This window comes from Amphiura filiformis, chromosome 2, assembly GCF_039555335.1.
Source record: "Amphiura filiformis chromosome 2, Afil_fr2py, whole genome shotgun sequence".
Classification (NCBI taxonomy): Eukaryota; Metazoa; Echinodermata; class Ophiuroidea; order Amphilepidida; family Amphiuridae; genus Amphiura; species Amphiura filiformis.
This window is the reverse complement of record NC_092629.1, coordinates 60,613,856-60,758,034: the sequence shown is the minus strand read 5'-3', so window position 1 is coordinate 60,758,034 and position 144,179 is coordinate 60,613,856. Positions and strand designations below refer to the sequence as shown.

The window sequence follows — 144,179 nt, the reverse complement described above, 5'->3', positions numbered from 1 at the left end:
AGCTTACAAGAAGGACACAAACATATACGAGTTGTAGTAAGTCAGTAGTTTGGAGTGTGGCCTGACATGGAGCTGAGACATGAAGGACACTGCAGAAAGAGGATACATGTGATGAAACTGGAAGCTTGAGAAATATGGGTGTGGAGAAAACAGTACTTTGGAAAGACAGAAGATTTATATACAATCAGAAAGAAGAATTGGACTGGAATAGATGGAATAGCGGAAGGAGGGAAGGAATTAAGAAACAAAGAACACGCAAAAATGGAAATGCCTGATGAAGGACAGACAGTCGCTTGTGGAGGGTCTATGGTTAAAGTGAACAGCTGAAGACAGAGGAGAATGGATTACATTGTTGATGGGAACAGCGAATTAACCTGCCAACAAATAAGGCATAACATTACGCAAGCAAGCTGGGCTACATATGGGCATGGTCATGATTCTATATATTCGCAATGTGCACTGCTTTGCCCGTTTCACAAACATTTCAATGGGATTTTTACTTGATCAATTTAGGAGGAATGATGAATAATCTCTTCAGTTTCAATATCATAGAGTACAAACAAGAAGTGATGAAAACATGATTGTGTTGTTGAGAAAGGAATGAGGAAACATATAAACTCGTTTTGTTTCAACATCAGATTTTCTTTACAAAGATTAAATTGCAGCATTATAATAGACATGCATACTTCAAGTGGATAGTGTTTACTTAGAAAAAAAAAAAGGCCAATATCAAAAACTAAAAAACAGTTTTTGGAATACTGTGCCCCAAGATTAAAAAAAAAAAAACAAAAATGTTTGGGAAGAGTGTTTTTTTGTTATGATGTACCTTTTTTACACCAAATCTGTATTTATTTTGAGATTCATTGATGTCCTGCCTTTATAAAAAAAATGTATACTTTTATATGTCTTGCGTGAATAATTACAAAGTTTTAGCACTTTTACTCCATGCATGTCTGAGAGTACACAGCCACCTTAATACAGAAGCTCAATGCTTTAAATAAATTTTCAGAAGCTATCCACATGCCCCAATATCTGAGTGCTCTTATTAGTTATTTTCAGTTTTTTTAGATCCACTGCAATGCATGGAGGGATAGCACTTATTACTGAGAGGATCCTTGTGCCCATCTGATCACTTTATATCCTACCTATCTCAATATGCAAGAGGTGTCAGGCTAATATAAAATTACTATAGCAAATAGATCTTTTCTGCCCCATAAAACTTCTTATCTTTGACATTCTTATTTTTATTTGACATTCTTATTTTTATTTGACATTCTTATTTTTATGCTACAAATTTTTTATTTACAAATGTAAATTCCAAAATGTCCCTCCCTCGTTTAGTGGTCTTAAATCCTTTATCATTATCAAACGTAAGATTGAGTATCAAATTGCTTTGAAAAAAGGGAAACTATCTCAACACTTCCGTAAATGGAGTGTTGATTTTTGATTTCACTTTTTGGTTGTAAGTGTACTGTTTATAAATCACCTTTTACATGCTCTTCCTGTACATGTACATGTAATTTATGCAGCCGTCAAAGGGAGTCTTGAACCTACCCTCCTCAAGGGGTTCACCTTGATTCACCCTTCAAAAATTATTTTTAGGCAAAGATTCACCTTCTGTCCAAAAATATTAGTTCAAGATTCACCACAAGAAAAAGATTATTAGGTCAAGATTCACCTGATCTGTGAATGCTGGTTCTATGTAAAAGCATACATAACATTCCACACGAGGGTAAAGATTAGTCAAAGATTCACTTTTGCAATCATATGTTTGGTTGAAGATTCACAGCATCTGAAAACTCATTGGGTCAAGATTCACCCTATGGTTTTGTCCAGTAAGTTAAAGATTAGACGCATTTTCACCAATGACATGGTGAAGTCTTGAGGAGGGTAGGGTCAAGATTCCCTTTGACGGCTGCATAAGTATGAACACTTTTGTGGTGGCAGGTAAATCTTATATGTTCGCATGGTTCAATCTGATATGTTTGGTCACAGAACTTTTGTGTATGTTTGATGTCAATTTGTGATTTGATTGATGTTTAATGATTTATGTATACTTGTTCTAATTTTTTCCAATCATGTGTTTGTTGTGGTTTGCTTTTTTCAATAAAAACACAATGACAAAAAAACAACAACACTTCTTATCTATATGTTGTGCACGCACAAAACGAACAGTGGAAAAAATCCATGGGGCCAGCATACGCATTATTTGACATAATCTGACACGAGCAAGGGGAATGATTCACTTGTATATGTATTGAATATAGAATTAATTTCTCCTGATTGAGCGCCATTGTCTCATGTTAAGTTATGGTTATTGAATATAAAACTCAGTTAATTTGTCCTCATTGAGCATCATCATTGTCTCAAATTGGTTGTTGTCTTGCATTTTTATTTAGGTTTCAAATTTCATTGTTTGGTAACTTATAATATCAACGGAAGAGCTGCCATACACCTTCCAGCATTTTCCTCCATAATGTGTCTGTTTATTGAATTGTGTTCAATATTGTTTTTAATGTATTGTAATGTGAAATTTTAGTATATTGCTACACAGCTACATCTCCATTACAACTAGGCCTACATACACAGTATAGACTACTCTAAGGTCAAGTGGTTGTAATGATTTTTTAAAGGAAGGTCCAGTGAACTGCAAGTTTTGGTAGCAAAAATCCCCATTTTTTTTCACACATTTGTCCGCCAAATGTAAGTCAAAGTTTGAACGCTGTCTTATTGGTATTTCCTTCAAATATAGCTGTAGTGAATCCAAAATTGCATCAATTTTAATTGAAATGTCCTTTTTAAATTTCAGCTCGGTGTTTAGTATTTTTGTAATATAGCTTTTGTAAATATCATATTTATCAATTTGAAAAGTAGGAGCATGTTGTCTATATAGTCAATGTTTACAGTGATTTACATTTCTTAACTTCATAGCTATACTACAATTACTTTCCAGTCAATGAGTCAGTCAATGAGTTCAGTTTAGTCAGTTGTGGAATATAAAAATCAAGCCAGTGTCTTGACCTAGAGTAAATGTCCCATTGGGAAATATTGATAGTATTTATATAGCCCAGTCGTGTGCTGGTCGTGTGTCACATTCACTGCCCTCAAAATACCATACAGGTTTTTATGCACTCATCAAATGTTCACAGATGAATTGGCGAGGAAAATGGGGGGGGGTATTCAAACGCGTCATTTTGATGGAAATATTTAGGTCTTCCACAATAAAGTTTAGGGCTATTTTTGTCATGTTTGCTATGATGTGTTTACATCAAAGTATTGATTTGACCAAATATCTCCTGATTGACCTGACAATTAAAGGAAGGTGACCTGATATATTTAAATATATAAAAAATTCTAATAAAAAACTTATGTATAACATAAAATGTCATCCCTTCCAAGCACTCATGCAAAAGGAACATGTAAATGTTTTTTGTAAATGTGACTAATTCCTAATGGAATTACTGACATTTATACAGCGTGATATTGGTAGTCTACAGTGTTTTTATTTTAAATGATAATCATCATGATCATGTAATATATTGATTTCAAGTGAAAGGCCCTATTTTCCACATAAACATATTAAAGTTAGAAGTTCCAACTCAGTGTATTTCCGAAGATATCATCAAAAACTGCCTAATTAGTCTCAAATGTGGTATACCATATTTGAGACTAATTCTGCAGTTTTTGACGATTTCTTCGAAATATACCAATTTGGAACGCCAAATTCCAATATGTTTATGAGAAAATATGAGCTTTCATCTAGATCTGATACCAAAATCAGCATTTTGATGAGGTAAAGTGGGGGATGAGATTGTCAATCAGGTTACCCACCTTTAATTTACAGGATCCCAGCAAACACAAAACGTTTTCGACATCATTCGCAAAGGTTATAAAATTAAAGGTTGTCAGAAAACGTTTAAATGTCGGGTTATATAAAGGGTATATTGATAGTATAAAACGTTTTCATAACCTTAAAAAAACATTTTTGATAATCTACTGCTCAGCAAACAAAAATGTTTTACAGAAAACGTTTAAATGTCGGGTTATATAATGGGTATAAAAACGTTTTAATAACATTCCAAAAACATTCTTGAAAACTTAATACAAAACATTCTAAACAAAATGTTATTTTGGTGTTGAAAAAATATTTTGCGAAAAATGTTTGCCAAAAATATTTTAAAAACGTTTTCATGACCTTTATATAACCCGACATTTAAATGTTATTAAAAGGTTTTGAAAAAAAAAAACCATTTTAAGAACATTTCTGTGTTTGCTGGGTTAAAATATTTTAACATAATGTTATTTAAGTATTGACACAATATTTGGCAAAAATGTTTGCAAAAATAGTTTACAATAACATTTTTTGAAAACATTTAAAAATATTGTTGTAGTGTGTTTTCATACAAAATGTTTTAAAACGTTATTATGACCATTATATAACCCGACATTTTAATGTTATTAAAATGTTTTTACCTAAACCAAAAGCCAAACTATAACTTATTTAAAACGTTTTTAAAACGTTTTTGTGTTTGCTGGGATGGTACGATTTCTTCACAGACGTGCGGTTTTCACCTTTTATGCCCAAAATAATGTGCACAGTGCACTTGCATTTAGGGGTGGTTCAATAATTATGTATACCCATAGAATGGTGAAAAGTGGCAGGCTAATAGGGGAGGCGAGCGATTTTTGGCACAGATATTTGGCACCATTTCGATATTAAACCCTAAAAAGCCGTGTAAAACATATCATGAAATGCTCAAATATGCAAAATGTTCTTTTGATGCACTCACATCACATGATAATTTCAGGTTTTAAATTGGGGTTCCCCAAAATCTAACATGTAAACAAAGGGCAACGATTTTTTGGCAGGGGCGTGGCAAAGATTTTTCAGCATGTTAAAAAGGGCAGTAAGGATTTTTGGCATAATGAAAGGGAGGAGCGAGCAATTTTTAACAGAACATTAAGAATCACTCATCATGCACAGTCCCTAAATTAACTTGCAGAGGATTGGCTTGAAAATTCAAACAACACATCTTTAATTCATGTCTACACTTGAAGACATGAGCGTCCATATTGGCATCTTGAGATATTGGGGCTGAAGACGTCCAAGAGAATACTGGAAGAAAGCTTCCTCTCGGTAAGCAATTTCAAGTTTGTTAGAAATAAGAAAAGTTAAACTTGAGATATGATCGTTTAAACTTTTTAAATAAGCTAATTTGGAAACCGCAAAAAAGCCATAACATTGATACTTCTCAGGTACATGGGTATAGGCAAGAAGAATCATTTTGTATATCAACCAAGTAAATGTCTATAATATTGATCGATATATCATTTTGTACTTACAGTCTACTTGCGCTCAGGTCTTCACTTTCACATAGCATTCATAGGGTCAATGATAATAATTTTTCTACTGATGCAAACAAAAATCTACATTTTGATGTGGGGAATAGGCTGTGGATTTGATCATCCTCACCTATATATGAACAGGCACTTGCACAGACATACAAACATAAATCACCCCCAGTACCCCACTACAGTAAAAATGATAATGTGCCCATGCTGTGGAAGATGACTCCGCCCAAGAATACTTTGGGGATAAGCCCATACATATGCATTGACATGGGTGCATAGGGTGGTGGTTGGAGGGCTGTATGAGGGGTAGGAGGAGAAGTTTAACAAGAATGTAATCATAGAGCTAGAAATAAGCCTTTTAAAATAACACATTAGGATACATGGTGAACAAATGGAAGGATTTGACAGGTTTAGGAGGGGGTGTGAGAGTCACGGGAAACATTTTATCAAAATGAGCTAGGTCTTTCCGTCGGAGTGGGGACAATAAGGTCAAAATATAAAAGTTGACGAAATTTGGATTTTTTTTTCAAAAAGCCATGGAAAGTTTTAGGAGGAAATATTTGAAGAAAAATACTATTTTGGATTATCAGAAATTGGGGGCGGGGGGGGGGCTGTGGTTGGTGAGGCCACATAATTTGACAATTTGTTTCATGTCCCAACATTTATTTATTTTTTTTTGCTAAATGAAAAAAAAATACTGCAGTTTCCATGTGATATTGACAGTGCTAGCAGTTTTCAGTATCTAACAGGAAAATGATGAGGCCCTTATTTTTATATTTAAGATTATGAAGGCCAAGGGTTAGACTCTTTTAAAGTTCTACAAAAATACTTGCAAGTGATTCATGGTGAAAATTTAACTTGTTTATCAACATTAGGCCTAACCTTAAAATTAAATATGATAATAGAGGGAAAAAATATGGACTGATCCCAGAAATTGAGGAGTGGACGCGAAATTAATTGATTGAAGGATCAATTCCGGGGATCATTTGATGAGAGGCAGTTGAAAAATGGTGGTCAACAACAAGTTGAAAACTTGGCCCAGAAGAGCAACAACATATATTATTTACTCTTGACCTACACATAACTAAGACCTATATGAAATTCATGAATACAAAACAGTACTAATTCAAGTCTAGTCTAATATTATTTTCTTCAGATTGTCTGTGCCATTTGATTTATCATCAATAGTAAAACTCCCAATATTAGAAAAACACAGTGCAATATACTTATACAGATGTTCTTTTGCCCAATATTTTTTGTAGGGATTATAGGCATACATGTTATATTTTCAAACGTTATTTCTTTCATCACATGAAAAGGGAAATTTACATTTCATTTATAATATACCCCAGTATTTAGTACACATGTTACCATGGTTATGGTTACACTAGCTCTGAAAATGCTATTAGCCTTTGACCCCTAGCCAGGTTCACCACAGGGCCGCGTAATTCAAACGCTATTTATATCTACTACATGTAGTATGTAGATCAAGATGCATGAAGTTATGACATTCCATATTGTATACAGTGCGTATTGGGCAATAATATTTCTTGTCTCACACTGTTGTCTGCTGACCGACATATTCAATTGAATAAGTATTTTAAAAAAGCCTTTCATCCTCAATACCGGTAGCTTCATATTTTTTTAATGTTTTAATTACAGTATTTATATTGAGCAGTTTTTGAATTAGTATTACCACCGGCACCAAAAGTAACAAAAGAGCTTTTAAGAAATGTATACATATAATACATGGTATATGGAAAACAAAGATTCAACATAACAAAAAATTATTTACACACACTCTCAGAAAAAAAGGTGCTACTTAGAACCTTTTTTTTTTGTCCTGTATGTAGAACCCTAAGCAGTAATAAGGTTCTAAAAAGAACCTTAAAAGGTTCTATAAAGAACCTTAAAGATTTAAATAGGTTCTATAAAGAAACTTAAAGATTTAAATAGGCCTGGGGATATTCTAAATAATTCATTCATTCAGGGACTCATCACAAAGTTAAGAAAAGTAAAACGTAGTGTTAACCTTTTTGGTACTAAAAAATAATTTTCTTGGATAAAAAAACTTTTTTTCTGTTCTACTAAGAACCCTTTGAGGGTTCTTTCTTTAAGATTCCTTAAGGGTTCTTCAAGCTTAAGGTTCTACAAAGAACCCTTTTCTTGGCTACAAAACCTTTTTTGGTTCTACAAAGAAGTTGAAAGAACCCAATTGACACCCAATGGATTTTAGAACCTTTTAAGGTTCCTTTTAGAACCTTATTACTGCTTAGGGTTCTACATACAGGACAAAAAAAGGTTCTAAGTAGCACCTTTTTTCTGAGAGTGCATGCTATAGGAATAGCTTGTAACAATGTGTAAATTTGGATAAAAAGTCTCAAAAATGGGCTAAAGATTATTAAAAGTACGGACATTTTGACTTAATAAAAGAAGGAATTCAGACATGAGAAGGAAAGGCAGCATCTCTGATACTGGGAAATACTTGAAAACATTGAAATTAGTAGTAATACCTGGACAAATACTTGGTTTTGCAATAATTTATGTATACATTTTAGAAATAGTTTTTTTTATATATTAACACATTTTCATATTCTTATCAAATAATTTCAATACATTTTAGAAAATGCCATTCAACCAAAACAGGCAAAATTATATTTATCATGTGAGTGATATTTGTCTGTGACAAAGAAGTTACAGAGTAAAAGGCAAAACATTATTTCATTGTAAAATACCGGATAAAAACATTACCCTTCCCATCTATATAACTTTTCTCTATAGGAGTAATGGTGAGTGATAATTAGTGTAAGATTTTTAAATGTCCAAAGTGAATACGATACGATATATAATTTTTGTAACATGAATATGTTAAATATCTATAGGCCTATAAGATGCATAGGGTGGGGTGGGGAGGGGGGGTAAAGTCCACTTTTTACATCAAAGCCAACTTTCACACAAAACCAGGTCTACATTTCCAACAATCCAAACACCTGGATGCCATTAATTATTGCTGCCCACCCAGTAAATTATTTTCCCTAATTTGAGGGCAAAAATAGATTAAATTGCCAACCCAGTAAATTATCCTTATACCTCCCTGCAATCCCCATGCATATAAAAGGCCTATAATTTCAATTTCGCTTTTTAACCAAAAAAATAAAAGAGATCAAGACAACAATGTTATATAGGCCTACAGTGGAATCAGTAACATCTTGGATAACAGAAAAATTTTCCTTGATTTCTTTACTAGTTCAGACTCAAACACTATTCTCAATTAACTTTAAATCCAGAAAACAAGTTAATTGGGCCACTTTTGGCAGTTTCTTTTTTTAATGTCTTTGGGTGTCTTTCTTCCATGGTACAATCCATCTGCGAACAAATTAACTTCTATATATGCGTAAATGTCACCATTGTCATAGCTGTATACTATATATAGCATGTCCAAAAACAATGACAGGAAAATCAGGAACAACAACAACACTTACGAATTTCATCACTATACTACTTTTGCGTGTCAAACAGTATAAACTTGTTTTTTTGGCTCTAAACATATATGTTTAAGCAAAGCCAGAAGCAGGGTATTTCAAAATCAAATAATTATAACCACCATACCATGTTCTTTATATAGATTTTGTACCAGGATTTTGTATTTACTTCATCAGATAATTTATTATAAATTTTAGTATGCACTGTAAAATAATTTTACAGTGCATGTGTAAATAATGTTTATACTGTGTAGTATGGCTAACTTGTAAATACCAGCAAGTACACAGCCAGTTCAAATTTCCCACTTTTAACTACAAAAGATCAAATAGGGCGAGCTAGGGGCCAGAGGTTAACATGGTAACATGATAATGGAATGTGTGTGTACACTGCCATTAAAGGTGCACTAGTTATTATATTAACAGTCTTTAATAGTGTTTTTAAAAGTCCATAAGCTATCTAATCATTGAATATTGTGTAAACAATGAGTTATAAAGGGGAAAGAAGAATAATTTTATTTAAAATGGATAATGGAGAAGCAATAAGCATGGAGCTGCATGGTAAGAAGCTGTTACACTGCAGCGTTTGTGATACAGTGGGGCCTAGTCAGTTGCAAATCTGAGTATGAGACCACATGAACCCTAGGCTTTTATTATTTGAGGCCTATCTACACTGAAGTCTGAAGTGAAGATCCTGTTATGCCAAAGCTTAGCCTCAACCAGCACAAACTAAACCCCAAAGCTCAAAAAAGGGTCGGTGCTCTGTGTGGTTTAAAATGTAGATCATGAAGCTGAAGTCTCTACTACTGTTCTGAGGCACACGTCTACCCCCATTGGGAGTTTCATCATTAGGTCAGCCATATATGCCACAGCACAGACCCTGGAATCCTAGTCACTACATAATAGCAACTAGCTTGTAATAGGCCTATAGATAAACATAATAATGAGATCGAATTGCCTTTTTAAGGAAAGATTTTATGTTGGAAATTTTCATGCCATATAAAAAATGGGATAGAGAAAGGTTTCCTTCTAATTTTTATTGTTCTAAATCCAAAAATCTGGATTTGTTTTGGCTAATTCAACTATATAGGCCTACATATTGTTTTGGCTAATTTCTACAATTCAATCCAAATTGTTCCAAACTATTCCGATAACTCTATCTTGTTCCGACTAATTCTGATAACTCCGGATTGTTCCAACTAATTCCTCTAACTCCGCATTGTTCCGATTAACTCCATTAAGTCCGGATTGTTCCGATAACTCCAAATTAATCCGACTAATTCCGGATTATTCCGACTAATTCCGATAACTACGGATTGTTCCGACATATTCTGATAAATCCGGATTGTTCCGACTAATTCTGGTAACTCCGGATTGTTCCGACTAATTCCGGTAACTCCGGATTGTTCCGACTAATTCCGGTAACTCCGGATTGTTCCGACTAATTTCGATAACTCCGGATTGTTCCGATTAATTTCGATAACTCCAAATTGTTCCGACTAATTTCAACTAACTGCGGATTGTTCCAAATAATATCGATAACTCGGAATAAGTACAAATAAATATTGCAATTCCGATAACTCCAATATCGGACTCCGAAATCGGAATTAATACCCTGTCGTGGGGCCTCACAGTGATTTTGCTGTTCACTCATGGAGATCAAGATGGCAGCATTCAACACCACACTGATTATCTCTATTTTATATGCAAAATCTCAACATGAACTGTGAAAAGGTCTAGTGTAGGTCCATATGGCAAAGCCCCAAGAAGTTAGAGAATTAACTGAAATTGCAGGGCAAAAATGCAACCTGGAATTATAGAAATGGATACAAATAAACCTGATTGGTGGGGTCCAGGGAGGCATTTACATTTAATACAAAGACCTTCAGCAAAAAATATTCCAAATATGAAAATATAGGGATTATATGGGCTTTTTGAAACTTTCTAGGGATTATAGGAAAATCTTAAAAATATAGGAAATATAGGACCGCTTGCAGCCCTGCTCATAGAGCTAGATGAACACCTTACCTGAGCCAAACACCTGTAAAATGTACAACATTGTCTGACTGCAGCTCTTGTGGGGTTCGGCAGAGAGAACAGAAAAGTATTTTTGCAACTGTTACAGCACTCTTGTTGTAATCATTGTCTGACTGCAGCTCTTGTGGGGTTCGGCAGAGAGAACAGAAAAGTATTTTTGCAACTGTTACAGCACTCTTGTTGTAATCTCCTTTCACATATTCAGCAAGCAAAATCTGGAAAAGAAAAAAAAATAGGTTGAAGATAATTGAAGAAGAACTTCTCATATATTTATGTTACCATCCACAGTTTGTAGTCTTCCATTCATTTTTTTTTTTGCCTTTAACTATATTCATACATGTTTGATTTTATCTCTGAGCAGCAGCGGACTGTTTGATTTGCCTAGCTATAAGATAGGAGTTTCTCTCTGTAAACCTGTTGACTCCATATTAGAATTTTTGGCCTCCACACATATGTGGAGCTTGTGTTATCATCCAAATGGTTGTTTGTTTGTTTTGGCTTGTCCGGGCGGAAGCAAAACCATTAATCTACTCTGCAGCTTAAACTTCAAACTTGGTATGGTGATAGGACATGGTGGTCTAATGTGCTGTATTATAGTTCTATGTCATGTTTTACTTGCATATTTATGAATATTAATGAGCTAATTTGCATATTTTGCCTACATTTTCATAAATCTACTCTGCAGCTTAATTGCATATTTTACCCACATTTTCATTAATAATCCACTCTGCAGATTTAACACAACATCGCAACAACCAATCAACTTCATTCTTGGTATATTGCGATAGTATGCATGGTGGCCCGATTTGAATATATATATGAATATAAACCCTAATGCTAAACATGGTTTTTGGCTATCAGAAATTAAAGGAGAAGAGGAATGAAAAAAAGAGAAGATGAACAATTTTTTCACTTGGCAACCTGGGATTCGAACCTTAGACACCCACTTGTAGCTACGGTGGTGTCACTGGCCCAGCCATCGATTCCCTGGGTATGACAATGCATGCATGTGCAGTGGTTTTCTTTGTAAGATTTTATAGAGTTAGGGTTAAGCATGCCCCAATGAAGGAAAATGTAGGCCTACTAACCCTAACGCTAATCATGGGTTTTGGCTATCGGAAAGGAATATGCCAATTTTGTATTAAAAGTATGTACTTTTGCACACTTATGCAAAACCACATACTTTTGGAAAAGTAATTGTACATGTATACCGTATAAAAATATGAAATAAATACAGTAGTGAGTACATCAAACTGTACATGGTTTTGTATGCAGATATAAGGCAGTTTTGAATACTTTGCACAGTATGCATTTTTGAATAGATTGCATGTGGTGTGGCTATATGGAAGAACGACTACAGGTGCACTTAGCATTACTGATATGCTTCGCCTTCGTGACCTGAACCAGAGCTGTCAACTCTCACGCATTGGCCGTGAGTCTCACGCATAGGGGCACTTTCTCACGGTCTCACGCCAAGGTAGTATAATCTCACGCCTAGGTAGTAAATCTCACGCAAAAAGCTGGAAAATTAGTAAAATCTCACGCATCGGCATGAATAATCTGTTGGTTAAAAATAACTGTCCACCCAAAATGACTTTGTTAAGTGCCCTGGGCGCTTATTAGAATGAATATGGTACATGTATGTAGAAATTGCATTATATGGCATATAGGCCTATATATATTGCGTATTTTGCAAAAGTACTGTATACTTTTGCATACATATGCAAAACCACATACTTTTGCCAAAGTTCCAGGTATGTATTGAATACTATGTACATTGTAGTTTTGCACGTGCAGCACATGAGGTAGTTTTCAGTCAATAATGACATAATGTATACGGTACTTGAATTATGCAAAGTATGCATTTTTGCATATACCGTAACCACTCAGGTATAAGCCCACCCCCCTAGATGGCAGATTTCACTTCAAAAATGGGGGTGGGCTTATACCTGGGTGGTTACGGTATGTAAAAATTGCATGCAGGAGAACGACTACGTATACACATGGAAGTATTTTGCAAAAGTATGTACTTTTGTATATGTACATAAATTTTGTAAATTGTATACAAAAACACATACTTTTGGAAAAGTAAAAGTATGTACTTCTTCCCACGTCTGTCAAAGCGGACACCCTCACGAAATCCCTATATGGTTTGTACAGGGCCTTTCAGTTCATGAACATTTTTTCAGCACAGTGCATTTCCAATGCGGTGAACTGTGCCGTTTGCATAAAAACATCTTGTACTGGAATTATGCCGATTATTTTGTCTTTATTTCTTCATGATACATTGTATAATTTGATTAAATATATTGATATCATGAAGAAATCAAGACAAAATAATTGGCAAAATCCCAGTACAAGATGTTTTTATGCAAACGGCACAGTTCACCGCATTGGAAATGTACAGTAGCCTCATCGTGTTTATCTCCAATTTTATCGGCAAATATTACCCATGATGCACCATGATCTGAAATTGCGAAAAGGCTTATTGTGCATCATATCATTGGTCATCGCAGATCGGCGCACAGTGTCGACGTCCTATACGATAAATATAAATTTAATACTCCGTTGGTGAGCGACGGGCGAGTGGTAGTGAGCGACAGGCGAGTGGTATTTCACTGAACGCAAGAAAAGGAGTTCTATCTGATTGGCTAGCAATCGATCGCTTAGGTCGCTCAGTAGTAAACTACAAACTCATGTATTCAATTCGATTGAAATCGATTATTCTATTATTGACGAAGATAAAGAGAGTGATAGTGTGTCAATAATGTACATTGTATTGCACCTGGTTTTACCAGCATTCCTTTATAAAATAATTTTCTCAACAAGTTGAATATTATCAAATTTTTTACAGCGGATTTCAAATGTTTTACATCAAAATTGCAGTTAAACACATCCACAGCAAAATACCGGTCCTCACTAATTAGTTAATTTAATTTCCAGGTAGTTAATTTAAACGAAACCTGTGATTTACGTGACAACAAATAAAATTTTCTTACAATAGAAATATCATATGGGATACTGATATGGTAGGCCGCAACCGCCACAACGTGGAGCTGCTACGCGTAGCTGACTTTTTGCTCCGTGGAGCCAAATTGACCAATCATGTTAGAGTTTTTCATTACTCGGAGGTAAAACTGACCAATCAAGTACGACGTACTCATTACGTGAAGCGAATTTAGTCATTAAGAATTTGCCAGACGAGCTTCACGTAGTTGCAAGATATCCTCGGTCACGATAGTTATGATTCAAAAAGTAATTTATGAAAAGTACGAACCGACTTATTATTAAGATGGACATACAGTATTGTACACAACTATATAGCTAGGCAGAGTGGTGGTAAACCATGCACACAATTCTGCGATCTGCAGTGTATCGCCGGGAGGTGATTTGTACATCTTGCGCGGCGTGGCCTGCGGAATTCGACCTTCAGCAAACCAGTTCGGATTTACTTTATATACTAGTAGTAGGCCATACATACTGTAGTTACGGTACTGCCCGTTTTCCTATACACAATACTCAGTGCGCTCACCATTGACGCGTGACCTAGTGTATGTTAGAAGTATTATGCCATTGCCTATATGACGTCACTGTGTAAAAAATAACCAGCCAATATTTAAAGTATTCTCTGAAATTCTAGAAAATATAGTTTTGTAACATTTCCTAAATTTTTAGCTAATTTACATTGTAGGTGTTTGGAAATATGGGTACTTTTGTGTTTTAGGAAGGATATGTAAACGACAGATAACACCAAAAAATATGAACAAATTATTTCTAAACCGTGTTAAGTCTGCAAACCATTATGCTTCTCATTTTCAAGAACGCTGGTTAACAATACGCAGACTATTGTCTCATTTCGTAAACAAAAGCCCAGACAGTATTGTTACCTTGCGTTCGCTTTATAATCATTCACCCAACTGAAACTATAATACCAGCTCATTGTTCATTGCACAGGTAAAACAGACACAAGTGCAGTGTGTATTTAACCAGAGAAGATCTGATGTAACATAGTTGAGCTGTTTTCATTGAGTGTTATCTTGGTTTAATAGCTTTTAATGGGGTTTAAGTCCTTCAAAGGTCGTGGCGAATTCTACTGTAGACATGACTGCATCATGATTATTTTAAAGTCAACAACATTCAACAATATGATCACCGTGATAGTATGACAGTATCAGTACCGTGGGTGTCAGTGATCCTGGCCTGACACAGTAGACAAACAAACAAACACGCCACACACATGACACATGCATGCAAGGTAACATTGACTATACACTAATCAAACAATGGTATTGATCCTGTACAACTGTTTGTGGTTTATTTACATTCGATTCATTTAAAATCCACATAGTAAACATTAATTTTGGCAAGAGTTTTCTCTCTCTGGAACGATGATGCATCAACTGGCTCCGTGTAATGAAAAGATCTAACATGATTGGTCAATTTAGCTCCGCGAAGCGAAAAGTAAGCTACGCGTAGCACCTGCACGTTGTGGCGGTTACGGCCAGCCATATACTGATCACGCGAAAATCGTAAAACATAGAATAGAAACAGTGTGGCCGGCTCTCAAAATCTCAAATTGTATGCATAGCCTGAGTCGCACGGCCTATCTCGAACAAAATCACCATGCGTAGTTGTTGAAAAACGTGAGGATTCATCGTAATACCACGGCAATTTTTAACACAAAGATATAGGGATGATGACGGTGTGCGGCGCCCTTGAAGTGAACACAAAGTTCCGCGTACGTCGCTCATTAACAGGGCGCTCGCATCAATCTGAGCAAGGGATTGCCGTTCTTCTCTGAAATCCAGTGACTGCCAGTGTAGCCTCGAATGTGAAGCTCATCGGTCACTGCGGTGCACAAATGTGTGGCTTGACTTCTCGAGCAAGGATACATTTTCAATTGAATGAACACTGACACAGCCTGACATAGTGTGACAATTTTTCGTGTAGGGCCTACAGTACGTGCGCAATCATGTACAACAGCGTGTTTGTATCCCGGGTTTGTATACTGTGTAATGTCGAGCCATACGATGGGTGTACATGATAATATACAATGTATAGCTAGCTGTACACAATGTACCATGATACTGACACTGAGCTTAAAATAGCTAATTTGCGAAGTCCAAAGAAACTCAAACGCTTACCTGGCTAGGAATGCATCAACCACACCAACTTCTCTTGCTTGACTTTAAAAGGGACGCACCATTAGATTCTCAGGGGTGGGCATGGGAGTTTGGGTCAGGCAGAATTTTTTTTTTTTTTCGCCGCCGAAGGCGGCTGAATTTTTTTTTTTGCGCCTCCAAGAGCACCAAATTTTTTTTTTTCAGCCGCCTTCGGCGGTGAAGTTATTTTTTTCAATTTTAATGTACATTTTATACAAAGTTGGGTGGGGAAATTTTTTTTTACTCATCAGTGAGGCAAAATTTTTTTTTTCTCACTAGTGGGCAAAGTTTTTTTTTTTCGCTAGTGGGCAAAGTTTTTTTTCTTCAAAAACTCCCATGCCCCCCCCTGGAAATCTAATGGTGCGCCCCTTATAGATTCTCAAACATTTTGAGAAAATGAAATGTTTTCGAATGCACTGCAACGCACTACCGTAGCGACACCGTCGTGTGGAAATTTTTCATCATTGCGAAGGGAGACAAGCTGTGTGATGATAAAGAGAACACACCACAAAAACCTTCTTCGCATTGATTTTATACACGCAAAGTTATGAAAGTAGAGTTCACGTTTATGTGCAAAAGTAGATATATTCCCCGTTTTGAATTATGAATTCTGTATATCATCTTAGAGAAGAACATTTTGCATACCATGGTATGCAATGGCTTTAACATTGTTCGTCTACTTGTTGAGAAAATCAGCGATACATAAAAAGACCGATTTGACGACTGCTAACTACATTTTTCCCTTGTGTATTCATGCGCAGATAGTCTTAAATATTGCCCGAATATTCCCGTTTCTTTTTAACCTGTGTGACATTCACATTAAGAAATTGTATTTAAACACGATTTTGAACACTAAAATTGCTAATATTATATCAATTTGTCACCTTTTGAATGTAAAGATGGCACTATATGACTGATAAACTTGGGCAGAAGCTGGCAGAAGTCTGATTTAGTGGTATAAGCCCTTGAATTAAAATGACCACGTGGTGATACATAACTGGGTGGAATATTTCCTAAAATTGCAAAAATTCTTCAAATTACTTGCGAACCACGCAAAAGGTTAATCAAAATTGTTAGGATATAATGCAATATATTTCTTAATTCACATTTGATTCACAAGTTGACAAATATTTTTATAGTACGAACACGTATATTATCACCAAACTCTATACAAAACGTCTATGCAAAACATCATACTTTAAAAGTATGTACATAATTATGCTATACCGGTCTCCAGCTTCCAGTTACAATACAGTGATGTTTATGCCGCCGGTTGTTAATATAGATGGCGCTGTTATTCATTGCCTACTAACTATACCACTATATGAGCGCTTTGCATCATGTTTAGCCTCAAATAGCCAAAGAATCTTGATTATTTGTACAGTTTTAGTCCTAACTTTGGCGTAGTGTAGACCTTGTTTACACGGTTTAGAAACATCACAAGATGAGTTCTGCTCATTAAGATAAATGCTAATCATGAAACTAGTCTTTAGAGCAATATTTTGACCACTTTAATGTAAATTACTCCCATAAAGATTGCAGGTTTTAATTACTAAACAATTCAGGGGACCGACTACATGTTTATATAAATTAATAGTGTCTTTTCACCCGGGTTTTTTCAAAATATGATTTTATTACCATGATTACACTCATGAACGCTACTGCACTCCATTATGGATAGTCGTTTCTGAGATACACCTATTTGCTTCGAACTTAATCTTCTCGGTCAAATAAACATTATTGTAATTTGGTTCAGTAATGTCAGATAAAACTATATTATATTGCTTGGAGATACCTTAAAAAATCCTGGTGTTAAAATTAGGCATGAAATTGTGTCTTTTAGTAGGGATGTCCACTGTCACACTTTTGCTGCTAGAACAGTTTCCCACTCACTGTGTGTACACTCACCCATGTATTGTCTATGCAAACACGACTCCATGCACTAAGTCCCAGACCTGATAAATGGTGTACAGTAGGCCTATGCTGTAGTCCAATTTAGGCCTAAAACAAGAAATTCCTTATTCCAGTGTAAGATATATGATTTTTACAGACCTGTACTTCGCCGGTGAGCTATTTGTGGAGTGTTTAGCGTTTCAAACTAATATAGTTCGCTAAACATACTGCAGTTACTGTCCGTGTTCCTATACACAATACACAGTACTCTTTCCCATTGACGCGTGACCTCTACAAATAGCCCTACGTTATAAGTATGGGGATATGACTAGTTAACGTCGCTGTGTGAAAAATAACCGGCCAATATTAAAAGTACTCTTCTAAAGTTCTAGAAAATATAGTTTTTAACATGTCCTAAATTTTTAGCTAATTTAGATGTTTGGAAATATTCGTACTTTGGTGTTTTAGTTAATGTTATAGGTAATAGTACATTGCCTAGTTAACGTCGCTGTGTGAAAAATAACCGGCCAATATTAAAAGTACTCTTCTAAAATTCTAGACAATATAGTTTTGTAACATGTCCTAAATTTTTAGCTAATTTAGGTGTTTGGAGAGGGTCGTACTTTTGTGTTTTAGGAAGGATATGTAAACGACAGATAACACCAAAAATATGAAGAAATTATTTCCAAACCGTGTTAAGTCAACAATCATTATGTTGCTCATTTTCAAGAATGCTGGTTTACAAAAAGCACGCCATTGTCTCATTTCGTGAACAAAAGTACACATACCATTGTTTCCTTTCGTTTCCTTTATAATCGGTTACCCAACTGAAGCTATAATACAAACTTTATTGCGATATCGCACATGAAAACAGTCACATGTGCACAGCCAGAGAAGATCCGATTTAATCAGTTGAGCTGTTTCAATGAGTGTTATCTTGGTTTAATAGCTTTTAATGGGGTTAAGTGTAGACATGACTGCATCATGACATCTAAAGAAAGATTATTCCCAAGTCTATAAGGCACATCGTATGGGTCTATATAGTTTTGTCAGTATTGAGGTCTTTATTTCACCATTTTTCACTTGCAACTGCCAAAATATGCAGTATCTTATTTCGAATACAACTAGCAGAAATAATCGATATTTCTATAGTGAAATGCAGAATCATCCATCCCATGGGTATATTCAAGTATCACGAGTTGATTTTGAAAAATTAGCAGTCCGAAGTAAAAAAAAAAAGGTTCAATCAAAACGGAAAATTTGACAAAACTATGATATATAGCCACATAATTATGATGTGCTTTAGAAAGTTGGGGGAAATCTTTCATTAGCGAACTATATTACTTTAAAAAGGTACACCAGAACGTAATTCAAATAAGACGATATTTACATGTATTTGAATAGGACTTCAACTTTGTCAATACTGTTGTTTTGCTCGGTTTTTCCAAATTTTTCATTTCAAAAAATACTTAAGGGATCTGGAATGAGCGTTTCGACAGTGTTTTTTTGTGGGACATGAGAGCACATCAGACATATCGAATTGCATTCTGAATACGAAGAATGTCTTTCTGATATCAAATAATTCAGTTTCATTTTTTGAAATTCACGATATAATACAAATTTTATGAATGATTAAAATTAGATATTTTTCACATTTTTGATATATAACAGTCCTCGAAGTAAATTTTATAAATCTAATGATATGTTTAAAGTGTATGTAGTTGGGAGGAAAAGCCGACGATCAATTGAAAATTTTGACCTTTCATATTGAAGATATGGATTTTTTTCCCCAAAAGACCTAATTTTTTTGGTGTTTTGGGAAAAAATCTATATCTTCAATACGAAAGGTCAAAATTTTCAATTGATCGTCGGCTTTTCATCCCACCTACATACACTTGAAGTACATATTGTTGCGAGTCGTACTTGACTCAAGGCCAAAATCACCTTTTACCCGAACTCACATGAATGCACAACACAAATACACTGTTTGTTTAAGCTAACAAAATCTAAGTCTTTAATTGAAAGTAAGTTTTGTTTGGTACAATATATGACAACAAATGCACATATACAATAATAAAATATAATCACTCTTTAACTATTTAGTACTTAGCCAGCATTCTTCTTCTTGGTGATCATAAAGAGTTCTTATAATGTTCTGGACGGCTGATGTATATCCTTATTCTCTTGCCCCGCGAAAATCAGCGAAGTCCTTTGTACACTTGCATTGATAAATATCCTTGCGCTTAAAATCCTCACACAAATATGGCGTTGCTTTCTCCAAACTGTTATCTCCTTGCGCTGTTCTCCAAACGCTTAACTCCTTGCGCTGCTTTCTCCAAACTTAACTCCTTGCGCTGCTTTCTCCAAAAATGGTGTTATTTCCACCTTTCACACAATATCTCCAGGAAGCAGGACTGCGATACAGTTGTCCCCACTTATTTTGACAGCTGTGTTGTATCAAAAACCATAGATCATCATATTTGGATAATCTATGCATGAACCAGACTTCAGTGAGTCGACAGAAGAATTTATATTCCTTTCTTGGATGAAGTACGTTCTTTGACGTATTCTAGATCTTCTCCGACAACACTGGCAAGCAGTAGAACTTTGACTACATAAAATAATTCTGGTTTGCAATTTCCTTTCTTTGAAGGAATTGGACTGTAAGCATATTAGCTAGCTAGCCCAGATCAACACTATAAACTGTGACAATAATTGTGTTTACATTTTCTTATATATCAAGCAGTGGAAAATCCCAAATATTAATAGCCAAATGTGATCTTGGAAATTCCCAAGGCTTAATTATAACATTAACCTTTCACATGACATCATTTCCTGAGGGGAATCCCGTGATGTCATCTTCACTTTACAACCTCAGGGGGGTTTCCAAATATTCCAAATTAGATATGATTCAACTTGTTTTGCTCAATTTGAGAGGGGAATTCCCCCAAAATGTCATCACTCATGCAATTTTGTAAACAAAGATAAGTAATCAAATCACATTACTCAGGGCACATCACAATATTATCAGATTTATAAAGTTTACTTCGAGTAGCCTACTGTTAAATATGATATTACATTGCGAATTCAAAAAGTCAAAATTATGTGATATCAGAAGGACATTCTTCGTATTCAGAATGCAATTCGATATGTCTGATGTGCTCTAATGTCCCACAATAAATACTGTCCAAAGGTTCATACCCCTCCCCTTAATGACAATTTAAATGACTTATCCTTCACTTTTAGGAAATTTATAATACACTATTGTATTTTTTTACACTTTCGCTGGGATCACTGATAAACATTTAATGCCTTTAATAATTATGGCCACCGTGACATCACACCGCATAACATTATAGGTCACCGTGACATCACACACGAATTACTTGACTCATCTTTGAATGTGACACTCCCCTGTCAATAATAATGGTTATCACCTGGGGTCATTACTTAAGTTTAACACATGCATTAGAGAAGTATCAGTGACCGATTTTATCAACATTTTTATTAGAATATTTAAAATCAATAAATAAAAAACCCAAAGCAACATCCGATTGCATTTATTCCGGCATTTGTTCCACTTCCAATAATATCTTCAATAACATTCAATCATAGCGCAGACGCTTTGCTGGTAAAATGGCGGGAAATTATTCAATGCGTTTATTCACAAAATAGCAATGGGGAATTCGACAATGTACCACGGGTCGGGTGCTCCAACTCGATTGTTCATTATTTGTATCAACCCCCGGCTATTATTTAGCCAGCATGTATGTATGTAAGTCGTGTATTCAATATAGAATTCCAATCTTTTCACATGTATAATCATGATATGTAATTATATATAGCCTATTATCCGACAACAACAAAAATAACGTATAGGAATTCCACTACACCACATTTCGCCATAATATATTCTAGCAACGCTTGCTGTTAGAATAAGAAAAATTTTAATGCTAATTTATTGCACATTCTAGGGAAGCGTGGTTGACTTTTTAAAATAACCGAGTGAGAGGGTTTTCAAGAAAATATTTTTTCCTGTCAAAACTGATGCATCCTCTGTATAAAAGAAAATATGAATATTAACTGCACATTATATATAACGATTCGTGATACCCAATTGTGGCACATTTGATGTCGTTTAAGGGCTGGGGTATGAACGTTTGGACAGTATTTATTTTGGGACATTAGAGCACATCAGACATATCGAATTGCATTCTGAATACGAAGAATGTCATTCTGATATCAAATAATTTTGATTTTTGAAATTCGCAATTTAATACACATTTTATGGCAAATCATTAAAATTGATATTTTTGATATTTAACAGTACTTGAAGTAAACTTTATAAATCTGATGATTTATACTTAAAGTGTATGTAGGTGGGATGAAAAGCCGACGATCAATTGAAAATTTTGACCTTTCGTATAGAAGATATGGGGTTTTTTTTCCAAAACACCAAAAAAAAAAGGTCTTTTGGGAAAAAATCTATATCTTCAATATGAAAGGTAAAATTTTTCAATTGACCGTCGGCTTTTCCTTCCTGCTACATACACTTTAAGAATATATCATTAGATTTATATAATTTACTTCGAGGACTGTTATATATCAAAATTTGAAAAATATCAAATTTTTATAATTTGTCATAAAATTTGTATTATATTATGATTTTTTAAAAATGAAAATTATTTGATATCAGCAAGACATGCTTCGTATTCAGAATGCAATTCGATAGGTCCGAGGTGCTCTCATGTCCCACAAAAAATACTGTCGAAAAGCAATAAACGCTCATTTTAGATCCCTTAAGGAGCAGAGAATTTTATTTCAATTTTATATACGCCAAAATATTTTTTTAATTGGGCAAGAATAAGGATAGAAAAAACGTTGAAAATCCTATGTGAATATTACATTAGACCCAACCAAAGATTACTGTTTCGTTTTTATGGTAATCTAATCTTTTATTTCCTGAAAAAAACATTTTGGGTCTAATGTCGAATATTCACATACTTGATCAAAACATCGAACGTGTATACAAGAACATGGTAGGTTTTCCTCTATAGTATTTTACTGACCATGGAAATGTACTGAGACACAAGCACGTGTCAAAATCGATATAATGTATTGTTCATATAGACGCCCAGTTATCATGCTATTGTTGGATTTTTTTTGTATAAAACACGCAGTTGACAATAATTGAGCGCTAATAATACACATAAATGTTTTTAGGCAAATAAAATTCCAAAATATGGTACGTTTTCTGCCTTTGCTTGTCACGTGGTAGGCCTATGTTGAAGTTGCGATTATATCTTCAAATAAGTTTCAAATGAATTCCAACAAGACAAGCGGCCGAGTGGTCTAAGGCGCTGGGTTCATAGTGTGTCCAAAGCAGTCCGCGCCGTGAGTTCGAACCCCGCCTCCGCCCCGGGCCTCCGCCAAACTTTAATGAAGTAAAATTTAGAATTAAAATTTTACTTTAAAAAAATTTCATATTGGGGAAATGTGACTGGCAGAATTTATGTATGGCGTGGAGTGGTGTGGAATTCCACAATGTTCCACGCGCTACTGAGTGACAGTGCATGCAAGATGCGTTTTTATTAAATTGACTACAACTGTACAACAGTATATAGAAACACGTACCTACTTGGATATTTAGCAGACGACGTCAAGGATTATTTTTACGCAGATCATTTTTACACATCTGCACATCTGTATGAACTGAGAGAGTGATATTAATATTGTTGTGTTTCCTCTATTCGACTCCCATAATGCTGATTCCAGATGTTAGAGATTTTGAAAATCGTGCTTGTTATAAAAGCGCATGAAATAAAAAAGTGCGCGAAAATCTCAAGCAGACAATCTAATAAGCATTCAATACTACTATTTACTGCGACAGCTCTGCACGCGCTGCTTTTTCGATTCGAGACAAAACATAAACACTGGTACGAAACATATGACAGCAAAAGGGGAGTGAAAATCGGCTGATTTTTGCATGTTTCCTGTAATCCTAGCGGAACTTAACTCATCGTATCACTAATGGGGGACGGCATAGTGAGTCACATCAAATTCTGACGGATATATTTATACGTGCAGTATGGATCACAATTTACAAGCAGAAATTGACAATTTTATAAGCTGACCCACGAGGATATCAACTGAGAGAAAACATATTCTCTGCTGCGTACAGACACACGGTTACTGCTTCGCGCCAGAATAAGGCGGTTTAAAATATCAACTGGCACGGTGCGGTGTAAGGTAAGACCTATTTCTCTGTTTATACTGGGTAAAATAGGATTCTGCTTTGCTGAACCACTGAACCCCATCACAATTTCACGCATAGCCAGAGTAAAAATTCGTTGCTACGCGTGTATGCACGATATGATTCACTTGTTTTGTTGTTAATATTATATAGGCAATCCAGTGGTAATATAATTACTTGTTTGTAGACTAGTAGTAGTAAGAGTATGAGCGGCGTGAGCCGCGAATATTCTTACAAACTAGTAGTAGGCATGTCCACTAAAAATTGAAGTACATTTAAATTGATTCAGACCTAACTTATTGGCTTGGAATTGATGAAAGAAACATTTTGGCGTTTAAATAATCTTAATCGGACGTTTCATTCCAGAGATATGGCCTTTCGAGTGTCACGGTTTTATAATGGGCTGCTAGAACATGTTAAAAAGTTAAAGTCCAAAAAGGAATACTAACAGAAAGTGCAACTTTAAGGTACTTTTTCTTAATGTATTTATTAACTAGCGTTATCTGGAACATTATATTTGCTTATAACAACATGAAAATAAGATCATCCTGAAAATTTAATCGATTTTGTTGACATACAACAAAAAATATAAGACCTCAAAACCCATGGTTTGTTTGGTGAAACCTCAAGCATGATCATAGATGGCCGCCATGGAAAATATCTCCATAGAGGAGATGAACAATAAGTGCATTATTTCAAATGAATAGCGGTAGTCTTAAACATTGTTCAATCTTTTAAGGTCAGCACATTTTATCTTCAAAAATTATTATATTTCATCATGGCATAAGTTTGGTAACATTAATCACTACCAATTTTGAGAAATTTGCTCCAACTCAAAGGTTATCTTTACTACATTGAGCAATACACTGTGTGTGCATGTGCCCACTATGGTTTCCGAGAGTGTGTGGTTCCCAGTAGTTTCTCTCCCTATGGATATAGGTACACGGTCTGTAACACAGACTAGGTAGTGAGTAGTGCACGGGGAAGTAAAAGATTTGAGATGGGCCGCAGTAGGCTTAAACATTCTTAAATTTCTTAACATCCTGCACATTTTGTCTTCAAAAATAGTTAAATTTTATGAGTATGTAAGTTTGCTTGTCTGATTCACTCCAAATTCGGAGATAATTGCGTTTGAACACCTGATGCACGGAATGGTGTCACTTCAACCTGTTGTAGTTCTCATCTCATTAAATTTTTCATTAAAAAAGTTGATCTCTTCATGAAGGAAGGTCCTCTCTATTTACTGACCAAACAGGAAAAAGTTTGGTTAATGTTTTCTGGTGGAAGCAGGAATTTCTTGAAACACCCTGATATAGGCCCACATTTGGATCAAAACAAGTATGTGCGCCATTTAACAGGCCTGGGATTTCTTGTATCGATCACTTTCTCCATAGACAATACGTGTGTGAGTGCACGCACACAGTAAATGAAAAATCGTTCTAGTGGAAACTGTATTAACAGTGGTCATCCCTACTAGTAGCACCCACTGAAATGCTCTTATAAGCAGGAGGTGTGCTTTTATGACCATGTGTCTTGGTTTTAAACTTGTCATCAACTCCAATGTGTTTATCAATAAACCTGTCACCAACTGCAATTCACAAGAGTTGACCTACATGTGGGGACACAGCAGATAATTGGGCCATTAATTGATTGGGTCTGAGGCTATGGTCTGAGGGAGCAAGGTACATGGTCATTGTATGTGCTTAGATTTATAGGCTGCGTTTGACCGATTGGGGTTGTGTGACAACCTTGACTGCTTATACTAGTAATATTCTTGCCTATCCTTTTTTAAGTTCCATTCTTTCTTTCCTGTTTCCTCTGCATTTCTTTCAGTCGTTCCTTCTATTCTTGCGTTCTGGTTTTTCTGTTTTCTGTGCTTCCTTACTTTTTTACCTTACTTTCTTTCTTTCTTTATTTCCTTTTTTGTCTTTCCTTCCTTTCTTTTTTCTTGCTTTCTATCTTTTTTCTTTCTTTTCTTCTTTCCTTCCTGTCTTTCCTTCCTTCTTCCTTTCATTCTGATGTCGTTCTTTCTTCCTTCTCTTTCCTATATTTCTTTTAGTCTTTCTCTCTTTCTTTCTTTCTCCCCCTCTTGCCTTGTTTCTTTCTTTCTTTTTTCTTCCTTTTTCCAAGTTCTTTCTATCCTTCTTCCTTCATTTCTTTCCCTCTTGCATTATTTCTTTCCCTTTATTTCTTTCCTTCCTTCTCTCTTTTTTCTTTCTTTATTTCTTACCCTCTGTCCTTCTTTCTTTCTTTTTTCTTTCTTTATTTCTTCCCCTTCTTCTGTTTTTCTTTCTTTTCTTTCTCTCTTTCATTCCTCAGAGTATGAGCGGCGTGAGCCGCGAATTTTCTTCTACTTTCATTAAAAGGTGCAAGTGGTCGCTTAACAAAATAACCTGCTTCAGTTCTGTAAGAAGGTGAAGGTCTTCATATGCAAATCCTAAATAAATTATTTGGTTTTGAACCCACCTCTGTTTACAATGTCAATCTGTCTCAACAATCTCTTATCCGTAAAGTATGTCATATGTCTGTTATCACTTATTACTATTATTGAAATGTTCTCTTTAGCAGAATAACCTGGTCCACTTCTGTATGTCAGGTGAAGGTCTGAGTAGCTAGTTGTTTGCATGCAAATCCAAAATAAAGGTACTGGTTTTGAACCCACCCACGTTTACAATGTTAATCTGTCTCACTATTCTGTCATCGGTCAAGTATGCTACATATCTGTTGTCACTTACTACTGTAATTAAAATGATCTCTTATTGAAAGTTCTCTTAGAAAGACCCGATGCACAGGTCATATTGCATTGTAAAATTTTAATATGGGAAATTATAGCACTGCTGGAAGAGGGTACGGTGTGCTACTATTTCTAATACGAAACGAAAGTACCCAGTTTTATGAAAAAGAGCTAGGGAAACTGATCTTCAGATTTGCTATACAAAACGTGCGATGTATTGGTGAGATACATGCAGCGACCTTTTTAATGATATGAACAAAAGTGATGCAATAGTATCGTGCTTCGCTTCAAGACTAGTCATGCTTAGTGTTGCTATAATTTTATATCCAGAGTACCATTACGCGTTTTATGGTAAACGCTGCGAGTGTTGCAGCCGCTGTTAATATTTATATTTGCAGTGCAGCAGCGTTTGTTTATATATAGCCTAGTAGCTCATAGTCTACTTCTGAAAATACGAGTATTAACACGTAAGGTGCATTAATTGTTATCAGGCGAACGTGGTAAGGTTATTAATTATTTTAAACTGTTGTGATTTGGTAGTTCACAGCATCTTACGAATGGTAGTGCGCTTTGGCAAAAACTGCATTGCTCAATTCATAGAGAGCGTGTAGAAGAATTAAAATATCACATCTATATACTTTTATATAGGTGCTGCGGTTCTTGAGTTACGTTGTAAAGAGGGCTGAAACAACAACACTTTTGTAAAACGTACATAACTCATTAACAACAATAAATTAAGCAAGTTTGCAAAACATACGATTTGTAGAATGAACTTTTGCAAAACATCAAGGTGTTAATTTTCAATAATAATTAATATATTGATCTAGATAATGAAAATCGATTTTTTGGTTGCTTCGACCAACAATACCTCGTCTACCCTTAATGTGTTCAAAACCTCCTTAAACACGTAGTGTTTATCTGTTAATAATTAATATTAATTTTAACCTGTTATTATCTTCCTATTTTTAAGCGTATTTGTGTTAAGAAATAAACACTTTTGCAATACTCACTATTGTGATGAACACCTATATCATGTAATAACACTATGAATAAGGGGGAAACCCCATAATCATGCAAGACAGATTCTCCCGAAATAATTATATTAAACATCTTGTTTACAAGAACAGTCAGTCAAGATCTTGGTTTTGATAGGATTTTCCAGATAATAAAAGATGATTTTGCTTTGCTTAAATTGAACCCCATCATGTCGGTGATTTAACGAGCGTTGAAGTACCAGCACATTTCAACAATTATATCAGACAAGTTCATGCATATTGTATATTGTATGCATGTACGCACGATATAATTCCGTTGCTTTGCTGTTTATATTAGGCCCTATTATATGGTAATAAATATTTGATTGCAGACTATGTACTCCGGGTATGTACTATTACAAGCTAAGTAAAACTAAAATAATTAAAACGCGTGTTAGACATGACATTGAAACAAAGAAAGGCAAACTAATTGTTATTGTGTTAGGGATCAAATCAAAACTCGACCGCCGGTTGCCCGCCGGTTCCGGGCGGTTCCGTCCGGTTGGTAGAGGTCATTGGTATATGAATATTCAAGAATGCATGAGTAGCAACCGCCGGTTGGTTTAAGCACATAACCGGGGAGATTAACAAAATGTCGATATGTCTATTTCGCGATCACAATCGCGCATACTTGAAAATTCACGGTTACAATAGCGCAGACTTGAAAGTACTACACGGCGATCGATTTTTCTTAGTCGTGTGTCTATTGGCTTGTTACCAAAGCAAATTATTTTGGAAATGATTTCTTGTTTATGGTTAAAATTGCTTGAATATATCACCATTGTTTAGATCAGTTAATTTCAGTTCAGAACAGTGTTTCAATGATTTCTATAGGTTAAGTAATTTAGAAGTTGTGAATTTATTATTTTGTGAATCACATAGGCCTGTATTGGTGATGAACAATTATTATTTATATACTACTAGTACTACAGGGCGATTTCATGAAAGGTCATAAGTTCAAATCTGCCTCCAGAAGACATGATGCGTGCATAAATCGCAAAAAAAATCTTTAGTTGAAGTGATATTGATTGACTCATCTACTTTTTTTATTTTCTTACTTTCGATTATAAGCACAGTTTATGAAAAATGTATTACCCTTGCGTTTTAAAACATGCAGAATTCCGAGATCGCGATTATCCCCTCGAAATGAAACTTTTAAATATGTCTTGTCGAACCTGTCACGATGTAAAATAATTAGAAATAAACAGAACAAGTCTCTGCTTATATTTTATCAAAATACTAAAAGTAGCCACATTGATTGAGAAGAACTCCGAGAAGGAAAATCAATTATTCCTATTGTACTAAATTTGAAAAGAAACCACTTGAAATCACTCCACTCACTCACTCGATGATACCAACCGGCCATATGAACCAGGATGTGACGACTGACCTCATTACTGTGTATAATTTAGAACCGGACGGAACCGGCCGGAACCGGCGGGCAACCGGCGGTCGAGTTTTGATTTGATCCCTTATACAAAAGGTACGATGTATTGGTAAGATACATACAGTGACCTTTTTAATGATATGAACAAAATGATGCAATAGCATGATAGTACGGTACTATGTAATTGTTAGTCATGCTGGGGATCCGGGAATGCTAATAGTGAACATTTGGTGCAGGTGTTGTTACACATGCGAAACAATAAAATTATACATTGCTATTAATCAAGCCTTACATGCAGAGTATAAACATTAACGAGTTAGGAAAAAACGAGTGTTGCCACTGAGTGTTTAGAATGCAGTAGTCCGGGGCAGTAGTGTTGGTACTTTACTCAATTCTGAAAATATTATTCGCATTGTTATCACACGAACGTGTTAATATTGTGTTCAAAGTCGTCTTTAACACGTATCTTTTAATAACGTGTTAATCTTCTTATTTTTAAGCGTATTGTGTTAAGAAATAAACACTGCTGCAACACTCTCTATTGTACGACTGTGATATGAGCACATAAGGGGAAACCCATGCAATAGGGACTATCCCACGAAATAATTATAAACATAGTATTTACAGAAACAAGATCAGTCAAGATCTTGTTTTAATAGATTTTCCAGATATCATGTATAATTACCAGCATATTGCGATTTAAAATTGAAATGTGTGGACGGAGAAGGATATTTATTATATTATGTAGAGATGGGTACAGATACAGTCATAAGTACAGTGATATAGTGATCAAAGTAGAGCAATTAACTTGAATTAATTAAACTAATTAGCAACAAGAACAGTACGACTGCCGGATAGGTAGAATTATGGTATGTATACAACAGATCCTTCATTGAGTGGTTATCTTAACTTACGATTTATAGGTGAGGCCGTATAAAATGAATGTTTTGGTTCTCGTCCCCTCCATCCTCAAATTTCTGGGATTTGTCAGATATTTCTTTTTTCTTAGCTTTTTCAATTTTTTAAGACTTTGGAATGATTTATGAAATCTTCAAACATATAAACAAGTTTATTAGAGAACAAAGACCAAGTCTTTTTGTGGTACTCTAGGGGGTTTGTTCCTCAGAATCTTACATTTGAAAAAAAAAAGTCCTTATCGTTTCCTCGAGCACTGTTTGAAAATACCGAAAACTACTAACAATGCTAATTTTACATTGAAAAAATAAAACTCCCTCCCTCATCAATTCATAAAAAATCCTCTGGACGAGAACCGAAACATTAATTTTATACGGCCTGATACATGTTGCATTAATGTCCAACCATACTTTTCATCAAGAATTCACTTTTGTTCAAATACAAAACAGTGTGTTAGATGCGTATCTTTGCGTAAATTTGGAAGAGGTGGCTTCGGTTAGAAGTTATTAAATAATGACTGGAAATAGAATATAACTTATATTAAATTAATCGACGAAAAAGCCTAAACATGAATAAGATGTACTTTTGCATAGAATATTGGAAATCGAATGCAAAAGTATGAACCGGGCTTTAGTTAGAGTACATAGCTATTATGATATATCATTGATTTCATGCATTGAGCCCGTGGTGTTGAAATTAACGATCCTCTATTATAAAATTGATAAATAACTCACTACATTGCATGATGTGCTTTGTGATGATGCACTTTAGGCATTCACTGTTCTTTGTGGATGACTAGTTCTATTCTCAAGAACGAGATACTTTTTTGTTAACTCAACAGTGCATCGTCCGACAATGACAGACATGGAGACAGACGTTCATCAGAGACAGGGAAAGGATGGCAATGGTGATGCTGTGGCAGGGAAGAATGGCGACACCGAGAAAGCAGACGATCAGAATGGTGGTAATGGAGGAATCCCAGGTATGGAAGTCTCAAATCAGCCTACAGATGACGTCAAATTAAAGCGACCTGTGAGTATTATACCTAACTTTATTATAGTCAAATTCATAGTGCTGTTAGTTCAGTTGGAGAAGGAGGTATCATGCACCCTCGCAAACCAACTTCTATAAATTGGTGTCTCTTGAGCAGAGAAAATGCGCAGAATTAAATGATAGGCATGAGGTATAGTTTGACCTATCTGCGACATACCGTTCTGGAGTTAGTAATGTAAAAAGGATCAAAACGTTCTGTAAATTACAGTATTGGCGGCATAAGTGATGTCTGAGATCGTCTTTCGCAGCTGCATGGGGAATAATAAATAGAAAAAAATCAGCAAAAATGCAAACGAATTATTTACACGTATACAAATAGTCCGAATAATCAGACCCAGAACAAAATATTAATTTCTGACATGATCCTGTACTGGGTCTGAACTGTTTCCATATGAAATCTTGATGGCAAATTGGACAATAGAAGCACATGGTTCTACGTGACAGCTTTTTAATCCCTATTCATGTTACGTGAATCACGCTATACGCTGGCGAAGTTACGTAATAATCGGATTAACTACCATAGCAATAGGTGAAAACAATTTTTGAATATACCGCGCTGCACTAACGTTCACGCGGTACCTCTGCATTGAGCCATATCATGCTGATCACTTGCACCTGTAAGATAAGTATCTTTGAAAAGACCGGTATTGTATTCAATCTATGATTGCAGACATACACAGGGGATTAGTTCAACCTGCTTGTAGTGCAGCGCGATATGTTCAAAATTGTTTTCACCTATTGCTATGGTAGTTAATCCGATTTATTACGTAACTTCGCCAGCGTATTGTGGACCATCCTTCTGATACTTGAGTGTTTGGACAAGCGGGACGGTCTTTTGTCTACCTCTCTGTTTGTAAACAAACCAGGAGGTCGAAATCGTCCTCCTCGCCGAATACGAAAGTCGGCGTAATAGTACGGCACCAGTATACAAATAGTACCGTAATATACAAAGTTTGAAATCTAACACTTCGACAAATAGTTGCTTTTTAGTTTTGGAAAATGATATACACAATACAAGTCAATAAAATTTACCAAATAATTGTTTCAAAATATTTGGATATAAATTTTATTGGTTCTAGTATTACACATTATTGGAGCTGAGCAAATTGATATCTCGACTATTTATTGGACAACAAAACCAATTTTAAAATTCAAAGCATAGAAATAAAACAAAACAAACACCAAGTAATAGGTCTATGATACACGATATAGTCATTTTCCATTATTTTAATATTACTACAATTTTCTTCATTTATTGGTCCAAAAAGCGGTGGATATTGTCATTGTCAGAGATGTGTTTGACATAGCCTGCTAGTGGTTCAGCCTAAAGCCGTGTATTTAAGACAAAATAAGGCATTTACACGAATCTGTAATTTATATACTGACAGTATGTAAATTAGCTACATGTATTTGAATGGGGCTTCAACTTCGTCAGTACTGCTGTTTTCTTCGATTTTGCTGATTTTTTCATTTCAAAAATACCATTTGACAATTTGAATGACTCATCCTTCAATTTTTAGCAATTTATAAATAATTTCAATTTTTTTACACTCACTGAATGGGTCATTAACTAAACATAATTAGTAACGGAAGCCAATAATCGCGTTTGTATATCCACATGTCTTTTGGTTCTTGAATCAAGGCAAATAAAATGTAAAAACGAGCGTTTTTGGCATGCCCCTTCCGATAAAAATCATGCACATTGGGCAGAAATGACATCACCAAGCCTTGATATCTCCTTGATGTATCAGTTTTATTTGTCATAATAGGAGCAAATTAAAATTTTCATCGAATCGTGTGTACCATGTCATTATCGTCATGATTATTATTATTTACACTTAATTTATACAGGTAAATAAATATTTATTCAGGTTTCCCCCGGTTCTTTCTTTTTAATGTACCGGTGTTCAAATTGTTGTAACTTTTTAACCAAAGGTCGTATTGACATGGGGTTTTCAGTTTTCACTACTAAATGTGGAGCTTTGAAATAGGCCTACTAGTACGTTGGTAACGAAAATGTAAGAATCCCAAAATTAACTCGGGCCTACTTCAGACTGATTTTGCTTGATCGCATTACATATTAAAGCAGATTCCCATGCACAATATAATGTAAACATTCTATAGCAGTGGCGTAGCAAGGGCAGGGGGTGGGGGGGTAAGGGGGCCGGTGTAAGAATCGCAAAATTAACTCAGGCCTACTTCAGACTGATTTTGCTTGATCGCATTACATATTAAAGCAGATCCCCATGCACAATATAATGTAAACACTCTATAGCAGTGGTGTGGCAGGGGCTGGTCCCCCCCGCTCGTCATGGCCGTCGGTTCATGTAAGGCCACCGGTTGACGGAAGGCGTTGGTAGGTAAAAAAGTGTTAACAATAGACTATTTTTACCCAGGACGACATAAAAAAGGGGATGATTATGATGAAAAAGTGTTAAAAATTGTGAATGAAATTGAAGATTACATAATAATTTTTTGTTTTTATGTTGGTACCGCCTATAATCCTTGATAATAATGATGTGACTCCATGTATGACGGTATGTATGAATGGAATAAAAGTATCTGTGATGCTTGCATGTACATTCAGCTTTACTGCATGGGTCACAAATTACGAGCCCGCCATATGGAGTTGTGTTACAAACAGGTTACACACTCACTATCGACAATTCAACAACACGGAACTATTACCACTGCTGCCTTAACAAATTATTCAGGGCCATATCCACACTTAGTATAATTGATCAATAATTTGTTGGTCAATAATTTTTATCCTATACTCTTTATTGCTGCACGCAACAGTTGTTTGAAATGGTCGTATTAATGTAAAAAAAAAACACCAAAAAAACACACAAAAAAACCACACATTATTTTAGTAATTATTGTATGTCATTTTTCCAATGTGAATATTTGAAAATGTGATCACTTTTGCTTGTTATTATCAAAAAGTACGATCTTGTTGACAACAGCGTACTTGCTATCTTACGTAGACAGCATTTTCAATATTCCGATGGAATTGAGTTGAAGCCGTAATAGGCCTATAATAGCTCCGCTTGTCAACTTATATCATGTATTATACACATAAAAATAACATATAAACAACTATTTCCTTCTTGTATTAAAATTACACCCTAAGGCAAGTTATGCTTGTTTTCACACCGTAAACAATTTTAATTTAAAAATACTAATTTTAATTTAAAAATACTAAAATAGTTATTTGCATTTTATCCATTCCTCTATAATTTTATGCTATTTGTGGAGCATACAGTCAGAGAAAATGTATGTTTTGTTTGTTTAGGTTTGTTGTGGTTTGTTTTTTTTGTTTGTTGTTGTTGTTGTTGTTGTAATTGTTGTTGGGTTGGGTTTTTTTGGGGGGGGGGGGGTTAATACATACAATTTTCAACAATCCCTTTAAACACTTAAGTCCTGTCATAACATGCACGTGAGACACGTTGTTTATCGTGCAGCTGTTTGCATCTTTTATAAGTACATCGTGCAAGAATGTTCTGTCCTGGGTGGGACAACATGAATCAAGTTTGTAAAATTACACCATTGTTACAGGGTGTCCCAATAAAAACAGAATCCTCATAGCGCCCTCTGTTTTTCGTGTTTCTAAAAAGTTGATCAAATATTTTTGCTATGTATTTCAATCGCCTCACAATTTTTGAAGATATAAATTATGCCCCCTTTAAGAAATGTGCCCGTTTAAGAATTGAATTGATGCAGTGATGCTGAAACCTGTATTCGTCAAGGAGTCAACCATGGCAAAGCAGCACAATACACTCACTCAGAAGAACCAACGACATACCAAACAGCCCTTTTCAGGCTACCTTTTATCCCCAAAAGAGAAATGACATGTTGTAAATAAAAAGAAAGCAAGAAACATAATGAAACAAAAAAGGTATAAATAACCAGAAAAATAAGTTTAATTGCAAGTGTAGCAAGAGAAGTCTCATCCCACATCCATTTTTGCCTACAAGTTAATGACACATAACACAATCCATATCCCATAGGCCCACCGGGAAAGCCCAAATACCTAAATAAAGTTTGTTATTTTATAAAGTTATCATTGAGGAATGCTTGTTATTCATGTACGGTACGTGTTCTCCTTTTCAATCTTTGAAAATAGCCAAACCTGTTCCGTGGACAGAGTTAAAAACGTATACATTTCTTGAAAATAACACATCTTCAAAGGTTGTGAGCCGATTGAAATATTTCTTTCGGTTTATGAAAGCTAACGAATAAAGGTTTCTTTACATACCAAAATATATTTGATTAACGTTTCAGAAATAGAAGAAATTACCTTTTGATGACTTGGGTACAAAAAGAAATCATACTTCACAAGTTGAAGTCAGCTCATGAGCTATGCTTCGTTCATCATAGTCATAGGAAATGGGGCATATTTTGCCTATAGTGTTTCTCCAGCAAGAAAAACACAATTAGCATTTGAGGCACCACAAAGGGAGTCTTTAACTTTTCTGGTATAGTACCCCTCAACCCACCGACGCACCTAACATGCACACATACCCCACCCACACACCCCACACACACACCCCAACTGATCATGTATAACTGAAAGTTGGTAGTTAGCGCAGATATTCCAATCAAATAAAACTGGGAGTGGCAAGGGATGTTTCCCTTTACCATTGGTCACCACATGCGAAGGTAATGAGATTAACCCAGTGCGGACCATTGTCCTGGCAGGGTATTATTATGCAATAATCATGTCCCATATTTGGTATTCTGATGGAGCTGCTTAAAGAGAGCAATTTTACCACAATTTTTTTTAGAAATCTTATAAAAATGTTAAAACATGAATGGCAACATTTTTAAAAAGATTATAATAATAATTGTCCTCATACAATTTTTCTACAAGCAATAGGCTTATGATAAAAGATTTCAGCAATGTTTTTGAAATTCGGGATATAATACAAATTTTATGACAAATTATTAAAAGTTGATTTGTTATTTATTTTTGATATCTAACAGTCTTCGTTCCTAAAACTAGCCTACTCTGCACTGATTTGACAATAAATATAAGTGATTAAGGGTTATGTTACCATACATCCTGATTCGTAAAAAAAATAAAATAAAAAACAACCGCATTTCCGCATTTAGGGTTTTAGGCCACCTGCAGGAAACAAACTGTTTTTTGCCTAAACTCTTGTCCTTCTGGATGGAATACATAAAGAGGGCAAAAAATCTAGAGGGGTGTGACACCGAAATAAAAGGAGACCGACGACTACGCGACGAGTATTCTAAATGTAGAAAAATAGAAAATAATAAATATATAGGCCTACAGGATGACTCATTGCCTATTTTGGATGTATGATACTTAGCATAAAACCCATTGTTTGTTTTTGCAGTGCCTTGCATTGCAGCATATATTTTGTCTTCATGTTATTGTTTTTTTGGTTTTTTTAAATTCAATTTGTGACCGCACAGAATTTATTTATTTATTTATTTATTTATTTATTTATTTATTTATTTATTTATTTATTTATTTATTTATTTATTTATTTATTATTTATTTACTTTTTAAGTTGAGGCCAACAATATGTGCCCAATAATCATGATGATGGTATCTTTAAATTGAAACCCTATTTTACAAATTCCAATGTAAATTTTGGAGACTAAGATCAAAAGCAGCACATAATTAGGCCTATTGTTGATAATTTCCTTAATATTTGTCCAGTTATTTTAACTATTCTATCAAATTGTACAAAATGGATATAGGCCTCATTGGTTTCCGCATCTGAAATATTTATTTATTTATTTATTTATTTATTTATTTATTTATTTATTTATTTATTTATTTATTTATTTATTTATTTATTTATTTACTTTTTTATTTATTTATTTATTTATTTATTGGTTTCCGCATCTGAAATAATTATTTATTTATTTATTTATTTATTTATTTATTTATTTATTTATTTATTTATTTATTTATTTATTTATTTATTTATTTATTTATTCATTCATTCATTCATTCATTCATTCATTTATTTATTTATTCACTCACTCCACCTGCAAAGGCCATATAAATGGGAATACTTGGCATCTTGCATGTCACGTATCACATGTCGTGCACTTTATTTACGCTTTATGTCGTGCCGCACGGTTAGGTAGCATTGGTAGCAATCACATTTCCAACTTCAGTAATCCCCACGCCTCTGATTAGAGTCACGCGGTAGCCGTGACCAGCAAGTTTTTAAAAAAAAAAGACTGATAAAGAAGACTAATAACAGATGCTCCCGCGAGACTATATTTACACGTAACATTAAAACACTTGACTTCTATTGTTCGATGTTATTTTTCGCTGGGTACAAAATGTATCTAAAACCATGCTAAATGTTATTTACAGTCCCAGGTGTAATATCGTGACAACTCATTAATTCCAAAAGGGCCACCAATCCTACAGTCAATCATTGTTCGTAATAAACAAATATTTTTGCTTCCATTTCACGCGGTATTTCATAGAGAAAATTAGTTGCAAATCATATTGATCCAGAATTTTGGACACTGCTACAGGTCTACCTGGTTATCACCTTCACACTACTTTTTCAGATTCACTTCCAAATATACCCTAGCAGGTTCCTGGATACCCTACATACAAATTCTGAGCCCCATTCGCCAAAAAATCAAGTTTTTCACAATTCTTTTGTTCTTATCGGACGACGCATCCATTTATATAATAAATGCTGTATTTCGACAGAGTGATTTACAGCAGAGGTCCGTGGCCTAATGGTTAGTGCGCTTGACTCCAGATACGCTATCCTGAGTTCGAAACCCGGTGACCAACTCATTTTTTTCAATGTTTTATTAACTAATTTATTGTCATTAATCAAGGATAACATAATTTTAAACATCCAGTGCTATTGTGATATTTTTTTTTTTATTAAAGCAAGTTGTTTGATTCTCATGGAAATTGTTTATTGTGTTATGGGCCTATTTAAAAACACAGCATAATTTGATACAACACCATCAAGGATCTGTCATCTTCAGCTATCGTAGAACATGACAATTGTCATATCGTTCCGGTAGGTTGATTACAAACACTCTGTAGGTGTGGAAAATTGTTCCGCTAGTATGGAAGGCCAGCAGGAAAAAATATCCAAAAAACATTTATCAAGCATAGTACGGAAGCGTCTATGTGACACAACTTGACAAGATAATTATCTTGCCATGTCGACTTATTATCAGCATTATGTCAACATGACGATATAAAATATCTCGCCAAGACAAATGAACAAACAAGTCAAGATGGCAAGATAAATTATCATGCTGACATACCAAAAATGGATGTCGTCTTCGCGAAATAAATTATTATGCCAAGTCAATTTAGCAACAAATTAATGTCTACATAGCAGGATATTTTGTCACGTCCAGTTGACTTAACAAACAATATAAGTCAACATGGTAAGATAAATTATCATACCAAGGAATAGTAATTTTGACACCGTATAATTTAAATTATTGAAAAGCATCCTCGGATGGAGAGGAGGGCGGCCCGAAATTAAAGGGAAAATTAAATCTCAAAAGACCGCCGACAACCGCCGCTCAATAGGGATATCCAACTAGATTGCCTGCAGGGCTACAAAGAACCACAAACCGCGAAATTTGGATATCCAGCTAGATTAGGACTCAGGAACCACAAATCTTGAAATATGGATATCCTGCAAATTAAAACCACAAACCGCGAAAAACCGCCAACAACTGCCGCTTAATAGAAATATTCAACTATATTGCCCCGCAGGGCTACAAAGAACCACAAACCGTGAAATTTGGATATCCAACTAGATTGCCCGCAGGGCTATAAAGAACCATCAACCGCGAAATATGGATGTCCAACAAGTTTTAACTATAAATTAGCCCTCGATAGAGGGCAAAGCTTGAAGGATTAGGGAAATTATAACCACGAACCGCGAAAGTTGCCTTAACAAACAATATAAGTCAACATGGTAAGATAAGTTATCATACCAAGTAATAGTAATTGTTGACACCGTATAATTTAAATTATTGAAAAGCATCCTCGAGGCTGTAGAGGAGGGGGCGGCCTGAAATTAAAGGGAAAATTAAATCTCAAAAGACCACCGACAACCGCCGCTCAATAGGGATATCCAACTAGATTGCCCCGCAGGGCTACAAAGAACCACAAACCGCGAAATTTGGATATCTAGCTAGATTGCCCCGCAGGACTCAGGAACCACAAATCTTGAAATATGGATATCCTACAAATTAAAACCACAAACCGCGAAAAACTGCCAACAACTGCCGCTCAATAGAAATATCCAACTAGATTGCCCCGCAGGGCTATAAAGAACCACACACCGCGAAATATGGATGTCCAACAAGTTTTAACTATAAATTAGCCTTCGATAGAGGGCAAGGCTTGAAGGATAAGGAAAATTATAACCACGAACCGCGAAAGACCTCCAACAACCACCTCAATAGAGATATCCAACTATATTGCCCCGCAGGGCTACAAAGAACCACACATCGCGAAATATGGATATCCAACATGCTTAAACAATAAATTAGCCCTGATAGAGGACAGGGCTTGAAGAATAAAGGAAGGCCACGAACCGCGAAAGACCGCCAACAACCGCCGCTCAATAGAGATATCCAACTAGATTGCCTGCAGGGCTACAAAGAACCACAAACGGCGAAATTTGGATATCCAACTAGATTGCCCCAGTGCTACAAAGAACCACGTACATTTTAGTTATAGGTATAGCTTCATATACTCGTATTTTTTATTGTCATAAATCAAGGATAATATTATTCAAACTTCTATTTTTCGCTTTATTCGTCTTCGTAACCGGATGACTTTTCAAGCTTGGAGCTACTCGGCTTCATTCATAAAAAGAAAGGAAATCTACCAAAAAAACGTTGACAACGTAAAGAAAGCAGCAAGTTTAAAAAGCCCCACCTCGGCTCACTTTTTGAAACTTGGTCCCATTTGTAAAAGATACTGATTTAAACTTTGTCATAATTATCAACTTGAAACATTTCCAGAAGTGTTATGAATCTTTAATGTGCCGATGCGATATATTACTTAAAAGTTGTTAGTATTCTGGAACGATCAGAAAGGTTATTATGTTGTTCTTGGCCAATATCCTATATATGTTTTGTTTTATAATAATAAAGTTCATGATCAATGATTGAATTAAACGAATAACAAGTAGGCATGTTAATGGCAATGATGCTAAAAACACCGATTTGCTGTTGATATTCAAAATGGGACCAAGTTTCAAAAAGTGAGCCGAGGTGGGGGCTTTTTAAACTTGCTGCTTTCTTTACGTTGTCAACGTTTTTTTGGTAGATCTGGATTTACGCGCTGCCTTATAATCCAGTCGGGGCGGGAGCGATGAACAATTTAGATAGACCAATAAGAGTTGGGGTCGGGCAAAGAAATTTTTTTTCGCCGTTTTTTTCCTCATGTAGTGGGTGAAGTTTTTTTTTCAAAAACTTCCTACCTCCCCTGAGAATCTAATGGTGCGTCCCTTAGACATAGCGATGGTTCAATGATATCCGTAACGGCCGGTCTTCATATCATACGGATGATTGATGAGGGAGTAAACATTGTGGTCAGCTTAGCTGGACCGGGAAATCCACAAAGAAGCAAGGGAATATGTATCCATGATCCTATCATTTACTGCGGGAGTTAAATTTCTGGTTGGTCTAATTTCAATGGACACGGCTACAATTTTATCCAAATCTAAGAGGAGCTACTTCAGCCATCTAAGTAAATCCATCCAATTCTAGTAAAAATGCGATTTCTTTATTTGTGCAGTTTCCCATTAGGCAAAAAAAATAAATTGTGTGCTTGTCATATAGATCACTTTCAGATGTTGGGTCGGTCAGGAAAAGTTTCTTTTTCTTATATCTTTTTTTTTTCATGTACCAAAAGTATAATGTGAAGTACTATGTAAAACACTCACCGACCACAGAATTTCCACCAAAGTTAAATTCAAGGTAAACCCTACTTTATTTGTCATGTACGTGTCTGGCAGACTTAAAATACTGCATTTTTAAGTTCAAAAGTGTTTTACTTTTGTGTAGACGCTGAAAATGATAATACAAAATATTGAAACCCTCATCCGGGTACGACTGGACAGGAGAAACATGCAGGAAATGTTTTTACAACATTTCTTTTAAATCGTCAGTTTTTTTTAACGAAATTTCATGACGTTTTCGAGAAAATTGTAAAAAAAAAAATTTAAAAAAAGTTCTACGGTCGGTACTACCGAGACGGTCGGTCGGACGAGGACAAGCAAACAACTTTTTTTTGCCTTATGCTGATGCATTGTCAGTAATGTAGCGTTGTGTAATTGTTTTCATCTATTTATGATTTCCTCTGTAGCTGGGCCTTCTCAGTGGTACGGCAATCATAGTGGGTTGTATGATTGGTAGTGGGATCTTCATCTCACCAAAAGGAGTCCTAGCAAAAACAGAAAGTGTTGGTATGAGCCTCGTCATCTGGGCTCTCTGCGGTGTTGTCGGCATGTGTGGTAAGAACAATAATATAAACCACGGGACTACTACGTCTTTAGGAGGAGATGCAATAATCTGTTGGTTTTGTGTATTAAATGCCACACCCGATGCATTTCTTCACTCCATAAACAAGTGTTAATATACTAGCACTATTAGAACAACTGTGACATTTTTGAAACATTTTTATTATTTAAACAAAATATTTGGTAACACATCTTCACTATATAAAGTGCTGAACTTTTTAAAGGAAATATTTTAAGTTGAACGGGAATGCAAACATTTTAACATGTGAACACATTCGTGTAACACGCCTTGTTAAAATTAGTGTTATTGAAAGTGTTAAATGTTAAAATTTTAACGAGATTATGTGTTAATAAAGATGCTAATTAGTGTTCAAAAGGTTTTGCTCACAGCGTTAATATATTACTTCTTTTTTAAGTGTTATAGAGGGACACCCGGGGATCGGTAGACATGAACCTACACTTGTGTACACTCTTCTGATTATTTGAACTTTCCCAATTTTCGCAAATTACAAAAACCATGCATGCGCAACGTGAAGTAGATATAGGCCTACCATGTTTATTGCTTTATAGTAGACCAGGGTAGATGGCGAAAATAATTAAAGACTACTGGAGTCTTACAAAAGGATTTACTTCAGCGGTTATATATATTACAGATGACTCGAGCCATTTATCAAATTGACATTTAATGTTTAATTATCAGTTCTTGGGCAAACCATGTAGGCCTTCATGTACGTCCCTCTAAAAACATGTAAAAAAGTAGCAAAATTCAATAATGTCAATTGAGGCGTTCTTTTATATCTTTAATTAATTATAATGACAAATACGGTAGGGCCTATAAACACTTATTCTTAATTCGAATACCTCAAAAACGAATATTGCTGAATTTGTTCATAAACAAAATATATACTTTGATATAATTATATCGTAACTTTATGGACAATTTGTCAACATCGTACATCATGATTTCCCTTTTTTAACAGGTGCACTCTGTTTTGCTGAACTCGGCACCATGATTCCCCGTTCCGGAGGCGAGTATGCTTACCTTCACGTAGCATACGGTGACGTCGCTGCGTTCCTGTTCTCCTGGGCAGCGAATATTGTATTGAAGACATCGTCATTGGCCATTATTATGCTTGCTAGTGCTGAGTATGCCTTACAACCCTTCTTTGAGGGCACGGAATGTGAGCCGCCCCAATTGGCGATAAAACTTTTTGCAGCCTGCGGCATATGTGAGTTGAATTTATAGCACCTTATAAGGTGCTATAATTTGTAGACCTTCCTCTCGAGTCAGTAAAGAGAAACATTAAAAAACAATATCTAAATTACTGACTCGAGAAAGGTATACAGACTATAGGCTACAAGTTAAACATGGCATGATGACACTTATGATATAAATTTAGTCATTAATTTGGATAATTTGCTAAAACACTTGTCACAATTTTTGATTTTACATCAACGATGGGGTGCGACCCGCGCTGTTTGTCATTCGTAAAGACACTAAAACGCAAACTTTGTGGAAATGATCAGCAACAAGTGGCACACATTTATAAGGTCGTTGCAGGGTCATCAGAGGTCATTTACTGCCGTCTTGTACCTTAGCTATAGGGGTTGTGTATTAATACATTCTGAGGTTGTTTGTTGTTTTGTTTTGTATTGCAACAACCCTAATAAAAAACTTAAATTGTGCACAATGAATGCTTAGCTTTTAATACCATGCCTTTAATTAAAAAATACTATAAATTGCATTTTTCTTCTTTCCTTGTTTAGTTCTTGTCGTGTTTATTAACTGTCTCAGTGCTAGGATATCATCATTCTGTATAAATTTCTTCACCGTGGCCAAACTTCTTGCACTCATCATCATCATTATCGTCGGCATGGTAGAACTTTGCAAAGGTGCGTATACACGTGTTTATAATGTAGTGGGAGCGATATGTACTTTGGGTCAGGTGGTGGCCGCATTGCATTCTCTAAATTCAGTAAATTTCCATCGTCAACCGTGTAATTGAATGGGATTATTTTGAAATTTTAAAACGCTTAAAATATCACAAACAAATAGGCCTATGTTAATAAATAATATAAATACAAGCTAAAACCGCTGGGGTTCGATAATGAACCCCACAAAACTAACCGACTATATTGGAAAATGCCATACGGCCGGGCGGTTTCACAAGTTGCCGGCTCGATCATGTCATCCGCCGCCTGCTTTGGGTGTAGATTCTGTGCGGTTACAAATTGACTGGAAATTATAAACACCAGTCCGCGGGGATCCGGGCACCAGTCGCGTCGGGAATGTACCGGACATTTATAGTATCGGTCCCATCCAGTCTGTGCTAATTTTGCATCATTATCATGTTTAGTGATGAAGGGTCACAGACCGGCTGGAAAAGAGACTAGTACATATAAGAACTGTGGACTTATGTAAATGTTTCTTTCACAAAAGGACCGATTTACGTAAAAGGATAAGGACCTTTTGTGCATTTTTCATTTAAAAGGGCTGGTTTTCAACAGTTTTTTTACAGAAAAGAAAGTGGACCTTTTTATTTGGATTGGCTACGGTTTTGATTCTGGGCTATAAATCCCGGCCTATAAATGGGACAATTAGTTTTAGGGCCTATGTTACGGGCATAATTTATACATGTATAGTATTGAACAATGTATTATATTTTGACCTGTTAAAAATAAATAGATCGAGTTATTTTTTTTATAATAATTATTAATTTATTCAATTATTTATTATATCTTCATCTATGGCGTTGTCTTTTTTTTAAAGACAGTTCTTGTTTGAATTTCATTGCACAATCTATCTGGATAATGTATCGACAAATAACATGTTCATTGTAAGGATTTATTTGTTTACGGGAAGATTGTCAGTATTTTCAATTGTTCCCATGAGTATATAAGTTTCAGGAAGAACCCTGGAAAGAACATGAATAATGTTTATTGTTTTGTTATGGAAATGATCCAAAGACCCACAGGAAGTTCATCACAAGTAGGTCTTTAAGTCTATTCAATTGGGAAACAATGGAAATAGGTTTATGATTTGGTAGAAATTACGACAACAGTGACAATTTACCATGTATTTGAAATTGTGGATTTTAAATTTTAAAAACAGAAGAATTTTGAAACACGGGGATATGAAGTAAAATGTAATTTCTAAGCCTACTAGTAGTCATGATGGTTAATAATAGCATTTTTATTTAAGAAATCAGAGCGGATGGGTTCATGAGTAGTATCAACTGACGACTTTTGATACTCAAGCTAAAAGCAAAATTAGCAGGGAACTGATGCATCCGATTCTACCAAAATTGTCTCACATTGGTTGCAAGCCGAGTTTGTCATTAGGTTGTGCCCTTTTTCCATTCTTAAAGCTAATTTCAAATATCGTTTTACCAAATTAGTAATGTATTCCAACTGTGCCTGTCATAATGTGATTTGAAAATTTGATATAATTTCAATGGCTTACCACTAAGGGCATAAAGTGCACACTGGGGTTCGGCAACTCAGAAACAATAGAAAGCTGTCTACATAATTATAGGCCTATTTCCCGGAAATACACTCAACTATAGAATCTTAACCAACTCATCTTCAACGGCAAAGTTCGTTACCCCTGTTAAACTTGTTGTAGGCCTACACTCATTAATTGACTCGTCATACTACACAGGTCAGCTTAAACTTATATAATATACGTGCTAGGATTGGGATAAGAGTGCACCCGAACCGGAGTGCGGCTTTAGGGGTGTATCGGTGGATGCAGTATTTTTTTCTTCAAAAATATGGGGTCATAAAACCTTACTGGAGGCCTACGATTAGGTCAAATATTAAATTCTTTGCCAAATATGAAAAATATTATTAGTAACAACTGTCAATACATTTTTTTCTGGTCATTTTAATCAGGAGCGTAGCCAGCTTTTTTGGTCACGGGGGGCAAAATAAAATTTTGGGGGCACAGACGAAAAAAATTGCAGTTGCATCATACAATACATAGAGACTGTATGTCTTCGAGCTTCCCGAAAAGGGGCCTTATTGGGATGATGTGCGCGCGTAGCGAGAAAAAACAATGGTATTTTACACTATTTTCTCCCATTATCCGGCTAAAAAAAGGGCATTATTGGTACAATGTGCGCGCGTGGCGCGGAAAATTTTTTGTATTTTACACTATTTTGGCCCTGAATTTTGTTAGAAAAGGGGCTTCTTGCCCTTTTTCTTTTCCTTTGCCCTCCTGATTTTCTCTTTCATTTTTTGTCAGAGGGGCACTTTTTTTTTCCTTTTTTTGTCCCCCCCCCCCCGCTGGCTACGCTACTGATTTTAATCCCAACCAATGAGTTAAAATGAAAGAGATCATATAGCCGCGTAACTGTGGTGTTCGATGGGGGGGGGGGGGGGTAAAGCCATAATTATGACTTATTATAACTTTAATTGAAACTTGCTCAGTTGTCCTAAAAATCCAAGTAATTTGGCTAAATGCAAATATGTGTAGGCCTAAGTTGGCACATGTATAAATGTTGTAAATATGCTAAAAACAACAGGTTTGAAAAAAAATTACTAAATTCATTTTAAAAGATCGTACATTATGGCGCTTTAAGGATGCTATGGGTTTGAAAAAGAATTCAGTTCAAATTATATGTCAGTCCTGTAGCCTCGCCCTGTTGGGCCAGCCAAGGTGCAGCATAACTGAATAAAATTCCCTTTTAAACGGAATGGTGTACCACAAGGTGATTCCGGAGATGAAGCTATGCTGAAGTCATAATTTTCCAGCCATACTAAAAAAATAAGAGGGTACATGTAACATCCATGAATTATAATGGCACTGGGTGTAGTAAGCTCTTGAATAAAAGGGGTCATTGAATTCAATGATAATTGAATGTACTCAAATTGAGTAAAAATTTAATCAATTTTGAGTTCCGTTTGACTCATTTTGTTGCTCTGTTGCTTTTTTTACTTAACAGTGGGTAATTTTTAATATTTTTTATTTTAGAGTCTACCGTACATCCCCCATAGAACCCCGTGTTCAAATAGTCAGTGGGTTGCTTTCATTTTAACGCATTATTTCGGCTTGGACAGAAATCGTCCTGCAATGTATTAGGCCTATTAAGATTATTTAATCATTTTTGGCAGAGAATAATAATAAAATGACAGATATCGTAAAAGATTGTAGTATACAAACACCAGACGACCCCAGACACCGTTAGGCAAAAAAAAAAAACAAACAAAAAAAACGTTTCATGTATAATGTAAGTGACCTGGAAACCTAAATGCGAAATTCAATTTTAAGAGTCAGGATGTAGACCTACGGGAACAAATCACTTTTAATTATTGTCAAATCAATGCAGAGTAGGTTAGATGTGAAAGTAGGACATCTTTTGTGATTTCATATTGTAAACAAAATGTATGAGAAAAATCTTTTGCTTGTAAATGTCTTTTTTTTTTTTATTTTTCAAATCAAAACACGAAAGGCGGTAAAATTGCTCCCCAAATCGAAATGAACTTTTTTAAAGCCTTATCCGTAACCTTGTACACCAATGACAAGTAGAAAATATCAAAGTAATCGACATTTAAGGCGGGTCGGAGTTGAGCAAGACCTAAATAACGGCACTGAAATATTGAGAAAAAAATAACTGAAACTGACACACAAGAGGAGTGGTATAGGGTTCTACAAAGAAGGTAGGGTTCTACAAAGAAGATCCCAAGTCTTGAAATAGCACAAGAACCGAAATACATATGGAAATATTTGATTATATGTGACGTGTCATGTCAAAAGGAGACACTTTTGGGCAGGATCGTAAATGGAGAAAAAGCCAAAAATCTGCCTGGGGTGATTTTTTTTTCACAATTTTGGTTTGTTGCGAATTTGTGATGTTAATAATGTTTAAATTATTGTCTGATAGTTTCAGACCGGAATATAACTGGCATCTTGTACTTTTTGAGACATTTTTCAAGGTAATTCCTACTCTCGACACTGTCAATAATATTTTTAAAGGCCGATATCTCAATTTCCCATTTTATAATACCATAACTTACGAACTCAATATCTTCTCTTAGGAATGTCTGATTTCATTGGGGAAAACGGCATTATGGAGCAAAATATCTCTATATCTAAGATATGTAAAAACCTCAAAATTGATAACCTGCCCAAAAGTGTCTCCTTTTGACATGACACGTCACATATATAGGCGCACCTGACTCAGTTTAAAGAAATTGCTAATCTTGGAAGTCTCCTGGAAAAATATGACTCCTGCCTCCCCTCTCGCCTTAAACAGGAAGGAAGAGCAAATTTGAATAAAAGACCGCAAAATAATGATTATGATATGACTTGTCAAAAGCAATCACTTTGGACACCATTATGCTTGACGTTAACTGTTTTATACAGTAGTTCGATGCTAAGCCTATGACAAAGATTGACAGATGATGAACTTGCTAGGACTGTTTCTTGTCTTCGCACTTCCAAAATTACTACACAGTTCGGTGCTAAATTTTACTAAAGAAAATTTCACCAATTAAAAAATGATTTCAAGAAAAAAAAGAAGAAAAATTATAGACGGGTGAAGGAAAACTTAAATTGAAAAGAAATTGAGTCCGCAGAATATTAAGAAATGATTTCAAGAAAAAAAATTGAAAAATTATAGCCGGGTGGAGGAAAACTTAAGTCCGCAGGTTTTAAGACTATTTGCTAATGAAATACATTTTTGCGCCCTATAACCTCATGCAACTTTATTTACCTGAAAAAAAATAAAAAAATAAAAACATGCATGTATATTATCTGCCAATAAAAAGAGCCAAATTTGAATTTTAAAAAAGTTTTCAGTAAAACAAGTTGGTTTTTACTGATATAAATGCTGTTTCTTAATGTCACAGGCAACACACAACACATCGATCCAAAGACTTCGTTTGTAGGCTCTACTACTAATGGTTTTGGTTATGCTATAGCATTTTACCAGGGACTATGGGCGTACGACGGCTGGTAAGTTGAACACTACAAAACATTACAGCCTACATGGGTGCAGCCCTTCAGTGCATGGGGTGGGGCGACACACGGCAGGCCGACTCGTTATATGAAACTGTTTAATAATAATATTTTTAAATGTTGCCCAAGACGATTGGATTTTGTTATTCAAATGTTGACAAATGTTCTTGCAAATAATTTGTAGAAATTACTTTACAATAACCATGGTAACATGTCAACATTTATGACAATATTTCAGTAATATTTTAAAATTGACACACGTATAACGTTTGATAGCCAGAAAGCATATAAATGTCGCGTTATCTAGAGGTTAAAAACATTTTTGAAACATTCTCAAATGTTGCAATACCCCAAGACTTTCACACCTAATGTAATTGGAAATGTTTTGTATAATAATGGTTAAAATTACATTTTGTTAACAGTTATTGCTTACCAACATTCATGACATTTTAAAACCATTTGTGTTTAATGGGACTAAAGAATATGTGATATGATCGAGTACTGTTGTGTTGGAAATAAAGCAAATACTGGAACTTACTTTTTGCAAGTTTTCTACATTGCGTCTGGAACCACCCGACTTCATCAGGCAACTGACCTGCTGGGCTAGTCACGTGATAGACGGCTAGGTATCAACGGGTTAGTTGCCTGATTAAGTCGGATGGTTTCAGATGCAACGTAGCAAAATTGCACAAAGTAAGTTCCAGTATTCGATTTATGTCCAAAACTATGTTTAGAAGTAGTAGACGACTAAGAACATTCACTCATTTAATGAGTACTGTTCTCTGCTTTTGAATATTTTGCATTTGGTTGCACTTCGGTTTTAAGGTATTGCCAGTTACCACCGATTCACCAAATCCAGCTGAAATCAGACAATCTAAAAATGTATTTCCGCATAATGTGCTAATATATACTCATTTCACATTATTAGGCCCCATGTCACATGGGAAAACACGATAAATCGCCCAAAATCGACAATTGCTGGAAATTGCGGGAAATTGCGGGAAATTATGCTAAATTGCGATCACTATAATATGAATCGCGTTAAATTTTGATATATCACAGCAAGTTGAGGTAAATTCTACAAAATTGTTTCAAATTTTGGTCAAAGCTTAAAATCTGCGAAATCGGCAGGAAATCACAGTAAATTGCTCAAAATGATGCTAAATTGTGCTAAATTTTGATCAACCACCAGGGGTGCAAATTGTGATTTCTTCCTCAGGAGCAAGATTTTTAGGCTCAAGATTTCCTCAATCATACCATGCATAAGATAGCTTTATTCTGCACTTCAAAGGATGAGAATGTTAACATAGCGTGTATTTTTAGAGCGACTCTATGCTAAGTCTTCGAGCTTCAAAAAAAAGCTTTACGAGGATGTAATGTGTGCGCGTAGCGCGCAAAAAAATTGGTATTTTACACTAGTTTGGGGTCAATTTTGGTGGAACAGAGGCTCCTTTCCCCTACTATTTTCCTTTACCCACCCACCATTTCCTCTTTCATTTTTGTCAGAGGGAGCACAACTTGTTCAGTGCTTTATTGTTCTTCTTTTTAAATTTCCTCAATATTTTCCAGTTTGTCCTCTTCTCAGTGGCATAATTAGTACACTGAATTCCTTCATGACTTTTATTCCCATAAAATCCTCATTGCTGCCTCTCTATAAATTTCCTCAGATATATCACAGTATTCTACTTTTAACGGTAGCTGTTTTTTAACATTACGGTACGCTACTGGCGTCCAGACTGCCAGTCAAAGGATGGTATTTTCACAGTATTCTACTTTTAACGGTAGCTGTTTTTTAACATTACGGTACGCGACTGGCGTCCAGACTGCCAGTCAAACGACGGTAATTTTACAGATTATTTCTAACAGTGTATGATTACCGCCTCTCTGTAAATTACCTCAGATATGTGCCCTGTTTCCACCTGCCTTCATCCAACTTCTTCTTGCCCTGTTAAATTACATTGAATACCTCCTATGGTGAATAATTGTAAATTTTCACATATCCCATTTCCATATTCTAACACAAACACCTTCCTCTTTTTTGCTCTTATTTCTTGAACAATAATGTGAATCCTCCAAATTTGGCACAACCATTCTCTTCCATTCAGTACCTTCACTGCCTCACAGCTCTCCCCTATTATCTTGTACCTCACTCCTCTTCTTTTTCTTTCCTCTTTTCCCCCTTCCTCTCCCCTTCTTTTCTTTTCTTCTCTCTCCCTCCTTTTTCCTCTCTTTCTTTTTTCTTCCCATGGCATTATTTCCTCAATTTTGACTCTCATTTCCTAGGAGCGGTGCTCCCCGCTCCCGCCCAATTTGCATCCCTGTCAACCGCAGCAAACTGAGATATATTTTACAAAATTGTTTCAAATTTTGACCAATCGGCTAAAATCGCCGAAAATCGCCAAAAAATTTGCTAAGATACCTTAAAAATCCACAAAATGGCGACAAAGTTAGCAAAAATAATGTGCGATTTACCGCGTTTTCCCATGTGACACGTGGCCTATTATTCCAGCACTGATGTTTCCTTCCTGATCGTCAATTTTGCATTATAAAAAAATACAGTATATCAATATTAGCATGGTAATGAGAGTGTGTATATAGACCAGGCCCATATGAAAAAAATAAATACATTAAAGAAAATTTTATATTATATTATGTAAAGCTTATTTTATGTAAAGCTCTTACAAAATTAATTGAAAATATTTTAACTTTAACAGAATAATTTCATCGTATGCTTAGAATAACGATAAAGACAGCTGTACACATTGTGTCATTTTCGATGTTAGTGCACTTTCTATTATCCGGGACAAAATCAATTTATATTTAAATTAGTTATCTGCCAGCATTTAGAGAAAAATGATTGGCTGGAATCCAAACAAACTACGTGTTGGTTTGTATTGCCCTTTCAATTAACAATAATTGATTCAACGTCAAATGAACCGTGAATAATATTTGACGAATATTAGTGAAACAAAGTGATGAACATTATTCTATTATACTGTCTATGCAGCAATATTGCAGCAACATAATCGCGGACTTACTGTTTAAAAAAATGGCATGATACAAGATATGATTTGACCAAAGGATTATGCAAAGCTGACTTTCTGTAGACCTATACTTACTACTTTATCTATAGGCCTAAATGTCATGTCCGAAAGCACCCAATAAGGCCTTTTGGAAAAAAAATGGGTAAATTGGGCGCATTTGCCTTTGCCGAAAACCCCACCCATCAATAAACCAAAAAATCCCAGGGAAAAGACAACCTAAAAGGTTGACCCCGTATCCATATGACACATAAATACACGTAAGTCTTAAACGAGTATCAATAGCCCTATCATATTGCGGATTTTCCGTGATGTGTGAGCAAGTAAATACCGCAAAAGGAAAACTGCATTCAGACACACCAGACTCGCTTTAATATTTTCTATTGCATTATAAAGTTCCCAAACGTAGCTTTAAATATATTAAGTAAAAAGTTTCAATCATGGCTGGCGACCAACGACATGTGACCATTTGAGACAATACCGTAAAACCTCGTATACAAGCACATATAGAGTGCTTTTGATGAAAGCTATATTATTCCATCCATCGACAAAATTATGATTATTGAGCTTGTGCAAATAAATCACCATATACAAACAAGTACTATATTGTAAGACCAATGTATTGTATTGGCATATTTACGGCTGTTTCGCATTCATTTATAGCTTTCATTAAAAACACTCTATGCTTGTAGACGGGGTTTTACGGTATATTGCCTATTACACTCTCCCACTGCTTTACATTTCCTAATCTTTTTTAATTACTGTGCTAATGTTACAATTGTTTTAAAGAAGAAAATTGTATCCAAACGGTTACATTTCAGCACATCACATGAAAGCTTCCATTCGGAGCCCCATGAAGTAATTTTTATTAATGTATAACACGAAACTCTTTATAAGAAAATTGTGAAGAAGCTTTTGGAAACAAAGTGAAGAAATTGTCAGACTCCGTCACTTATTAAGTCTTGTTTATATTCTTTAAGAGTTTTAACATCATATACAGCTATTATACGCTTTATTGTTTTATTTAATGATAATACAGGAACCAACTGAATTACGTAACAGAAGAATTGCAAAACCCTATGAAGTAAGGTTTGATTTTTTTTACATACTTCCCTCAGTGCTTCTTCCAGAGTGAATTATATTCCCGCTCACGTTCAGCCCAAATAAGTGGCGCACCATTTGATTTCCAGGGGGGGGGAGCATGGGAGTTATTTGAAAAAAAAAAACTTCGCCCACTTGTCGGATAAAAAAACAACTTGCCCCACCCAATTCTGTATAAAGGTATACATTAAAATTGAAAAAAAAAATCGCTGAATGCGGCGAAAAAAAATCAGCCCGACCCAAACTCCCATGCCCCCCTGAGAATCTAAAGGTGCGTCCCTAAGTAACCACCGACATTAGAACTCTGAGTACGATTATGGCATTAGCGAAAGTAACACTCTGGGAAAATGCATAATGGGAAGTATTGAAAGAGGTGTAATGAGATGAATTAAAATGGGCGCAATATATTTTTGTCCAAGAACTCTGCTTTCGACCTCAAATTCAAGGCTCAACATACACGGGGGCTATGGGCGTTTTGTTGTTTTACATTGATGTCGTCCGTGTATGAGACGATTGATGCATGCTGCGAAAGCTACAAACAATTCTTTTATTCCTTGCAATTTCAACTTTTCTGCTGAATTTGTTGCCAACATAAAAGCAAAATTTAGAATCAGAGCTTCATTATTTCAGTCTTTATTCGCTTAGAATCTTAAATTGGATTTGTAAATTTAAACTGTACTTGTAAATGTTTGTAAATGTTTAACTGTAACTGTTTAACTGTAAATATACTGTTTTCATAAGTTCAGTTTGTTAACACGTTCACTTCAGATTTCTTTGGATTCACTTAATTTATTATTACGTATTAATTGATGATGTTTTTATTCTTTTTATCACTCAAGAAACCTACCTCGAGCTATCGCCCTTGGTTTGCCTGTGGTGACGCTGATCTATCTACTAACCAACATATCCTATTTTGCCATTCTCTCGCCTGAAGAACTACTTATGTCAAATGCAGTTGCTGTCGTAAGTAGGCCTATTATTTTCAAAAACTGTCGTGATACACTATATTCATAAATTAGAATTGATAAATTCGTGACAGACACCACTGCAGGAGGCTGCCATTATGAATAGGAGTATGCAGTATATCTGGATAGTGACCCCTAACAGCTTGCGTAGTGGGTGGTCTTCGTGCACTTTTCAATGGCAAGTCCGGTACCTTTCGGCTGCTAATAATAGGTTGATGGATGTGTCGTTATCCAGTGATGAATTATATATGATTCGAAATGATTGATATCAGTGTACATGCAGCAAATAGAAGTAGTCTCAAACTTAATCGCAAGGCACATGACTAATGTTTAACTCGTAAGAATCGGCGCCTTATGCACAAGAATGGGTGCAATGTTTTGGTGCTCATCTAATCTATTGAAATCCAACATTCTGCCAATTTCGACAGATGCAAGAAGGTAGACGGGTTTGTTTTGTTTTATTAGCCTGCAATACTTACCTTCCTGCATTCAACCAACGATGCGAGGCTGGGACAAATATGCTGAAGGGATCAGAAACCTTGCACAATCAGTGTTGTTCATGATATCGATAGTGCTTCAATTCACCATTCGTTGTATCTTGTGAATATCATTTCTACATAATATTTTATTTACAATGCATGTGGCTTACGTATCTTTTTAAATAATATTTTGTCTCAAATTGCATTCTATGGGAAATTTCAGAGCTAATACATTGTGTAAGTTCTCATATTACCTACCAGGATGTAAGAAAAAATTAACCGTGTATAAAATAATATTAAATTACTAATAGTATCAATCAAAATCAAAATTGATATTACCGGTATACCTGACCAAAAGACACATATTTAGAGAGTATTTCAATAAACATGACAAAAGAAAAGAAGGGATACTATATGCTGACAAACGGTAGAATTTAGATTAGAATAAGATGACGGAAATGAGAAAATTTATTTTAAATATCGTTTTTGTTCATTGCGATTCCAGACCGTTGCTGATAGAACGCTTGGCTCTTTCGCGTGGATAATTCCCATGTCTGTTGTATTCTCCACATTTGGAGCTGCCATGGGCGTAGTATACACATCTGGAAGGTGAGGAGACCCCATAGCAAAAAGAAAAGGTTCCCGGTGACCACCCGATGACCATTCGGTGGTCATCAGAAACCTTTCGGGTACCTTTTCCAGAGTTATCCGAAAGTGCCCGCTAGCGGATACCTTGCGGATACCTAATTAAATTATCCAGAAGTTTTCGGGTAGACATCCGGAAGCCTCCCAAAAACTCAAAATATTTCAAATGAGTTTCCCAGAAGCTTCCCAGAAAATTAGATTCTTTGCAGAACTTACCCGGTGATTATTCGCTTTTAATTTGACCTTGAAAATAGCCTAAAGCATCTTAAGAATGCATTGTGGGTGGGTATATGGTCATATATGTATTTCTCCAAAAACTACAATTCAAATAATAAGTTAAATTGCCTAATAAATTTGTGCATACTATTGAATTTGTATTTCTGCATTCCCCCAAAAGGTCAACGGGAAGTCTCCAAAGAGGTCACCAGGTATATCGTCGCAAAAAGTTATCCGCTGGGTCCCCGAAAAGTTATCGGGTAGTTATCCGTTAGTCCAGAAAAAAGTCATCGGGTAGTTACCCGCTAGTTCCCCCAAAAAGTCATCGGGTAGTCATCCGGTACCTATTACCTGAAAGGTATCCACTATGGTTTCCAAAAAATTATCGGGTAGTCACCCGCTACCTATCTAATTTGCATGTGAAATTTGCCGGTGTCTACCCGGTGACTATCGGGAAGTTATCCGCAAAGGTCTCATTTTTTGATATGGGACTACAATCCGGGAAAAATAGTTTGCACACTTGTACTAAATAAATGAAATATATGTCCTATCAAAATAGAGAGGTGAGTGAAACATGGATGCAATTTTTTATGTTATATGAAGCACAAACTCTCCCCTTGTATCTCACCCTTTCCACTCCCCAACTTTCAATGTTGGAGGATCTCACGAAACTGTTGACAACATGGCTTTGTTCATTGAATTGGGGGAGTGGGCAGAAATATACCACAAAAGACAGGCAAAGTGTGCCAACATTTGTTTCCAGGATTCCTCTTTCCAGGGGTTAAGATATTCTTTTCACAGACGTTTTTAATCATTTCACAAGATACAATACTTTGGAAAGGGAGAGTCGCCTTCGTCGTGAGTTTATTTCCTTTCATTTTAAAATTGTTCACTTGATTTGTGGTCTACTTTTCCTTTGTATTTGTGTCTTTTTTCCTAGCATGATTTATCCTTGAGCATTTTATTTAAGCATGGTCCTATTAGGACCCAAGCTTGTTTCCGCACGGTCGGTACGAATGTTAGAAATAATATTGGGAAATATTTTAAGACGTGTCTTTGTCTCCATGTTATCAGATTACCATACGTTGCAGCACGTGAGGGTCACATGGTCTCTATATTGGCAATGGCGAATGTCAAATACCAAACACCTATTCCGTCAATGCTTTGGCTGGTAAGTCATTTTCATCACCTGCTTAAAAGTTCTTATTCATAATGCAATAACAATTATTAAATTTACCTTTGACAATTAACGTTGCCCTCATTTTGCTTGATCGTTTTACATGTTGTAGAACGCGTAGTGTTACGGTCTATCAAGACCAAAGACCGGAAACTACTTTTACCATGTTTACCCAAGTTCACTCAATGATGCACAATTAACACAATGGTCTGTATTCAACCGAATTATTTATTTATGCTTTTATATATAAGTATATACAGAACAGTCAGTAATACAATTAGTCTACATGTACGTACTTATCAGCTTCTCTCATGTTACTCTGCTTCGCTCTTTAAGTCCGAGACGACTCTTTTGAAGTAAATATCCGGCAAAGTCCACTGCACAATGCACTACAAATCAATATATGGTTACAATAATGCACTACAAATCAATATCTGGTTGCAATAATGCACTACAAATCAATATCTGGTTGCAATAATGCACTACAAATCAATATCTGGTTGCAATAATGCACTACAAATCAATATCTGGTTGCAATAATGCACTACAATTCAATATCTGGTTGCAATAATGCACTACAAATCAATATCTGGTTGCAATAATGCACTACAAATCAATATCTGGTTGTAATAATGCACTACAAAACAATATCTGTGTTGCAATAATGCAATACAAATCAATATCTGGTTGCAATAATGCACTACAAATCAATATCTGGTTGCAATAATGCACTACAAATCAATATCTGGTTGCAATAATGCACTACAAATCAATATCTGTGTTGCAATAATGCAATACAAATCAATATCTGTGTTGCAATAATACACTACAAATCAATATCTGGTTGCAATAATGCACTACAAATCAACATCTGGTTGCAATAATGCACTACAAATCAATATCTGTGTTGCAATAATGCAATACAAATCAATATCTGTGTTGCAATAATGCACTACAAATCAATATCTGGTTGCAATAATGCACTACAAATCAATATCTGGTTGCAATAATGCACTACAAATCAATAATGTTGCAATAATGCACTACAAATCAATATCTGGTTGCAATAATGCACTACAAATCAATATCTGGTTGCAATAATGCACTACAAATCAATATCTGGTTGCAATAATGCAATACAAATCAATATCTGTGTTGCAATAATGCAATACAAATCAATATCTGGTTGCAATAATGCACTACAAATCAATATCTGGTTGCAATAATGCACTACAAATCAATATCTGTGTTGCAATAATGCAATACAAATCAATATCTGTGTTGCAATAATGCACTACAAATCAATATCTGTGTTGCAATAATGCACTACAAATCAATATCTGGTTGCAATAATGCACTACAAATCAATATCTGGTTGCAATAATGCACTACAAATCAATATATGTGTTGCAATAATGCAATACAAATCAATATCTGTGTTGCAATAATGCACTACAAATCAATATCTGGTTGCAATAATGCAATACAAATCAATATCTGTGTTGCAATAATGCACTACAAATCAATATCTGGTTGCAATAATGCACTACAAATCAATATCTGTGTTGCAATAATGCACTACAAATCAATATCTGGTTGCAATAATGCACTACAAATCAATATCTGGTTGCAATAATGCAATACAAATCAATATCTGTGTTGCAATAATGCACTACAAATCAATATCTGTGTTGCAATAATGCACTACAAATCAATATCTGTGTTGCAATAATCCACTACAAATCAATATCTGGTTGCAATAATGCACTACAAATCAATATCTGGTTGCAATAATCCACTACAAATCAATATCTGTGTTGCAATAATGCAATACAAATCAATATCTGTGTTGCAATAATGCACTACAAATCAATATCTGGTTGCAATAATGCAATACAAATCAATATCTGTGTTGCAATAATGCACTACAAATCAATATCTGGTTGCAATAATGCACTACAAATCAATATCTGGTTGCAATAATGCAATACAAATCAATATCTGGTTGCAATAATGCAATACAAATCAATATCTGGTTGCAATAATGCACTACAAATCAATATCTGGTTGCAATAATGCACTACAAATCAATATCTGGTTGCAATAATGCACTAAAAATCAATATCTGGTTGCAATAATGCACTACAAATCAATATCTGGTTGCAATAATCCACTACAAATCAATATCTGTGTTGCAATAATGCAATACAAATCAATATCTGTGTTGCAATAATGCACTACAAATCAATATCTGGTTGCAATAATGCAATACAAATCAATATCTGTGTTGCAATAATGCACTACAAATCAATATCTGGTTGCAATAATGCACTATAAATCAATATCTGGTTGCAATAATGCAATACAAATCAATATCTGGTTGCAATAATGCACTACAAATCAATATCTGGTTGCAATAATGCACTACAAATCAATATCTGGTTGCAATAATGCACTACAAATCAATATCTGGTTGCAATAATGCACTACAAATCAATATCTGGTTGCAATAATGCACTACAAATCAATATCTGGTTGCAATAATGCAATACTAATCAATATCTGGTTGCAATAATGCACTACAAATCAATATCTGGTTGCAATGCAATACAAATCAATATCTGGTTGCAATAATGCACTACAAATCAATTTCTGGTTGCAATAATGCAATACAAATCAATATCTGGTTGCAATAATGCACTATAAATCAATATCTGGTTGCAATAATGCACTACAAATCAATATCTGGTTGCAATAATGCAATACAAATCAATATCTGGTTGCAATAATGCACTACAAATCAATATCTGGTTGCAATAATGCAATACAAATCAATATCTGGTTGCAATAATGCTCTTCTTTGAGAGCATTTTATAACTGAAATTCCACAGTAAAAATCATTGAACATGTACAGAACGGCATAGAGTTATAACTGTCTCCAGCTTTTACAATAAATACTCCTTCGGAATTTTAACTCTTACAATATCTTTAATTAAACCATTATAATATGTTAATATCCATATCCTTCACATTCATTAATATGGGTTAACTATAATGATCTCACATGCGAAATTCTGATATTTGAGGATAAAAAAAATATAAAGATAACAAATATAGGCCTGAAATATAGTCCTGACTGATCTGCTGATTATAATAATTACAAACAACGAACTTACCGATAACCAAATGCATGGAAGGTGGATCTCTCACCGGTATCTCCCATCTCACGTGAAATAACTTTCATAATGGGTTAATGTGTCAATTATGTTTGGCTTGTCGATTTATAGTGCTGCCAAACAAACTGACTATATTTTTAACTTTTGAAAATAAAATCTTCTTAATCTAAAGGGTGGAGTTGCATTGATCTTGGTTATACCAGGAAGTATAGATGAGCTTATCAATTATTTTAGTTTTGCTGCTTGGATGTTTTATGGTTTGGCTATAGCAGGATTACTTCTACTACGATGGAGGCATCCAGATTGGAAACGACCTATCAAGGTAAAACTACTCAAAGCTACCATAATAGTTTCATTTTTTTTCTTACGATTTCTATTTTTTCACCGATTTAGAGAGTCCCTGGACCAAAAGCCAAGTTTTACAATCATTCGTGGTTGATTTTTTTATTAGATAAAGTTACCAAAATTACAATTTTGAATTCCAAAAGGGCAGATTTTTAACTTGTGTTCACTTCAGAATCTATTCAAGATATAGAAATAATGTATAAAACCAATATATTTTTAGATCTTTAATAGATAAATTGAACACAAGTTACAAATCTGCCCCTTCTGGATACAAAATTGTATTTTTTTGGTAACTTTTTCCAACTTTTTTATTCAACAATGATTCAACTATGATTGATTGCAGCACTTATAATGCTTCCGCCGTCACTGTCGATCTTACATAAACCATAAGGCCACTTCCTCAATCCTTCCTCACGATGAGTTTGGGGGCCTCCAAATTTTGGTCTAGCCCTGTGCCCCCCCCCCCCCCCCAAAAAGTAGATCGGGACCTGCACGTTATACAGATACTGTAGGCATACTTTCATCGGGGTGAAGCGCAATTTTTTTGCTTTAATATTGAGAGGCATGTGCATGTATTGATGTTGGTTTTCTTTGTGTATCAAAATGGGAACACCGTGCGTTCGAACATTTGGTATATTGGACGTAGCCAGCACCTTTTCAGAGGGGATTACGTGTGGTTAATCAATCATAAGATCGATCGTAAGGCTTTGTGAAATGGACCACTTGGTCTATAACAACCTGTTTATGCGGTCAGCTCAGTCCCAGATATATATAAAACCTCAGTGAGAACTCAAGTTGGGATGTAAAAATGCACATTTTGTTCGAGTCAGAGGTGACGTAATGTGCTATTCCAGTTGAAATTCATATACCCCCGAAGGAACAGATGACCTTAATCTTCCACACAGGGGGTATGAATTTCAAATGGGGGTTACCTGAATGGGTAACTCCATTTGAAATCTATACCTCCTGTGTGTGAAATCAAGGTCATGTCTTCCATTAGGGGTGTATGGATTATAACTGGAATAGCCCAATGTTTTGTTATCTTTTCAGGTCAACCTTTTCATCCCTGTATTTATGTTGGTAGCTTCAGCCTATTTTATCATCGCACCAATCGTCGATGACCCACAGCTGGAAATTCTATACGCATTTATCTTTATTTGTGCCGGTTTAATCTTTTATTTCCCGTTTGTGTACTTCAAATTACAACTACCTGGCATGGGTAAGTTTATCAAATCATGTCATATAGTGTTTACAATTTACGAAGAAACGTTAAGGCGAGATTTTCTAATGTCGAAAGGAGAAAGGAAATGCGTATAGTATTGAAAGAATGGCATTACATAGAAAGTTTAAAAACTGAAATAATAATGGCTTCTATGCGTTCTTACAATTTTGACTCAACCTGTATAGTACAATATGTGACTTGTGTTTTATATGCGAAATCTCTTTACAACGACTTACCATGTGTTGTAACTTAAACTGAATCACACATGTACAAATTCAAAATGCAATTATCTATCAAAAACGTCGGAACATAGTAATGTAATGTATAATTATTAAATAAAATAATAATAATAATGAAATACATTTATAGAGCGCTATAAACACAGTTTCAAAGGGCTGAAATGATTCTTCTTATAAATCATGTATAATACTATGTCATTATATATTCTATTCTTTGTCAGTGTATCATAATACCTAGATGTTCTTTAAAGTGATAGCAAAATTTATCGAAAATCATTCTGTTATTTTCTTTCATTACAGACAAAATGACTTTATTTTTTCAAAAGTTACTCAAAGTTGCGCCATCTGGCTACAATCTTGAAGAATGAACCTTGACATTGTCACTGATATCGCTGATGACGTTTGAGTCACGTGACAAGAGGCTGTCAAAAGAAGGTGATTCATGAGGAAGGCGGATACACTCTTCTGAGGCTTTATGAACACGATATTGGATTTTGGTTCAAGTTTGGCTTAAACGACCGCTTCGTGCGGAGACACACTATTACCAGGTTCAAGCAATATAATGCTCAAGCCAGGCGAAGAATAAGAAATATTATTAAGTATATTGGTGTATATGGAAAGAAACGACAGGAACTGAAATAAAATATAAAGAACAAAGAAAGTGAAGACTACTCCCAACAAATATGTGAGCAATTTTACTGCCAGCCTTTGGGTCAAGAGAACACAAGAGAGAGGAAATTCTGAATCCATCTCGACTGTCTTGTGGCAAACTACGGGAGATAACAACCATGGACAGTTTATGCGGATGAATTCTAGTTTTGAACATGTTGAATTTTAATACAACATGCCAGATTAGACTGGTGGTTAGTATGAAGTAGGCCTTATAGATATCACATTACTGATCAGGTGTCGATACGATTGTTTGCCGAATGCCGATTAACTATAAACAGTCCCGTCTAACAAGTGAAGATGTTAGGTGATTCGCTGACCGCGAGCAGCGATCACGGCGAAAAGGTTGTTTACTGTTGAAAAGTCAGCAATGGCGCCCTCTGTTGACAGAATAACAGGACCATGAATCCAGGTGGCTAAGATATAGTTGGATTCTATTCGGCAATATGACAAAATCATAACGACAATTACTATTTATACTCGGGATTATATTCGCAGAGAAACTTACTTACAAGATAACTCCTGATTCTGATTCCAAAGGCATGTGGAGCCCGTGGATATAAACCATTGATGGTCTACAACAGAAACAAAACAAGTATAGATGAATCTACGCAATAAACTCTACAAATACATTGTCGATTCAAGGCGTAATTTTTATGATGGATATTCATTACAAGTACGGTATGTGATTATACAACACAGTTGGAAAAATTTGACACAAAATGATGAAAATGTGTATTATAATGCCGACAGGGAATTGAACCCGGGCCCTTAATGGCAGCAGAGCGCAGAGAGTAACGACCACTCACACCATCATCAACTTCTGCTAAACAACCTGTCCGACCTAAAATTTAGCAATGCGCCTGCGTAGATTGCTTTCTTCGTAATAATTGATTGACAAGTATGCATTCTGCCGGCTCGTACATGATTGCAGTTCAGTTTACCATGGTTTACCGTTGCAAACTACATGGATTTTTGAAAATGGCCCTGTGCTCCCAGATATTTGTGCAAATACATGCATATTGAAACATGAAATTCATTTTGTTCAGGAGCACAACACAGGCTCTGTATTGATGTGTCCGAAGAGTTTTGATCACGCTTTCTCCATACAGAGCCTCGAGTGTTTTCGATGTGCGTGGTTTGTATACGAAAACATTTACAATCGTGACACGCTGTCACACCCAGTGGTGCATTCAAAACGGATACGAACTCTACCAGGCGGTGTGCGACAAATATACCAACCGTCCTCTAATATGCAATCAACATGATCAAACTACATTATTATTCATAATGTGTGACATATATACTCCAACATAAGTCTCGCTTTTTCAATATATATATATCAATATATATTTTTGTTGATAACTTTACCTAACCTCAGTGCCGAATTCAGAAAAGAATTTATAGATGTCATTAAAATGACGTGGCACTTCTTGACGTGGACTATATTCCTGCCAGACACCCTTTGAAAAGATTGAGGGTGTCTGATAGGAATGGCGTTTTGTGCTCCCGTCGTTTTATCATTTTGGTTTTATTTGGGATATCTTTACAAGGCTGAATTTTTACGTAGAACAAGAGAACACGGACAATGCGGAAGGTGAAGACAATTTACCAGATTAAACCGAGGTAAACAAAATAAATTGTTTATACCATCGTTTAAAATGTTATCACCAGTGAAATTGTTTAAACACATCTGCGTTCTTTGTTTTTCTCTTTTTTTAATGTATTATGACTATACATGAGTTGGTGTGTGTTTACATTCAGTACGCCCTCTGTTGGTCTGATTAAAAGAACTTTCAGGGCAAAAGACCCAATAGGAATTTTTTTTCTGCTTTTCTTCTTTTTGTATGGGTTAACTTTTGTTTCAAACCAAATGATCCCAAAAATGTTATCAAACTTACTGGCACAAAATTAACAAAGGTTTTGCAATTTCACGTTTTAAAAAGAATTATGTGGTCTGCCACAGGAACTGGGTATGTTACAATGTACCCTATGTGAAATAACAAATGGCGTCCTAAATGTAAACATATAACATCATATTTTGCCAAGCCATCTATAATACAACAGGGTATTACGCTACAGGTTTCGTCGGCAGAGTGCTACACTATCGTAAGTGCAGTTTGGACAGTTTTACAGGAGGAGCATTTTTGTGTTTAGCGTAGCCGTTTGTTTCCAAGTAGCCATAAAATGACATGGAAATGTAAAGTAATTTGATTTTAATAATATAAAATATATAAATGGTGTTAAAGTTAATAAATCAATGAATTATTTACTGATTTAGATGTCGTAAGTGCCACATACGATAGTGTTACACTCAAATTGAAATGAGTGTAGAGTGCAACACTATCGTATGTGCCACATACGATAGTGTTGCACTCAAATAGAAATAAGTGTAGAGTGCAACACTATCGTATGTGTCACATACGATAGTGTAGCACTCATTGCTAAATTAGGATATGCATAATTTCGGCTCAAATATCCAATATTTTGTAATTTTATGTTTCTTAACAAGTGTTAATTTATTTTGGCACATAACATTAACAATAGCAATACACCTTTTACCCTAATGTTATCTCTCAATATTTATTAGTGAATCTCAAACTAAAAACACCGGATTTATCGTCTCTATTACCAGTCATGGGAGCTATGAACTTAGCCACCATAATGACAACGCATACAGCCGTCAGCGTCACAGCCAGTGATGTGTTAAAGACTGTTTTGCACTTACTATGGTGTAGCATTCCATGATTTTGTTGTTTTAGGCCCAATAAAGTAGCGTATGTGGCACATACGATGGTCTTGCAGCAAATGAAAAACCAGATTAGCGTGCAAGACTATCGTAAGTGGCACATACGATAGTCTTGCATGCATTAATTAAAATTGCAGTGCACTTACGATATTTTATTTTATTAATTAAAAAATAATTAAGCAATTTTGAAACTTAGAACCTGGTTTAAAATGTGCGTTTTTATATGGCCTTCCATAATTCGTCAAAATCTCATTTTCGCCAAAAATGTCACTTACGATAGTGTAGCACTCTGGCGACGGTTTATTTTACCAACATTGATAGCTGGAAAACGAGCAATAACTCGACCAACCGTACTGTTACCAGCTGTCAACATTTGACACCAATTGCCTCAGACGAAGCTCACTTTCTGGGAAGCTGGACTGAACAAGTTCATCTGTTGTGACTTAAATTCAAAATTGCCCACCTGAGCAAATAGTGAATCCGAGTCATGTGTAATTGCCCTTGACTATAATAGGTAGTACATTTATTAATAGGTAGCAGTCACCCATGAATCATGACCAGGGCAGATTTTGAGAATCAAGGGTGTTTTCTTTAATTTGAGATATTAGTGACGGCAAATGATACAGAAATAGCCAAGTTATATAAAACCGATAGAAGGTATAAATTCAAAGTTGCATCCCTATTGGTTTGTGCACATGACAAAAACATTCAACATGTCCAATCATGGCGAGTGCCGCGGACCTTCCATCGTTTGTCATTTCATAACTTGGTTTTTTCTGCATCATTTGCTGTCACTCACTGATATCTAGAATTAAAAAAAAATCATGCTTGCGGTCATTATGGTCACTTGATTTTTGAAATCCGCACTTCACTTTGGCTTTTAGGTCACGATTCATGAACTGCTACCATCACTGCCCAAGGCAAACTGGCAAACTAGCCATTTCATCTCAGGGACGGAAATAATTCCTTCGGGAATTAAAGCTGTGAGGAGGATTTGCTGAAAACTTCCAAGGGGCCTGTAACGTAAGGATCTGGGTTTTAAGTTTCAAATTATTCTGTAAAAATAAAAGTATAACATTATCAATGCAATGCGTCTTATTATTGTATAGTTTTATATTGTATTAATACATATATCGGGGATTCAAGGTATAATCTTATGGAGGATGTTCTTGGCAGGTAGGCTATTATGAAAGACAGAGATAAAAAGATTTTATCGCGTCTACCGTCATCTGTTAATCAAACTCGAGCACGGGTTGTTTACAAGTATCGTGATGATGACTTGCTGAACACTGCGGTATAACCGGGCGACTTATTGTTAATTTTACACCTTCAAACATGCAAACCATCTCAAAAGTTAGGTCTTTGTTGTAGGAAACTTTCTTTCGCGAAGGCACCATGTCAACAATGCCTAGAAAAGCTGCTTTTTGCCTTGTAAAAGTACGTAATTTTTCGCCATTTGCTGCTATTCCTTTTGTCCGATCCGTGTACGCGCTATTAACTGTGTAAACCAATCAAGGATCGTATTAAATTGACAGTGACATCAGACGCGATAAAATCTTTTTATCTTTGTCTTTCATTATATTATGTAGCAACAGTACAGTAGGACACATGGATACATGTGGCACACAATGTTGTTAAAATAATATGTATAATATATAATTTTATGCCCATGGCTGTATAACAAACTGGTGGGGTGGGGTGGGGGACACTCAACTTTAGAAATGCCTGGTATGTGCCTACCGACGTGGGGAAGTAAGACCTTATCGGTACTTTTATAACGGGGTTTATTGGGTATAACAAAATGAAAAACGGGGTAATTGGGTAACTTTTGGGGAAAATAGGGTCATTTCATAAAATTTTGAAAACAGGGGTCATCGGGGAAAATAATTCGAAACAATGGCGCAAAATTCTATTTTTTTCTTCTTTTTTTTCAAATTTGCTAAATTCACATTTTGCTGAAATAAGAGAATATGATAGTTTCCGCATTATTTTATAACATTTTGATGATAAAATGCTACAAGAAGGGTTCATTGGTAGCCGAACTTACAGCAAAAAAAAAGGGGGGGTCACCATTTTCAAGAGATGTTTATTTTTCCATTATTTGACATGTTTTTAAATAGGTAAAAGGGGCTTTTACTTCCCAAAGTGTTTATTTGTGTGGGCATATTCGACTTCAAAACAGGGGGCCAAATGACAGGCACATACCGTCCAGCACTTTTTAAGTTTGGTCCCTTCCCCCTGGAAAACTGGTAATTGCATGTTCGGGGACACAAAAAATTCTTTCAGGCAGTGGCGTGCACAAAGGGGGGGGGGGGGCAGCCCCACTTTTGTCATTCAGTCGGAGGAAATTAGAGGTTTGCCTATTAAGACGCGGCGAGCGAAGCGATCCGAACATTTTGAACAGTCGGGGGTATCGAGACCCCGCCTCCCCCGCTACGGATGCCACTGTCTTCAGGAACTAATGCTGTCTTCATGTCATGAAGAATCGTTGAACGACCTGTTAGCAAATAATGGCCTGACTTCATGATCTGTAAATCTGTAATTATATGAAGCTATAACAATGCAACTATAACAACTAAAGCTGTCAAATGCTGAAAACTTAGACCCATTGTAATGGTCTGAAATTTCAAAATATTCTGTATTTAAAAATAAAACTATAACAATGCAATGCCTCTTATTATTGTATCATTCTCTATAACTCTTGATTTAATATAAAATAATATTAACTGAAATTAAGCCTATATAAAAAAAGACTCAATATACGGCAGTAATTAGCGCCCTCTGTTTTACATTAAGGTTGCTGTTGGGCAATACATTACGGTTACTGTTAAACAATGTTACATTAAGGTTCCTCTTGCTTTCTTGCCCTGCGGGGCCCTTATATTGGTATATTGCGGTCCCACTTGGAGTGTTTAGTGCCACCTTGAACAATATTGTAATGAAATTCTGCCTTTTATATTCTATACTGTCGCATATTAACTCAAATATTTATTAACTCCGATGAAAATACTTACTAACGTGAATTTTGACCAACAGAGGGCAGAGGGAGCTATCCAGTCTCATATAGACTGATTACGAGTATGGGTTCAGTGCCATATGTAGACTGAATATCAGAGACACCAGGTTGTCCATGGTCTTGCTATCAACAATGCTGTAGCCAGGCGGGTAGCCAGGTTTTCCGAAGAGGGGCTTGTGATTTACCGACAAAAAACATGATATCACCGACGAGTGTTCGAGTGTCAAGTATGTCACGTCAGAATCTCCCCTCGATCCCCCACCCGCTCAGTGGCGTATTGGCCAAACATTAAGAGTTACTTTCAAGTGTGCGCTTCACATTTTTCAGGCTCATTTAGCCCCATATGGATTTGTACATATCGGACTTGCCTAATATCTTAGGAACATTTTGGTAGATAATTTATGAAAAATGGGTTTATAACTTTTGAAATATAACCAGACCCCCAGAAAAGGTTCTGACTAAAATTTGAGCTTAGCTTAGATGATGACATAAAAGTACTTCGTTTTAGTCTGAAATTACTTTCAGTAACTCTGTCATACACATACACAGATGAAGACATCCATTATAGAAATTATATATGGAGTCCAGCATTTTTTCCCAGAAAAATGCCGACTAGATCACCCTATAGCCCATGCAGCCTACGCCACCTTACGAATAGCTTGGTGTTTCTGAAATGTAACACATTTTGAAAGTTTAGCCAAATCGTCATAAAAATACGCATCCTGTTCATTTTTCACAGACAATCTTTTCCCCAGGCCTAAATGATGATTAAATATGAATCAGGGCCTAATAGTTGGGTTTAAGCATTTTCTAATGTATTTAATTCAGTCGTGTTGCACGTTTCCTCGTATCGTTTGAAACATTGATTTTTCTTCCCAGGGTGTAGGAGACTTGTATTTACTGGTGTGCCCGGGCTGGTGTGCTAACATCTTGAACATGTCAAGTTATATTGAATTTAATGTGTTTACATTCAATCAATTTTGGATACTGGCTTGTGATTGGATGACTAGTAATGTCAATCACTTCCAGTATGGTGAGCTGGGACCGTAGATTTCATTGGCCGATAGGTAGTATGGTTATACACATGGCCTAGAGGACCGTCGTGTACCGAACTGGCCTTTGAGGACCGTCGTGTACCGGCGACATGTGATGTCCATAATTTCTAGGGACCGATACCAAACCCCCTGGTAACGCTACTGCCTACCTGCAAGCTGATGATCAGTCAGTCACGAGTGAACCCAGAGCCGTACATTTTTTTTTAAATTGGCGCTCAAACTCAACCCAAGTTCCTTCGTTCAACATAAGTACGGTCATTGGTAGCCACAGTCTGTGGCTCTCGCGGAATTGATTAACTCAAATGTAGTGATAGGGTTTAAGTGCTGATTATGAGGGAGAGGGATCATATTTAAAGCTAACTCAATTTTTCCACGAGAGCGTACTAAACCTCCGCCAGAATTCGAACACGCAACCTCGCGCACCATAGTCGAACGCCTTATCGATTGAGTTAGCTTGATTGCTAATCAGATCAGTTGGAGGGCCATTCAACTTTGACGCGCTATTATTAAACTGTACGCTATGAATACGCACACAACGAAAATTCAAATTTGCTTGGTCTGGGTTGCAGTTTTAAAAGCTTCCAAAATTCTCTCTACAACTCCTAATAGCTATATATTTTATAAATAACTATAAGAAAGGCTTTCAACATTCCATATATGTTCACAAAAAATACCGTAGCTTTGCAAGGAATATGATATGGGCACATAAACACAAATTTTTGTCATGAATTGAGATAAAAGAGTAACAAAAACTACTATATTATAAAACTGGTGCGAGTTCATAAATCAGGAATTTGCATATGATTAGAAACATGGCTTATTATCCTCATACTAAAAAATCAAGATTTTTGGTTGGTTAAGACAAAAACCTGCCGGGATGAAAAGGGTATTTTACAAGACGGAAAAATACCAGTATTCAGTAGGCCATGCAACAACAACATTGAGAAAGTTCATGCGAGCAGTGTTAAACTGCGCGCGCGTATTTCACTGAACGCAGATGAATGGCTCGCTTGGGTGCAACAAAGTCGCGCGCGTGTACTCGTTCATGGTGTCAAGTCACGCGGTATTGTTATGAAGTTGTTTACTTAATTTTCCTGCATGGGCCGAATCTGGGTAACCAATTTAAACCATTATAACAAATTAAATTTTTAAGTTCAATATTTGGGACAAAGACTAATCGATAGATAAAGGTTGAAATTACTTGTCTGGCTAAAAATTAGAATGATTAAAGCGTTAAGACAGAAAATATCCGGGTTAGAAGTCCTTAGCAACGAAAATAAATATGAAGATAAAGCAAACGCAAAAATCACGAATTCTAACAACAAAAGTAGACAAAATGGGAATCAAGTAGAGAATTGTGAAGATATTTTCAATACAAGCGTATTTGTAAATTGCCCAAGATTATTGGCTACACATAATACGATACATTTAAAATCGAAACTTTCCGCGGGAAAGGTAAAAAAGCATACCCAAGAGTGCGACGGTCATTTTTGCAAAGGTCGCGTACGTTAATAATTTGACCTTTAACGGATGACGCGCACGATGGCCCTCCGACTGAGATGGATAAGGTCCGATGATTCGTAGTAAATTTTTATCCTTTCTTTTCCTTTCTCTGTACTTATCCTTTCCTTGCTAAAGTATCACTCTTTTTATTTATTTACTTCTATTTATTTATTTCTCTTTATTTCTTCCTCTTTCTCTCTTCCTCCAGTCACTCCCATTGTGGCCTGTACACCATCCGCGATAATGAAAACGCGTAAAAGGGTAGTTTTTCGTTGGTGAGCACAATACGCGCGTATTAGGGTGTCAAAAACATGAAATATTTGAAAAAAGGGTAGCAAAATTGCAATTGCTAATACGCGGAAATGAAATTTAGGGTATGAAATTTGATGCAAGGAATAAAATCCCTGTTTAGGGTGTGAAAACACCTGTTTAGGGTATTGTTTTAGCCAAGGGTTAAATCCTTGTTTAGGGTGCTTTTCAAAAGTTGATTATCGCGAATGGTGTACAGGCCACAATGGGAGTGACCCCCCGGGAGTCCCCCTCTCATTATTCATACCCCTCCTCCACCTCTTCCTCCCTCATCCCCCCCCAAGACCTCTCACAGAAGAGCTGCCCCCCCCCCCCCTTGGTACGCCACTGTTTGTACCAATCTCCTTCTTAAAATAAAATAAAATGTCAATTTGTGAAACAACTTTTATATAGGCCTATACCGGTACTTATTATTTTACATGTATACGTATAGCTATTACCAATACAGTACTATAGTCATGCGGACATGATGGCAGCCTTAAGGGCTGGGGTATGAGCGACCTTGAAGTTCCGGTATCTGGAGAGGGGAAGCAATGAGTTACCCCAAATCACAGCGGCAGGTAGTGACTGGGCCGCCGAGTGCTAATATATATTTATTTTGGAAGGTTCGTGTTTGTTTTAAATTTTGGGGCGTTTTTCCAAAATTTGATATTTTTGGTCATATTTCAAAAGGGACATGCCAAAGACAACTCTTTGGGCACATAGTTTGTTATTGTTATTGCAGTTCTTTTCCACATACCTACGTTAACATTCGATTGGGTGATTTACTAATATTATATATTTTATGACTGCAATTTGGCGTTTTCAATGCGTTTTACACGTATCATGAAATTAACGCAAATATCTAGTCACGCTGCTTTTAGAATTTTTACCTGATCGTCGGCTATTGCAGGCAACAGAATGCAGATTGGCTCACGATAGATGTCGTATTCCTCAATGTGGTTCACTCATTGATAAAATGAGTTTGCATTCCTTGTAACAACACACACATTGCCGTCTGGAAACCGGGTCTGGTACTGATTTTGGGACAGCCAATAGACTTCAGCGCCGTATCAAATCTCATAAAAACCACACGACTGACGACTATGTGTTTATGTTTCCCGCACGAAAGCTTGTGTCTACATCTATTACTATACTTCTTTGGAAACGTTGACCTTTGACCATTCTTTGTATAACGCCCTGATATGACCTTGATATGTTCGCTTGATTGGGTACGTTATAGCATCCATTTCATTGAGGTGTTAGGACTTGGTCAGTATAATACTTGCAGGGATACAATAGTTTAACATGGTGTGTGAGCATGGTGAAAGACTCATTATTGATTAGGCGCGGACATATTAAAGGCACAGGTCCTTTGCGTGTATAGCAGAAAATTATAATAGAATGTGTGAATAGAATGTTTGGAATTTTGCAACTAAAATAGTAACTGCATTCTGCATTATGTATTTATTTATTTATTTAGGCCTATGCCTATTTATTTATTTATTTACTGACTTATTTATTTATTTTATTTATTTGGTATATTAGTTAGTAGGCCTAGTTAGTAATATTCCATGATAGGCCTACGTCGGTTTATTATTGATTGTTGATAACTTGACAACTTGATTGATTGATCGATTGATAGTCATTTCACATTATATTCCTAGTTTATAGGCCAATTTGAATAACATCGTACATTAGATAAATAGACCTATCAGTATTGATTTATTCTATTCAGCAATATCAAGGATTACTATCAAACTTCTCATAGCTGATTGTCAGTTGGCTCAGTGGTAACGCAGTAGGTTTTACAACACCGAGGTCCCGGGTTCGATTCCCACCTCTGCCTATTTTTTGCAAGGCTGAGAAAAAATGAAATTTCTGGACTGCAAACTTATTTGGCGCGCGATCTGAGCTGGTCCTTTTCTGGTGGCTGTGTCTGTTACAGGCACACTCCCTCTGCATCCAAACCAGGTTCACGCTCATTACACCTCCCTTAATACATTCTGATGTTTAATCGATCAGCAAGCGCATTCAGTTTATTTCAACGAAGTCAGTGGGTGACAACGAACTGTATATAGTCGAATCCAACGAAAAATGTACACGGCATGTTCAGGGCCATAACTTAAAAGTATTAATCAATTGGCATTCGTTTTTGTATTGTGTTTATTTGCCTTGATCATACGCTTCGCGCCATATATAATAAGACCCCTTCTGTGAAAAACTTAGACACAGAGACCCAAAAACATGCTATTTTTACCCATTTTTTCAAAATATTTCTTAAAGTATTTTTAAAAACATCTAAATCAGTTATGAAAAGAAGTCATTGGATTGAATCTAAATTGATTTCCTGAAAGGTGTGTATTCAAAGATTGCCTGTTCAATGTTTCACATATTTGTACATAATTATGAATTTTTTGTGATACTTTTTTGAGTGGTATTTTTTTACATTACCTACGAATACATTTTTTCATAGCACTAGATATATCTTTAAAAAAATGGAAATCACTAATAAATGCGCAATTGATACAAGCTTTAATATGTCCAATACTGAAATGCATTGCATTCGGACATCTTTATTATTGTGTTTAGCGGCCAGAAATTCTAAATGGCACAAAGGTAGGCTTCGGAAAAAATATGCATTACCTCCGAATACATGTTAAAAGCTGTGTCATTTTCACAAACTGAGAGAATAGTAAACAATAGTTAAGCAATAGGTGCAGGGTAATACTCTCTTTATTTCTACCAAGTTTCAATAGCCTGCGTTTAAATATTTCTGAGATGTCAACAATAAAAGCAAGTATTCGTAGGTAAATTTCGGTAACCGAATGTTACCTACGAATACAATTTGACATCATGACAGTATTGTGAAACACCGCCATTCATGCCAATGCCCATATTGGTACATAACGAAGGCCTGTATATCAAATCATATGTCAATGAAAGTTGCGAATTCACATACATGCCCACCATGCAAAACTGAATACGGCTGTTGAAAAATATGTATTGAAATAGACGACGGTCTGTTCATTTGAAAGAAAAATCAGATTTGAAGATTAGAAGGGGATAAATACTCGGATTTGTCAGCTATCATGTGTGTTTCATTTTAAACGTTTACCGACCTTCTGGTTTCTGAGTAATTTGTGTCCAAATTGGTTTATTCGAAGGTAACCTTTGACGTTTTCGCTAAGTTTACTTACGAATACCATGGACAAAAACGACTTTTCTCATTGTCTCATGATCTAGACAACACAGTGGTGGACCCTAGTATAAAGCTAATTATAGTTGCCCTCAAACGAAAAGCCACAAGACGTAACTGACTCCAAGATGGAATTCACAAGTCTGCAATAACGGTTTTAAGCGATTTGTGGGCAATTAAGCAAATTAAAGTCACTTTAGTGCCTTTGTTTCTTACTTCAATCCTCTTTCAACCACTGTGAACCGACATTAAATATACATGGTAGGGTCTCAAGTATCAATAAACGCACATAAAGAAAATAATACATTCAAAGTGCTTTATAAAATGAAGATTTGATTGCGATATCCACCAAAAGTCTAATTCTTACCTACAAATACTGAAATGTTACTTACGAATACAGCATAATACATGACATGTGTAATGAAGTGTCCCTACCAATGGAAATTAATTGTCAACAGCTTTAAGCGGTACCCCCGGACACTATTATTACCCATATACGGATTCATTCAACAATTATTTATTATGTAAATTTGCTGTTAGCTACTTGTATATCAAAATGAAGTGTTCAAAATTTTGCTAAAGTAACAGCATCAAAAAATTTTTGATCTAAGGTAAAAGCACTTATTCATTTGGACGTACCATCTGAAAGAGATCTAAAAACTACCATTTTATTCATTCATTATCATAATAGCAAAATTTGAACCTCCAAACTCAATATAGAAATTGTTAAATCGCTCATGTTACCTACGAATACCCGGGTTTCTTCACCTATCATTTTATAAAGCATTAGGTGTATGCGTATAATTCCTAATATTCCTGAAAACAGATATCCCACTCGTTCTTATACAATATGTAAATTTATTCATACTCATTTGATAAATAAAATACAGAAACTGACCTAAACTTCATTTTCAAAAATAAACTAGCATAAATTGACTAAGATCATATTGATCGCGTTATAAAAATAAAACAAATATTTTCTGGTTGAGCTAGCATTTTCCTGACACCCCGTGGTCTACATTACACGAAAAAAGTGTTAATGGGAATATTCCATTTGTTTTAGGTTGATTAGTATTACGATAGTGAAAGCATCCTAGTGGTATTCGTAGGTAACATTGGGTGTTGATGTCACATTTACTATCACACGTCCTGGATTTATTTTGCAAGATTAGTGATGGCACTTTTGGTTCCTATAAGGCCAACATGCCGTCAATCAATGGGCAAAAGGAAAAAATTGTGGAGACATTTTTATTTTGGACTTTTATTTTTGGCCCGTGGACACTTTTGGTTGGATTCAACCATATACGTGTATGGCGAGAATGATGTAATGTGTGGGAATGACGTCATTCAATGGGTTTTATATGACTCGTTTCGATTGGCTGAATCGGAATAATTGAAGACGCGGCTGGCAAATGAGAATTCTCGTATCTTATTATCTGTATATCATGAATATTTTTTTATCACATTCCAGTCTGATATAAAAGTGAAAATACGAGAGAATTAAATCCATAAATCATCATCATCATGCCTATTCTACAAATTTTCACGAATGTTCCGAAAGCGTCTCTCCCAGACGGGTTTGTTGGGAAATGCTCAAACGTGTGGGGTGGGCTGCATAGTAATTGGCCTAAACAGGTAAGTGTGTGATGATTCCACGCGGGAGTAGTCAAGAAGCAACTTATGTGATTAAGATCCCATTTTTTTCACGGCAGTGAAATGATGCCACTTGCCCCCACATCTCATATGCACAGTTTATCCCTTACATATCCTGTGTCATGAACAGGTATTGTAGCCCACCAACCCTGTAGTTAAGAGGCTAGGAAATAATTCCTAATATCTCATACCCTAGCTTGTATGCCTTTATTTAATCCTGCCCCACATGACAAGGGCTAAATTAGCCCTTAAATTCGGCAGTGAGTTTCTTCAGTGTAGGAAATGTTTAGCCTTTTTTATAAACATGTTTGCAATTGGCTTATAGCCATCACATGCTGACAATACACATAACTGATTGGTTAATCAAAGCTAGGTAGGCAGGTCATGGTCAGTATACTGAATGTTTATCTATAGTTAATTGAATGTTTATTGACTCTTGTAATAACCCAGCAATGTGTGTATAAACCTGTATAATATATTTTCTGTTACAAAATAATAATTGGTGCTCATAAAAGCAGGGCTATGAGACAAATATCCCTGACAAAAGCTAGCAAGACCAAGACTAGCTGTGTAATTTGTTTACTTTAGTGATAAGGCATCTTACATCTGTATAGAAAATTATAGTGGACATTTTGATACAATTTTCTTCGTAGTTATAGCCACATTTATTTCCTGTAGGTGGCTTAAAAACCTTTATGCGAAATGAGATCCTGTAGGTGGCTTAATAACCTAAATGCAAAATGAGGTTTAAAAAAAAAATTGTTTCCCAGAGTCAAGACGCAGATATCATTATTAAGCCTCATATCATAAACGTACAAATGCTCGAATAATACCTTTTTCGTGTATTGTAGACCACAAGTATCAGGAAAAATGCTAGCGCAACCAGAAAATATTTGTTTTAATTTTTATAACACAAACAATATGATCTTATTCATTTTTGAAAATGAAGTTTAGGTCAGTTTCTGTATTTTGTTTATTAAATGAGTATGAATCAATTTACATATTGTACAAGAAAGAGTGGGATATCTGTTTTCTGGAATATAAGCATACATCTAACGTTTCATATAATTATATAATTGTGAAGAAACCCGGGTATTCGTAGGTAACACGATCGATTTAGAAATATCTATATTGAGTTCAGATTTGTTTCAGATGGCATGACCAAATGAATCAATATTATTACCTTAAATCAAATAATTTTGATGCTTTTAACAAGATTTTGAACACTTCATTTTGATATACAAATAGTTAAACATCAAATTTACGTAATACATAATTGTTGAATGAATCCGTATATGGAGAATATTGTCCGGGGTACCACTTTAAGTTTTTGTATTATGCTGTATTCGTAAGTAACATTTCAGTATTATGAAGGTAACAATATTAGACTTTTGGTTGATATCGCAATCAAATCTTCATTTTATAAAGCACTTTGAATATATTCTTTATTTTATGTTATTGATACTAGAGACCATATCATATATTAATAATGTCGGTTCAAAGCGGTTGAATGAGGATTGAAGTAAGAAACCAAGGCACTTAACCCTAAAGCTCCCGGCCATTTTGGGGGTATTTTACTGATTTTATACCTGCTGATTCCATTCATTTATTAGAGGATTATGTTTTTGTATAAGGATACCAAGTACTATATCAATGGAAAGTATATAGAACATAAAGTAAAATGAAAAAAAGAAAATTGGTATTTCGTTCTCGATATGCAAATTAGGCTCATGAATATTTAATGAGTTTACATTAAAATATAAAAGAAAATAAGAATGTATAACAATAAAGGTATTAAAAATCTAAATACAAGTTATAATTTAGGTTATTTTATTAGAATTTATTATCCTAGATTACTTATTAGTAATTTGATGCCGTGAAAATAATTTCAAAACATTTCGTTAGGTAGAACTTAATTAATTTTCAAATTTCAATTTTTTAGGGGGGTGCAAATAAAAATCTCAAAATATGCCAAAACAATGCCAAAACTATCAAAGGTGGTGTTCCTTTTCACATATCTATGCTCTTTTGTTATGTACTGATTATATCATGCAAACAAATATAAGATTGTGACATTTAATTAGGTAAAAATAATTAATTAGTCCAATAATGAGCAAAAATAGGTTAAAATGTGCTCATTTGATTAGTTTTTGGCATTTATTGACCACAAATGGCCTTATTTGTTTAAATAATGTAACACACAAGGTATTATGATTCATCAAACCCTTTTTAGACCAATATTTAAAGAAATACAGCTATTTATGCACTGGAGAACCTCCTTAACCAACTACTTCCGGTCTGAGGTCAACCAAGGTCACGGCTGTTTACATTCAATAAATGCACTTGTAGACCCAGAAAAAGTTGGTAAAAAAAGGCATTATAGTGATTGTTATTGATAATTTAATACTTATGAATGCTTATTATCACAAAAAACCATACATCTATACTGGAAAAGTTAAAAATAACACAATGTTGCCCATTTTGTATGAAAATCCAATATTTCTATCACAGGATATCAACTTCGACTCATCTCCCTGGCCCTACAGAGGCAAAGTGCTTCTTCTGAATGCTTATTTGTTGTCCAAAGAGTACACTGGTATTTATATTTTAATCTAGAAGTCATTCTAAACCAATCTGATGACCTTAAAACCAGTAAAGTCAAGTCACTAGGTCCCTGGCTATCCTATATAAAGATATGGAGTTTGAGCCAACAGGTATTCCAGGTTAGTAGACCTCTCCATACACCCAAATTGACTCAGTTACATTTTATGGTTATAGCAGACTTATATCTGATATGATATTTAGTTTGGACGGCTGTATATTACTATTAAGAGTTCAAAACACGGTCAGAAAGTCTCATAACTGCTCCATCGATCACCGGGATCGATTTGAGCAATCCGGGAGCTTTAGGGTTAAGTGATTTGAATTTGCTTGATTGCACACAAATCTCTTTAAATTGTTATTACAGACTTGTGAAGTCAATCTTGGAGTCAGTTACATCTTGTGGCCTTTTGTTTTGAGGGCAACTACAATTAGCTCTATATCAGGGTCCGTCACGGTGTTGTCTAGGATCATGAGACAATGAAATCAATCGTCTTTGCCCATGGTATTCGTAGGTAATCTTAGCGAAAACGTTAAAAGTTATCTAAGTTCGAATACATCAATTTGGACACAGATTACTCAGAAACCGGAAGGTCGCGACGTCCGTAAACGTTTAAAATGAAGCACAGATGACAGCTAAACTAAAAAATTCAAGTATTTATTCCTCCTAATCTTCCTAATTTTTCTTTCAAATGCGCGGACTGTCGTCTATTTCAGTACATATTTTTCAATAATTAAGCCGTATTCAGTTTTGCATGACAGGCATGTATGTGAATTCGCAACTTTCATTGACATATGATTTGATAGCGAACGTACGGGCCTTCTTATATGTACCGATATTGGCATTGACATGAATGGCGGTGTTTCACAATACTATGATGTCAAATTATATTTGAAGGCTACATTCGGCTACCGAAAGTTAACTACGAATACTTACTTATTTTGTTAATATCTCAGAAATATTTAAAAGCAGGCTATTGAAACTTGGTAGTATTAACGAGTGTATTATCCTGCACCTATTGCTTAAATATTATTTACCATTCTTTCAGTTTGTGTAAATGACACAGCTTTTAACATGTATTCGGAGGTAACGCATATTTTTTACCAAACCTACTTTTGTGCTATTTATAATTTCTGGCAGCTAAACACAATAATAAAGATGTCTGAATACAACACATTTCAGTATTGGACATATCAAAGCTTCTATAGATCGCACATTAGTTAGTGAATTGCATTAAAAACTAGAGCGATAACCGCACCATAGCTGAACCATGTAGCTTCGGCAGTATATTGTGGTATGCCTATACCACTGTCACCCGGAGTCTGTAATGGACATAATCTCGAAATGCTACGAAGGTATGAGGAAAAGTAAAGAATATAAAATAAACTAGAGCAACTGTGCTTAGCGTGAGTCGATCGGCCTATCTCGAACAAACTCGCCATGCCTGGCTGTTGAAGAACTATTGGATTCGCCCTACCATGACGTGCCAGCAGTGCATATTGGCAACAAATCTGAATTGCAACTTTACATTGACTTCCTGCAATTCATAAATTCAGTAGTTGACAAGCAGAAGGAATAGTTTGGTCCCATTGCATTGATGGGGTCATCAAGGTCAGTCTAGCCTGTCAATACAATTATCATCTCAATTACCAAGAGCAAGTTGCTACTCTTGACCTTAGCCCTGAACTTAGGCTGCATTCTTGTACTATATTTAGTTATGTAAAAGAGTAACCCAAACTAGTCTCACTTTCTGCATTACCTACACAAGTGCATCATGTTTAAGGTTTACTACAAACAGAATGTAGTCTAAATAGTTTAATTTTGAAGAGTCATGGAGTTCAAACTGAACTCAAAGGTGCAAGCTGCAGACCAACTATGCCAAATCCTGCCCAGATAATAGGCTACATGGTATGTCATGATGTGCTAAGTAAACCAGAGTACAAATCACATGATTGTCATCACAGACCCTGCATTATAGGGCCTATCATGACTGCAGCAGATATGATTGCCTGGCAGGTAGAAAGTCTGTGTTCTATGACATTTATAGCCCAAGAGATCAGAATTCAAAGATGGGGATGAAAAGAACCCCGGTGTTGTACACTTCCTATTCAAAGGCGTAACGCATGATCATTCCCAAAGTCAAAAATACCCTCTATCTTGTGCAGTTTCAAGAACATTTTCAGCATTTGTTACCCCTATTTTACACAAAAACAGGTATACTAGTTAGGCTTAAAAAATACCCCTATTTTTTCATTTCAAGTACACTTTTACAAAAGCACCCTTTTTAACATTTCAAGAACATAAAACACCTGTTCTGATTCATTCATTTTCTTTTTCCATTTCTTTTTTCATTTCCGAGGAGACCTCCGTTGTCCATCCTTTTAATATATGGGGAAAACAGAAAAGCATATACAAAATAATATACACCCAATTGGATGCATCATGTGGTTGATATGATACAGTTATCCCACAATGTATATTTCAAGATTCTCATGATTTAAAAAATATACCCTATTTTTTAATTTCGAGTACACCGTTGTCAAAAACAACCATATTGTTTAAACATAGTTTAAAAATAACCCCTTTTTCCCGAAATTCGGAATGATCATGCGTACACATAATCAATGTTTTAAAGTGACAACACCAGGAAAAGAACTTGGAAAACTATTCCTTCCTCGATCTTCAGAATGTGTCAGGCTCAGTAAAATGATTGCCTAAACAACAGTTAATGAAGATGGAAGATACTTCTGAAACAAATTGTCCTGAATTTATCCTTTGTTTTTATGACAAAATCCTACTCTACCGATTACCTTTTCTAAATATTTGGTAAAACAAAGAATTTTATAAAATTATGGAACCACATTTTATAATAATATAAAAATAATCAAAAGTTTGAAATTTAATACAATTTAATACTTGCTGAGGTTTCCTGAAGCTAATTATAAATTAATTATAATGATGTCATGTTTGTTGTTTGAATACTTTATTTGAAGGTATAGTACATGACTTTGTAGTATTTTGAAATATAATAAGGGTAATGCACATTTTGTTCAAAATCTTTCTATCAGGGCACAGTTCTATGAAAATTTGAGTACAAAAACTCATACTCTGCAACTTTGAGGTCAAATTTTGCAATATGATTGTTTCATTGAGGTTATTGAAATATGCCATTGGGATGAGGACATTGTGGTCCATAGTGCTTGCACCCTGGTCATGGAAAGTATCCAATGCCAATTACAACGGCAATAGGTCACCTCAGGATCATATTTATTTATAGTAGAGTAATGGACCAAACACATGTCATTCAGAAGTTGTTGAGAACTTGAAATCCCAAGCCACTAGTATATTAGCAAAGCCAACTAGATTCAATTGACTTTTGACACCCAATCCTAATTGGTGTTGACAGTCAGTGTTAACTTGGTTGGTCTAGTGGTAAAGCGCATGGTGGAAGCGTAATGACTATCATGCCAATTTCTGACACGAAGATATAGGGATGATGACGCTGTGCCGTATTCTTTCATCAAGCTAAGTAAATAATTACAATTCAATTCAATTAAATGACTCTATAATTATTTAAAATGAAAATCTACCCTAAATAACACCATCCAACCAACTTTGATCCAACCAATTTATTTTCTAATTAACCCAGATAGCAAGACAACGTTGGCCCAACGTTGGCAATGGTCGGCATGGTCACGGTCGGTAAGCCGACGCCAAGCCAACGTTGGACCAACATTGACATGCCAACCTTTAGTCATGGTTGGTATGGGAACGTCAGGCCAACGTTGGGTCAACGTTGTTATGCCAACCTTATATTATGGTCTGTATGCCAACGTCAAGCCAACGTAGCCAGCCAAATTTAAAATGACGGTCGGCATGACAACGTTGGGCCAACGTTGTTTTGCCAACCTAAAATGATGGTCGGTATGCCAACGTCGAGCCAACGTAGCTAGCCAACCTTAAAATGACGGTCGGTATGCCAACGTTGGGCCAACGTTGTTGTGCCAACCTTAAATGATGGTCGATATGCCAACGTCGAGCCAACAGAGCAAGCCAACCTTAAAATGACGGTCGGTACGCCGAGGATGGGCCAACGTTGTTGTGCCAACCTTAAAATGATAGTCGGTATGCCAACGTTGCACCAACGTAGCCAGTCAGTCGTAAAATGACGGTTGTTACGTGGAGGTTGTTCCAATGTCGTCGCACGGTGGTTTGGACCAACGATGGTATAAACTGTTGTTCAAGTCATGGAAATGATCATGTTTATAATTATTTTCTTTTTACTACTAAGGCGCATTAAAGAGTGACAAAGCCCCATTAGATAAACTTATAATAATATCAAATAATAATAATAATAATAATAATAATAATAATAATAATAATAATAATAATAATAATAATAATAATAATAATAATAATAATAATAATAGGCCTAATGAATAATAATGATAATGATAATAATAATGATGATGATAATAATGATAATGCTTATACCCTACTAGGTATGTAATTATAATACATGTAATGACAATATATTGCTTTGGAATTAAATCAACAATAAGAATTTTATTTTATATTATTTCTTTTTTTATTCTTTTTTTTAAATCAACATTTATAGCAAATGTTATCAATATTGACAGTAAATTTGATCAATATCCCTAAAAAGATGCACTTTAGGTTTAGTCATGAAAATATAGCTTATATTAACTTCAAACACTTATCCAACTATACTGCGCCAATAAAGTATCCTTACAGTTGGAAAATTAATCACAATTTCCGAACTGAACAATATTGGGGTAAATTTGTTTTTTAAATAGATGCACTAGCCTATTCAAAACTTCACAGACTAGACATCTGGTTTGAGTGTGGTGAATGGCTAATTTATGCGTTTGGCTTTAATTTAAAACAAAAGGAACAAAAGAAAATTGAAACAAAAGAACTGACAAATAAAATGAAAGCTTTGAAAAGTACAGAGAAGTAAAAACTGAAATAAAAACTGCTTTAAATAACGCTTCATTGGAGAAACTGTGTTGTCTCTTTGTTTCGCTTGTTGGAATCTTTTTGCACCTTGTATAGGCCAGTTTGTCACTTTTAAAACTGGACCTTCGTCTATTCAAATGCTTGTAACTTTACTTCTTGAGGTCACATTGGATTTAATGTGGTGTCATAATGTGTAGGATTAGCTAGTGCATCTTTTTAAAAAACAAATTTACCCCAATATTGTTCAGTTTTAAAATTGTGATTATTTTTCCAACTGTAAGGATACTTTATTGGCGCAGTATATGTAATCCCAGTTAGCTCAATTGGTAGAGCATCAGACTTATAAACAGAAGGTCCCTGATTAACATTTTGTAAAACACAATAGTGAACCAGGTGTCAGCTGCAGGTGTGTACTTTCATGGAGTTGTAGCTTGGTTAAAAATTAAAAACAAAAATCGAATCAAATGTACTTTCAAATTTAAACACAGCACAAGAAATAAGTCCCCCTCTCAAAAATTAAAATGGAAGATGTCCATGACTTCAGGACTGAATGAGCTCAAATTGAAGATAAAACTGCCCTTTTCAAAAGTCACAAAGTAAGCCTATGCTTGTCACAAAAGTTGATTCTAATGGAAAAACCCATGTGGTTGAGTGCAGTTTAAAATCCTCACCAAGTGAACATTCACTCCAATGTGTATCGATTCTTGATCATTCAGCCATGCAAATCCCCGTCTTGGTGCAGAGTTCAGCACAGCGAGTTGTAAGATGGCCAGTCCCATGAAGAGATGGACAGTCGTCTGAATCGTAATTCTATAGAAATTTCACATTATGCTGAGACCATCTGTCGTTTTATCTTTTCTGTTTCGGGAGCTCTATTGTTCAGAAACGAAAACACAAGGGATTATGTGAGTTGATCTGTTCCTTGAATTCATTGTTAAGTTTGAAGTACCAATCAGCTTATTTCAATAGAAGTAGGTGCCTGTTGTTAATAAGATTGACATGTAGAGAATAAGCCATACTTGATTGACAGAAAGTACTAAATTTGTACCTATTACGGTTTTATGACACCAATCTTCCAAATACGACCAAACCATGGCTGCCCGGTGAAGCAAAATGTGCATTGGAATAACACAACGGGTTTGGATAGATGGTAGGATTTCTTTTTTATAAAAATGTATGTTCCCCCGTTTTTAAAACTTGTACCGGGTTGCAAATTCAGATATTTGGAAAAGAATAAGTAATTGAAACACAGAGCAAGTACTAAAATCATAGCTTTTATACTCGCTGTGATATTCCAATAGACGTTGGACTTCGAGCTCAACAAATGATGCTTAATCACTACTGTAGTAAATATGTGTTTAAAGTAGGAAATAGAGTTACGTATCCGTTTTCTTTTCCCTTGCCCCACGCCTTTATTTTAGGTTGTAAACTGTATTTTATTTACTCTAAGGGTCTTTTTATCTTTTCAGTTTCCGTAAGTCTATTGTTCAGATACGAAAACGCAGGGATTCAGCACCCCCATGATCAGTCTCCCCACTCCTCCCCGGTCCCTACTCTCTCCTCTCGAGTTCTTCTCTTTCTAGTCTTTCCGTCTCTCCTCTCCTCTCTTTCTTCCTCACCCACTCCCACTCTCACTTGTTCAGTCTCAAGTATCTCCCTCCCTCCCTCCCCCTCCCTTGCGATATTTATCAGTATGATCTATGACTGAAAATAAGCTCTGCAAAAATAAACATTTAAAATAAACCCGAGTCTTGCATGTAGACCCAACCAATTATCAGATTAGCTTGCCATTGGTACGAATGAATAGAATACATTATCTTTGCTCCAATGCAATTCTTTTGTATTGCATTTCAATATAGAACATGATTACCAAATCACCATTTGTACGCGCCTCATTGGGAGATATTTGACTATTTTAGACGCTCGTTTCATCGCCAATATGAAAGACTTTTGCTTATAACTTGGCAACATGGGTAATATATATTTCAATGCAAGACCATTTTTACGAGCTACTTACGTCTAGGTGTAAGTGCATATACACCAAACACAAGTCAATTGAAGCCGTACAATTTACCGCGAATTTAGGACCGTAAAATTTAGACTCTTCTTTTGTCTAGATTAGCACCCAACCGCCCATCTCAAGGTTTTATGTCAAAAATGAATATAACTTACCAAAACGAAAACTGAAATTCACGAGCTTCAAATTTTCAGTAACTAACAAAAGGCTAGAATAAAAGATTGGTCACACCTGGGAGACTACCACTTCAGAATAACAATGAAAAAAAAAAACTGATACGGATACGGAAACAGAAACTGAAAAGATAAAACGACGGTAAGCTACAACATTGATTCATGGGGTACACCTTTGTACCTATGATAATTTTGTTTTATCCTTTAAGGATCCAAAATGAGCGTTTATTGCGTTTCGACAGTATTTTTTGTGGGACATGAGAGCACCTCAGACCTATCGAATTGCATTCTGAATACGAAGCATGTCTTTTGATATCAAATAATTTTCATTTTTTAAAATCACAATATAATACAAATTTTATGACAAATTATAAAAATTTGATATTTTTCAAATTTTGATATATAACAGTCCTCGAAGTAAATTATATAAATCTAATGATATATTCTTAAAGTGTATGTAGCAGGGAGGAAAAGCCGACGGTCAATTGAAAATTTTGACCTTTCATATTGAAGATATGGATTTGTTTCCCAAAAAGACCTAATTTTTTTGGTGTTTTGGGAAAAAAAATCCATATCTTCAATACGAAAGGTCAAAATTTTCAATTGATCGTCGGCTTTTCATCCCACCTACATACACTTTAAGTATAAATCATCAGATTTATAAAGTTTACTTCAAGTACTGTTAAATATCAAAAATATCAATTTTTAATGATTTGCCATAAAATGTGTATTAAATTGCGAATTTCAAAAAATCAAAATTATTTGATATCAGAATGACATTCTTCGTATTCAGAATGCAATTCGATATGTCTGATGTGCTCTAATGTCCCAAAATAAATACTGTCCAAACGTTCATACCCCAGCCCTTAATAGTATAGAGTGTATGCAATAAACCCAAGCGGAACGAGAGTTGCTAAGTAACCGCTACCCGAACCATAAACACATGCATGATCAGACAACAAGTGTTCAATTTCCCCATAGCTTCCCACGTTGTACACATGTCAGTCGAATTTGGCGGTGTTGGTTTGTTTGTCCTCCAAGTTATAGCATTGTTCACTTTGTGTGGAACATTGTACGTGGGCCTCACTGTAATAACTCAAAGATAACTGTGATCATCATTTCAAGAGGTCACTCTCCCGATTAAGCTAAACAACCTATGTGGAGGAATTTTATGCATGAGCAATCACATCAATGACGTAGTAATGAATACCCTCTATACTTTCCTACGGTCTTTTTATCTTTTCAGTTTTCGTAAGTCTATTTTCAGAAACGAAAACGTAAGGGATTATAACTTGAATTCATTGTTAAGTTTGAAGTACCAATCAGCTTATTTCAATAGCCTGTGTCAATAAAGGCTGGATAAGACAAGATTATGGAACATCGATGTTTTTAGTGGTCTAGCGCCCCTCTCGTCTTTGATGTTGTTAAATTGGTTCACATTAATGTGACAAAATGCTAATCCGAATGAATACATTAGGTCCACTTTTTTGAGTAAAAATGGAAATGAGACTTTAAATCACAAAAGGTCCGCTTATGAGCCCGTCGCACTCCAATAAATCCTGGCTACGGGCCTCGTATCATGTATATCTCCATAGTTCGCTTACTCCTCAACCTCCGAATCAGTCTCCCCTCTCCCTCCCTGGTCCCTTCTCTCTGCTCTCGTGTTCTGCTCTTTCTAGTCTTTCCATTTTTAGATATCAGTATGATCAATGACTGACAAAAATCAGCTTCGCAAAAATAAACATTTAAAATAGAAATAAACTTAATTCCTCCTTCCTCTACTCCGCTCCTCTTCTCTCCTCGTCTAGCTCCTCTCCTCTCCTATCGCATCCCCTCCACCCGATCATCTCTTCCTCTCACCCCTACTCTCTTCTCTCTCCTACTTCGCAATTTACAATCTTTTTCAGCCTCTGGTCAATGAATGAAAAATAATGAATTACAAATAATATACAGTTATTCCCTAATTCGTAAACTCAACCGTGAATAAAGCATTTTCAATCCCGCCACGCCCCTCCTTGCATACCTGCAAATAAAAGCATTATTAATATACACATATATTGGGGAGCACCGAGCTTCGGTTGATAGTATACAGATATCCACCAAAAAAACGTTGACAACGTAAAGAAAGCAGCAAGTTTAAAAAGCCCCACCTCGGCTCACTTTTAGAAACTTGGTCCCATTTGTAAAAGATACTGATTTAAACTTTGTCATAACTATCAACTTAAAACATTTCCAGAAGTGTTATGTATCTTTAATGTGCCGATGCGATATTAAGTTGTTAGCATTCTGGAACGATCAGAAAGGTTATTATGTTTTTCTTGGCCAATATCCTATATATGTTTTGTTTTATAATAATTATTAAGTTCATGATCAATGATTGAATTAAACGAATAACAAGTAATGGCAATGATGCTATTGTTTAAACGTTAAAAACACCGATTTGCTGTTGATATTCAAAAGTGTGAGCCGAGGTGGGGCTTTTTAAACTTGCTGCTTTCTTTACGTTGTCAACGTTTTTTGGTGGATTTTCTTTCTTTTTATGAATGTAGCCAAGCAGCTCTAAGCTTGGAAAGTCATCGGGTTACGAAGTACTCCATAAAACGAATAAAACGAAAAATAGATTATGTTATCCTTGATTTATGACAGTAAATAATTTAATAAAACTTTATCAGCCGTTTATTTTTAAAACTTGCTGGTCACAGCTACCGCGTGACTGTAATGTTAATAGGGATACATGTACATTTTAATATACTTTAATTATTCAAGGCAACTAAGAAAATGTAAATATGAAGAACGCATACCCAATGTTGTTAACGATGCCAGCGAGACACAGAGTCAGTCCGATTTACTTCAAATTGAAACTGAGAAATGGGCGTGCCACGACTTAGCAAGATAATTATGTTTTAATGATTGTGGTTTTTGTAGCCCTGCGGGGCAATCTAGTTGGATATCCAAATTTCGCGGTTGATAGTTCTTTGTAGCCCTGCGTGGCAATGTAGTTGGATTTCCTATTAAGCGGCGGTTGTTGGCTGTCTTTCGCGGTTTGTAGTTTTAATTTCCCTCATTCTTCATGGGCTAATTTATAGTTTAAGCTTGTTGGATAACTATTCTTCGCGGTGTGTGGTTCTTTGTAGCCCTGCTGCGCAATCTAGTTGGATATCCAAATTTCGCGGTTGATAGTTATTTAGATTTATAGATCTAGTTGGATTTCGCTATTAAGCGGCGGTTGTTGGCGGTCTTTCGCGGTTTGTGGATTTGATTTCCCTCATTCTTCATGCCCTACCCTCTATCGGGGTTAATTTATAGTTTAAGCTTGTTGGATAACTATACTTCGCGGTGTGTGGTTTTGAAGCCCTGCGGGGCAATCTAGCTGGATGTCTCTATTGAGCGGCGGTTGTTGGTGGTCTTCGCAGTTTGTGGTTTTAATTTGTTGGATATCCAAATTTCGCGGTTGTGGTTCTTTGTAGCCCTGCGGGCCAATCTAGTTGGATATCCTAATTAGTGAGCGGCGGTTGTTGGCGTTCTTTCGCGGTTTGTGGTTTTAATTTCTCTAATTTTTCAGGCCCTGGCCTCTATCGGTGGCAAATTTGTCTTTTAAACTGGTTGGATATCTATATTTCGCGGCTTGTGGTTCTTTGTAGCCCTGCGGGGCAATATAGTTAGACATCCCTATTGAGCGGCGGTTGTTGGCGGTCTTTCGTGATTTGTGGTTTTAATTTCCATCATTCTTCAAGCCCTGATCTCTAGGGGGGTAATTTATAGCTTAAGCTTGTAGGATAACTTCTTTGTAGCCCCGCGGGGCAATTTAGGAGGATATCAAAAATTCGCGGTTTGTGGTTCTTTGTAACCATATGGGGCAATCTAGTTTGACATCCCTATTGAGCGGCGGTTGTTGGCGGTCTTTCGCGGTTTGTGGTTTTAATTTCCCTCATTCTTCAAGTCCTGCTCTCTATCGGGGGTTCCGTGTGTCTGTGGTGGGGACAGTCCCTCCTTTCAATAGGCATTTGGGTATTTTTGCCGCTTTGCTAATTTGTCTTTATTATGTATGACTTTAATGGCCTTCCATATTTGGTTGTCTCTTTTTGGATACGTTTTTGTCCCTGCTGGCCTTCCATACTAGTGGAACAATAATTTTCACACCTATAGAGTGTATGCAATAAACCAACCGGAACGGTATAACAATTGAAATGACAGTCATGTTGGAATACAGTTCTACGATAGCTGAAGATGACAGAGGGGCAGGTCTCCAGATCGATTCAACAACCATTCATACATATCACATCTTTTATTGACCTATTATCATGCGAATCGCCCCGTGGTAGGACATAACTTAATTTAAATGAGAAAAATATTGGTACCCTGATCTAGTTTCTTGTGTTATTCAGATTTAAATAAAGAAAGAAAGAAATAAAAAGATTTCTTTTATTATTTGTTCTGCTAGCGGCTACACTATACATAGGTTTTTTAATTTTTAATAGGCCCTTATTATAATAAATAATATCCCTGCGAATCAAACATCTTGCTTTGATAAAAAAAAATGATATCATAATAGCACTGGATGATTAAAATTGTGTTATCCTTGATTAATGACAATAAAATTATTGTTTAATAAAATATTGAAAAAATCAGTTGGTCATCGGATTTCGAACTCGGATCCGCGTATCCGGAGTCAATCTCCGTAACCATTGAGCCACGGGACTCTGATGTAAATTGCTGTGTCGAAGTACAGCATTTATTATATGAATGGATACATCGTCCGGAAAGAACAAAAGATTTGCGAAAAACTTGATTTTTTGGCGAATGGGGTTCAGAATTTGTATGTAGGGTATCTCAGAAAATGCTAGGGTATAATTGGAAGTAAATCTGAAAAAGTAGTGTGTAGGTGATTGCCCGCGAGTGCTGTAGCCTTGTCCAAAAATTCTGGATCAGCATTATTTTCCACTAATTTTCGCTATGAAATACCGCGTGAAATGGAAGCAAAAATATTTGTTTATTACGAACAATGATTGACTGTAGGGTTGGTGGCCCTTTTTGAATTAATGAGTTGTCAAGATATTACACCCGGGACTGTAAATAATATTTAGCATGGTTTTAGACACATTTTGCTCCCAGCGAAAAATAACATCGAACAATAGAAGTCAAGTGTTATTAGTCTTCTTTATCAGTCTTTTTTTAAACTTGCTGGTCACGGCTACCGCGTGACTCTAATTAACTGTCTATGAGTGTGATGGTCTAAATATAATCACAAGGTGAAAGATGGATTGTTCCATTCCACGAGCCGGAACGGCGAGTGGAATGGAACAATACATCTTTCACCGAGTGATTATATTTCGACCATTACACGAATTTAAGACAGTTAATATTGGTTTTATATCACTCATACATACATAAATTCTGTTGCTCAAAAATACTATGTAAGCTAGGGAATACATTTTTTTTTCAACATAACACCATGTTTTGACGTGACATACTTAACATTTTGGTGTCCACCCCATAACTAAATCGGCGAGTCTAAGAGTCAGCGCACTGCTTGGCGCAGGCGCACTACGGCGCAGCACTGTGATGGTAAAAACTATCACACGGAGAGGCTGATGGTAAAAATGATAAATGGCTAATTTATGTATGAGTGATATAAACTGAACTGGACGTGGATGAGGATACAAGAAATTGGTAACACCCTTTTCCTACTATATTCCTTACCCAACTTCCACCCTTCTATCATCTTCTTCAAACACACAAATTATGTTACTTGTCAAGTATTCCCTACGGTAGTATTTGTTCCTCTTTTCTTTCTGGCATTCCTTCCCATCTCTTCCATTGATGAAAATCAACAGGTCCACAGTCTGTCTCCTATGCATTGCAAAACATTCTTGTGCAAATCGTTAGCTTAGCTATTGATTAGCTATTGATTGTAAATATATCTAAAATAGATACGAGTCTGCAAGTTTACCTAAAAGCAATTATCAGATAACCAATATTTTCGCGTGAATGCAATTCTTTTTTGTTGCATATTATTACCGCACACGCGAGTTTTAAGCTGTTTGGGCGAAATTCATTCTTCGTCTTATCTCTGTAGATAACCATATCATAATGATCAATTTTTGCATGATAACACGCACAAGTAGGGCATATACCTAAAACAGTTTGGCAACACTGACTAGCATGACTAGTATGCACTGACTAGTATATTTCGATGCCAGACTATTTTCGTGCGCAAGTTACGCCTAGGCGTAAGTACACACAAGTAAATGAAGCCGTGCAATTTCTCGTGAATTTTGGACCGTGAAATTTAGATACTTCTTTTGTCTAAATGAGCACGTACCCATTTAACTGGAAGTCAGACATTTACATAACTTACGAAAACGAATACGAATATTCACTTGCTTCAAGTTATTACTGTCTGTTCAATTAGCTTAGATTCTTGTATTTTTAAGATATTTACAAAAATAAAAAATTGTGGTCAAATTCATCAAAGAAAGGTATTAGCACAGCCTTAGACCCAACGTGATTTATACTTTTCTAATTCCAAAGTTCAATTTAAAACACCATTTCTTTTCAATTTTGCCTCATTTTAGGCAGTTACTTGGGATAACCAGAAGGGTTCGCGACCTGTTCACAAATCGAGTGGGACGGTCCATTCTCAACTTAGGGCATAGACCCTATAGTCGAATCCGTCCACCAATCTGTCCTGCCATTTCAATTATTATACCGTTCCGGTTATTGGATAGGTTCTAAAGGTGATGATGGTCCACCGGTTTTTGTTGAACGAAATAAGTGATCCGGGCATTATTTTTTTCCTAAAGATAACATTAAAATTATGGATTTCGTTCTTATTTCATCTGGTTTCATCGATACAATGTAAATTGAGTTTTGTTTAATACCATCATTCCTCCCCAAAAATATCGTTTGTTTGCTTACCCACCCATCAGAATAAATAAATAAATAAATAAATAAATAAATAAATAAATAAATAAATAAATAAATAAATAAATAAATAAATAAATAAATAAATAAATGAATAAATAAATAAATACGCAAGGAATGTATTTATATATTTATTAAAGCCTTAGTTCATCTTCACCTTTTTATAATAACGTGTAACGTAATGTTTCAACAGTGGGGTTTCAACACGAATTACTGGCCAATATAAGCCTAGCTATTTTGCTGGACAATACGTCCTGATGCGGATGGTCGAATAAATACTATATCAGCGCATCTAATTATTATGACATCCATCCCCATTACACTGAATGGATTGATTAAAAAAGTTTATGGTACGGCTTTTTATATTAAAATATCGCGGGAAAAGACCAAAATTGAAAAGAAATGGGGTTTCAAATTGAACTTTGGAATTTGAAAAGTATAAATCACGTTGGGTCTAAGGCTGTGCTAACACTTTTCTTTGATGACTTTGACCATTTTTTTTCAAATATCTTAAAAATACAAGAAACTAAGCTAATTGAACAGACAGTATATCATGGTAATAACTTGAAGCAAGTGAATATTCGTATGAATTCGTTTTCATTTTGTTGGCATCCACATCTTCTAATTATCAAATTGTGTATGTAATATAATGTATGTATCCTGTGAAGTGAGATAAAACCAAATCAATTTGAATTTAGTTGATTTGAATAAAGTAACTGCATCCTATAGGCCAGCGAGACCGGGCAGCGAGAGCAGTTTTTTAGACCTTGTTTTAATTGAGACAATTAAGATAATATCATAAATGAGTACATATTTATATTTTCTCTGTAGTATACTTGTGCCAATGTACTGCCAGGTCAGATGATGTCATTTGGTGGGACACAAGAGCCATGCGCCCTTGTCTTTGCCAAAACCATCGGGAAAATTGGCAAGTACGAAAACAAAGGCTACACTGAGAAATTGACAGAATTGTTAGGCTCTATTGGAGTGGCTAAAAATAGGTAAGAATATAATTATTAATGTTCCTCAAATTATGACACTACCCATTACTACCACATGGACTATCACAAGCTAACTGGTTATTGAGTCCACAAATTTGAATTGCTTTTGTTGCAATAATTATATAGATATTATATAATATATTATATAGAATGTTGGCGAGAATCCACGAATTGATGCTTGCAGAGATTCTCGTAAACAAATTTGGGTGTTACCTTTATGTTCACAAAATTTTGATATCCCTAACACTAACACTAACACTAACACTAACACTAACACTAACCCCTACCATATCCGTAACCTTTAGTCAAACCTTTTAAGGCTAGGGTTAGGGTTAGAGTTTAAAACTACTCTAACCCTAAACACTAAAACCAAACCTCAGAATTCGGGATAGGCGCAGCAAAGATTGGGTGAAGTAAACTTGGTTCTCGCATCTGCGCAAAACAAACTCTCTACCCCTGTTCTTCGGGCGTACTGAGATTACTTCACCGGGAGAAGTGCGCAATATTGTGCAATTTTAAGGCTAAAGTGGGCCAAAATGTGAACAATTATGGCCTAAGGTAGCTGGTATTTATTTAGCTAACAATCAAAATTTGCAAATATAAAGGTTCGTAAACAAATTAACATAAGGCATATGTGACCCATGGCACAATTTATAGTTGGTGCAGATCACGTTTACCTTTCAACAGGAGCTTTCCTGAAAAGGTCGCTATGAGACCCCTTAAGGTGTTTCCAAACACAATGACATTGCATACATGCATAAATGACTCTCTACTATGCATAACACTAGTTCATTTCATTTCTATATTTTCAGAATGCATATCGTTTTTGAAGACCTTCCACGGGAAAATGTTGGAAATGACGGAACAACATTCGCATTTAAGAAATAGTTACGGTGGGGATTGCTACATTTCAGGATTCATATGGCCCATTCTCTGATAAAGTGTTCAAGTTGGTCTCAAGAATGACAAAATGCCAACCACGAAGAATTCATCTGTTCATGAAAATCATTCAGAATCGTAAACTTTAATAGTTTCAGAACACAAAACAATGCATGGGTGATTTTTCAACAATACTTCATTTTTGAGCAATATTACTTGTACGTATTGGGGGTAACGTATCTGTGGTAACCTATCTGTGAAGCCCTTTCCCACCTTTGTATTAATCGTGCAAGTATAAAAACTTATCAACTTAATACCCATACTTGATAAGTCATCACCCAATGTACTAAAGTCTGGTATGGTATTTAGCTTCACTTATCACAGCGTTTTTCTGAGGGGAGTAGAATTTAGGTAACGTATCTGTGACGACATGAACGTAAGGACTTTTTGCCATTAACATACCTGATTTTGTTTACTTTGAAACCATTGTCATATGTACCACATATATAATATAACTATGGAGCTTGCTTGATCCATCACATATGAGAACATTCATCTAGCCAATTATTTTCACAGATTGCCATCCATTAGAAATATGGTAACGTACCTGTGAACATTATTGGCGACATAGGCTCAAAGACCAGTTGGAAAAATTTAATAACCTGTGTTGTGATGTTTTATACTTTATAATTAGGGCATGATACCAGCTAATGAAAAGTACCTATAATCCATTATACAGTCCGGTCCGACTGCCTGATCAGGAAGTACTGCCGAATCAGACAGCATGTTGCCGAGTTAGGCAACACAGGCTTTGGTAACCCTTCCGAATTCGACAGACTAAGGACTAAATTGTTCATGGTGATTTTATAAAAGATCGGGGGAAATTTTACTTTGACACACATGAGCTACATGTAAGTTGACAATTTTTCACCGGGCGAAAAAAAATTCCACCGGGAGAAAAATAATTTAAATAACAGAACAATTTCTAATGGTTTTTAAAAAAATTGATTTAAATATGCAAATTAACTTTATTTTAATTAAAACTGATGAAAAATTACTACTAATTGTACATTCATTGATAATTTTATATATTTTACCTACTTCTTTACTCTAAACCAAGAAATAACGGTATATTAAAAGATGCTCTATTTGAAATAGAGCATTGCATTGTGTGATACCATACTGCCTGACTCGGCAACATACTGCCTGATTCGGCAGTACTTCCTGATCAGGCAGTTATATGCGCGCATGTTTAGCGAGCAGGAACACATTATACGGAACGCACCTTGGCTGGCGACATGGAGGAAAACAATGGATATGCATAATAAGCTTTATTGTTTTACACTTTCTAGGCATGTTACAACCTCTAGCCCCACACATTTTAGAAAGCAACTCCTAAGTATAAGTTATATTAATGAAAGTTATTTCTTTTTGACGAAACAAGTCTGAATACGACTTGAAACTATGGGCGACACAGATTTGGCATTTTGAACTCTATATCGGAGAATGTGCCATATAGGCTAACGATAGCGCCCAATCCTGCATACAAAAATAATACTCAGATGACACGTAGAATGTAAACTTTAATAATATGCGATGCGAAATATAACGGATATAAAAACTATAGATTGATGACTTATTTCAACCAAGATTGCATTGATGGAGCTGATGTTGTATAGGTAGTGAATCTCAAACCCAAACTTTACTAAAACGTCTGTTTGTTTGTTACCAGGCAAAACAGATATTAACTTAACATACCATTTCTGCAACAGTATTACTAAAAACTTTAAGATACACTTACTATGATTAATATAATACACCTTCAAACTCTATTTTAAATTGTAAAAGCATAATTAAAGGCATATTCAGTGATTTGCTTATCCGGAGGATCGTAAAAATCATCAAAATTCAGATTTCGACACCTTTGTTAGTTGTGCTGCATGCTAGCCTGAATGCCGTATATTAAAGACAAAATGAGACATTTTACATGGATCTGTAAAGAAATCAACTACATGTGCCTGTTTCAATGGGGCTTCAACTTTGTCAATACCATTGTTTTCCTCGTTTTTTTTTTGTTAATTTGTTTTGCCAATTCTAATGTCTTTCCTTCATTCTTAGGCAATTTATAAACAATTTTAACTTTTTACCCATCGCTGGGATCACTGAATAGGCTGTTAACTTTCTAATATCGTAAGTCTACTCAACCAACTCATGTTCGTGTGATCAGATAAATGTATGAGTGTCAATACTTGACAAACAATGGAACCTGGAACCTGTAATCCGCTTGAAATAAATCATCTTAAAGTTTTGGGAACCCCATGCAGGTGTGGCAAAATACTCTTACTAGAATGAGGTGTTCTGTGTTCATCAAAAACAAAATACTTCGAGACTGAATCAAAAAGTTTGCGTCTGACGTCAGTGCAAAGGCGCGTCATGATTGGTTGCTGACCTGAGCAGTATTGCATTTTTGGCCTGGTTGACAGGATGTCATACGCAAATTAGTCTTAAGTTTAATTCGGTCTCGAATTATACTGCAACTGATTGTGCTTTCATTGTTGTTTTTCTCCATATTCGATAGCTCTAGAACTCTGGCCATAATATCCGTTTTTACTTCCACTTGGGCCAGAGGCACTTACATTGAAAAATTTGTTGGGAATGCTTGAACGACCCAGTACAAAAAATGAAAACATTTCAATGCTTGATCGAACCAATACAAATGTGTGTCAGCCTCAGGTCACTAATTAACATGATAAAACCCACTTGAGAACACACAATCGCCAGTCATTTCTAAAGATGCATTTATTACTCAATCGCTTTTGCAGAAACCTGAATCGCACGCATGATCAGTGTACTATATCACCGTCGTATTTGCCTGCTGAGCATGCGCATGATTCGCTGTTCTCTAGAATTACACACATAACTTGTGCAGTTAACGACAATGATTCAGTCTGATGATGAGTAACCCATGGGTATAAACATAGCTTTACACAATGACTAATTTACATAGGCACAAAAGACCGTGTTCATGTACCGTTACTCAGCCAAATTGGCAGAGTAGGTCCCGGATGTTCGGTACATGTTCCTATCTCCTCAACGTTATACCTTTCCAACAAGGAAAGAGATACGAAAAGCGAACGTCTAATATTCGATGCCGTAGTGCACGTTAGTAACCATTGGTTACTGGTTCAAGCCTGGGCTCATACATCTGTTCCGAATTATGATATACCATAGGCTTTGTGTTGTGATCATTTCGATCAGTGGCTCGTAACAAAGAAAGCGTGATCCAGTTGACCTATAGCAACGGTCATATTCTAACGTGCACTACGCCAAGTAATAATACAGGGTGTATCAAAATTAAGTATACAGTTTGAAAAATGCCGCTAGATTAAAAAGTATGAGGTCTGTGGTCAAAATTCTCTAGTTGATAACTTAATCAATATCTTGTCCTCCTATAGCTGAAAAATCACTGGCGTGTGACCAATAATAAGGATTTGGTGGCTACTTTTGTGAACGAGTACAAAAAGCAGTTGCGCGAAGTCAATAAAAATCAAAACAACATACAAATGACAAAAAAAGTCTCACCACGTTTTTACTGTTTACAGTTATTAACAGTTTTAATCTTGGTCTTCCACATGCCCACAATTCTTCTGTACATGCAGATTTCGGCTCTTCTCAACATGGCGTTCACACCACGTCTAATGAGAGGTCTGTCCTGCCTGAGAATGTCAACTTGTGCAATTATGCGTCTCTAAAGTTTATGAAGGTCTGGAGGAGGACTTGTGAAAACATTTAATGCAAACACTGCTTCATCGCCAATGATGAAATTTTCCAGGAAATGTAGGGGACGGGCAAGAAGCCACTGACAGAACACAGTGCGACGTTTGTGATCTGCTTGCTGAAGTTGATAGGGATGGAATCGCAAGTCACAAACGAGTTATTCTGTTAAAGGTTGCAGATGGTATTCCAAGTCCATTTCGACGGCAGCTAATTTGACCTCCTGCTTGCCACGCCTGCAGAGTGTTACGGACTGCTAGGATATTAGCAGCAGATCTTCCAGTTCGGGGGCGATCACAATGTTCTCTGTTCAGATTACGACTCTTTCCAGTTATCTGATACTTCGCAACATTTTTGTAAATAGCGCCACGTGAACTGAAGGGGCATTTGGATACTGCTGACGGAATCTCCTGGGCACTTCTGCTCACGCGGGACTCTGGGTGCGATGATACATTGCAACAAGGAAGGCCCTTTGCTCTGGCGTGTGCATGCTGTGGAGTATCCATTTTCATGTTGATATTCTCCTTGTCAAGTAAAACCTATAGCATATGTAAGGAGATAGTTGCCCAGATTTACCAAAAGTCATGTGTTATGTAACTCACACATGCACAGGATTTGAACCCTAACAATGAGGATAAATGATCTGTACACCTGTATGTTTCTCTTGGCTGCATAACAATAACAAGCACCGGGCATTTAAACCCAACTGACTTCGCGCAATTGCTTTTTGTACTCGGCTCACAAAAGTAGCCACCAAATCCTTATTAATGGTCACACGCCAGTGATTTTTCAGCTGTAGGAGGACAAGATGTTGATTAAGTTATCAACTAGAGAATTTTGACCAAAGACCTCATACTTTTTAATCTAGCGGCATTTTTCAAACTGTATACTTAATTTTGATACACCCTGTAGAGGGCCTGCATGATTTTTTTCGAGTGACCTAAAATATGCATTCAAAATATCTGTAGTATATTCAATAAATCTTTAGGATCTTGTAGGAAAGTCTCGACGTGAAAGACAAGTTTGGTCATCAAAACTTTTATGACCCCCCTATTTTTCTTTCCAAAACTTTATGACCCCCCGTATTAGTTGGGACCCCCCCTTCCGAAGAAAATGATAGCCCCTAAAGCCCTAAACACAGATCCCACCTAATTCAAGTATCAACTTGACCCCAGTACCAATCTGTTAAATACAGCCCTAGATACCTCCATTCATGATGCAGTTTTGTCTACAGTAGAATTCACCACGACCTTTGCAGGACTTAAAGCCCATTAAAAGCTATTAAAGTATTAAACCAAGATAACACTAATTGAAAACAGCTCAGCTATGTTAAATCTTATCTGGTTAAATCCACACTACACATGTTTCTGTTTTACCTGTGCGATATTGCAATGAGCTGGTATTATATTTTCAGTTGGGTGAACGATTATAAAGCAAACGCAAGGTAACAATACTGTGTGGGCCTTTGTTTCCGAAATGAGACAATAGTCTGCATATTGTTAACCAGCATTCTTGAAAATGAGAAACATAATGGTTGTAGACTTAACACGGTTTGGAAATAACTTCTTCATTTTTTTTGGTGTTATCTGTCGCTTACATATCCTTCCTAAAACCTATAATATACACTAAAACACCAAAGTGTGAATATTTCCAAACACCTAAATTAGCTTAAAATTTAGGACATGTTACAAAACTATATTTTCTAGAATTTCAGAGAGTACTTTAAATATTGGCCGGTTATTTTTTACACAGTGACGTTAACTAGGCAATGCTCATATAATATAACATAAACTGTTTGTAGAGGTCACGCGTCAATGGTGAGAGTACTGTGTATTATGTATAGGAAAATGAACAGTAACTGCAGTATGTATATGAACGGGTTCTTCTCCTGACATTATGCAAATACGAAAACACCAAAATGCAAATGAACCTGAAATGCACACCGAGTGTATTAAGCACCATCACCCGTGATATCATAGTATACTACGACTCTGTTACGGTCAAAACGTGAAGAACTAATCCCTTTTCACGGCAACAAGATCATTCCCCGCCTACCTGTGTATAAATGCATGAAAATATTTTTAAAAAAAAAAAAATTGCCCTAACACCCCCATGAAGTCTAATGGTGCGTCCCTAATCATTATGACAGTACGCAAACCATGGAGCTATTAAAGATGGAGAAGCAACAATTATGTAACGCATTGTTCACTTGTGCCGATTTGATTTCCGACAAGCTATTCATCGAAAGGTACCTTTTATTCGGAACAAAGGGCTTCCGCCATTAAATCGGTAAGCTGACCTGACAGTGTATTAACGCTTTACCTAGCAGGCTACTGTCAATAAAGTCGTGTTCACACAGTCGGATATAAGTGAGTTATTACCGGTAATAAGCGACTTATAACCGGTAATAGTGACTTATTACCGGTATTAAGGGACTTAAGTCCGACCGTGTGAACACTATAATTGGAAAATGCCATACGGCCGGGCGGTTTCACAAGTTGCCGGCTCGATCGTGTCATCCGCCGCCTGGTCGTAATCTGCGTAACTGCCCCTTGAGGTTAAAGCCACGTGTTACAATGCCTTCATCAGACCAATAGCAGAGTATCAGTATGCCAGCTGTGTTTGGGATCCACAAACTTTTGTCATGAATGACTACAGTAGAGAGAGCAGTGTCTCCGCCATGCTGGATGAGCTCAACTTGGATTCCCTACAACATCGACGTGTTGTGTCTAAAGTCACCATGATGCACAGAATCACAAATCTGCTGATCGGCATTACTGAAACACAGCTGAAGCCACTAGAAACATCTACCACACTCATAGAAATGACTCGTTCGCCTTGTTGGCGCAATTCAAAAGGAGTAAGTTTGGACAACTCAAAAATAGTGTAAAAGTTGCCAAAACAAAATTCATATTAGTTGTCCGAACTTAAAAATGCTGAAAAAGCTCAAAAGTTCCGTCAACTAATCAACTTTGTTGGCATTACTTAAAATTGATGTAAGTCGTTGCGTCAACTTTTTAAGTAATGCCAACTTCTGAATTCAAGTTCAGGGAACTCGTTCATATTAAGTTACTGGTACTTATTGTTTTGAGTTATTCCAATTTGGTACTTTGTTACTTAATTCACGTAATTGGATCATTTTCTGCACAATTAGCAGTATTCAAATATTTATTTTTGTAATCAGTGCAAAATTTTGTATACTATAGCACACCTCTAGAAAATTATGCTAACCTAGGCTAGTTTCATTTTCTGAGTTGTAACAACTCAATAAAGTAAGTGCAAATGAGTGCGACCAACATAATGATATCGAGTCAGCGTTACTCAAAATTGTACGCGTTGGCATTACTCGGAAAGTTGACGCAACGACTTACATCAACTTACTGAGTAATGCCAATGAACAATTTCTATGAGTGCAGAGGCAACAGCAGGCGCTTCTACATCCCAAACTCCCGAACTACTATGATGAAGAGCTCATTCTTTCCAGACACCACCCGTCTATGGAACTCACTCCCTCAACATGTAGTCGAATCTCCATCCTCAGACGTCTTCAAGGGCAGAGCTGGAGACGTCACCTGCACCTTCTACTAGCGCATCCACAACAATTTTTAATCCTGTTTATATAATTGTCACTGCACCTACCAGTTTCATACTCTTCCACATCAAACTTTTTATCCTGTACATATGCTGTTCAAGTGGAGCATGTTGTGCGCTTGTATGCTTGCAAATCAACCAATGAGCGTCAATACTTATTTGAGGTTTTGCACAGTACCGGAAGAAGAAGATGATAACAGCATATACTGCGAAAATAGTTAACGCACTGCAGGGTTTATTGTTCTGTTGAGTCTGATTAGAGCGCTGACATATTGGAAAATGTTGCCAATCGATATTCATGAGAGTTTGTACATTCAACGTCCAATTTTCGTAATTGGATGACTTTTGTTAGGCAGGTTTGGAATACATCTGACTTGGTGTTTTAATTACGAAAACGAATGAAGGTTTTGGCATCATGAAATGGCTGCCTAGTGCTGTTATGTCTTGAATTTTTTAATCCATAAAAATTACTGCTGTATTTTTCTGGAATGGGGAGTAAGACCTGCTCTGAGGCAGGATCAAGAAAACCATGACCCATTCCATGTCAACTCCAGGGATGTGCACCGCAGCACCTCTTCAATTTTTTCTTTCGCATGTGTGGTGGTGATATTGATGAGAATGTAAAATTCCTTAAAATTTGATGCTTCATACTCCATTTCGAGTCCCGTGGCATCAATTTGAAATTTAGGGGGTCAGCGTAAAAATGTTCAACATACAACGTTGATGGAGGTCCAAAATGTATAAAGGTTTTACAACTTTGAAAAAATGTATTCTGGGGTACTTATTTGTGTAAATTCAAATCTGGCATCAGAAAACTTGTAACTCCTTTACTTTAAAAGATATAGGGCCCTCAAAATTGCAACTTCGTCCATCCAGGACCAACTTTGGGGCTCGAATGACGTCAAAACTCCAAAAGTAAAAAAGGGCTCTGACTATTTTAATGTCCATTTTTTTTTTACTTTTCAGAGCCCTTTGACCCCCATTACTCTTATGGACAATAGTTGAGCCTATTAGGGCTTTTATCTGAGATAACCCATACAAAACCCAGTTGCAAGTTTGACCCCCCTCTGTCAGACATGCCCCACCAGATTTTATGAATATGTCTACAACATTTCTGACAATTGGCTAAGTACTCGATGGCTTCAGGATCATACTTTGCATTCTCAAGAGTTGTAAATGGTTCCTTTATACATTTATGGACCTCCAAACATCGTCTTTTGCGACACATTTTTACACTGACCCTCTAAATTTCAAATTGATGCCACGGGAAAACGAAATGGAGTATGAAGCTCAAATTTTCGGATTTTACTTTCTCATCAATATCTACCACCACACAGAAAAGAAAAAATTGAAGAGGTGCTGCGGTGCACATCCCTGGAGTTGACATGGAATGGGCCTGCATGCCCGCTGTCTGGTTTAACAGGCTTGCGTAGACTACGACTTCGAGAAATTCAAATTTTACCGAAGCCTGTGGCTAATCCTACAACCTCGAGGCTTCGGTAAAAGCGTTTTCAGTTAAAGCCTTGTCTTACGATCTCTTTTCTGAACGGGGCTAGTTCTAGTCTAGAACTAGCCCGTTCCACAAACCGCAGCGATCCCAAAACCCAAGGAAGATACCAATTTAAAAGTTGCAGTTTGCTGTATTAAATGCCCTATTGACAGTGGACTTCGGGTATATAAACTCCTCAACAAAAGTTTGGAAAGTTTTTTCAAGCATCTGTATCTCCAATTATTTGTGACATATTCATATCGTGTTGCATATCACTGGCTAGCTACAATACTCCCCTTTACAGTGACACCCCATTTGAAACAACAACATTTTTCACGTCTGAGTACACGCCTTGTGAATGTAGTGGGGTCTCAAAATGAATTTGCCAAATTGACCATTATTCTGTGCTCAAACAAAGCTAGCCACTAACCTTAATAGCGGGTGGAAAAACCACAGGCAAGCAGCCACAATAGTCAGGCTCCTTCTCCTCATGCTGCTCACCGACCTGGTTACATATTACTGTGGGATGGAATTCCATTCTTTCACAAGGATTCGTTGCAGGTCATTCAATGTGGTTGCCTATGGGCTTCTTTGGCACGCACAGCACGATCAAGCTGGTCCCACAAGTGTTCAATCGGGTTGAGGTCTGGCCCCCGGGTCTGGCCTGATGGCAGGCCATTTTGACTCTACTCCCATATTCTGTAGGTAGTCGTTGACTACCGTGGCTATGTGGGGCGAGCGGTGTCATCTTGGAGGATTGCATTAGGTCCCAGATTGTGAAGCTATGGGATTGCAGCTTGCTGCACAGAATAATGGTCAATTCATTTTGAGACCCCACTACATTCACAAGGCATGTACTCAGCCGTGACAAATGTTATGGTTTCAAATGGGGTGTCATTGTAAAGGGGAGTATTGTAGCAATCCAGTGATATGCAACACGATATGAATATGTCACAAATAATTGGAGATACAGATGCTTGAAAAAACTTTCCAAACTTTTGTTGAGGAGTTATATAAATGCGCTTTTATAAATGCGCACGTGACATCTACAAGTCGCCATACCGTGTTCAACGATGTAAGGTACGCGGATGTACACAAATTCCACACGCAAAAGTATAGGCGAAAATGACAGGTTACAAGGAAAATTGTTTTTGCAAAATAGTGGCATTGATTGCAAAGGGCAAAATAATTTGAGCGAAACATACACTCTTTATTTGGATTTTCCATTACGGACAAAAAAAATAATGACGGAAAAGCTAGACATAGCTGATTTAAAAACTTGTATTTCAGTATTTCCGTGCTAAATGGGCGTGGCAATTGGCCATATTGATGACGAAATGTGATTATTACTGGCATTAAGGTCAGAACTGAGTAGCTGCCGATGATGTTATTTGATAATTTTTGCACGTGATGATAGGGACTAGGGGCTGTCATTTTCTTCGGGAGGAATGGGTCATAGATTGATTTATTTGGGAGTCAAGATAAGTATTTCCACCCCCCCCCCTAGTGCCGCCACCGAACATAATCCTGACCCTAATTTTAAATCTAATTTTAACGTAAATTGACGAAACTATAACTTTAGCCCTTTTCGGAATAATGACACTCTCGAACTTAATAGGCTAGATGTCCCCGCCCGACCTCCTCAACCCCAACTTACTCATTCGCTCGCTCACATTCAATTAAAGGCGGTCATCTGTACACCCTTTGACGTACAATTTAGAGTATAAATACGTAGATCACTGTACATGATCTAATCATCCCGGCTGGAAGATGTTGAGGAAGACTCGTATACTATACATCACGCTCATACGTTATATGACAATTTGACGTACAATCACGTATGTTATGCATGGTGTCATACACATTATTGTCATGGTATTATATATATATTGTAATTGTATACGTCAATTTTGTTCAGTTTGGTTCAAACGGCTTATAAAGTTTTACTTACACGGAAGGGGAAACTTACACGGGAGGGTGGGTTTTGCCTAGCCGAAAGGGGGAACAAATAATATTTATAAAATTATAAGTAAGGCTAAGAAAAAAAGAAACTCTGTTCTACGGGCGGACGGACCTTTCAAGTAGGGTCGGTCGGTCGGTTTTCAAAAAATCACCAAAATCTGTAAATAATTTGCAATTTGAGAAAATAAAAAAACATTTATTTGTACCGAAAAAATTAGTTCTCAATTTGTTCAAAATCTGGGTCGGTCAGGCCCGTTGAACAGGGTTTTCTTTTTTCATCGCCTAAGTACATAAGTAAATAAATAAAAACAAACAAACAAATAAATAAATAAATAAAAATAATAAATAAATAAATAAATAAATAAATAAATAAATAAATAAATAAATAAATAAATAAATAAATAAATAAATAAATAAATAAAAATTAGTTATGTTTGTACATGGGGAGGGGTGCTGTGCAATAATCATGATCCTTCGATATCCATGATTTATCCTAGCTTTGCTCCAAAGCCGACCTATTTTCCACCCAATAGAAAGAAGATATGAAAAACCATGCCATATCCCCTCTGACAGACTAGTAAAGACCGGCCGTAGCCTCCGCTGGCGCAGTGGCGCGTCGGTTAGTGGACTTTCGCGGTTTAATAGTGGGGTGGGGTCATCAGTGGTCTTTCCTGCAGAGTGGCCCTGTTGTGATGTTGGTGAGCCACTGGCTCGCTTCGCTCGCGTGCCTTTGTTGCCTTCGGCAAGGGGATAGTGCAGTGGTCTGTTACTTCTGAGCACAGATGTGTTGGTGACTAAATGTAGTTTTCCCGGGGGGGCACTCCAGCTTTGGAGGTGACGCGTATGTAGTGCTGTTAAGACCCCCTTTTTCAGCATCGCTGTCACCCAAAGACCCCATATTTTTTTACGAACACATGCTCGCTCCGCGCTCTCTCACTCGAAGACCCCCTATTTTTCCATTTGATCTGTCACCCAAAGACCCTTACAAGTTCAATTTGAACAGCAACTTTCATTTATCACTGATTTTGTTACTTATTTTGAAAAAATAAAGAAATTTGAAGCCATTTAGAACTAGAAATTCGATTTTAGAGGTTTTTGTGGCGCTGTTTTGGCTCTCACCCAAAGATTCCATTTAAAAAAAGGTCATGTTCTCACCCAATGACCCCATATTTTTACATTTTGCTCTCACCGAATGCCAAAAATCATGCTCTCACCCAATGACCCCATATTTTTTACATTTGCTCTCACCGAATGCCCCTTAGTGCGAAAGCGCCAGCCCTACACCTATATCCATTTCAAATTGAAGTGCCCCCCGGGGGTAGTTTTGCTTTAGCATGCTTAGTACTGGTAGTGATATCATAGCTTGTTCATTTTGTTTTGCTATACATTTTCTTTACTAGTCACTTGCTTATTTTACTCGTGGATCACTGGATCTTCTTCGGTTAGTGGACTTTCGCGGTTAGTGGGGTGGGGTCATCAGTGGTCTTTCCTGCAGTGTGGCCCTGTTGTGATGTTGGTGAGCCACTGGCTCGCTTCGCTCGCGTGCCTTTGTTGCCTTCGGCAAGGGGATAGTGCAGTGGTCTGTTACTTCTGAGCACAGATGTGTTGGTGACTAAATGTAGTTTTGCTTTAGCATGCTTAGTACTGGTAGTGATATCATAGCTTGTTCATTTTGTTTTACTATACATTTTCTTTACTAGTCACTTGCTTATTTTACTCGTGGATCACTGGATCTTCTTAAAGGGTACACCGAGGGCTCTGACCAAGAGCTAGATTTATCCTTGCAAATTTATAGCATCGAACCTCCAGCCAATGTTCCTTGCCGTGCTAGCCACGAAACAAGGTCACAACTGTACAATGGTCGTCATTTCAGTGATTGACAGTGATGTAATGCAAATATGGCGCTGTCCATCTGGTCACGTGCGCATTTATAAAAGCGCATTTATATAACCGAAGTCTACTGATTGATTTGTACACAAAGTGTTCGTGAACAAGAGAACTAGCGCTGCGCTTCCATTGATTAACACGTTAAAACTAGCGTCGTGCTTTCATTGATTAGAACACAAAAGTGCAACTTTTGATTTCATTTCTTCATTAGGTTTTAGATCACCGTTTCTTTAATTCTCAACCAATTTCAACAAATAAGGTCTTTTAAGAGCTAAAGATCAGAGCTAAAGAGTACAGGTATTGACTGCTTGTTTTAATTTTGATATATTTGTCTTTATCTAGGGGTGAACACAACTGGTACCAGGGGCTATTTTAACGTGTCTCACTGTCACGTTCGTGCAATGAGATAAAAGTGTTGATGAAGTAGAGTGCGTTTTGACATTTTTACCTGAATGTGACCGTAAGAAAGGCTCTACCATTGTCTACTATTAAAGCATATCTACACGGATTGTTAATTGTCACTGCACGAATATTTTATCTGCTTGTTATTGTTGTGCAGACAAGAGAAAACATGCAAGTGTACAGATAATTGTCCTCGTTGTTAGGGTTCCAATCCTGTACATGCGTGAGTTACATAACACGTGACTTTTGGTAAATCTCGACAACTTACATAATTATGCTAGGTTTTACTTGACAAGGAGAATAGCAACATTAAAAATGGATACTCCACAGTACACGCCAGAGCAAAGGGTCTTCCTTGTCGCAGTGTACCATCGTATCCAGAGTCCGGCAGAAATGCTTTGGAGATTCCGTCAGCAGTATACCCAAATGCACGTCCCCCTTCACGTGGCGCTATTTACAAAAATGTTGCGAAGTATCAGATAAATGGAACGAGTCGTAATCTGAACAGAAAACATTGTGGTTGCCTCCGAACTGGAAGATATGCTGCTAATATCCTAGCAGTCCGTAACACTCTGTAGGCGGGGTAAGCAGGAGGTCAAATTAGCTGCTGTCGGAATGAAATACCATCTGCAACCTTTAACAGAATATCTCGTTTATGACTTGCGATTTCATCCCTATCAGACGATAAAGATTTCATTATTGGCGATGAAGCAGAGTTGGCATTAAATGATTCCTCCTGCAGACCTTCATGAACTTCAGAGACGCATAATTGCACAAGTTGACATTCTCAGGCAGGACAGACCTCTCATTAGACGTGGTGTGAACGCCATGTTGAAAAGAGCCGAAATCTGCATACAGAAGAATGGCGGCCATGTGGAAGACTAAGACTAAAACTGTCAATAACTGTAAACAGTAAAAAAGTGGTGAAATATTTTTGTGATTTGTATGTTGTTTTGATTTTAATTAACTTCGCGCAACTGCTTTTTGTACTTGTTTCACAAAAGTAGCCACCAAATCCTTACTATTGGTCACACGCCAGTGATTTTTCAGCTATAGGAGGACAAGATGTTGATTAAGTTACCAACTAGAGAATTTTGACCACAGACCTCATACTTTTTAATCTAGCGTCATTTTTCAAACTGTATACTTAATTTTGATACACCCTGTATTTTACTACACCCTTCGCGGTATTATGTCATCACCATACGAAAACAAAGCATCAAAATAGACCAACAACAACGACCAATACAGTTACACACACAAAAAGCAAGCAAACACTAAAACACACAAAATATAATGATTTCAAATAAGTACATGTTTCATGCGTCGATTTTATTTGCAATACAACATGTTAAAAAGTACCAATATAATGGTCCCGCTGTCGTTCTATCATGTCGAGATTTTCCCACATAGATTGATCCCAAAGGTTTATTAACGCGGCTGTGTACTATAGACATTGTTTCTTTCGCGAATTTGAGTTTTTTTGATATGTTTGTATTTTGTTATGTTTTTATAAATACAAGGAATGAAAATCCAGATTTGTAAACTCCAACTGCAATATTTTAAGGATTTTATTTCACTATTCCACTCGTGTTTGAAATTGAAAAGAAAAGAAAATCTTTGTTGTACCAGCCAGGGTACACGCGCGCAACAGCGCATCGCGTCGCGTATCGCGCAATTTGTTAACGCACAAATACGCTACGCATACGCGACGCTTATCTGCATGCGCGGCGCATCTTATGGAAACACCACGGAAGCACTGTTTTCACAAGAACCTAGTGGTCAAATGGCTCCGTTTTAGTTGATAAAATGTGGGTTTTTTCAAGTTCTTTCCCCCGATTTAAATATCAAGTTATGAATGGATTTCGCTCAAACTTCTCAAGGGGCCGTGGATTTACCCGATGTTCATGTAATGTAAGGTAGAAAAACGAAAACTGCCGCATTCTCCTGTGAGATTCGATGAAAGTGCAAAATGTGACCACTTTAAACTTCAACGGCCATTATTTCAATGTTCATTTTCTCGGTAAAATGACGATTTAGGTACACGATAACTCAATAAATACAGCATCTATAGGTAAGCAAATATGATCATTGTAAAAAGCATGATCGACTCAAGAAACGGTTTTCTCATTTTTTATATTTTGGTCTATTTCCGATTTTAGGCATCATTTTGTGCAAATAGGCGTTTGTGAATTTTAAAAGTTCAATTTGATGCCTTATATGGTCAATATCTCTCAAAAATAAGGCCAATATCAAAAAATTAAAAAACCGTTTTTGGAATGGAGCCTCAAGATTGAGCTACAAACAAAATAAAATATTTTGGAAAGAGTGTTTTTTGTTATGATGTACCTAACAAATATTGCCAAAAACTCATTTTTTGTGATTTTCTTCAGAATTGTTGTTTTTACCCCAAATCTGTATTTATATTAAGATTTATTGATGTCTTGCCTTCATAAAAATGTATACTTTTATATGTCTTGCGCGAATAATTACAAAGTTATTGCACTTTTGCTACATGCATGTCTGAGAGTACACAGCCACCTTAATATACTGCGCCAAAAAGTATCGTTACACTTAAATAATCACAATTTCAAAACTGAACTATATTGGGGTAAATGTGTTTTTTGATAGATGCACTATCTAGTCCTGCACATTATGACACCATAGGTCAGTTTGTCGCTTTAAAAACTGGACCTTCGTCTAATCAAATGCTTGTAACTTTGCGTCTTGAAGTCGCATTGGATTCAACGGGGGTTTCATAACGTACCGGATTAGATAGTGCATCTATTAAAAAAATTACCCCAATATGGTTCAGTTTTGAAATTGTAATTATTTTTCCAGGTGTATGGATACTTATTGGCGCAGTATACCAAGGGGGTGACACTAAATTCACGGTTGTTCTATTAGCAACGCAAAACCTATGAAAAATTCCGCTGGTTTACTAGCTAGAAAGTGAGGCCAGTTATCGATCCGTTATGAATAATTCATGTTCGGCCCCTTGGATCATGTTAATTGCTATTGGCAAATAACAACGTTGTTAGTTTTGCGAACTTTGCCTGTTCAATGAGAGTATAGCGCGCCCTCAATACATCTGGGCGCAAACCAGGCGAAAACGATCCAGTTTAATGAAATGGCGGACGGATATTCCCATCAGGCACCAGTGATATGTTTGTTTCAAAGAAAGTCTACTAATTTGATATGAAATGACATTTTGCAATAGCAAAGTCAAAATTAGGACTTGAGGTCAATAACATGAAGGAAATACGTGACAGAGGCAAGGTGTGAAACACAAGTAGTATTTGAAGTTAAAATAACCTTTGATACCCGACCTGACCTTCCATAGCTTTCCATCATGGCGCCTTATTCGTCTTTATGTATTTCTATATGCTCTCAAGTAAAATAAAATACCAATATGCACTAAGCAGACAGAATGTTACTTGGCTCCCAGCATGAATTATTGATTTTATACGGAGGTAAAGAAATACACAGTTGCCTGCAAGCCGTGCACCATACTCCAAATACTTCGGTAAATCTGAATAATGGTCACATGTAGACATATCATGTGTTCGGGAAATCACGTGGCAACATTTTAAGATTTCAGACTTGTTTACTAGTTAAATTGTCATTTGTACTGTTGATTATTTATCTTTGTTAATTAATATATCTTTTAAATGCTGATAAATCGTGGTTGGCTGCCCATATTATATGTTAAATTCAATGTTTTATGAATATAATTCTACCACGCAGAGGGGGTCACACAGCATAATTTCACACTACACGATTTAGCTAGATTTGGAGCTCTGCACTTCAAATTCACGTCAATTTCAAAGTTTATACACTTAATATATTTAATATAATACTTATTTTTTTTTTTTTTTAAATTGGAATACGAAATGTACTAGCTTATTACCTATACAGAAAGGGGATTTATACACATTTTGACATGCCTGGCGCATCAAGACATTCTCTGTCTGGATAACATGACTGTCGCCCTCAATACGTCTGGGCGCAAATTTAAATAACAATACGCTATTTACATATGAATGCGGCTTCATGCTAATGTCTAGTGCCGCTTCCAGGCCTATTCCGTGAGTATACTACATCTGTACATCTTCATGATCTTGGTATACTTTAAAAACGTAGTTTTAGATCAATCGAAAAAAAATCATGCAGGGCACAGTGTCAACACCCTGTATTATAAATATTTTTCCATACAGCTCAATACTCCGTTGAAATCAATATTCTATTATTGACACAGATAAAGAAAGTTTACATATGCATTGTGTTATAGGACGTGCACCTGGAACTTTACTGAATGGGCTAAACGCGTTCCTTTATACCTATAAAGTATAATTGTCATTCTCAAAATTAAATATATCTCAATTTTTACTTTGGATTTCAATTTTTACTTTAAAAATGCAGTAAAAGATATCCACAGCAAGCTGCAAGGCCCCGCTAATTAGTGTACTGCTTTTCGAGTGAGTGTACTGGAAACAAAACCCTGGTTTTACCTGAAAACAAATTTTTTTTCTTGTAGTAGAAACATCATATGGGGTACTAGAGCATGCACAAATCGTAATAATGTGTAGAATATAGAAACGCTGTGGTATCTGATGTGATAGTCATGGTATGCTTAGCCTGAGTCGCTCGGCCTATCTCTAACAAAATCGCGATGCGTAGCTGTTAAAAAACGAGAGGATTCGCTGTACTATCACGGCAATTTTTTAACACGAAGATATAGGGATGATGACGATGTGCAGGGCCTCTATGCAGAAAAACAACAACGAAAGCACAAATCAGCTGCAAGCAGAATTCGAGACCGAATAAGACTAATTTGCGTGTGACGTCCAGTCAACCAGGCCAAAAATGCCGTACTGCGCAGGTCAGCAACCAATCATGTCGCCCCTTTGCACTGACGTCAGACGCGAACTAGTCTTTTATTTCGGTCTCGAAATAAAGTATAATTAGGTTTGTTGAATACGCAACGCTTCATTCTAAAGACTGCACAAAAGTAACGCAGCTATTATAAATACGTCTGTAGCTTCAGAACTAATAATTGTGTTCACAATATTTCCACATTACATAGAACATGTAGAAAGAAGGATGAATTATTTACGCGCATTTTGATACCCCATTTGTCCAATTTCGGTAAATATGGTGGGTTTTACGTGCCGTGGCATAATAACCATTGATCGCTGTAAACTGCAACCTTTAAAATTCGGGTATTTTTCTTTAAAAGCACTATTGTGTTGTTAATATTGAACGATATTTGTCAAATGGGGTTTCAAAATGCGCGTAAATAAATCATCCTTCTATATAGAAATATTGTGGAAATTATTGGTTCTGAAACTATTACCATCGAGCTATTAATGGAAGGAGAATTCACGAACCCAGTTCCCTTTGTACTATGATCGTTATGAGTCGATACTGAGCAATTAGGTATGAATGGTGCACTATCGATTTGCTAAGCTTCTTATCTATTGAGCTTGGCCGGTTATGAACCACCCTTATCGCGACTTCTAAGCAGAATGACGTCATTTTTACCCACAAAGCATTGTGGCCGTAACCATAAACAAAGGAAAACAATTTACTTCCGGTAATTTATAACGCCAATAGAGGTTATCCACTTTACTCATGCGTGACCTCTAACAAAAGGCACTGATTCCCGTAGTATTCCTCATTCAAACAAATTCAATGCACGACCTCGGAGTTACCTGCATGACTTTGGCGGGCTATTTTGAAGCAGTTGCACATACAGGTACTTCTTTTGAAAGTCCTAAACAAGGTCGCTGATAAGATATGCAACTTATAGAACACGGATAACCTCTATATTTCTTATGGCCAAGATTGGCGGATCATAGAAACAACATTGCGAGTCTTTGAAAACCTTTCCAAATCATTTCCACTGGTTTAAAAGTCCCGCACACACCCGCCAGTACTAATCACGATCAGAAAAAATACATAAATTCCCCGTAACTTTGGAAGGAAATGAGGGAATTCGATCAGGTTTTCGCTAGTAAATCAACTTGAACTCGGAAACACAACGCAATCAAAGATCATGTGACCGATGCAAAAGGGCACTAATACCATCCATTTCCGGTACGGGTCACCTGGGGGGGGGTCTGTTTAAATTAAATTTTAAAATAGATGATCGATATTGTCGCATAACGATCATAAACATCAAAGGCCGTGTTTGAGGGACTGCACTGATTAAATCCATTCAAGTGATGACTCGCGTTGAATAGCGTAATCGGCTTAACCCTATTGAGAGGATTAGGATTTTTCTGTGGAATCTCCTTCTATTAGTAGCTCGATGCTATTACTATTTAAAACAGCTGCGTTACTTCCAAGCGGATTATATAGGCTCCATTCACATACGCTGGCGAAGTTACGTAATTAATCGGATTAACTACCATAGCAATAGGTGAAAACAATTTTGAACATATCGCGCTGCACTACAAGCAGGTTACACTCATCACCTGTGTATGTCTGCAATCATAGATTGAATACAATACTGGTCTTTTCAAAGATACTAATCTTACAGGTGCAAGTGATCAGTATGATATGGTTCAATGCAGAGGTACCACGTAAACGTATCAGTGCAGCGCGGTATATTCAAAAATTGTTTTCACCTATTGCTATGGTAGTTAATCCGATTATTACGTAACTTCGCCAGCGTATTGTTTGTCAAGTATTTTGAGCATGACACCAGGGAACTTCTATTATTATCTGGAATTGCCTGTCACACATGATCGCACGCAAGGTCGTTGGCAATTGGTCGGACCTCATCTGCCCAGAACATATTGACCCAGGTCAGCATACCGCCATATCCTTCCCGACATGCTTAGTAGCCAAGTCCGTAGAAGAGTGGATCCACACACTACACAAATATACATTTGGCCACATTTTATTATACGATTAATACGAATTTATTAAACATGATAACAAATATTCTCTAGCAAATCGGTCATAGATGGAACTGGTAGGCATATTATAAATTCGGGATATTAAATATCTTCCTGACCGGCCAGATCTGCGCATGGTCATACACGAGGATAGACGAGTATCAGACCGACGCAAACTGGCTTAGTCTCCAAATCAGCCAGTTTGGTTCCGCCCCTCCACAGGGAGCGAAACCTATGTAGGAGACTCGGTCGGACCTGGTCGGACCTCATCTCCCCCCATCGATTGTGACCTATAATCCCCGACATTGCCCTTATGAACTCACATCCGCCTGATGACACCCCTAGATTTGTCTGATCACACGAATCTACGCACTAACAAAGGTGCCAAAAGCTGTCTTTAATTTAGCTTTTACAAGTTTTTTTTACAGTTTTAAGTTTAAGTTTTAGTAAAGTTTAAGTTTGAGATTCACTTCCATCAAAAGCTTTTGTATGCAACATTAGCTCCATCAATACAATCTTCGCCATGTTCGCTGAAATAACTCTTCTACATGATTGTACGTGTCATTTTTGTGTAGCAGGATTGGAATTGGACGATATCGCTAGAATAAAAGCCTATGAATCCTAAAGTGTATAACAAAGCATATTTCTCCTCCGCTACAATTTCATGAATGGGAATGTTGTTCCGTCGTGCCCAACATTTTCCGCTGGAAGGTCTTCAAAAACGACATACATTCTGAAAATATAGAAATGGGATGAAAAGTGTTATTCATAGCAGAGAGCAGTTTATGCATGTATACAATGTCATTGTGTTTGGAAACACCTTAAGGGGTCTCATAGCGACCTTTTCAGGAAAGCTCCTGTTGAAAGGTAAACGTGATCTGCACCAACTATCAATTCTCGCTATTCACAATAAGGGCGCCGCCAGCGGTTTGCGATGTAATCGTGATGTATCATGGGAAAAGGTCGACATCCAAGTCCGCGCAATACGAATATTACCATGCTATTACATAGGAACACGTGACAATATTTTTAGTTTGTCAATATAACGGTATTACACGCAAATCGATAGAGAAAAAATTAATTGTGCACATTTCAAATCACATTATTAAGTATTATTGAGTATCGATTCGCGTGTAACACCTTTATTTTGACAAACTAAAAAATATTGTCACGTGTTCCTATGTAATAGCATGGTAATATTCGTATTGCGCTACACCACATTTCGCCATAATACATTCTAGAAACCCTTGCTGTTAGAATAAGAAAAATTTTAATGCTAATTTATTGCACATTCTAGGGAAGCGTGGTTACCTTTTTAAAATAACCGAGTGAGAGGGTTTTCAAGAAAATATTTTTCCTGTCAAAACTGAAGCATCCTCTGTATTAAAAAAAATATGAATATTAACTGCACATCATATATAACGATTCGTGATACCCAATTGTAGCACATTTGATGTCGTTTATGAGGCAGATAAATTCCCCGTAACTTTGGAAGGAAATGAGGGAATTCGATCAGGTTTTCGCTAGTAAATCAACTTGAACTCGGAAACACAACGCAATCAAAGATCATGTGACCGATGCAAAAGGGCACTAATACCATCCATTTCCGGTACGGGTCACCTGGGGGGTCTGTTTAAATTAAATTTTAAAATAGATGATCGATATTGTCGCATAACGATCATAAACATCAAAGGCCGTGTTTGAGGGACTGCACTGACAGAGAATTTTATTTCAATTTTATATACGCCAAAATATTTTTTTAATTGAGCAAGAATAAGGATAGAAAAAACGTTGAAAATTCTATGTATAAATAACATTAGACCCGGCAAAAGATTACTGTTTCGTTTTTATGGTAATCTAATCATTTATTTCCTGAAAAAAAATTTGGGTCTAATGTCGAATATTCACATACTTGATCAAAACATCGAACGTGTATACAAGAAAATGGTAGGTTTTTCTCTATAGTATTTTACTGACCATGGAAATGTACTGAGACACAAGCACGTGTCAAAATCGATATAATGTATTGTCCATATAGACGCCCAGTTATCATGCTTATCGTTGGATTTTTTTGTATAAAACACGCAGTTAACAACAATGGAGCGCTAATAATACACATAAATGTTTTTATTTGAAATAAAATTCCAAAATATGGTACGTTTTCTGCCTTTGCTTGTCACGTGGTAGGCCTATGTTGAAGTTGCGATTATATCTTCAAATAAGTTTCAAATGAATTCCAACAAGACAAGTGGACGAGTGGTCTAAGGCGCTGGATTCATAGTGTGTCCAAAGCAGTCCGCCGCCGTGAGTTCGAACCCCGCCTCCGCCAAACTTTAATGAAGGAAAATTAAAATTAAAATTTTACTTTAAAAAAATTTCATATTGGGGAAATGTGACTGGCAGAATTTATGTATGGCGTAGAGTGGTGTGGTATTGCGCGTACTTGGATATCGACCTTTTCCCATGATACATCACGATTACATCGCAAACCGCTGGCGGCGCCCTTATTGTGAATAGCGAGAATTGTGCCATAGCTCAGTACATGCCTTATGTTAATTTGTTTACGAACCTTTATATCTGCAAATATTATTGGTGCAAATTTGTGAAAAATCGGTACTTTGCATATTTTCACGACGAAAAAAAGAAACCCTGTTCTACGGACGGACGGACCTTTCAAGTAGGGTCGGTCGGTTGGCTTTTTTTTTTAATGACCCAAAAAAATACAAAAAAAATTCCGAAATTTGGGTCGGCATTCAATTGTACAGGAATATTTTTCCCCAATTTGTTCAAAATCTAGGTCGGTCGGGCCGGTAGAACAAGGTTTTCTTTTTTCGTCGCCTTGAGCGATATTGTAACATTTCCAGAGGAGGACACATTTTGATTGTAAGCTAAAATGACAGCCCCCTCAGGCCACAATAATTGTCCTCGTTTTGGCCCATTTTTCAGCTTTAAGGAGGAAGCCCCGCATAGAATAGTTCTTCTGAGTGAACCAAACCTGTCTGGTTATCATACTCAGTGACAAGGTTATCTCTGAATTTGACAGGTGCTAATTGATGTTTTAATGTTACTGCATCAATTAGCACCTGTCAAATTTAGAGATAATCGTACGTCTCACTGATTAATTTGATAACCAGGCAGGTTTGGTTCACCCCATAATAACTGCTTTGGTGGGACTTCCTCTTTACAGAATTACCAATTTTGCGCACTTCTCCCGGTGAAGTATAGCGGGACGAGTTGGAAACTGACATTTGCCACCCCAGCTCTCGTTGGACTCAGTACGCCCGAAAAAGGGCTATAGAATTTGTTTTGCACAGAGGCGTGAACCAAGTTTACTTGGCCTAATCCTTGCTGTGTAAACATAAACAATTTAATACGAGAATTAAGTTTGAATCATACAAATGCAAAGTTGGGTTTTACCTTTATGTAAGCGTTATTTCGAACTTTAAGGTTTGGTTTTAGGGTTAGAGTAGTTTTTAAACTTAACCATAACCTTAAAAGGTTTGACTTAGGGTTAGGGCTATGGTAGGGGTTACGGTTATTGTTAGGGATATCAAAATTTTGTGATGCTTATTTGTTTACGAGAATTTTTGCGAGCATCGTAAGGTAGTGATAGTCCATGCGGTAATGGTAGTATTGAGGACCATTTTGGAGGACCATTAAAGCCATAATGTACGATTTCCGCCAAATTTTAATTTTGTTATTCTTTATTCAAAATGTTGAAATAATATTAGTAATAACTGCCGGGAAGGGGTTGCTGTCCATTTAAAGCTGAAATAACAAGGTAAAGTGAAAGAAATCCCATTGGTTATTTTGGTCATTTAACATGCAGTTCTGTGGAAGGACATATTAAGTCATAATAAAATAAAATTATGACTTTATGTCGAACTTTGCTCTGTTGACCTACAAAAACAACACATTTGGCCGGTTCCATTAAGTTGGGACATGTGTAAACATTACAAATATGCAAAAAATTCAGGTTTGAAAAAAAAAATATTATAAAATCGTACATTATGGCTGTAATAATTATTTTCTTACCTATTTTTAGCCACTCCGATAGAGCCTAACAATTCTGTCAATTTCTCAGTGTATCCTTTGTTTTCGTCCTTGCCAATTTTCCCGATGCTTCTGGCAAGGACAAGGGCGCATGGCTCTTGTGTCCCAGCAAATGACATCATCTGGTCTGGCAGTACATTAACACAAGTATACTGCAGAGAAAATAATAAACATGTACTGTAATTATTGTCTTAATTGTCCCAATTTAACAAAAAATTGGTCTCATATGAAATGGGTCTAGTTCACGTTATAGGCCTACAATTCTATCATAACTTGAATTGTTTTATCAAAACGAACAATTTGACACCTCTTTTGGCAAAATAGAAGCACTTTGATGTTTTTGATTTATTATTACTGTACTCGAAGTATATGATGTATAATGTACTCGTGCAAAATACAGTCGTCAAGATAATCGCACTCAGTTCATTGCTCAGTGAGGGGCCTACCTACCAGAACAAGAAAATAAAAAGCCCCCTGATTGTTTTTTTAGGTACAGGGTGAGTCAAAAAAGTGCAATAGAGCAAAGAATCGATATTTACCAAGTTGAACTTTCATATTATTGAAAGTTTCCATTAATGCCACACTCAATAGTCGCCTTCTTTGGAAAAATGAAGTGAATCGCAACTACAGTTTAATTCTTATGAGTCCTTTTGATGCGATACCCAATTTCATTAGTCCACGAGGTACCATGTATTTTGAATGAGAGCACACAATGCACGATAAAGGCAGCAGCTCTGAAACTGACTTTAACTTAAATAAGGTTGATTTTTGCGTTATTTCAATTCCTTTTGTCTGTTCAAACAAACTTCTAACATTACTTTGAGTCCTTCATACCTCACTCGACTCCAACTCCATTTTTTAAAATCCCAATATGTCCAACTTACTGGATATTTTGTAATTCACTCCACTTCAATTTGTGCGCATTTAATTTCGACATTTAAAAAACCCGCCTACAAATTTGTATGTTTTTGATAGAGAATAAACATCTTTAAAGTAAAGGTAAAATGAAAATAACAAAAAATAATGTTTCTTCTCCTTAAACAAGACCGTATAGGGCAATAACACTTTGGGTACTCCATTTTATTTCAACGCCAATGAGGTTAAGAAAATGGCAGTTGTTCCAAATCTACCTTACACAGATTGGGCTGGCATTAAAATTTTAGATGTCTCTTGGACAAACATTAAAATTGGGTATCGCTATAAAGTGTGTCATAAAAACAAAACGGTAAATGGTAATTCCTTGATTTTTTCAGACAAGGTCACTAATGGATGTATCATTTATAAAATGTTTTAAAACCTAAAATGTTCAACTCGTTTCTTAAATAAAAAGGGATTCTTTTCTCTATTGCACTTTTTTTTACTCACCCTGTATTATTTTATACGCTAAATACAAGGGCCTTATATTCGTATTTACACCAACTTTTCAAGAAGCAGCTACAAAAAAGCCCCTCATCCTCCTTTAAATAAAATTGAAAACCCGGACAAGAAACATGTTTTAATTTTTACCTGGCCTTAGGGCCTATCTAATCAAGAAGTAACACTTATTTTTGTTAACCCAAAACAGATACAATGAAGCAGAATAAAGATTACATACAGTGGAATAACATATTATTGTTTTTAAAATGAACGAGCATGTATACATTGTAGACCCGGGGGGTACTCAGTACAAATGACCAAACGGGGACGTGCCGGCCGCAAACATGGGTAGCATAGGTAGCCCAAATTTGCCTCAATCTAGCCAATTGTTTTGAAATTTCGCCAAAATTAGGGGGAAGATTTGTAAAAACTAAGACAATTAGGTCTAAATTCAGCCGAAAATTTTGACTTTTGGTATATCGATGGGTCCAAATTTTTTGAAAAATTGGTATATTAATCGGTCCACTTTCAAATTCTCAGCGGCAAACCCCTAACTAAAACCAAACTTGAGTACCCCCACCCCCGGATTGTAGAACCGGGATTAACTCGGGTCCCGATAAAATGTGAACATACCGGCGCGCGGCGGGGTGAGCATCTCCTAAAAAATAGGTAAAGGTTCTGAAGCTCGAGCCGCACATCTCAGTCAAAAAATATTAAATCATCCAACTTACCCTCCCGGGGAGTCATCACACACTTACCTTTTTCGGTTTACCAATCATCCCACCCCACACGTCTGAGCATTTCCCAACAAACCCGTCTGGTAGTGACGCTTTCGGAACATTCGTGAAAATTTGAAAAATAGGCATGATGATGATGATTCGTGTTTTCACTTGTATATCAGACTCAGTGCACTACTGTTGAAAGTTGAATGAATGCAAGCACCGCACCCACCTTCCAACTTCCAAACCTCATTACGTCACCAAATTTGCATAATATACAAACAAGCTGAGCCAAACAAAATATTTCATGACTCGACACTTTTTAGGAAGCTGGGCAAATATTATTTTCTATATAGTACAAGATATACATTTGGTGCATACGCACCAATATGAACCTCGCGCCAATCGATCCGTGTTCAACGTATAAGTGACGTATATTTCATTGCTTAAGCATTGGAGAAATAGGTAACCTTGAAAATAGGGACCCAAATTCTATGATTTTTCTTTACTACTGTTAATACTGTTAGGTGAACGACCCCCAGGTTTGTTTTATTGTATTTGAGCCCGATCGGACAAAGTTTGAAATTTAAACCCTCTGTGATGACCTTTGACCTCGGTTGACCTCAATTTTATTTCGGGCATGTATTCCCATCGTATCAAGGATTCCACCTACCAAGTTTGGGCCTGATCGGACAAAGTTTGAAATTTGACCCCTCCATAATGACCTTTGACCACGGTTGACCTCAATTGTATCTCGGGCATATATTCCTCTCGTATCAAGGATTACACCCACCAAGTTTGAGCCCGATCGGACAAATTTTGAAATTTGACCCCTCCGTAATGACCTTTGACCTTGGTTGACCTCGATTTTATTTCGGGCATGTAATCCCCTCGTATCAAGGATTCCACCCACCAAGTTTGAGCCCGATCGGACAAAGTTTGAAATTTGACCTCTCCGTAATGACCCTTGACCTCACTTGACCTCAATTTTATTTCGGGCATATATTCCCCTCGTATCATGGATTCCACCCACCAAATTTGAGCCCGATCGGACAAAGTTTGAAATTTGACCCCTCCGTAATGACCTTTGACCTTGGTTGACCTCGATTTTATTTCGGGCATGTAATCCCCTCGTATCAAGGATTCCACCCACCAAGTTTGAGCCCGATCGGACAAAGTTTAAAATTTGACCCTTCCGTAATGACCTTTGACCTCGCTTGACCTCAATTTTATTTCGGGCATATATTCCCCTCGTATCAAGGATTCCACTCACCAAATTTGAGCCCGATCGGACAAAGTTTTGAATTTGACCTCTCCGTAATGACCTTTGACCTCGCTTGACCTCAATTTTATTTCGGGCATATATTTCCCTCGTATCAAGGATTCCACCCAAAGAGCTTTTAAATAGAAATAGAGTCGCAATAGATTATATAATCTTTGTTCGTTTGATGCCGATTAGAAGTTGCGACAGGCTATTCATAAAAGTGGTACCATTGTTTCTAATAAAGGGGTTCCGTCATTAAATTGGTCACTGATCCGGCATCATATTAACGCTCTACACAACAGGCGAGTATCAATAAGTGACCACACTACAGTCATGTGTAAGGGCAGTCATGTGTAAAGTGGTACCATTGTACTCATGTATCCCAAATGTGTGCTTGTGTGGGTCTGAAGTATATAAGGAGGCTTTAGCTGTCAATACAATCATCTTTACCACCCACCTGACGTTAGGCGTTTCATTTAAATAAATTGAATGCTCTTGGTGATCGATTACACATTAGAATGTATGAAGGCTGCCATGTCCAGTCCACATATCTATATTACACTATAATGGTAATCGCTATACATGTAAGTATAAGTATAGGCCTATAAAGGTTGTTTTTAAGAAATTTCTATTTAATTTTATTTTAAGAAGATTGGTATAGAAATAGTGGCGTACCCAAAGAGGGGAGGGGGTTGGGGAGGGGCAGATTCACCTCTGTGAGAAGTCTTGGGAGGGGGGAGGAAGAGGGGAGGAGGGGATATGGAGAATGAGAGAGGGCTGGGGAAAGGGAGAAATAAAAAGATATAATAAAGACAAGTAGATAAATAGAAATATAAGGAAAATGATGGGAATGATAGAGGGAGGGTGAGAGGGGACAATGAGAGCGAGGGAGTGATAAAATGTAGGCCTAGGAAAGAATAAGTACAGAGAAGGGAAAAGAAAGGAATGATGAATACATTTAATAATAATTATTAGGCCTAAATAATAACTAAACACATAACAGCACTGGGCAGCTATTCGACTATGTCAATGCCTTTATTCGTTACGTAATTAAAACGCCCAGTCAGATGTATTTCACACCTACCAAACACAACTCACCCAATTTCGCAAACTGGAGGTTGAATGTACACTCTCATGAATATTGATTGGCAACATTTTCCAATATGTCAGCGCTCTAATCGGAAACAATAGAACAATAGACCCTGCAGAGCGTTGATTCCACCCACCAAATTTGAGCCCGATCGGACAAAGTTAGTGACGTATTATGTTGCTTAAGCTTTCCAGGAAGCTTTCCCTTTAAAGGGAATTTTATCAAACACCCCAATCAATTTGCCCATGACTATCAATGACGTGCAATTCATCCTCTACACAGCAAACAGAAGTCATAGAACGTCTAAAATATACAAAAACTCTGAAAATACTAAAATTTCACGTTTATTATATTACACATTATCATCGTTTGAATATTTGTTTTGACGTACGTGTCATAAATATTTAAATGAAGGTAAATGTAATTTACTATATTCAGGCTTTCCCCATGTTCCCACGTTCGATTCAGAAGTAAACACTAATAGCTCGCGCCTACCGGCGCGAGCAATGAAATAAGCAAGTAAGTAAAAGTAAACAGTATGATAATATTAATAGGTCACTTGAGGTGATTACTGTGTCTATATTTCTATACCCGTTTCTTTCTATAGGCCTACTGCGCACAAAGAGTATCCGAACACTGAAAACAAAACAATATCTTACAGACACCAAGTCTAATTTATAAAATGAAGTCACAATAGATGGAAAATTTTGTTCTGCGTCGTTTGATACCTAGTTCGCCACGATGTGAATTTATTTTCCCCAGTTACACCAATTTGAATAAAAAACGAGAGCATTTTTAAGTGGCAAAATTTACATCCGGAATCAGGAGGAAATCATAGCCCCGTTACTTTTGAATTGCTCTCTCATTTCATTCAATTCGGTCTAACTTGGGGAAATAAGTCGGATCGTGTCAAATAGCTTCAAGTAGGTATCAAAATACGCAGAACAAAATTGCGCATCTAATGATTACTTTATAAAATTTGGTACTTTAGGTTCAGTGTCTTTGAGATATTGCTTCTGTTTTAAGTGTTCAGAGGCTTTTTGTGCGCAGTGTAACACGCAGAACGCTAGTCAGTCGATGGCTATTGTTAAACAAGACCCACTAAGTTATTTAATTAGGCGCTTGAAACGATCGAATTCGTCAATTCGGTGTTGAAATTTGCAAAATTTTAGTTACACCTTTTCACTTCATAATTAATTTTCTCTGTCAAATGAAAAGCAAGAATTTTCATTTCTTCGGTAAATGTCAGAAGAAAACCAAATGCTTCAAACCCTGGTGCTAAACTTAGGTGAAATTTAGGCTTCTAGTGATGTAAGATTTTCGATTTTCTCAGGCTTCAACTTGCCCTGCGAGCTATTTAGGGGGTCAACGTTTTTGCTTTTCAAAGTAACATAATTCGCTAACGAAAGATATTTCCCGCCAACTTTCTAAAACACATCATATAGGGCTACTATGTCGTAGTTTTGTCAGAATTTCGGTTTTGATTTCACCATTTCTCAATTGAAATTGTTCGTTGGCATTACTCAGTAAGTTGATGTAAGTCGTCGCGTCAACTTTCCGAGTAATGCCAACGCATACAATTTTGAGTAACGCTGACTCGATATCATTATGTTGGTCGCACTCATTTAAAATTACTTAAAATGAAACTAGGTTAGCATAATTTTCTAGAGGTGTGCTATAGTATACAAAATTTTGCACTGATTACAAAAATAAATATTTGAATACTGCTAATTGTGCAGAAAATGATCCAATTACGTGAATTAAGTAACAAAGTACCAAATTGGAATAACTCAAAACAATAAGTACCAGTAACTTAATATGAACGAGTTACATCAACTTACATGTTGAGTTACACTAACTCAACTAATTGGTTCTTTGAACATTGTGTATTTTTCTATGTTCCCTGACCTTGAATTCATGCGTTGGCATTACTTAAAAAGTTGACGCAAGGACTTACATCAACTTTTTAAGTAATGCCAACAAAGTTGATTAGTTGACGGGACTTTTTGAGCTTTTTCAGCATTTTTTAAGTTCGGATAACTAAAATGAATTTTGTTTTGGCAACTTTTACACTATTTTTGAGTTGTCCAAACTTACTCCTTTTGAATTGCGCCTACAAGGCGAACAAGTCATTTCTGTGAGTGTATACTACCAATTTTGTCAAATTCAACTCGCGAATGATTGCAAGTCAATAGAAATTTCGTTTATTTCTGCTGGTTATATTAGAAAAGAAGTACTGTTTTTAGCGAACTATATTAGGTTGAAACGCAAAAAAAAAAAAATTCCGAAAAAAGCTCAAAGGCAAAGTTGAGGCCTGTAAAATTCAATGAAATCTTACACTAAAATACACAATTTCATGCCTAATTTTAACGCCAAGATTCGTTTCTAAAAAGGTATAGACGAATCCAATTTCACGCATTCCTACACCTCAATGGCAGCCATAGCTGGGTCCCCGTTGAGTCTATCCCACTAGAAATGTGAAATGATGCGTCCTTGGCAGGAATATGATAAACTGCATTACATCACCCGTGTTACACGTAGATGAAAGTTTTACATCACAATACAAAATAACATCGATTTTGAAGCGGCTTTAATCCACCCAATTGGACAGTCACAACACCAGTTTGGTGCGCCGGGGACCCAGTAATGGCCGAAGGAATTCTGACTATCACTTGGCTCGTTGGATTCGTCTATAGCCAAAACCACAGTTTTTAACTGACATTACTGAAGAAAAAAATAGTGCTTTATATTTGACCGAGATTTGATACATGTGAAAGGCGCTATATAAATGTCAACATTTATTTTATATACGCCAAAATATTTTCTGAATTTAGTCAAAATTAACACTCAATCTCGAGGGTTGACAAACAGAAGGCCTTAACTCACTTTTGGCCATTTGGAGATTTTGGTACCAAAATAATCTGTAATACCATATATTCTTACAATCATAAAGCCTTAACTCAATTCAACTTCCTATTGGATCTATAGCACAATAATACTTGGTCACATCTCATATGCAAAATATAATTTTACTCATTTTTCTCAAAGAGGCACTTTTTGAGTTAAGGCCTTCTGTTTGTCAACCCTCGAATTGATGGTAAAAAATTTATGTAAATTTTACGTAGGGCCTAGGTCCCGACTAAAGATTACTGTTTCGTCTTTATGGGAATCTAATCTCCAATATCTGGAAGAAACTTTGGGGGACCTGCGTGTAATTATCCAATAAATTGCGAAAATCCAGACCGTGTATACACGAAAAATGGCAGGTTCTATACTGAACCACATGTATATACCCGGTATAATATAGGAGTAGGCCTATTATAGCACGTGCAGCAGGTGCGGCCCAGCGAGTTCAAATCGATAATGTATTGTGCATGTATAGCTGCCCATTTATTATGTTTATTATCGGATTTCTGTATGTACACGCAGTTATCAACAATTGAGCGCTATTATACACATTAATGTTTTTAGGCAAATAAAATTCCAAAATATGGTACGTTTTCTGCCTTTGCTTGTCACGTGGTAGGCCTATGTTGAAGTTGCGATTATATGTTCAAATAAGTTTCAAATGCATAACAACAAGACAAGTGGCCGAGTGGTCTAAGGCGCTAGGCTCATAGAGTATCCAAAGCGGTGCGCCGTGAGTTCGAACCCCGCCTCTGCCAAATTTAATTTTACTTTTTTAAATTTCATATTGGGGAAATGTGACTGGGAGAATTGATGGATGGCGTGGAGTGGTGTGAACAGATCGTAGTCCAAACGTTGACAACTCGGTGTAATTTGCATATTATTCATTAATTATATTAAGAAACAATGGTCAGGAGGTGAATAGGCCTACACTCGACTCCAGCGAGATTCACTATGCAAGTGAATTAACTACCACACCACTTTAGTCCTTCCATACTGCAGTTACTGTCCGTTTTCCTATACACAATACACATTGCTCTCACCATTGACGCGTGACCTCTACAAACAGTGTATGTTATAGGTATATGGGCATTGCCTAGTTAACATCACTGTGTGAAAAATAACCGGCCAATATTTTAACTATTCTCCAAACTTCTAGCAAATATATTTCTCTAACATGACCTAAAATTACAGCTAGGTTAGATGTTCAGAAGGGGTCGCACTTTCATAGAATATGAGTGAGGGCAAAGCATAGCTAGCTCATAGCTAGCCAACTCCCCGTGTTAATTGAATGGAGATTTGACCGAAAATATTGAGCTATATTGGTAACGGACCGCTCCGTTCTGAAGGATGCCACAAAAAAACGGTACAAGCTACATTTAAACTATTCTAAATAGGTTCTAGAAAATATAGTTTTGTAACATGTCCTAAATTTTTAGCTAATTTAGATGTTTGGAGAGGGTCGCACTTTTGTGTTTTAGATAGGATATGTAAACGACAGATAACACCAAAAATATGAAGAAATTATTTCCAAACCGTGTTAAGTCAACAATCATTATGTTGCTCATTTTGAAGAATGCTGGTTAACAAAAAGCAGGTCATTGTCTCATTTCGTGAACAAAGGTACACATACCATTGTTTCCTTTCGTTTCCTTTATAATCGGTTACCCAACTGAAGCTATAATACCAGCTTTATTGCGATGTCGCACATGTAAAACAGACACTTGTGCACAACCAGAGAAGATCTGATTTAATCAGTTGAGCTGCTTCAATGAGTGTTATCTTGGTTTAATAGCTTTTAATGGGGTTTAAGTCCTGCAAAGGTCGAGATGAATTCTACTGTAGACATGACTGCATCATGCAAGGAGGGGCCACGCTCCATTTAGTACGATAGTCTACGCCGTCAGGCGTGACGGCGTTGATTCACAGTGCTAAATATTGCGTTGGTCCTGTATTTAATACACACCTATGACGTCGCGCTATTGTTTTACCGCTCCATTATTTTCCACGAATGGAGCGATGATCACAATAACACGCCATTCGTAAATGCCTTTCTCTTTTCTCTGAAAAGCAAATACTTTTCAGGGAAAAGTACTGGCATTTACGAATGTAGTGTTAATATCAATTGCACTTTTGAAAAGCAAGTATTTGCGAAAAGTGCGGTATTGTTATCATCACTTCATTCATGCAAAACAATGATACGAAAAAACAAGAAGAAAATGATTTTCATAAAGGGGGTACTACACCCCTGGCCAATTTTGTGCCTATTTTTGCATTTTTCTCAAAAATTATAGCGCTTTGGTGACAGGTAAGATATGTATATTATAGGGCAAAGACTACAACTATACTGCACTGAAAATTCAGCAACTCAAGGCAAGTAGTTACTGATTTATTGATCAAATATTGGTTTTCCCTCATTTTTGACTGTAACTCCACAACTGTTGTCTGTGCTGAAATAAAATTTCCAGTGCAGTAGTTGTAGTCCTTGCCCCTATATATACATATCTTACTTGTCACCAATGCGCTATAATATTTGAGAAAAATGCAAAAATATGCACAAAATTGGGCAGGGGTGTAGTACCCCCTTAATACAATAAATTGAGGAAGCGGATAGCAACATTTGCACAGTATTATTATGGGATCTGAGAGCACATCAGACATATCGAATTGCATGCTGAATACGAGGATTGTCCCTATATCTAAAAATAATAATAATTTTGATTTTGTGAAATTCGTGATATAATACAAATTATTAAAATTTCATATTTTTTATATTTTTCCAAATTTAACAGTCCTCGAAGTAAACTTTATAAATCTAATGATATGTAATTAAACTATAGGCCTATGTAGCTGGGATGAAAAGCCGACTCAATTGAAAATTTGACCTTTCATATTGAACTTAAACATTTTTTTCCAAAAAGACCTACATTTTTTAGTGTTTTGAGGAAAAATCTATATCTTTAATAATGAAGGTCACAATTTTCATATGATTGACGGCTGTTCAACCCAACTTCCTACTATTTACTGCATATCGTTAGATTTATACAATTTACTTTGAGGACTGTTAAATTTCAAAAATATCAATTTTTAATAATTTGCCATAAAATGTGTATAGTATCGCGAATTTAATAAAATCTAAATTATTTGATATCAGAAGGATGTGTCTGATTTGCTCTCAGGTGCCACAAAAAATACGTAAAAACGTCGCTATCCGAGCCCTTACAATGCAATCTGTGAAAAGCAAGTCAAGATCAAAACGGGCAGGTTAAATTTTTGGCTAAGTTGTACTTATTATGCAAGATGTATTTTACCCTCACTTTGGAAAATGCTTATTTAGGCTTTACTTCGTAGGCCCTTTATTTATTTATTTCGACCTTTCTTTCTACGCTTACTGTTTTTTATAACATTTTATTTTTCTTCTTTATATTTTTATACGTTTTCAGTGGCTTAGGCCTTACATATAATTTGTCATATTTTGGGCAACATTGCTACATATATACATAATACACATTCTGTATCAATGTATTTAGGCCTATGAATCTGTTAATTTTTAAATCGTTCTCTTCGGGCATGTTTAATAATGATAAAAGCCACAGTAGGTCTATTTTCTGTATAATTTTTTATTTGTCATTAGTATATCTGATGTTTCATCTGATGGTATTTTGGCATGCTTGAATATTTACATACATCGATCAGTAGGCCTATCCGATACCGTAAAATGGGGTAACTTTGGGCACTTTTCGGAGTTTTTAAACCACTGCTTCCAAACAAAACCAAATATATTTCTAATTATCTCTTTTTTATGACATTAGGGTTCCCTTCTAGACCTTGAAGTTGAAAAAGATTTTTGAATAATTTTGAAAGGGTGCCCTAGGGGTTGAAAATAGCCTGACCAAAGTTACCCCGCATTTGGGGCAACTTTGGTCAGAGTATTACATTCCATGAAGCCATTTCGCTGTATATGGGCAAGGTTTTGTTTTTTGTGACATTTGACCCCTTGCAAAATTAAGCAAGCACGCATCCTTGCTCACAAATATCGATTTTTATTTTGTCTGAAAAAATGTAAAAAATGCTCATTTTGGTCAAAAATGCCAATATTTTCGTAACTTTCAACGAAATTGGACATGAGCGACATATTTCTTCCAAATATATTTCTTAACAAATTGAGACCAAATATGACTAAAAACAATATTGCTGTACGGAAATATGACCATTTAAAAAAATATATTTGAACGACCAAAGTTACCCCGCTTACCGAAGTTACCACCATTTAACGGTAATTAAATATTACAATGTTAGGGACGATCCATTTGATTTCGGAAGGGGGACTGGAAGTTGAGGTGGCTTTTATTTCGCGTCGAAGGCGGCGAAGTTTGTTTTGTTTTTGCCGACAAAGTTCAGGGACATAATAGGCCTAGGTAAAATGTGTTGTAGTACATTTAAAATTTTCGTACCTTTTCGTACCTGATTTTGGTCCTTCTGCTGCGAATCAACGATATATATCCTCGGAATGATTCAAACACAAAATTATCCAAGATAAACAATAGTGTCCATAATTGCATGGTTGTTCCAAAATCGAACACTCGATTCACAGAGAAGAGTATCATTGCTCAGGTATAGCGATAGGTGTGGCTTTCTTGAGGTACACAACTGTAATGACCATTTCATATGAACCTATATGACCTTTTTGCCCATTTTCCTTATTATGCAAAATAGCGACCTAAACGCAACTACTTCAATAGTTAACGCATTAGAAGTGGGCATAAAGAACTATTGATTGTCTAATCACTTGGATGATTTTACGAATCTACGTTTATTCAATTTGTGTAACAAACATTTTAAATCTTTATAATTCAAGAAGGTGGTTACGGATGATTTGAACTTAACACCTGGATCGTGATATGATGGGTATTTCTATAGAAATTTTACATAAAGCTGAGTTGGACTATTTTTGCACTCGCACCTAAAATTTAGTACGATCATTATATTAGTGTATTGTCCGGCATCAATGAGTAATTGATCAATTTGTAAAGAGCAGCCTATTTCAATAACACTCCATTCGTGAAAAATAATGGAGCGGTAAAACAATAGCGCGACGTCATAGGTGTGTATTAAGTCGGTTAATGGCCGCGTATTAGAACGTGAGTGGATAAGAATGGCTTCGCCGCTCCGCGGCTCAGCCATTCTTATCCACTCACGTTCTAATCCTTGGCCATTATCCTATACATAGACCACACCACTTCGAATACAGATTTAAATTAAGATCAATTCTGTATTGATTTCATTAAATCACGTTATTTGTCACATAGACTCGAACACAGAACACATGGAAAGAATGTTACTTACTCGAGGTGTTTTTTATTTTACCAGATAATACATCAGCTTTTCCATTTTATCTTTTGGAAAATGAATAAACCATTACAACGAATTGATTTATTTTGGCTCGCCGTCCCGGGTTCGGGGTCTCGCCTACCGACCGACTAACATGTTTACCATACCTCAACAAGACACCGATTATTTCTGATAATTGTCTATTTCTTAACCATCTACATAATATGCGTGACCAACAAAACAAAAACAAAAGGCGTGAAAAGTTTGGGTTTTTTTTTCATGATCAGGTGTGACATGTTTTAGGGGTCAAAAACAGTCATTTTCATACAAACGGATAATTTGTTTAGGGTAGTTTGTCAAAGTTTTGCAAATTGAGTCCAAAAGGGTAATTTTTGTGGGCAAAATCTGTGTGCATGTATGTGTGCACTATCATCATAGTATGATTTTTACTCTACCCGGCTCTTTTTGCTCCCCCTTCAAATTCGATCACGTGGAGACTTTCCCACATAGATTGATCCCAAAGGTTTATTGAATATACTACATTATGGTGTACTTTGAATACGTATATTTAGGTCAAACGAAAAAATCATGCAGGACCTCTGGAGAAAATCAATGAAAGTAAAAATCAGCTGCAAGTACAATTCGAGGCCGAATTAACAAGAGTAGTTTGCGTATGACATCCTGTCAACCAGCATGACCACGTCAGCAACAAATCACGCCGCACCTTTTCCCTGACGTCAGACGCATTCAATAAATGTATTTTGCTACACATGGGGTTCCCAAAATTGTAAGATGATCTTATTTCGCTTATTTCGAGCGTATTATAGTAGGTATGTCACAGTGGCTGCGCAATAATTCTGCCACACTGTGCATGCAAGCATAACAGTGAATTAAAAAGCGCGCGCATCAAAGTCTGCTGATTTTTGGAAAACATCAATGTCAAAAATGAATTTCCTTAGTATGTTCCATTTATCCCAAATTTTAATATATGGTATATGAAACCTTTCTGAAGCTACCATTGAATCCGACAAAATTAAATTTTGCTTTGTTCAAGAATTACTGCCTGTTTAATGGATTTTTTGACGATCGCTCATAAATCAGTAGGCCTAAATATAGGCCTATTGAAATAGTCTGATCTACCACCATTTAGCTAAAATACTAATCTTTCTTAGCATGTAAATTATTTCCGTCTACATTGAATGAAGCACTTGAGGAACACTAGTTAAAACATAATATTACCAAAGATATTCCATAGGGAGTAGTTTTCCAAACCACAATAGCTTTAAGCCATTGTGTGTGTCCAAGGCCATACTAGTTTTGTATACGCGCTAGAGTGAAACGGCGCTTCCTTTTACCATTTGCCAGTGTTGGAGGACTCGGGACTCGGACTCGAGTCCGGACTCGAGTCCTTTTTTCAAGGACTCGGACTCGGACTTGGACTCGGAGGCTAAGGACTTGGACTCGGACCCAAGGACTCGGGGACTCGGCTTCGAGTCCTCCTCGAGTCCGGCAAAATAGGGTCTTTTTAGGTCTTTTATTTTCGTTCATTGTACTAAACTTCTTCTTATGCTTGATCAATGATCACATCACTTAATTAATTTTGCATGCAAATAAATTCAGTTTGTAAATAAAAGTACAACCAAAAAGCAAGATTGCTTTCAGTTATATCTTAATTGGTTAAATGGATTGTGTAATCATAACCGGTAGGGGTGTGCAGCGCCGATCTTTAGGAACTAAGAACTGATTTGGGAGCAAAATAGGGGCTTGATGAACTGAAATTTCAACATTTTTGTGGTGGTCTATGAACTAAAATTGGGTCAAATTATATAGGCTTTGGAGCTAACAAATTCAAAATGTTTCCAAATTTGAGCTAAAGAGCTACAATTTTCAGAGTGTTAGGATTTGCATGATGCAAATGTGGGTCTTAAGGAACTGCCGGAGAGCCTAAAAAAGGGATCCTTGACCGCCGCACATAGGCTACCCGTACCACCTTTACATATGAATGGATGGTGGATGCAAATGTTTGGCAAGCCGAGAGGGGGGAACAAGCAATTTTTGCCACATATGGGGCACCTTTCAAGTAAAATGCTCTAAGGCTTAGAAAACAGTACGGAAACGCGTATACATGCTAATTTCCTTTGTAAATTGGGATCCAAAAAAAAAAAGCTTGTGCAGAGGGGGGCAAAGATTTTTGGCAGGCCGGGGGGGTGGGGAGCGATTTTTGGCATGCTGAGAGGGGATTAGCATTTCACTCCTCCACGGGCTCCGCATAATTATTGCACAGCCCCAAAACAATAGGCATGCTAGGTGGTACTAGCAAATTATGTATTTACAAGAAAATAGTATAGAACTAAAATTCTGGTTAAGTTATAGGAGCTTATAGGCCTATATATGTTGATAAAGCATTGGTGAAAACCCCGGGGTTGAATTAGGACATAAGGACTCGGACTCGGACTCGGACTCGAACATTGAAGACTCGGACTCGGACTTGGACTCGGACATCAGAAATTGGCAGGGACTCGGCCTCGGACTTGGACTCGGACACCAAGGACTCGGACTCGGACTCGGATGACGAGGACTCGACTACAACACTGCCATTTGCCCTCCTACGTTAATCTAGATAACAAAATGTTAATTTTAAGTCTCATTGCAAATGAATTTTTATTTTTACTTTTCGGATTTGGCTTTGAGTAATGGTGACACATACCATGTTGACAGTAAAAAAGAAAATTCTATTCCAAACACCATCAAAATGTCAAACTTTGTATTTTTTGTATTATTTTAAAGTAATTTTAATGATGTTGAATAAAGAAACAGCAGTTAAAACTGCTGTTTCTTTATTCAACATCATAACAGGTTCATACTTGACAAATTTATGGTGAATGAATAGACTTTCATTAAATATTAAAAAACACCAAAATTACTCATGCCTAATTTACATAATAATATCATGAATACATAATTAGCTGTAATTAGCTAATTTGCATAATTAATTACTTTTTGTGTATTTTTTGTTATCAATTGAAAGAACTTCGTATACATATGTGTGCAAAAAACCCGCACCCTGATATCGTGTACGGTTTTCCACTGGCATCAATTTTGCATATTAATTAGCTGAACATAGTCATTTATTCAGCTTTAATTTGTCTGCAGATTGGCCGAAATTGCTAAAATAGTACATTTGGTTAATTTATTATAATTATTCAATGATAAATTTTTTTTTTTGTTTTTCTTTAACGAAGTCAGGAAAGATAGGCATTTAACCTGTGATACTTAAATTAACGCTGCTTTTTCAAGCAAGCGTCCAAATAAACCGTCAAAATCTCGGAATGTGCCAATTTTGTCATTGCAGCCATTTTGTGGCAGGTTTTTATTCCATTTACGAGCATCTTTAAATTGACACTACATCACAATGCATTGACCGATTTCAATTCCGTTTTTTTTTTTTGATGCTTTAATAAAGCTCATTCATGTAGAAACATTAAATAACATGTTTCTGCTGCGCTTATTTTTGATGTGATATGCCTAATTATAGGTTCCATTGTTATTGTTTGTCAAGGTTTTTTGGCTTGACACTCATAAATGTGTCTGATCACATGAACGTGAGTTGCGTAGACTTATGATATTAAGTTAAAGGCCTATTCAGTGGTCCCAGCCAAGGTGTAAAAAATAAATAAAATTGCTTATAAATTGCCCAAGAGTGAAGGATAAGTCAAAGAGAGATTGCGATTTCCAAACGTACGTATCGAACATACGTGAAATCAATTCAAAACCACTCTCCAGTGACGGGATTTTGAATAGATTTGTTCGATGTTATTTGGAAAGAGATTGCGATTTCCAAACGTAGCATCGAACGTACGTGAAATCTATTCAAAATCTCGTCACAGGAGAGTGGTTTTGAAAAGATTCCACGTACGTTCGATACGTACGTTTGGAAATCGCAATCTCTCTATACGTATCGAACGTACGTGGAATCTATTCAAAACCGCTCTTCTGTGACGGGATTTTGAATAGATTCCATGTACGTTCGATGCTACGTTTGGAAATCGCAATCTCTCTATATAAAAATGTCATCGGTCATTTTTGTTATGAAAAATGTGGCAAAATGTGCACATGTAGTTGATTTCTGTATACAGATTCATGTAAAATGTCTCATTTTGTCTTTAATACACGGCATTCAGGCTAGCAGGCAGCATATCTATGACACTAACAAAGGTGCCAAAATCTAAATTTTGATGATTTTTACGATCCTCCAGATGAGCAAATCACTGAATAGGCTTTTAATTCGGCTTTATACATGTTAAAATCGAGTTTTAAAGTCTATTATATTAATTATAATAAGTAATTTTTGAAATAAGTCATCAATCTTCAGTTTTTATATCCCTCATATTTCTTCTATACTCGTCATCTGTAAAAGATTAAACACTTGAGAATGTTCCTGCAATCTTATTGGTTCTTACCCAGCTTTACCCGTGTGATATGACACGATATCACACGGGTCAGCGCGTGTGCGTCGACGCGATACGCGTACTCGCTATTTGGACCAATCGGAGGCGCATTATTTATTAGGCGTAAAACAACTTTTTATGGGCAACAGGAAGCACCGTAGAGGGCGTGATGAGTTGGTCAAGGGTGCATGCCACTAAATCCGCGTGTGAAGCGGTTTCCGGTAAAAGTTTATCACGACTATAGTCCCAACTTTGCATTAAAAATGTGCAAAATCGGTACAATATTAACAATTTTAGTGTTGCAAATCGTGTTTTGCTAGAACTTGTGAATGTGATCTCTACTAATTTGAACAGAAAACGCGAAAATTTGAGTGATGTTTACGATGATGAGCGCATGAACACACGAGGTCAAAACGCGGTTAGCAGTCGGACGTAAACACGGGAAAATCGGGTCTTTTATATAGCGCTATTTTTCTCAAAAAGTAGACCTAAAATATGGTGTCATTTTCAGATATGTTATGCAGAATTTTGTTCTGATTAAGATGATATCAAATATATATTTCAAAGTAAGACGTAACTCGACTTATAGCCTAAAACGTGACCCCTATTTTGCACGTAAAGTCTATGGAAAGCTATTTTGTGGCATGTACCCTTTAAGGAGCAATTCCATGCGTTTTCCGCGCGTCTTTATCTATTTAAAATGCACGCGAAGAAAAGAGGAGGGACATCAACAAGCGCGTCCATGGACGCCGCCAGGTTTTTCGCTGTATGTGCGTTTGCCGCGAATAGGCCTGCTTTTATTTCCAATTTAATAAAAGTTCCGATTTTGGTAGAAGTTTGAAACCTTTTGATATGAATAAAGAAGAGTTTCAAAATATTGAAAACATTTTTTATTGGTGTTTAAATTACAAAGAAGTTTTTCAATTTCATTGTTATTTTTAACCAATTTTTTGTCATTTAAACTCAAGTTTTGGCCTTCAATTTTAATAAAATTACATAAAATATTAGATTTAAGATATTTAAGTTTCTAGTTTGCTTTATTTATACCACTGTCCAGTATTTTAAATTGTTATAACATTCAAAGTTTAATTTATATTAATATTTAATTTCAAATAGCCATTCATTACATTTGCTTTTTTGGACAAAACGGGTTAAAAGTGACGCTGAAGGGGGGGGGGGGGGAGGCCTACTTGGTTGACATTTCTTGTCTTTTTAAATATTCTGCAGGTACTGAGAATGTTTTAATTTTGAAGTTATGCACTTGTAAAAGATGTTTAAAGAACGTTTACTCTTAACATCAATTAATATCTTCATGAAAATAGCAAATCAGCAACCATTGTGCATTCATGGGCATCAAAATTACGAAAAATGGCAATTGTCGGCTATCATGCTTGTGCTTGAAATCGACACCCTGTCTAAAGTATGAAAGAAAATAACCCAAAATTTCTTACAATTAATTCAAAATGTAGTGAAAAAGATAACAAAATCATTTTCAAGGCCTAAAAACGATGTTTTAGCCTCTTCAAGGGTGCATGCCACTAAATCCGCGTGTGAAGCGGTTTCCGGTAAAAGTTTATCACGACTATAGTCCCAACTTTGCATTAAAAATGTGCAAAATCGGTACAATATTAACAATTTTAGTGTTGCAAATCGTGTTTTGCTAGAACTTGTGAATGTGATCTCTACTAATTTGAACAGAAAACGCGAAAATTTGAGTGATGTTTACGATGATGAGCGCATGAACACACGAGGTCAAAACGCGGTTAGCAGTCGGACGTAAACACGGGAAAATCGGGTCTTTTTATATAGCGCTATTTTTCTCAAAAAGTAGACCTAAAATATGGTGTCATTTTCAGATATGTTATGCAGAATTTTGTTCTGATTAAGATGATATCAAATATATATTTCAAAGTAAGACGTAACTCGACTTATAGCCTAAAACGTGACCGCTATTTTGCACGTAAAGTCTATGGAAAGCTATTTTGTGGCATGTACCCTCAAAGATGTTGTTGAGTGAGTAGGCCCCCTCGTCCTTGTTTAGAGTGTCATCTTTGACCAACTCATCACGCCCTCTACGGTGCTTCCTGTTGCCTATAAAAGCAAGCAGTCAGATGTGATGAGTTGCCAGTCTGATGAAGCCACTAGTGTAGTGGTGAAACGTCACTAAAACGTGAGTAAACCAACTTCGTTTTTACTTGGAATTGTTCAAAATGAACAAAATTCACAGTTGATATCAACATTCCTAATGAACTTGTTCAAAAAAAAAAATCCTTTATTCTCTAAATGTACAGCAGTTAATATATAGGCTACATATATTATACAAAGGATGCATATACACTAAAAATATTTCCATAAAAACACTCCCTAAAATGTAAGCCATTAGCCTGTGCAATATATTAACATTAAATAAATTTTTATTTTAAAAACACTTTTAGAAACGATTTCATTGTGGCGTATGCAAGAGCTCTAATGGCGTATACTGATGTGAATCACATTATAGCTTTATAGGCCATTACCGGGTAATTTATAAAAGACACTCAACTTAAAGCCATATTATAACATTTGTTGAGGAGGACGCCCTTACTGAATTTTTAAAATTCTTTTTTTTTTTACACGATTAAGTTGTATTTTATTAAACCAATATACCCTGCAAAAATCAAGACTCAAGGTGCTGTAGTTTTGTCAAAATCCGAGATTTTGAATAAAACGACGGAACCGGCGCTTTATTATTAGGCCTACGATGGAAATATTAGTCGAACGCATACACGATGTTCATAACACACAGTACGTACACGGCGTGCGGGACGGTGATATACACAACAAAGGGTCGTACCATAACATGACCGAAGGAGTGGTACGTATTGGCGACATGTGCGCTGGTAGTAAATTCTACGGAAGTAACTAAGGGCCATGTGGGTTCGCTTTGTAACGCAAAAAGTCAGGATCTTGTGATCACAAATCCCGACTTCTTGTGTTCCTGACTTAGCCAGTTTGAAATAAAGAGATAGTAAAGATATAAAAATAAAGAAATAGTTAAGACAACTCAGGATCTCAAGAACTCATGAAATCTGTTCAATTTTCACGGCGTTAGTATTTTAATTGTAAGCCCATCCACTTTAGTTATCTCGAGATCCTATTTTCTTGACTTAAAGTCAGGAACTCGTGAACTCAAGCCACGCTTGAGTTCCTGACTTCCTGACTTCAAGTCAGGAACACATGATCACGAGATCCTGACTTCATGACTTTAAAGTCAGGAACTTGTGAACACAAGCCGCGCTTGAGTTCACGACTTCCTGACTTTGAACTCAGGAACACAAGAACTCAAGCGCCGCTTGAGTTCACGACTTCCTGACTTTGAACTCAGGAAGTCACGAACACAAGAACTCAAGCACGGCTTGAGTTCGTGAGTTCTGATTTTAGCACGTGTGTTGCTAGCGCCATCATTTAATATTATATGCATACATTTAGGCTCTCTCAGCTGGTAGGTGACACCATGGAAGTAATGTCTATTACTTCCATGGTGACACCGAACTAAACTTGTCCACTCGGATACCACTTATAAGTGGATCTTGCAACTATAGTGGATTGATATCAAATATTTTTAAATAAAATTAGCACAAAAAATACGCATTAGTACCCAACAAACGTACTAGTACATCGATGCACTCTGTAATGTATAGCATATAGTTGTACATTATGTTATCATAAGTGATGACACATGGCACTGCCCGGTATCAGGATATTTGGGCTAAAGTTACAATACATGATTCGTCGTGAAGACTGATGATCCGGGTAGGCTATAGGCTTATTATATAAAAATCTACTCAAGTTTTATATCACACATATACAATGCCATCGACCATACCAGTTCCTCATACTAGCCTGCAGCTTCGAGGTTGGCTGGGGAGGAAACCTTGACCCTCAGGCTCAGGCCAGGTTGATGCTACAAAATTTCTCTGCGAAAAAGAGCTGAACAGAACCTTCCAGTCTGCACAATAATTTAACAAGTATAATCTGAGATAAAATTCCTATTAAATTTCAGGGAAAAATTCATTCCTAATTTCAGGGTAAAATTCATAATTTTAGGATAAAATTCATGATTTTAGGATAAAATTCATGATTTTAGGATAAAATTCATAACTTTAGGATAAAATTCATAAATTAGGACAAAGTTCATAATTTTAAGATAAAATTTATAATATTAAGGTAAAAATCATAACTTCATAGGCCGACAATTCCTAAAATAGCGTAGGCCTAATATGCATTAAAAAAAGAAGGAATCGCATCAACCCTCGGAGCAGACCAGTAACCCCCACCCACCCCACCTCAATATTCAAAATCTTCCGGAGCGTCTCAACTTTAGAAGTGACAGGTAAGGCCTATGTGCCTACTGGCGTAGGGCATACAAAGCGTTGGGTACAAACAAAATCAAAAAGGGGTTCATTGGGTATAACCGTATAATGTTTTGAAAAAGGGGGGTCATTGAGTATAAGATTTCAAAAAATGGTCATCGGGTAGAAAATTTTGAAAAATGGAGCAAAATTTTGAAAGTTTCGGCATAATTAAAAAATATGGAGCAAAATTTGAAAGTTTTGGCATTTTGTTGATGCTATTCTAGAAAATGTAGCGGTCATTGGGTAACCGCAACCAAAAAAAGGGGGTCATTGGGTAGCCGCAACTAAAAAAAAGGGGGTCATCGGGTATAGTTGACTTCAAAAGAGGGGGCCTATTGACAGGCACATACCGTCACTTCCAAAGTTGAGTGCCCCGGGGGGGGCTTCTGCTATAAAAAAAATTCACTCGGTTTCTCACTTCTCTTTTCATACAGGCCAGCATGCTTAAATAGGCTTTTAAGCCTGGCTTGAGCATTGTGTTTGAGCCTGGTCCCATCAGGACCCAAGCATGTCTCCACACGGAGCGACCGTTTAAACAAACAAACAAATCAAAACATACCGCCGTCACACCCGGGCTGTCACATCAGGTCATTGGCGTAACCTGTTTGATACATCTTCTTTTATGGTTAGGCGATACTCGATACAGGCGGACTCGATACTTGTAATTCTGGTTCGGTGTCACCTCCCAGCTGAGAGAGCCTAAATGCATCTATTTAATACAGGGGCGTAACCAGACCTGACCTTCCGGGGGGGCAAGATTGATAAATTTCCCAATTGTTGACCAAAAGTCGCGAGCGGCTTGCCACGAAGTGTTAAACGGGTGGGGTCCAGGGGCCCGCCTTAGGGGCCCTGGTGGGGTCCAGGGGCAAAGCCCCGGCGGGGGTCAAGGGGGCGGAGCCCCCTGAAGCTCCTGGTTTTTGGCATATTAGAAGCTAAAAAATCAGTGTTTAAGAGTACAAATTTCAAATTCCCTCTTTCTTTCCCTTTTCTCTTCTCCTTCCTTTTCTCTTCTCCTTCCCTTTTTCCCCTCTTTTTCTTTTCTTCTTTCCCTTTCTCTTCTTCCTCTTTTTTCCCCTTTTTCTCTTCTCCTTCCCTCTTTTCTCTCCTTCCCCCTTTTCTCCTTCCCAATTTTTTGCTCTTCTTCCCAGTTTTTTTGTGTCCGGGGGCAGCTTGCCCCCCGGCCACCCCACTGGTTACGCCACTGATTTAATATCAAATGATGGCGCTAGCATAAATTCCGGGCAAAGTCAGGAAGTCGTGAACACAAGCCGCGCTTGTGTTCGTGACTTCCTGAGTTCAAAGTCAGGAAGTCGTGAACTCAAGCGGCGCTTGAGTTCTTGTGTTCCTGAGTTCAAAGTCAGGAAGTCGTGAACTCAAGCGCGGCTTGTGTTCACGAGTTCCTGACTTTAAGTCATGAAAATAGGATCTCGAGATAACTAAAGTGGATGGGCTTACAATTAAAATACTAACGCCGTGAACATTGAACAAATTTCATGAGTTCTTGAGATCCTGAGTTGTCTTAACTATTTCTTTATTTTTATATCTTTACTATCTCTTTATTTCAAACTGGCTAAGTCAGGAACACAAGAAGTTGGGATTTGTGATCACAAGATCCTGACTTCTTGCGTACAAAGCGAACACACATGGCCCTTAGTTACTTCCGTAAAATTCCAATTTTCTTTGCTTTGCCGTAGTTGTTCGGCTCAAAAATAAAAGGGATATATCTGACAGTAAAAGCTAACATTTTATGGCAAAGAAATGCTAATCTATCAGGTTTGAAAATGTTATAATAATTATGCCCATGGTAACGTAGTGGAAGTCCATGTGGTAGTGTCATAATTTGAGGACCATTAATTATTTTCTTACCTATTTTTAGCCACTCCAATAGAGCCTAACAATTCTGTGAATTTCTCAGTGTATCGTTTGTTTTCGTCCTTGCCAATTCCCCCGATGCTTCTGATATAGTGCGCATGGCTCCTAGTTAGCCTCTCAGCCACGCGCAATTGGGAAATAGTGTTCACTTTATGTTTGAAGTCGATTCTAGACCAAAATTTTCCGAGGAACACGATTCCGGTGGGCCTTTTTTGAAAAAATGTGCCCAAAGTGCTCTTTTCCGGGGGTGCTCCCATTTTGGGGGTCAGAATTTGTTTTTAAGTATTCTCTGGCCAAATATGGTATATTTGGTGTCTATTTATATGTTTTCGAGCATGGAAAATCTATTCTGATAGTTTTTAAAATCAAAAATAGCTGCCTTATGCTCAAAAATCCAAAATGGCGCCCAAAATGCCTTTTTCCGGGAGTGCTCCCATTTTGGGGGTCAAAATTCGTTTTTAAGCATACTCTGGCCAAATATGGTATATTTGGTGTCTATTTATATGTTTTCGAGCATGGAAAATCTATTCTGATAGTTTTTAAAATAGCTGCCTTATGCTCAAAAATCCAAAATGGCGCCCAAAATGCCTTTTATCCGGGGGTGCTCCCATTTTGGGGGTCAAAATTTGTTTTTAAGCATTCTCTGGCCAAATATGGTACATTTGGTGTCTCTTTATATGTTTTCGAGCATGACAAATCTATTCTGATAGTTTTTAAAATCAAAAATAGCTGCCTTATGCTCAAAAATCCATAATGGCGCCTAAAATGCAATATTTGCCCAAATTGAAATATTTCCCCATGTAGGAACATTTTTAAAATGATTTTAGTACTTATTTGTATTGTGTGGGGTACAAAGATCACAATCAATCTATTTTCAAAATTCAAAATGGCTGCTGCATACCCAAAACTCAAATTGGCGGCCAAAACGATGTAGTAATGTGGCCAAAAGAAAACAATGTTCCACAACTTTAGTGTCGAAATTTAAGTGTTAGTCTAAATATAATCATGTAGAAATGTGTTGGCAGCAGTTTATGAAAGCTCAAAATGGTTTGCTATTGGCTTGAAATCATACTAGTAATGTCCGTCACATAGCTCATAATGACTGTTTGTACTAGTATATTATTAGGTTCAATTTGCATTTTCTCCTCTTCCACCATCTGTCTCACCTCATCTTCATTTGGAAGTGCCGAACCACGGTACCAAACGGGCTTAAGAACATCATTATCATTAAGTTCCCAGCCGTAGTATAGAAGATTCTGTTGTTTGAACATACCAACCAGGCAATTAACCATACAGTTTACTACAAAGTTTGCACGTTGGATGTGGCATTTCATTGATTTACCGTCAGGGGGAAGCCTCTGAGACGGGGTTACCTTCCGCTTCTTTCCCTTTCCACACATTCTCATTGCATAGCGACTATCCCGTGCCGTCCTTTCCTTCCTTGGCCTGTTGTAAACTATGTGAAGTATGAAGTCTGTAACTTCATTAACATTGGCTGCAGTTCCTTCAAGGCTAGCTAGATAGAAGTTCTAGACTTTCTGGATTATGTTGCATCTTGGTAAAGGCTCTCATTTTAGACCGGCCATAGAAAGGTTGCGTGAAGTCGCTGCCTGTTACTACATGAAAAGCAGTAGGCTCTTGCAAATATCTCTTCCAAGGTGATTTGCAAGAGACCTAATATCATGGTACGTTATGCCTGCCCTTGACAGCCTGGTCCCTTGTCTGAAATACAGATTCTTAGTAGCATTTTCTGCTACAAATAGCAACAGAATAAATACATCTGTGTCATCAGCTACCACACAAGTATTATGTGTTGCAGTAGAATAGCCAGGCGAGGGTCAGCTTCTCTTTGATAGGAGAACAGCTCTGGGATTTCTCGTATTACTGACTCTGGTTCTGACGGAAGGCAAAAATACACATGACCCTTTGTGACAAAAACATCTCTTCCTAGAGTAGATTCATCGGATAAGATGAAATCAGCTAGAAGTTGCGTTAGCTGCAGTTTATTGTATTCCTTTGTAAGAAAGTCATTCCATTCACCAAGCTCTGGTAACTGTTGGTCAATGTGAGTTAATCTTCTTTCTCTTCCTTTGTCTGGACGACCCTTAGACAGATACAGTGTTGAATTATCGGGTCGACGATTGTCGTCGAACACTATATGAAGAATTCTACCTGGAAGCAACTTGAGGTGGTCGATGACTCTTTTCACCCACGATCTATAGGTAAATGGCTTGAGACCATTTATTGTCATCATACTGACGATACGCATGGCATCGACGACACAACACTCGATGTTAATTGGTGCTAAGCAATTCGGCGCTGCAGGTGACAGGAGTTGTAAGCTATTTCTGAACAATGACTTTGGATTTGATCTACTTTTCACCTGTATTCACCTGTATTCACCTGTCTTCACGGGCTCCTGGTCAGGGGCGTAGCCAGCTTTCTTGGTCAGGGGAGGCAAATTAAAATTTTGGGGCACAGACGAAAAAAATTGCAGTTGCATCATACAATACATAGACACTGTATGTCTTCGAGCTTCCCGAAAAGGGCCTTATTGGGATGATGTGCGCGCGTAGCGCGAAAAAAATAGTATTTGACACTATTTACGCCCATTATCCGGCTAAAAAAGGGCTTTATTGTT

The 144,179-nt window shown here is 36.4% G+C and overlaps 3 protein-coding genes across 3 annotated transcripts; 2 read left to right on the top strand and 1 right to left on the bottom strand.

The window, feature by feature from the left end:
- Nucleotides 1-23,746: 23,746 nt before the first annotated feature.
- On the top strand, nucleotides 23,747-67,472 carry LOC140146491 (b(0,+)-type amino acid transporter 1-like). Its single transcript, XM_072168356.1, has 13 exons — nucleotides 23,747-24,172; nucleotides 31,088-31,278; nucleotides 41,666-41,813; nucleotides 42,800-43,048; nucleotides 43,587-43,712; nucleotides 48,672-48,777; nucleotides 52,861-52,905; nucleotides 53,762-53,885; nucleotides 54,872-54,975; nucleotides 56,302-56,398; nucleotides 59,753-59,902; nucleotides 60,976-61,144; nucleotides 61,687-67,472. The coding sequence occupies exons 2-13, from the start codon at nucleotides 31,102-31,104 to the stop codon at nucleotides 61,752-61,754; spliced, it is 1,563 nt and encodes a 520-aa protein (XP_072024457.1). The 5' UTR covers nucleotides 23,747-24,172; nucleotides 31,088-31,101; the 3' UTR covers nucleotides 61,755-67,472.
- A 7,917-nt stretch (nucleotides 67,473-75,389) lies between these two features.
- LOC140136462 (macrophage migration inhibitory factor-like) lies at nucleotides 75,390-96,119 on the top strand. The gene is made up of 3 exons (XM_072158188.1): nucleotides 75,390-75,500; nucleotides 93,046-93,215; nucleotides 94,028-96,119. Exons 1-3 carry the CDS (start codon nucleotides 75,390-75,392, stop codon nucleotides 94,101-94,103), a joined length of 357 nt encoding a protein of 118 aa, XP_072014289.1. The 3' UTR covers nucleotides 94,104-96,119.
- An 18,601-nt stretch (nucleotides 96,120-114,720) lies between these two features.
- On the bottom strand, nucleotides 114,721-120,385 carry LOC140141819 (macrophage migration inhibitory factor-like). Its single transcript, XM_072163686.1, has 3 exons — nucleotides 120,272-120,385; nucleotides 118,140-118,309; nucleotides 114,721-114,837 (listed from the first exon to the last, which is right to left on the bottom strand). Exons 1-3 carry the CDS (start codon nucleotides 120,377-120,379, stop codon nucleotides 114,759-114,761), a joined length of 357 nt encoding a protein of 118 aa, XP_072019787.1. The 5' UTR covers nucleotides 120,380-120,385; the 3' UTR covers nucleotides 114,721-114,758.
- Nucleotides 120,386-144,179: the final 23,794 nt, after the last annotated feature.

Coding starts and splice junctions, on each gene's coding strand:
- LOC140146491 (XM_072168356.1), top strand. CDS start 31,102: ATGACAGACATGGAGACAGACGTTCATCAGAGACAGGGAAAGGATGGC. Junction 31,279..41,665: donor ACGTCAAATTAAAGCGACCT/GTGAGTATTATA, acceptor TTTCCTCTGTAG/CTGGGCCTTCTCAGTGGTAC. Junction 52,906..53,761: donor GAATTGCAAAACCCTATGAA/GTAAGGTTTGAT, acceptor TTATCACTCAAG/AAACCTACCTCGAGCTATCG.
- LOC140136462 (XM_072158188.1), top strand. CDS start 75,390: ATGCCTATTCTACAAATTTTCACGAATGTTCCGAAAGCGTCTCTCCCA. Junction 75,501..93,045: donor ATAGTAATTGGCCTAAACAG/GTAAGTGTGTGA, acceptor TTTTCTCTGTAG/TATACTTGTGCCAATGTACT. Junction 93,216..94,027: donor ATTGGAGTGGCTAAAAATAG/GTAAGAATATAA, acceptor CTATATTTTCAG/AATGCATATCGTTTTTGAAG.
- LOC140141819 (XM_072163686.1), bottom strand. CDS start 120,379: ATGCCTATTTTTCAAATTTTCACGAATGTTCCGAAAGCGTCACTACCA. Junction 118,310..120,271: donor TGATTGGTAAACCGAAAAAG/GTAAGTGTGTGA, acceptor TTTTCTCTGCAG/TATACTTGTGTTAATGTACT. Junction 114,838..118,139: donor ATCGGAGTGGCTAAAAATAG/GTAAGAAAATAA, acceptor CTATATTTTCAG/AATGTATGTCGTTTTTGAAG.